We start from the raw sequence: 131,381 nt of genomic DNA on the forward strand, positions 1-131,381 counted from the left end.
ATTAAATTTTTAGGTGACATTACTAAATAACCGATGGTGAAGTGGTTAGCACTTTGGTCTCCAATGCAAGAGATGATAGGTTCTATCCCATCCAGGGTTATTTCCCTTTGTGATTTGCATGTTCTTCCACGACCTGACATTTTTAGACGACATGCTATAGTATGACTTTTTTTATCATATTTTAGACGACATGCTATAGTATGACTTTTTTTTAATCATATTTTAGACGACATGCTATAGTATGAATTTTTTTATCATATGTTAGACGACATGCTATAGTATGACTTTTTTCTTTATCATATTTTAGACGACATGCTATAGTATGACTTTTTTTATCATATTTTAGACGACATGCTATAGTATGACTTTTTTTTTATCATATTTTAGACGACATGCTATAGTATGACTTTTTTTTTATCATATTTTAGACGACATGCTATAGTATGAATTTTTTTAAATCATATTTTAGACGACATGCTATAGTATGACTTTTTTTTTATCATATTTTAGACGACATGCTATAGTATGACTTTTTAATCATATTTTAGACGACATGCTATAGTATGACTTTTTTTAATCATATTTTAGACGACATGCTATAGTATGACTTTTTTTAATCATATTTTAGACGACATGCTATAGTATGACTTTTTTTTTAATCATATTTTAGACGACATGCTATAGTATGACTTTTTAATCATATTTTAGACGACATGCTATAGTATGACTTTTTTTTAATCATATTTTAGACGACATGCTATAGTATGACTTTTTTTAAATCATATTTTAGACGACATGCTATAGTATGACTTTTTAATCATATTTTAGACGACATGCTATAGTATGACTTTTTTTTTAATCATATTTTAGACGACATGCTATAGTATGACTTTTTAATCATATTTTAGACGACATGCTATAGTATGACTTTTTTTATCATATTTTAGACGACATGCTATAGTATGACTTTTTTTTTAAATCATATTTTAGACGACATGCTATAGTATGACTTTTTTTTATCATATTTTAGACGACATGCTATAGTATGACTTTTTTTTAAATCATATTTTAGACGACATGCTATAGTATGACTTTTTTTAATCATATTTTAGACGACATGCTATAGTATGACTTTTTTTATCATATTTTAGACGACATGCTATAGTATGACTTTTTTTTAATCATATTTTAGACGACATGCTATAGTATGACTTTTTTTAATCATATTTTAGACGACATGCTATAGTATGACTTTTTTTTTAATCATATTTTAGACGACATGCTATAGTATGACTTTTTTTTATCATATTTTAGACGACATGCTATAGTATGACTTTTTTTTAATCATATTTTAGACGACATGCTATAGTATGACTTTTTTTTTTAATCATATTTTAGACGACATGCTATAGTATGACTTTTTTTAATCATATTTTAGACGACATGCCATAGTATGACTATTTTTTTTAATCATATTTTAGACGACATGCTATAGTATGACTTTTTTTAATCATATTTTAGACGACATGCTATAGTATGACTTTTTTTATCATATTTTAGACGACATGCTATAGTATGACTTTTTTTAATCATATTTTAGACGACATGCTATAGTATGACTTTTTTTAATCATATTTTAGACGACATGCTATAGTATGACTTTTTTTTTTAATCATATTTTAGACGACATGCTATAGTATGACTTTTTTTTTTTAATCATATTTTAGACGACATGCTATAGTATGACTTTTTTTAATCATATTTTAGACGACATGCTATAGTATGACTTTTTTTTAATCATATTTTAGACGACATGCTATAGTATGACTTTTTTTTTTTAATCATATTTTAGACGACATGCTATAGTATGACTTTTTTTTTTAATCATATGTTAGACGACATGCTATAGTATGACTTTTTTTTTAATCATATGTTAGACGACATGCTATAGTATGACTTTTTTTTTAATCATATTCTAAACGACATGCTATAGTATGACTTTTTTTTTTTAATCATATGTTAGACGACAAGCTATAGTATGACTTTTTTTAATAATATTTTAGACGACTTGCTATAGTATGACTTTGTTTTTTAATCATATTTTAGACGACATGCTATAGTATGACTTTTTTATTGAAAACCTGTCAGGCGGTGATCAGTGGAATTACAAGCAGCAACAGATTAGCCTGGAGGAAAGAAGCTGAGAGACCAGACCCACCACACGGACCTCAGACCTTGAGGTGTCCAAAACATGAAAAAAAGTCATAGAATAGCATGTCATCCAAATTATTTCTGTGTATTTGTATTGTTTCTAGATGACTCTCCAGGAGCAGCCACACTAACAGGAAGCCTGGTAGAGATGATTGTGAAGGACCTCCAGCTTCTGTCCACAGTGGAAGATGTAGGTTTCCAGGGACGTGAGAGCCCTTAACCCAAAGATATTAACTCCCAGGAAGAAAAACAAACAAACTGATCAAGGCTCATCTTGTAACACGGGAAGTTTCATCTGAAAAACATGTCTCGGTCTGTAAAGTGATTCCTGTCGTGTCACTCATTCACAGAGCTGTATGAGCCCATGAACATCGGGGCAGCAAACACTTCCTCAGGGTCTTCTGCATCAGAGCCTGGAGCTCCCACAGTCCTGCACTGGCGTCAGACACTGAAGTTCAACCTGAAATGTTCAAGTTTTTTTTCAGTTTGACGTTTTCTTTTTATCCGTTGAAAGTGCTAAAGTGTGCACTGTTAATATATTTATATATACATATATTTTTCTGTTGTTATAATCTGAAATGGCCGTAGGCTTGTATTTACCTTTTTCTGAACACAACAAAAGTATCGGCGATATCAGCCTGAATTCTACTTGGTATCGGATCTGGAAGGAAATCCGTGGTATCGCACATCATTACTGACAAATAAACTAAAACGGGAAACTACTTTTTCTCCCTGCCTGTAAATGACATGAATAAATAAAACAGCGACGCCTTGTGTCCAATTGAAGTATGGCAACGGCAGCTACCAATGAGAGAGGTTTGGAAGAAAAACAAGAGTCAAACAGCTCTTTTTAAAAAGATTATATATTACAGAAACAAGAATTTAAAAAAAATTACTTACAGACATTATAAAATAATACTTTTTTCTCTTTTCAGCACCATATTTTTATGTTGAAATGTCTTCAACACAATAAAAACAAACAAATCGTTGAGGTCATTCTCTCTGGAGAAGGACAGATTTCTTTTGGTTTTAGGTTTTGGCCATCCCTCCCCAGTTTCCTGCTATATAACAAAACAAAAAAAGACAAACAAATAAAAAAAACAAAAACAAATAAAACCAGAACCCAAGTATGAAATCACCCCATAATTTTATTTATATCCCGTGGTGGCAGACAAAATTGGTCCCCTCCCTCTCACAACCTTTCTCTCACCCGCTGTGGTCTCGGCTAGAAATGTAAAAACATCAGAGGATCGTGTTTCCGTTTCTCCGTCACGTCAGAGTCCGTGAACTACAACCAGCAAAGCAACAACCTGAGCCGGAAAGGGAAAGAGTAGCAACGACAAGGAAATGTGACAGAACTGGAGAGTCACCATTTAATCATTACAGTGGAAGCAAAATTTAACAGCACAGTACAGATGATGAAAACACTAAAAAAAAAAAAAAAGGGATATTACAATAAAATATGGCCACAGATTCTTTGGTTGTACAAAAGGAGTTTTGGACAGGGCGTGAACAGAAGCACCACAGCTCAGGCTGACAGTGAGTTTAAGTCAGCTGCAGGAAATAAATACAAATGAAATACACCACATTTGACTGAAATAATGGTTGGTTCTTGTCTTTTTTTAAATCTCAAAGCACCCTGTTTGTTTTAAATAAATACAATAGAATATCACTATTTCTGTACAAATGGAATGTAATGCACATCTTCCCCAGTAAAAAGCTTCATGAAATTGTAAAAGAGACTAAAGAAAATGGAGGACTTGGAGAGAATACTAAAACTTTGACGCTTTTGTATAATTAGCACCTTGCCACACAGTTTCTTTCAGCAAAGCATGCGTTTTATTCACTGCTGCAGAGAAAAGGAGGGAACTTTGAGTCTCATATACATATTTAAACCCCTGATGAAGTTTCTGTGCTCGAATGCTGAATCAGGAAAAAAAAAAAAAAGTGTTCTGGATGGAAAACAATAATCAAAAGTATCCAGAAGGTGACACAGCAAATACTGGACTGGTGTGTGGTCGCGACCCCGGTAGCCTGATCCAGGATTTAAAAAGAAGAATCAGCTCATGCAAGTACAAAAGCATCACGTTAAGCACATCTTACAAAAAAAAAAAAAATCTAATAATGGCTTCACTTTCACTCATCCAGGTATCAACACATCTGCGCTCCCGCCTCACTGCATGCAGCAGTTTGTCCAGGTTAGAAAAGAATAACCTCCCTGCTAAACACCAGTTTGAGCTGTCAATCGTGACTTTTAAACAGTTCTAATAAGAGAATATTACAAAGTAGGAAATTCACTTGGTGGCAGCTTAAACAAGATAAAAATAGATTAATCAAATAAGCAAGACTCTGCTGGTATCATGTGGTCAGTTCCCTGTTTTTATTCTGGGTGGAAACTGGTGGCTTCACTTCTTTGGTTGCTTTAGTTGTAATGAGATCCGAGCGGAGCGTTACACTGCGAGCAACGTGATTGCGAAGTCGCTGCACGTTCTTATTCACGTTCCTACACACCTCGACGAGCAGACGAATTACAGCTGAAAAAGATGTAAGAAAAGACATTTTGTTCTGCTTGTGGTTCGTGAGTTCTGGCTGGCGACCGCAAAATGGATACAAAAAAAAAAGTTGACAACAAACGCCAAAGTTGTGGACCAAAACACGGCTGAAAGACAGCGAAGCAGGAGCTTCTCTGCAGCGAGCGGCAGTCACGTTGCTCTCAGTGTGAACGTGGGATTGAAGAAATGGGAACGATGTCCGAGCGTGACCCTGTATTTTGGTGGGGTGGGAGGGGTGGAGGGGGGAGGACGGGGGGGGAGGTAGAGCAGGTGAGTGGACATAAAGAGAGACAGCAGGGAGGAGAGAGGATTGAGAGGTGGGGGGAGGGAGGGTCAGAGATGTGGGGGCGGGGCTTCAGGCCTCGAGGGGCCGGCTCTCTCTCTCTCTGCGCCGGCCCCCTTTCATCACTGCTGGTAAAAGAAAACAGTTTCATTCCGAAGAACTCTCTCCCGTTTTTTTTTTTTTTTCTTCCTTCCTCGCGGTCGTGCTTCCTGTCGACGGTCTCCTCGCCGCGAGTTTAAAAAAACAAACTTCTCTCCTCTTTACTTTTCTAAAAATTTTTTGATGTCCATTATTTGTTGGGAGGATGTCGCTCTCCCAGGCACGCACTCGAGGTGTAAGTGCGTCTCACAACAGCAACTGCGTACGTGTGTGTGTGTGTGTGTGTGTGTGTGTGTGTGTGTGTGTGTGTGTGTGTGTGTGTGTGTGTGTGTGTGTGTGTGTGTGTGTGTCTCTGCGGGTACGTGTGTGCGTGTGTTTTATATCATTTACAAGTTAATTTACAAATTACTGGGCGTGTATGTTTATCATATATAAGTGTGTCTCTAAGTGCATGTGTGTGAGTATTTGTTCTCTGCATGACGTGTGTGTGTGTGTGTGTGTGTGTGTGTGTGTGTGTGTGTGTGTGTGTGTGTGTGTGTGTGTGTGTGTGTGTGTGTGTGTGTGTGTGTGTGTGTGTGTGTGTGTGTTTTAGCCTTGGAAACAGACAGGTCCCACTTCAAAGCCAAACTGCTGGTTGCTCTCCCCAAAGTCCGACACCTTGATGTCCAGCAGGGGGAGATGCTCCACCTGTGGTGTGTTGATCTCCAGGACTGTCCTGTCGAAGCCCTTACGATACTGCAGAGCAAGACAGAGACACGCATGTCAGTCACCCGGTTAACGGACATATCTGAGTGACAGTGAACATGATTTATTTATTTTATGTGGGTAAAGCCTGTATTATAATTAAGCATATTAGTTTGGAAAGAGAGTCACTGATGCTCTTTAGATGAGGTTAACGTGCTCATTTTCATTTATTATAAAAAAACCCACATTTTTCTGTCTTCTTTTTTAGACAATCGCTGTGTTCTTGATCACATATTTATGTACTAACACTCACTATTTTGAGTGCATAAGTACACTTACACTGTCAGTATGGAGACCTGCAGTCCACCACAAGTACTTGGATGATGATGCATTAAATAGAAAATTCAAAAACTGAGTGTAAAACGCTGGTCGTCCTCTGCCTTCCTTTTATTGTCCCTCGTGTGTCTCACAAAAGTTTTGGTGAGACTACTTTCTGTTTTTATGTCTGTGGAACTAATTGCTTCTGAAAATCAGAACAATAAACTCTTTCTGTATTCTTAAAAGGAAACTAAAGACCTATATATTTCATTTGGCTTTTAATTTGTAGTAATGTTTATCGTCCTGGTTTTAAAGTTTTAATTCTAAAGGTTAACTTTATTTTTCTAAATCGTACTTATTAATTTTAAACACTGTTAGAATACAGTTTTTAAGTCTTAACTCTTCATTTATTTGTTTGTTCATGCTTTTATTTTTGCGTGTTGTTCTGACAATGAGCGCTTTGGGCTGCATGTTTGTATGAAAGGTGCTGTATAAATAAAGTTTGTTAACTTGGGCTCCTAATGACACTCAAACAGGATGTTGAGGTGGAACTTAAAACAAAACAATCTACTGTGCAAACCAATAGGACAGGAAGAGGGAAGCATTTTAGTTTGAAAGGACAGGAAGAAGGGCAGATTGTTAGAAATCAGTTCTGTTCTTTTGTTCGGTGTTTCAGAAGCAGGAAGTGATATTTTTCTAGTGTAAACTCACAGAGCAGCCGTCGACCAGGGCTTTGATGTAAGGGTTGTTCTTGTAGGTCAGCTCCTCGTCGTTGGCTCCCCGCAGGTGCAGCGCCCTGTTGTCGTTGTCCTTGGCGCTGCGGTCGGCCCAGGCCACGGAGCGGTGGCAGTGGTAGGTGAGGTTCTGGCGGGCCTGGACGCTCAGCAGACGCAGGAAGCCCAGCTGGACGACGCCGACGGGCTCGCCGTTAGAGTCCACGTAGGAGAACTGAGAGGAGGACGATGGACGATTTGGAGGAGGAGGATGACGGGGGGGGGGGGGTCAGGAAGAGCAAATAAAACAAAAAGCAGAGTCTCATTAAGTGAAGTTAAGAACTAAAATTAAAGTTGTGCTGGCAGTCTTCATGTCTCAGAGAGTTACTCACCTTACTGCCAGTGGCAAACTGACTGTACCACGATCCTGGAGTCTCCTTGTCCCAGGAGCTCATCTTCACCTGCCACCACAGTTGTCCACATCACACATTAAAGTCAAACATGTTCAGCTTGATTCATTTGTTTTCGCATTAATAAATAAATACAACTTGGGTGAGAAAAAAAAAAGACAATTTTAAACCAGATTATTGCACTGAAATCATGAAAGTGTGCAGATGAAGCGGTCTCTTGAAAATGGGAAATCAGAGACTACAAATGTTCATCAATACTGTTCTGCACAAACGAATCGAATCCTATTCCTCACATGTTTGTATTAATGAAAGTCATGGATGGACTGATTTGGAGGACTGACCGTGTTGATGCTCTTGCCGGGGTGCAGGCACGTCTCTCCGTTGGTGAAATTACAGAAGACCTTGATGGAGTCTCTGGAGCAGCCCTGGTTGGGGTCGATCCAGTACTCTCCTGCAGGGGGCGACAGAAACACACACACACATTTATTTTCAAAAATCTGTTTTCTTTATCTCCTTCAGTAATATGTTCTTAGTGTCTTTAGTTTGCATGTAAAATGTTCATGTTGTTTGCGGTACCGTCTTTGAGGTCCGGCTGGCTGAGGAGCAGGTCCTGGCAGGTGCGGGCCGGGCTGTCCTGGGTGCCCAGCGGGAAGCGCATGGTCTCGATCTCTTGTCTCAGCGAGCTGAGAGCGCCTGAGATCTCCTCCATGCCCTTGTTGTCCATCAGGAACTCGGTGCCGGCGGCGTCAGAAGCAGGCATGTCGGAATCGGACTCGAACAGCATCTGGCTGGCATCGATGGAGCGCTTGGACTTGGGACTCCTCTGGATGGGGAGGGGCTGGATGACCTCGCCTGGAGGGCCCTGGGACGACAGTTTACCTTTTAATCGACTGCGAGGTGTAATGAGAAAATAATCTTCTACTTCTGGTGTTAGTTTTTTTTTAAGAAAGCTGAAGTACTTACAGGAGGTCCAGCAGGTCCTTGCACACCCTTTTCTCCCTTCGGACCGGTTCCTCCCTGAACACAATAGGAAGAGGAAAGATTTGAGAAGAATTACAGCGTCTGTTTTGTGCACTTACATTGTGATAGAAGCATTTTGACGGGCGGTTGACTCACTGAGGAACCCTTCGCTCCTTTGATACCTTGAGGACCCTGAAAGAGACATTAAGCTTTAATTTTATGATTACGATGACGCTTAAATAATTCAAGGAATTGAGCAGGAAATAGGACGGCATGTTCCTGGGATGAAACAGTAGAGCCACTCACAGGCAGACCAGGAGGACCAGAGGGGCCGAGAGGTCCGGTGCCGCCAGGCATTCCCTGAAATCAAACACATTAAAACATGAGAAACGTTTCATACGCTTTTCTCACATTAGATATGAATAAAGGGGATTGAACACAGGGGTCAGAGGTCAAACGTACATTTTCTCCTTTAGGTCCCAAGGATCCATGAGGCCCGGGCAGACCCCGGTCTCCCTTCTCTCCTTGCTCTCCCGGCGGTCCGATGAGTCCAATGAGACCCGGGTGTCCCTTCTCTCCCTTGGAACCGGGGTCTCCACGCAGGCCAGGCAAACCGGGGGGTCCCTGCAGGATGGAGGGGGGGGGGGGGCAGAGAGAGGAGGGTGATGATGAGGAGGAGACGGGAAACATGGTGGAGGGTTGAAGGTGAAGGCAGCAGGTGGAGAGTCAAATCTAACTTATCATCACTAATGTTCGGTGTGTAATGGTGCAACATGTGGACTCTGGTGGTCTTACAAGAGGTCCTGGAGGTCCTTTCTGTCCTGCAAGTCCTGGAGATCCCTGCTCACCCTGAAACACAGACATGAAACACGTTCAGCAGGAGAACTCAAACACGGGTTAAACACCACGCTGCAATAGAGAAAAAACTGCTGAACAATTCAACTGACCACTGATCCTGGGAGACCTCTGAGACCTTCTGTTCCTGGTTTTCCTGGTTGACCCTGGGGGCCGACGGGGCCGGTCTTTCCGGGGGGGCCAACTGCACCTGGATCGCCCTGTAAATGAAAAAAAAAAAAAAAAAGACACATGATAAGTTGCTTCTTGCATTATATGACAGTACAAGTCAACAAAAATGATCCCACAAGGGAACATTAGAAATGTAGAAGAAGAAGAAATGTTTTTCAGAATAAAAGCAGAGTTAATGATTTATCCTGGCGCCATTAATGATCATCTTCAGGAAGTGAGTCAGTGATCATGTTGGTATGTTCATGACATGTTTGTGTTGTTTCCATGAGTTCAGACTGACAGTGATCTTTACAGAGCGTCGTTCTCTGGACTCACCTTGGTTCCCTTCTCTCCCTGACGTCCCTCCGGTCCTCTCGTTCCAGCAGGACCCTGGAGAATAAAACATGTGACAGCGCATGAACAAACACAAAACATAAAGTATGGTGTAGCTTCAAATGTCAGAAGATGCTTCTGAGTAGCAGCAGGTGGCTCCTAAACGATGAAGACGAGCTTACCCTCTTTCCAGGGGGGCCGAGAGATCCGTTCTCACCGGGAGGTCCTGGGGAGCCCTGTAGTCGGAGGCAGAGCGAGAACATGAAGGAGATGGAGACATTTTTATAAAACTTCTTTCACAAATCTGCCCTGTCGCATCTTTTGACTTACAGACTCTCCTGATTCACCGTCCTCTCCTCGCTCTCCTTTGGCGCCGTCTTGACCCTGCAGACGCAGCAGATCAGCGTCAGTGTTTTCTTTCTTTCTTCTTATTAAAAGCTCAAATCAAAATGTGTGTGAACTGCTGACACCGCTGCATTATTATTAAGATACTCACTCGGGGTCCAACCTCACCAGGGGGACCGGGATCGCCGGGGAAACCGACAGGACCCTGAAGTCAGAGACAAAAACACGACTCAAAAAATGTCTCCAGTCATGGATCTGTGTGTTTGTGTGTGTGTTAGTGTGTGTGTGTGTGTGTGAGTCTCATCGTGGGTGTCATACAGGGTTTCCTTTGGGCCCGTCATCTCCAGGTCGTCCTCGTCCTCCGGTAGGTCCTCCGGTTCCGGGCTGTCCGGCCTCTCCCTTCTCTCCGCGCTCTCCACGAGGACCCTGTCGACACAAGTCTTCGTCAACTCACGGATCCTTTTAACCAATCAGGGAAGGCAGAGTCTCCCGATGTCACAACTCACAACTCGTTACGTAGAGACACTCACCTTCTTCCCAGGCTCTCCGACGATTCCAGGTGGTCCGGCCTCACCGGACTCTCCCTGCAGAGCAAACAGTGTAAACGTTAGTTCTCTTCACAAACTGAGAAGACTTCCGTTTTTATTTCTTTGGACATCATTAAAAGTCGTGCAGAAATATTCCTTCAATCCTGCACCTTCTCTCCAACCGCTCCAGGATTACCCAAACCACCAGGAGGACCTTGAGGACCCTAAAAAACACGCACAAAGAAAATTCAGGCAAAAAGAATAAAATCATTTACAACTAAATGTTTTTTTATCAGCAAAAAGTGAGAGCTAATTTATTTTTTTACTTATCAAACTCAAAATGAGTTTCAACATTACAATTTTACTCAAACAAAAGCAAATGACAGAATAATTTTTTATGATCTTTTTGATAAACAAACCAAGGCAGCCATTTTAAAAACATAATTTTAGAATATTTGTTTTTATTTAACAAACTATCAGTGTTTTAAAAGTACAGCAAAAACTCACGTCAGCTCCGCTGGGTCCGGCGGGGCCCCGGGGTCCTGGAGGGCCTGGAGGACCCTGGAAACACAAAAACAGACTCGGGATTTTTTTATCATCATTTATGATTTTATTGTGATAAAAGACGTCATTGAACCAGTCAATGAAGTGAAAATGTATTTCTGAAACTCACCAGAGGTCCCACATCTCCCGTCTCTCCCTTCTCACCAGACGGTCCGGGCAGTCCCTGCAGGTCAAAGGTGAAAGTCAGACACAGAACTGTTTTTAGCAGCTTAGCACAAGACATCATGTTCTTCAAAGTCTAAAATAATGATTTAATAAACAATGAGTGATAAATAAGTATTGTAAATTGACCTGCAGTCCGATGGGTCCTGGGGCTCCGGGGAATCCTCGAGATCCTTCATCACCTTTAGCTCCAAAAGGCCCCTGCTGCCCCCTCGGTCCAAGTTCTCCATCAGCACCCTGCACCACAGAAGAAGAGAAACACACATGAAGACCTGGAAGACCTTGGAATGAAAAGAAGCAGCGGTGACGCCACCACAACTAAACTCAACCAGCACCGGATCCATCAAACTCAAACTGTTTCTACTCACAGCGGGACCGGGTTGACCGACAGGACCCATTGGCCCGGGTGGACCAGGAGGACCCTACAAATAAACAACAAACAAGCAAACAAACAATGAGCAACAAAACAAAACAGACAACTCTGATAATTCCCACCAGAAATAAATATTAGGTCTTGATTCAAGTCACTCACATGCTCTCCTTTAGCTCCTTTGCCGCCCTTCTGACCGTGCTCTCCCACCTCACCCTGAAACACACATCACATTATTTTACACACCTCGTTGTACCAGACGGTCGGCTTGTCAGGACTTTGTGTGACGATTTTGTTTCAAGTTGTTTCTCTAAAGTTTTCTCTTGACAAAGATAACAGAGAAAGATGTTCTTCGATATTCTTATTCGTTGCTGACCTTGTCTCCATCCTCTCCGGGTACTCCAGGTGATCCGGCGGGGCCGGGCAGACCCACTGGTCCCTGCACGCCATCCCGCCCTGCTGGGCCGATGGGGCCTTTCTCACCCTTCGCAGGAGAAAAAGAAAGAAACCGGATCATTTATTGACCTTTTTTTTTTTTCTTCCTAGCTGGACGGACGCGTGCTGCTTCACAGTAGAACACTCACAGGAACTCCTTTCTCTCCAGAGGGTCCAGGTGGCCCCTGAGGACCCGGTCTGCCAGGAGGTCCAACAGGTCCAGCGGTACCAGATCCCCCTCTCTCACCAGGAGACCCCTACAGGAACAAAAACAGGAGTTCACCACTTTATTCTTAGATGAACCCTGACAAACAGCGGCCTTAACTGATTGAGCTGGTTAGAAATTACTCTATTTCTTTTAGCCCATGAAAAAAAACCTTTCACTTGGTCTGAAACGTACCGCAGGTCCAGGAGGTCCAGCAGGTCCTTCACTTCCCTTCAGTCCTCCACCACCCTGGAGGAAAAGACCAGAACAGACTAATCAGCAATTTTTCATCTGACTCCAACAGGATTTTTTTTTTGTCACTAAGCTCTTAAAATGTTTCCTAAAACCAACTGGTTGCTACTCGTTCGCTAAAAGTCTCTGTGCTGATCTTGGTCGTACTCACAGGGGTTCCAGGCAGTCCTCTCTCTCCAGGGAATCCTCTCAGACCAGAAGGACCGTCCTTACCGGGGCCTCCTGGGGGTCCAGGGTCTCCCTTGGTGCCCTCCTTCCCTGAGGGACCAGAAAGTCCCTGCTCTCCAGGTGGACCCGGGGGTCCGGGATGGCCGCGCTCACCCATGGGGCCGGTCTCTCCTGATGCACCCTGGGAGGATGGAGGTGGATGGAGAGGGGAAGTAGATGTTAGAGGAGGAAATTGTGTCGTTATGAGAGATGATGTGATTTATTGTATCGAAATAAATAAACTCACCTGAGGCCCAACAACTCCAGGAGGCCCAGGTGGACCCACTTTACCTTGGAAACCCTGCAGAGGAAAGATAAAAAGATAATCTGAAACACAGAACCTCCTCCAAACTGTTGAGATGCATCATAATATAATGAGCTCTTTATCTCCTTCGTTACAACCTCAAAACTGACAAACCAAAGTGGATGTGAAATGGGAATGAAATGTTTTGATGGAAAGAAATTCAACACAGCAGAAAATAATGATCGAGTTTAAAGTACATGACAGAAAAATCTGCTGTAACATGTGAACAGCTGTTTCCTTTAAAGTTATTCTCCAAGAGGGCACCTGAAAAAGGAAAATTGTAGAAATACAATAGATTCAGACGTTGTAGAGTGCATCAGGAGAACAAACATCGACTTTACTAATTTCAAAATGACTTCGCTGTTCCTTGATTTACTTTGATGATCATCAGCAACAAGTCAGAGCTATTAAGGCTCAATGTTAAATTCCCTCACTCTAATGAAACGGAAAAATAGTCCTCCACATTATTTCATTCCCAGCAATTTGTGAGCTTAATTTAATAGTTCACAACCACTTAAAGAACAAACTCAGTAAAACATTTCCTCCTAAATGGGAACAAGATGATTAAATGCCCTCAGGCTGGCCTCGACTGAACATCCTCCTCCTCTGGGCTGCAGCAGAGAAGTGATGAAGGCTGCATGCTTCTTACTGCTGGCATGTCTGCAAAGGGCTATACTGACTATAGAGAAAAATACTTCATGGAAAATGTTATATTTTGATTTATGACAACTAAAACTGAAATATTCCATGACTTGGCCCAAAAACTGATCAAATCCCCTAAATTTCCATGTGTGGAATAAACATTTTATAATTCCCTGATATTCCAGAAAATCAATGAGCAGTGGGAATCCTGCTTATTGTAACTGTGCAGTTATGTAGGAGACTGGATTTGATTTTTAAATAAAGCTTGATTAGCTACAGAATTTGGGTAAATTGAGATTGAACCAACTATCAATCAGGATGACCGAGACAACCCACCTCCAAAGGGTATCACTAGATTACATTTTTATTTTAAAAATCCACAGAAAATTGAGTGATACATGATATATACGTTTCCCAGAGTACAAAATCAATGCTGTAATTTCTGAATGAATGTATCTGTCAATATAAATAAGAGAAACTCCAACACATCATCTCACTCGCTCCTGGTATATCTATTAATTTAAAGCATTTTTGATTTGTTTGACCACCATAATTCGTAGGTTTGAACGTGTGCATCCTTGTTTAAGAGCAGTGAAATTAAAACTTACAACTTCTCCTCTCTGTCCAGGATGTCCGGGCAGCCCGTCCTTTCCTGGTGGTCCCTGTAAGGAAATGTTAATCAAATATGAATTAAACCTGAAGAGATCTCCTACAAACAACATCAAACACCCAAACAAAAGAAAATGATAGAGCAGAAATATATTTCTCTTAATGAAGTGATACCACTTTGAATTTACACAATACAGTCAGTCAATAATAGAACTGGTATGAAAATGTTTCCTTACAGGAGGTCCCTTTGGTCCGGGGAAACCGTTGGCTCCCTGAGGTCCAGGCAATCCCTGATGGGCGACACCACGCGGTACAATAAGAACATAATAATACCACAAGAGTCACTCAGTGTCTTACAAACGACTTTGTGGGCGTAAACATGAACAGCAGGACGCTCACCCTCTCTCCAGGAGGACCGTGAGGGCCATCACTTCCAGAAGTTCCCTAATAAACAACACAATAAATAAAAAGTTTTAGATTAGTATCATTCTTTAATATATTTTGCTGCCTGAGATGAGCTTCACTCCATATTTTGAGCCGAGTTATTTTCAGGCGAAGATTCAATGAAACATGTAAATACAAAGTTTAAGGCAGGATGGCAAAGAATAGTTTTCTGAAGATAAAGATTTGTCTTCCTTTGAGCTGTTGGTGTCAAATTAAAATCATCACACTGTTTAACATACAAAAAAAACAAAAAAAACAAACAATCTCCAGCTATTTAGACTAAATATTTAACGATAAAGAATAAACACATTTATCATCAGAATAATTAAGATTAGAAAAGCATTCACGTGGATAAATTCACTCTGGAGCACAAACCTTTGCTCCTGGTTTCCCAGTCGCTCCCCTCGGTCCTCTCTGCCCTCTGGGGCCCTGACGATTAAAAACAGGAAGCGTAATCAATAAAATTTTTAAAAAAAACCCGTATTGAAATGGTGAAAATGTGATGCTGCCTCTGACAACACTGATCAAATTCAATCAAATTAAATCAGTGCTTTAAAAGACAAACTCAACACCCTGTGAAAGTCTCGTCTCTGCTGACCTCCAGTGGTTTAAACTTGTAACCCTGCTGCACTGTGCAGGTGTACTATGGGACCCGATGACATCACAGCCAGCATCACCAACCAGTGATGCTGCTTGTGATCAGAGGTGAAACGGGCTTGGACATTTAAACCAGAGAGAGAAGTGAGACTTTTCAGCCTGGTGTTATGTTTCTCTTTAATAACACAAGCAGACAAAAAGACTGAATGAATGAATGAAAAATGTGAAGTGGTACCGTTGGTCCTCTTTGTCCTCTCGGTCCTGCTTTACCAGTAAGACCCTGAAAAGAAGGAGGTGAAGTGTGCATTAGAACTGGTTGTATGATTCAATTCTGATCGTTTATATCCACGTTTATCTGGACAGTTCGACAGGTGCAGTAAACTCTTGCATCGTCTTACCCTTGTGCCCTTCTCGCCGTTTGAGCCTGGGAATCCGGGGAATCCTAGAGATCCCTAAAAAATAAAAAACACAACATGTCAACATCAGCATTGTTTCCTCACTATAGAGATGCCTGGTGACCAAAAAAAAAAAAATCCTCCTGCGTGAGTAAAAGAGCCGCTGTACGTGTGTAGATGCGGTATATATCTTACCTTGGGTCCGAGTCTTCCAGGATATCCAGGAAGTCCAGGAACACCTAGTTTACCCTGGAAACACACGATGACATCATTAATGCTGCACAACAAATAGTTATTAAATACTGATTGTTTAAACTCAGGAATGTAGGTCCTAAAATCAAGCTGCACCTTATATGACAATAAACTTAATGGCAAAATGTCTTGCAGACAATTAAATGTTTAGACTAAATCAGCAGCCAATGCAAACATAAATACAAAGAACAAAATCTTTTTAAGAGAACATAAAATAAATTCAGATGTTTTAATGTGTGACTCACGTTGTTTTTACTCATATTAGATGCTTTTGCTGTGTTGATATTGTGTGATTAATAATTTTATGATGTTGTTGTGATAATTTTAATCTGTAAAGCATCTTTAAGTATCCTGAAAAGCGCTATGTAAATAAAATGTATTATTACTTTTTTTAATTATTATTATTATTGTAAATTCAGAGAAAATGTGACGTGTGTGTCACTCATACAACCACAAGAGGGCAGTACTTTGCCAAAGATATCGTCAGTTGTAAGAAAGTGTTCAGTATCAGTGTTTGTGAGGAAAAACCTGAATGAATAACAGATAAAAGTGTGAAATGATGCCCTGTTGGAACAATCGTGTCCCGACTGAACAAGTCGTACCTTCTCTCCAATGAGTCCAAGCGGTCCAATCTCACCGGGGGGTCCGACGCGACCTTTTGGCCCCTCAGGACCGTCCTCTCCTCTGGGTCCTGAGACTCCGAGCTCACCCTGCCAGCAAGAGGCAAAAGAAAAACCATCAGAGTACGTCTACGCACTCTATATGTAGATACATATCTAAAGCAGACATATATAAAGATGATGAATCTTGTCATCCATCCATCATTCATTTAATTACTCCATTGTTCCATCTTACCCTCTCTCCTTTGGAACCAAAATCTCCTTTAATTCCTGGGAAACCATCTTCTCCCTAAAAACACAAACAAACAAAAACAGGGAAGAGTTGGACGTGACGTCAACCTCATTTTCAGTTTTAATGTAAAATTATTTTACACAAAAACCTGAACATGTCCTGTTTTTTTTAAAATATATATTTGAAAATGTCATTCTGCAGATGTGATGTAAAACATTCATACAAAACCTCTGCTGTCTGGTTACATTTAAATATAGTACAAAGACACATCGTAGGATATTTTAACGTTAACTGGATTTAATGTATCTGTGGATGAAATGAGCTCGAAAACTTTACTTCTTAACTGGAATGAGCTCCAAAAACCAAGTTTAAAAGGTTGTACTCAATCTCAATGAAACTACCTGTTTAAATGAAGGAATAATAATAATATTAATTCAAAAGCATTAACCTGTAATGAATGACTTACCTTCTCTCCCTTGTGACCCTTCAGTCCTCGGATTCCTTGAGTTCCCTGCAAACAAAGCAACATATATATTTATTAACACGCTCTTGTATTAGTTCAGTTTATCTGCACATACAAAACTAAATCTTTCCAAAATAAACCTCATGTTCAAAAAAACATTTAGCTTATTTGTAAGATCAAAATTAGAAAATGAACCGACCTTGACGCCCCGAGGGCCAGGATAGCCGATAGCTCCCTGAGGACCGTTGGGACCCTGAAGGAGGTCAAAGAAGGAGGAGTTTACAACACCATACATACAGGAAGTAAATATGTTCGGTGTCACTTTCATACAGGAAGACATTCTTAAAATAAATGCGCCACCAAATTTAATGTAAATGTGCATTTTAATCAAATCCCTGCTGTCATGAGTGATGATAATCTGCTGAGTTTTATAGATAGACGTGATGCGGTGTGATGGAGTCATGAGCGGCACCCACGTGGTTTCCTTTGGTGCCAGTCGGACCCTCCTTTCCTGGGTGACCCTGAGAAGAGAAGAACAGAAGCATCAAGTCTGAGGAAGGATGTCCAGATGTTGTCGGTGGATTCAACTTAATTCAGACATAGAAAGAAAAAGAAAAAGAAAGAAGAAAGGCACACGTACAGGAGGACCATCTGCTCCAGGCATCCCTGGCAGACCTGGTTTTCCGGTTGGACCCTGAAGAAGAAGACAAGGTGGTCATGAGTTAAAACAATCAGAGGATATAAAAGGTCCATAAACACTCCTTCTTTCACATATCTGGATGAAATCTAGATGCAGTTTAGGTCTCATCTGTTAAACAGCTGCATGCAGGAGTCTGTAGGTTCGACTCCAGCTGAAACGGTGTTTATATGGTTCCTGAATCTTTTTGGTAACTTTCTAGCTGACGTGTGCGACACATGGACGACTCACAAGGCTGAATTTTTAAGACTAAAATATACTGAGCAGGGATCAAACATTTATATTTACTATACAAGTGCTTAAATCATTGGTGTTTTCTTAATGTAACAGCGAGAAGGATGCTTTCGTTTCATTGTAATTTCACTGATGCTTCAGCTGCCATTATCAGGGGCAGAGCTTGTGCTAATTCTTTAGCTTCACAGGTGCTGCTAGGATTCAGTTTGACCTGTGAACAGAGCCAGGAGAGATGTTTCCAGTGTACATGCTCAGCTAAACTAATCAGATGCTGAGTGTTGCTTCATATTTAACAGACATGTGAGAGTGGAATCAATCTTCTAATGATTAAAGCTGTACAAGAGAGACAGACAAAGAGAAAAACCTCAAAACTCCTCGTCGCTTTATGTGTTGAACTGCAGAGTGACAAGATATTATATGAAATGATATGAAATATAAACAAAGCTGCACACACGCGTAACTTCCAGACCAAAATATCATGATATATTTCAACTTTATGCATTATTTGAGGATTTTTATACATTTTAAGAACAGATTTGCCAGTTTATAGTTAAAAATAATAATAATAAAAAAAGATTTGGATGCGATAGAAAAATTTGCTTTTGGATTGTAAACGATAAAATATGTGCAGGAAGTGTAAATGAAACAGATTTGTACAGAATTCTGCCCTTCCGTTCGTCCCATCACATAAAACAACAATCTTCTTCCAACCTTATATCTGACTGTTTTTACTTTTTCTAATATCCTTCACTGCATTAAGTGTCAGTCAAATATCTTTTTTTTTTACCCATAAAATCAAGAAATACAACAAGGATGCAGAATTCTGAGAGTTTAACAAGTAAAATAAAAAAGTTCTTGTGATTTCTAACTTTCAGTATTTCACTCTGCATTTATCAGAGTAACATATATCTATATGATTATATATTCATGGTGTCTTACTTTCTCTCCTGGGGGTCCGATGGCTCCCTGAGGTCCCGCCATTCCCTGCAAAAAAAACCCCAAGCAAAACAAAACACTTGTGAAATTCACTCAACATCACTGTTTCATTTTTATCTTCATGCACATGCATGCCTGCGCTCTTTATCACACAGTTACGACATGAAAACAGGTTAATGTCACAGGTGCGCGATGCTGGCAGGATGTCCTCTGTCTCACCTGAGTTCCTGGGGTTCCCTGCTGACCTGGAGGTCCTGGTTCTCCTTGGGGACCCTGAGAGGGAGAAACAGAAGACAGAGTGATGATAAAGTGAAGGACAGATGAGGAGGAGGGAATCTATCTGCAATTACTCATATAGGAAAAAAAAAGGTTTATTCTACCCTAATAATAATAATAATAATAATAAAAATGATTTGTGTAGCAACTTTCATACAAGAAATACAGTTCAAAGTGCTTTACAGCAAGAAATGTACACACAATGTTTCACATAAAAACAGATATAAAGGAGCATTTAAAGAAATGAGATGCATTAGAACAAAAAAAAAATGCATAAAATTAAATGCAAATAAGTTCAAATATAAAATAAAGCAATGTGCATTTTAAAGGCTCGGTAGTTCAAGTGCAGGCAAGTGCAAGAGAGCTTATGAGTTCTTAATTGTTTGTCATAATCTGTTGATTCAAAAGTAAATATAATAAAGGTGACATATTGACTGTTACTGACCAAGTTTCCTTTGGGACCGTTGGGTCCATCGTTTCCTCGAACACCCTGTGACGAGAGGACGAACAGAACATCAACAGAATTCAAACAAGCTGTAATAACAAACTCTCCAAAGTGTCGGCCTCTGGTCTCTAAAGTACTGTTTTCAGTGGGAACTGGAAATGACTAGTGCCTTGCTCAACAGCAGATTACAGTGTGTGTTTACATTTGTGGGGATCAGCAGGCTCTTACACCCTGCAGCTTAAATTTGACACATAAATGTGTGTTTACAGGTCTTGTAAAAACAAAAAAAAAAAAAAAAAAATGTCAGAAAGCCTTTTGTAGCAGAGTAGATGTCATTCGAGGCAGCGCTGGTTGGAGCTGAAACCTACGTGTTTAAAAATGGTTAAAAAAAAAACCCCGTCTGCTACTCAAAGCTAAATGAGCTTTATGTTCTATCAGCATCTGAATCTCCAAACAAATCTGTTCAGTAGGCATCAAGTTTTGAAGAGGAGGAAAAATGTTTCCTGTAAAAAGGCTTTTTATCCTTTTTTAAAACTGTCCATTGAGATTCAGATGCTGCTAAATGGATGGAGTGGTCTTGGCAAAGTTCTTCATCCAAACAACTGTATCACATATAAATACATATAAGTACAACGTACGGGTGTAAAATGCATGGTTGAGGCTTGGCTACCTGAGTATCTTTGTATTGTCACGAGCAACACTAACGTGTTCATTTTTAGATTACTGGACATGCCTGTCTGTGTATCAGGCCACAGGGTGTTGTTCCAGGAGCTGCTGTGGGTGTTCGGTGGTCAGACACGGATAAAACAATGCTGCTACAATAATAGCAAACACAGCGTGGTTTGAAATTGCTTTTTTAAAGTTTTACTCACAGGAGGTCCAGAGATTCCTGGTGGACCTTTGGGTCCGAGCAAACCACGAGGTCCCTGGAGAGACGCACACATAAGGACACATGAGAGACAGACACACACAGCCAGCCAAAAAACAGTCCGTAAAAAAACGTGTTATTGTGGAGAAGGTCTTTTGAAGGAAACGGGCAGAATAACAACACGTATAAAGAAAAAAATAAGTAAATATTTAATGAACTAACTCTCTCGAATCAGGAACTTACAGGTGATCTGTCCTCATATTTATTAATATTGGTTATTATTTAGCAAAAAACAACATTACACCAAACTCCTGTGACCCTGACAGCTTCTATCTTTCCATCACTGCCCTGCACACAATCACAGTGAAGATCCCTGAACTATCTCAGGTATGACTGCTTTGAAACAACAGGTGCGAAGGTAATTTCATACTGTGACAGATGGATGCACATTGGTGCATTTTGGGAGGCTACATAGAGAGATACAGACATAGTACAGAGACAGTAGGAACATAAGCATTATTAGAAAGTAGGAGGAGATGTAAAATCTGCTGGGTTGCCATGGAAACACTCACTGGTTCACCTGGCAGACCCCTGGGTCCGATGTCTCCGTCGTCTCCCTGCAAAACACACAGAGACATCAGGGATGAAAAGATGCTGCTCAGCAGATATGGAGGGAATCAGTGTGACAGATTAAAAAAATATATATATATATTTTTTTATAATAACTTCAGGTTTTTCTCTTGTGTCTGCGTACCCTCTCTCCGTCCTCTCCTTGGGATCCTGATGGTCCCATCACTCCTGTGTCACCCTGAAAAGACGAAAGAGTGACGAAATCAGAATATTCTTTAGCACAGATATTCAAGTATTAAAGGTCATATACTTTAAATAATTAAGAAGATCTATTTTCTTAATATGACTGTTTGACTCACCCTGTGTCCTTTATCACCAGGCAAACCAGGAAGACCATCAAAACCACGATCGCCCTGAGAAACACAAACACGTAAAGTATTATCACTGCAGTGTAGAAGGTAGAAATGCATCACTTTTAATCTGTGGTTTTAGGACCTCAGAGAAAGTGTGATACATTAAAAACTCAGAGCCACGTGTGTTTCATTTTGATATTCAATGCTTAGTGCTGAGACAACATCAGTATTTAACTTTTCTAATGAGAAGATCTGTTACAGGATTTATGAAAAAATACAAACAAAAAGTGGAAATCATGAGTCAACGGTGCTGATTTGGAGGCTGTCCGACAAATAATGACACCAGAGAGAAATTACCTTCGTTCCCAGCTCTCCTGGCATTCCTCTGGCGCCGTCAGCTCCGGCACGACCCTGTCAGGAGGAGACAGAGAAGGTGTTTTATTATATATATACATATATACTATATGTGAGACACATGTCAAATACCCATCTTCGATTTTGCCATTGCATGCTTGTATGAAGTTAATTTAAACAGGATCATAGGAGAGAATAAAAATCCATCCTGGACTTCCGGAGGAGATGAATCTTTATGATGGCAGTCTTTTTTTTTTGTTGCAGAAAACACCCACAAGTCTTTGCTGCAGAACTTATTCAGCCAGTAGCAGTTTATGATCCCCTCTGAGAAGCAACAGCTATTTCCTTAAAGTCATTGAAAGTACCGGCTGTTTCTACTCACCCTTCTTCCTGATTTTCCTGGAGGACCCATCAAACCCTGAGTCCCCCTGGGACCCTGAGAAATAAACAAGATGCCTTTAATTAATGTGATATCATAAAACAACATAATACCCGACTGTAAAAAAAGACTGTTAATTACATGATTTTACATACTAACTGTTTAAATGACTTTGATGTGAGGTCAGAGGTCACGGTCGGTACAGTGAGTGTTTTACCTGAGGACCGGGGTCTCCACTCTCTCCTTTCAAACCATAACTTCCCGGGTTTCCCTGAAACAGACACATAAACATCATCACATAAACTGTTTATGACTGCACCAATCTTAAAGATGATGTCATGCAAAGTCAGAGAAAAGAAGAGACAAAAACGTTTTTTTTCTTTTTTCAGAGACCTATGATGGGATTAAAATCCGTGTTAGCGGCGACAGTTTTTTTAAAACAAACTCTTGATGTGAACAGGTGAAGGTTTTGAATGACAGGTAGCATACCAGAGGTCCGGGGCGTCCAGTGAATCCCATCGGTCCAGGAGGTCCTTTCAGAGCCATCTGGAGACGACAACATCAAAATCAACAGTGATGGAGGAACGTGGCGACTTATAGTGGTGACGTAGGAGGAGAGAATATCTCCTTTCATACTCATCTTACAGCTCCCTGGATGATCAAATCCAATGAGTAATATATCATATATATCTACATTTTTTTTTTTTAATCAAATCTACCGTAGAGTTTTCAAGACTCATGAATGGTCTCTTTTAACAGTAGCAAGTAAGAGTTCATATCATGTATTTTTTTATGCATCCATAGACACAAAGTCCTTCAGTAACAATATCAGACAGCTGCAAAGCGTCTGGACTCTAACGATGTGATCCTTCAGAAAAACAAACTGCACAATAGAAACGTGACATGAAAGTGAAAACTGACCCTGGCCTGAGACAAGATGGCGGCTGCCTGAGCTTCCTGTGCAGAAGCTGCGGGACCTTTATCGCCTCCACTTTGACCAAAACGGAACTGCAGAAGGAAAAGGAAAAAAGATGGAGACTCTGACAGAACACTGAGCCATAATCAATCTAATGAATGATTATAACGTATCATACAAAACATCTGCAGCCGTGTCTCGATATTAAAATAAAAAAAGCCAACGTCAAGACAATAAAGAATTAAACAGGATTGAACAGGGCCGACGTTTCACCTTAAAGGTATCTGGAGAAAAGCGTCCTCCTTGGAGAAACCGTAAACATTTATGGCCATACAGACGTAGAGATTATTAGCAAAGGATCAAAAGTTAAGTGTGATTTACAGGCAGCATGACTGAGGTTCCAGGAGGTCCAGGGACTCCATTAGCTCCGGCCAGACCAGGCCTACCAGGAGAGCCCTACAGGAGGGAGGGAGGGAGGGAAAGAGGGAGGAGGGTAGAGGTGAGCAGGCATGTGGGAGGAAAGATTATTGTGCTTCTTTTGCAAAGTGTGTCTGTGATGATGAATCATTTCAGAATCTTTAAATAAAGTGAAAACACTCACCCTCTCTCCAGGATCACCGACAGAACCGGGAGGTCCAGAAGAGCCAGGGGGGCCGGTCGGACCCTGAGAGAGGACAAGAGAGCGTTTAAAACGTCCATCAGTGTGAAGTGCAGTTTGATTGCTCAAGAAATCCAGATTAAAAATTTAACAATCAAGAAATATTTTTTTTAACTTTACAATAAAGAAGTTTACTGGCCGGGTCACTGCATAATACTGACAACAAGGAAATCACAATTACCTACTGCACCAAAAATAAAGTATAATTTACAGAATAAAAGTACAAAACTAGAGGAGAAAACTTGAGGATAATCCTCCTCAGTGTTTTTTTTTAAGGGAGCAATCAACTTTGACTTACAGCAGGTCCCTCAGGTCCCGGAGGCCCTTCAATCAGCATACCCTGCAAAAGTCAATATAAAGTTAAAAATGTTATGTGCGAGTTAAAAACATTAAAAAAAAGCACATTCAAGTCTGTACATTTTTATTTTTAAAACTCAGAACATGTTTAAATCCTATTAGAAAATCCATCTATCCCTTTTAACATCTGCACTTAAGGTAAAATAAGAGCTTTATTGGGACTGAAATATATAATGAATAAAAAAAACAGTTTAGATGAAAGACATGTTCAGTATGTGAGCTAGGATTATGTGAAAAGGAAAATAAATCTATGTAATTTAATTGATGTGAAGTTTATTGTTTATTGTAAGTAAAACATTAAAGTTGAGAGATGCATCTCATTCACTACTTTACAGATGACTTATTTTTTGTAGCAAAAGTTTATCTTTTTAATGTGTAGAAAAAAATTATACTAAACCTCACTGAACAAGTATATATAAGCTGAGCAATTAATAACTTCACTGCATTGTTTATTCTCTCCTCTGGTGAATATTTATTAAACCTAAATCAGAAACTAAAATGTGTAACTTGAATTTCAGTGGATTGTAACTGGAAGGTTGCTGGTGCAAACCCCTGTAGCTTCTGGGAAAAGTGGCAGAAACTTTCTTTAAAAGTTTTGCCGCACTACCAGCCAGTCTGAATACACCTGCTCAGGTACAGCATCTTAAAAACAATCAGTAACTCACAGGCTCCAGGACAGCAGGTTCTCCCTTATCTCCTTTCTGGCCTCTAACAGCGGCCTGAGGAAAACACACATGTAGCCAACAACACAGCGCAGTCAGTATGGAGGCACTCGTATCACACTAAACACACTCATTGACAGCATGACAGGGTTTTAACTGCAGGCTCTGAGAGAGACAGGTGTTAAAAATAAAATGATAAAATGAAAACCCGTTTTGCTTGTGAAAAAATAAGCTTTCATCCAGATACCATTGATTCTCCGAACTGCTGGTCCAATACTCGAAGGCTTTTTTTTGTTGTTGTTGCGTAGATTCAGATAAATCTGGGCTCAGCGCCACTAAACGAAGCCATACACTGAGATAAATTGGCATTCAGGACGCAGCAGGTCGTCACTGCTGCGCCTCCACATGCCTCTTTATGCAGCGTGTATGTGACTGTTTGAGGATCCCCGATAGCTTCTACCACAGTGACAGCTATTCTTCACGGGGTCCTGAGCGGCTCGCTCTAAACACTGTATGTCATAAAACCCATTTCAACCACTGATTGCGGACTAGGTCTTGAAATGCATTCAAATATATGATTCTCTGTGACTGATTGAGCTTGCCTGGAATCAAATTGAATCTATCACTGTGTTCCAGATGACATACTTCCTTTAGTGCACTAATAAATCGTGTTCTTACATGTTGGGACTTACTTGTGTAGTAAAGGAATCTTTGACAGAGTAGCGTTGTTTCAAAATCGCACACTGACCGGAAATAACCTCAACACAACCTCATCTGCAAAAATATCTGCAGCTTTAATTATTCTACCCAGAAATCAACGTGTTTTGTGTTTAACACACTCAATAAACACACTGATTCTTCTGTCCAGCAGCAGTTAGTGAAAAAGAAACACTCTGGTTTGGTGTTCAGAAACAGCTGCAGCTTCTTCAGACGCCTTATTTTGAAAATTCTTTACGTCAGTGGCCCCGCCCCCTTCCTCCAGGGGTTTAGGGTGAAAAGTGTGCAGAGTTTTCACACTTCTTCTTTTTTGGACCGTTCTGAGAGCCTCATCCTGGTACTTGTAGTGAACTGCATGTTTCTGTACTCGGCAGTGTGAATGAACTTATGCACTCAAAATAGTGAGTCAGTGTTAGTACAACATCTGGAACACAACACAAGACTTATCCTTACTCGCACAGTGGCCATTTTGAATTTACTTCCATCACACTCTGGGATGGAAACTAAAACAGGAATTAAGAACTCATAAATAAAATGGAATAAATATAATAATAGAGTCGAAGTAGATAAAAGTTGCAGCTCGTCCGGTTGATTTTTCTGAACTGATTTTTAATGTTTAGGTTTATGTGAGTACACACATGAATGTTAATCTGAAAATAATTATGGGATCATCCCATCTGTGCTGCAATTAGGTCAACTAGTAGGATTGGTAAAAAAAAAAATATATAAATAAATATGTCTCATTTGACAGAGGGCAAACTCAATCAAGTCACGCTAGAGGACATTGAATACAATTTGACAAAGACGAAGGATGAAGAGTGGGTTGAAACAGAATTTTTTTTCTTCTTTTCTTTTTTTGCCTCTAAAGCAAAACAACTTACGCCTCCCTCGTCCGTCACAGCGGACAGGGCGGGGCCCATGTTGGCATCGACCTCCCCGGTCTCCGGTAACGGGTCGTTGTAGTCCCTGTAGGAATAGTCGTATTCCTTAAGGCCCACATCCCCAGTCACATACTCCTCAGTGAAGACTTCCTCGCCCACACCGCCCGCCTTGGTGGCGTCTACCTCCTCTCCCACCAACGCCGGATCCACTTGGGGCTGCGTTGGGGTTTATCAGAGCCACAGTGGCACAGATGGAGAGAGAGAGAGAGGGAAGCAAGCGAGGTGGAGGGGTGGGGGGGGGGGGAGATGCGACAGGAGGGAAGGAGCGGTCAGAGGAGAGGAGGGAGAGGTGTGCAGGAAATGTTAGTGAAAGAGAAACATCAGGGGGGGAGTTGGCAAGAAGGGCATACAGAAAGAAGTGAGTCTTACCTCTGTAAATAAAACAGTGACATAGGGACAGAAAAAAAAAAAAAAACATCTGCTGGACATCGGAGACTCTGCAAGTCCTTCATGCTGCTTCTTCAGGTGAATTATGGATTAACAGGTTTATCCTTCATTAATCATCTACGGTTTAAAGCTTATGTTTCCATTAAAGCACATCGTCATCAGCTCGTGTGCGACGACCTGTGACCAAATGATTTGTCCAAGTACAGTATTGGATATCGTGAAAGTTCTTGCATTGAGCCGAAACACACAGAACTGATACGAAACACTTTGGTGAAAACAAGCCGCTGCTTTGCAAAGCAAAAACTATGTTATTTTCTTTTTTTACTTACCACACATGTTTTAAAAAACAAATATGAATCCAGGGGGATTATACTGCACTGTTACCTCATGAGAAAACAATCATGAATTATTACTATCACAACAGATTATAAACATTTTTTTGGCCAAAAATATATCTTACTGAACTGAAAGTTTATCTCCAAAACAATCAAAACAACAACAAAAAGTCAGCTAATGTAGATAAAATGGTGATAATGACAATACGGATTATTGTCAAAACAAGTGAACAGTGAGAAACAGATCAGAGGTGTGAGAAGCTCATTTAAAGTAACCCACAGTGACTCACTGTATTCTCCTGTTCAGGTTTCCTCTCAAAACAAGAATGCATGATATTCATCTGTCTTTGTTACCGTGGTTCAAACTGCAGATCAAACATCCTCACGTGGTTCCCTTTTTTCCACAAGATTATTATTATTTTTTTGCTCTTATGTCAAGATGAGGACCGGATCAAGCCGGGGATCTTGAGATGAGAACAAAAACGTGGGGGGATCTTGTTGTTAGGTGATAAAAAAAAAAAAAGGGTAGCCACATAAAAATGTTTGATGGTACGAGCAGATGAATGTGGTGCGTTCTGATTTGAGCGAGGCTTTTTCTCTTATGTCTTGTCACGCGGCATCGGTGCCAACAAAACAGCGATGTGTGGTTAGAAAAGTATAAAGAGAGACAAACTACGTGGTTAAACTACGAAGACTGGGCTCACCACCACACACGTATGACACCATCTTCTTCCTCTAGTCTCTCCTATTAAAGCGACTATTCTTGTTTTTGTCAGTTAACTTCTGAGTTGATATATTTCACTGCGTAAATTGATCTATCTGGAGATTTTGTCGTTTAATTGACGTTTTCTTCTTTGTCTGTTTCACGACTCGATGTGTGTCGCTGACCAGTGTGTCATTGTCTTTTTTTTTTACCTGTACAGAGATCTCTTCTTGTCCAATCACCTCACCGTCTGGCAGTGGGACCGTCTCCTCATAGTAATAATCAGTCTCTGTAGGGGTGTGGCCAGCCTCAGAATACTCAGTGTCTACATCCTGATTGGTCAGGTTGACAGGAAGTGGGGGGGAGCAGGGAGGAAGTAAGCAGATTTGATTGGAAGAGCGGTTAGTTCAAAGTCTGCTTCTGGGTGACGATGAGTTGAAAGAAGAAAATGGAGCACATCATAAAACTGTGGTTGCCAAATTATTATATTATTTTTTGTTACAGGCAACTCACATTTTTAAAGTTGTAAGGATCCATTTTTTGAAAAGAAATATCAGAATCTCAGTGACTATAAATTTTGCCAGATGCAAAATTTAGAGAGCCGTTGTGATTTTGCTGAAATTTCTTTTCATATTTTTGAACCATTTTATTTTTGCTTTTTAAAGCTCACAAAGCCAAGATACATGACAGGGGGAAGTCTGCTCTCATTGGAAGTCGACTGAGAGCCTCTAGCCATCCCTTAAAACATCATAACCCGATGCTTTGGGATGTCTAGTTTCACCCGAGACTAGAAAAACAGAGAGACAACCCCGATCAGCAGCCTCACAGAACACAAGTCCGTTAATTGAATGTAACATCAACACAAGCTACAGATTTCCCAGATCCCACCCAAGATGGCCTCCCAGTGGACGACCCGCCTAAAGCTTGTGTTTAGTTTCTGTGAAGCTGCTTCATTCATATTTAGTACAAAATATGACGATAGATGATGGAGACAGGTGTCAGACAGAAAACACATGAGTTTAAATAAGACAACAAAGAGAGATAAAAGACAGAGTGACAGGGGAGATTTGTTGTGTTGCACATGTGTAAAATGTGATTTGTGTTTTCTCAGTTTTAGCAGTCCATGCTCATTCACTCTAACCGGCACGTTTAATGGCTTCCCTGAAAAAGAAAAAAAAGAAACAGAGACGGAGTGCCGGAGTGTGTTCAAGTTCTGAGATCCAGTTGTTTTTTTTTAGCAGCTTGAAGGGAGGAGTATGAAGGGAAGTAAAGACCAATGAAACTGCACAGTTAGCCATGCTTCAATGTGTATCATATCATACGGAGAAGTCGCTGTGATCATGACGATCATATGATACATGAACAGAGGAGAAGGCGGCCAGCGTGGTATGGGACCGACTTCCTTTCTGAACACCAGATCGTCCATCATGGAGGATTTGCACCAACGTTTACAATGACTGCCACCTACTAAAAGATCAAACGACTCATAAAAGAAGGAACCAAACGTTGCTGCAGATCCTCAACGATGGGACGAGCTGGTAGAGAAACGGGGAAGGTGGGACATACGACTCTGGACATTTCGACCCAAACACGAGCCCTCCTGTTGTACCTGTTGGTAACCGTTGGTAACTTTCTTCGCCGGGACCGCATTTCCGCTGAGCGCGGTCTTGTCGAACGGCGGGAAAGGTTTGTGCTGGGATTTGACATTAACGTCCAGCAGCACCTTGTTGGATTTGGTGGGTCTGGGCGGGGTTGGCCGGACGGGGGCGGACGTCGCCGCGACCTTCGTCGGGATGGAAACCTTTTTGACCACATTCTTCACCGCTTTGGTCGCCGTCAGTTTCACCAGAGGCACTTTGGTGACCACTGTTTTGACTTTGGTAACCTCTTTGACCTCTGCTTTCATTTGGGTTTTAGCCGCCAGAGCTTTGGTAGCAACAGCTTTGGCCATTTTAGTGGGTTCTGGTTTTGTTGCCTTTGCGGGTTTCGGTGCCTTAGTAGCTTCTACTTTGGCAGCTGCTTTAGCTGCACTGACCACAGTCTTTTCTACTTTAACAACTTTCTCAGTCTTTGTTTTTGTAGTGGTTTCAACTTTGGCCTGATTTGCAGCCCCGTTGCTAACAGCTTTCTTTTCGACCACAGTCGTAACTTTGCTGTTGCCGTTAGCCTTAGCCTCACCGTTGACTTTATTCTCAGCTTTGGCATTAGCTTTGACTTTAACCTCAACGGCAGTTTTGCCATTTCCGTTGGCTTTCTTCTCTGCTGCAGCTTTGCCATTGCCATTTGTCTTAGACACAACAGTGGCTTTTCCATTTCCATTGGCTTTCTTTTCTGCGGAGGATTTTCCATTTCCATTAACTTTCTTTTCAGCTACAACTTTGCCATTGCCATTGCCATTGCTATTGCTATTGACTTTGGCCTGTGCTGTAGGCTTGGCCTCTGCTGAAGCTTTGCCATTGCCATTGGATTTTGCTGCAGGTGCTTTTCCATTGCCGTTGGTTTTGGTTGCACCATTTACCTTCTTCTCAACGGCTGGTTTACCGTTGCTGTTCTTAGCTGGCGCAGCGGTGGGTTTAGATTTAGCTGCTGCTGTTGGTTTGATTTTGGACAAGAGGATCTCTACTGCAGTGGGCTTTGCTTTGGACGGCTTGGCTGGAAAAGCCTTGGGAGCTTTGGTGGGCATGGGTGGCTTAACTACGAGTTTGAACTGTCCAGCTTTGGCTGGCTTAGCTGGAGTGGGTTTAGCTTTTACAGGGGTGGGTTTAGTGGGAGCTGCTTTTCCATTGACTTCCTTCTTCTAGTATCCGTGATTATTGTTTGGTTGAGATGTTGTTTAGTATGTAAAAGTGCATATTGACAAAGACAGGGAGAGAGAGAGGAAGACGACAGATACATGGAGGGGTTGGGAGGGGGATGGAAAGCACAAACAAGGGATGGACAGGTGGAGAGAGAAAGACAAGAGTGGATGTTTTTGAGAAACAATGACATAAAGATGGCTAAGGCTGGGATGATTTACTGAGACTGTATAGGCATTACTGGATACAGCAGAGGATTAAAATGAAATCTAAAGGAAAGTACCAATACTCAAAGTAATTCAATGCTGAATTCATGTAAAGTACTTGAGACTTCAAGTTATTTGAAGTTTTTTATTTTGCTGGTCTCTCCAGTAATGCCATTCCCAATATTAAATGACAAAGCAGCATCTTTGTGCTAATTAGAACTGGAGGCCGTGGTTTGGCAGAGGCACTGAGGTGACGGGTAAAGCTGGCTGCTGTACACACACACACACACACACACACACACACACACACACACACACACACACACACACACACACACACACACACACACACACACACACACACACACACACACAAAACATACACATCACTGATGCACTGACTTGCTGTGCTATTAAACATTAAGTGAAGAAGGTTGCTGCTGTTTAGACATGCAAAAGCAGTAGCATGGATGCCAGGCTGGCATGCAGTGCACGTTAGTCACATAAAACCACACAATGAAAAGTACTGAACATGATTATTTCTCACCACTCATGCTGCTACAATCAAAAATACATGCAAATTACAAGTGTGGGCAGACAAATAAAATTCCCCCTAATGTGAAGGGGAAACAGTCCACCAAGGGGAATACACCCTCCTCAGATACACAAACAGACTGTGGCATACATGTGTGTCATGTATGCAATACAGAAAGGTCAGACGTACAACCATGAATGCATTTACCAACACAAACACATGTGCATTGATATTCAAAAGTTGACTGAAAACTCAGTTTGGAATCAGATGATGCACGAGTACAGAAGGTTCATGCGGCGACATCCTCCAAGACTCATAAGAAATCATGCAAGTAACAGGACAATAAAGATGAAATGACCTGAATAAATAGTATTGCAAATCTTTTTTCTTTGTTGTAATCACCTGTGATGCTAAATGGGCGGGGTTTGTCATAAAAGGTCCATGCAATGAGTGTCAGATAATTCAAGCAACCACAGGAAAGCATTTGAAAATCAAATAAATTATTCTGTTTCATGATTCATCAACTTAACACCCACTTAAAAAAAGAAAACTCTGGCATTTTCTTATGTGTTTCCTAAGATAATTTTTATTTGCACGAGCTCAGTTTGTCATCAAAGACAACGAACCAATCGTCAGGTAACCCATTATTTTGTTACGGTAATGACATCATATTAAATAAAAAGTTTAATTTAAATGATTAGCAAATGTTTGATGTCAGACTAGAATCTTTTTCTTACGGCATTAGTGACATAACTTCATCCAAAAAGTTCCCCCACGAGGTTGTCAGAGATTGTTAGGTTACTAATATAACTAATATATCTTTCTACTTGTACGTTGCTCAGAAAGTTCAGTGCAACTCTTTAAATTCACAAAATGTTTTCACTGTCTTTAGGAAAAGGCCTTTTGGTTAGCTTCAAGGTAGAAGAGGACAGGACACACACATGAAGTAGGGTCGAATGCTGAGTATGCTGCTATGACAACACAGCTGCACCTACACCGCCCCAGTGCCGCCACTTGGCCACATGTGAACACACATACATATAATGACATAAATGACATGAGGACAAAAAAAATCAAAATCACAAGGAGCAAAAAGGAATCCTGTGTGATGGAGATGGTGGTGACGATGTGAGAGGTCGATCTGGATTAAAGAGAAGATGTAAATAAAACAAGGGAGGTTTGGAGCGATGAGGGATGAGAGAGGCATCCGGACTTCGGAGAGTAAAAATTTAGATTTTTCAAACAAATACTTCCTGAAATATTTAATATAAACTTAGAATACACTTAAATATTTAACAAGCTGACAATAACTCATGGATTATAAATCTTGTTATCTTTTAAATACCTCTCTCTCTCATTCTCCGTCCCTTCCACAAAACCCCGCTGGTGTTTTCCCTCTCTCTCTTGCTCCCTCTTTACCTGCTGGTCGGGGGCCCCGGGTCGGGGAGAGGGGGTGCAGAGGAGGAGGAGGGAACGCCTGTTGTTTCCTCACAATAATAGGGGTATTCATGGTCATCCTGCTCCTCATCAAAGTACTGAGAGAGACGGAGGGATGGAAGGATGGAAAGACGGGAAGGAAGGAACAGGAGAGCAAGAGGAGTGCACGAAGAGAGAGGGGAGAGAGAGGATCTCCGTGAAGAGGAGGTTTGCAGAGGTCACGGAGGGATAAATAAAGGTGAAGAAAGCAGAGGAGGAAAAAAAGGTGATAGAGGGATGACGACAAAATGCAAAGCTTTCATTTTTTCTATTCATCAGAGTCTGTGCGGCTCGTTAAAACGAGTTGATATTAAAAATGTCCGTACACAGGCTTCCCTGATGAATGAGAAAACAGTAAAAACAAAACATAAAGCCAATGAATAAAACCACACTGAGTTATATTCATTCAAAAAAAAAAAAAAAAGAAAGAAAGAAAAAAAAGCCGTCATCTCAACAGCATCAACATGGCAGGGGTTCGGGATCCGGACAGCGAGTGGCGACTTATACTGATTTAAGATCAGGCATGCAGGCTCATAAAACAAAGTGTACTTTGGATGGATGAGGGCAGATGAAAGTCGTTGACTACGTGAGCTCTCTGATGCAGCTGCTTTCAGGGAAGCTGCCAGATATCAGTAATGTTTTTAATGGAAAAAGAATGATGCATGTGATGTGCACACCCAGTCTCAGTAAGCAAAGAGGCTCCACCTTTAAGCCATCTTCAAAATCTTATATTTCTCAACTTGATCAGAATTTAACTAAAGTTGCATTTTTTTTTAATGCCCCGAACAAGTCCTCTCTCTTTCAGTCTGTGGGAGATCAACGGGGGAAAGACGCTGATGTTTCGCTTGTATCATCCTCTTTCCCCGACCTTTCTGTGTTCCAGCGACAGCTAATCCACTGCTGCAAATCAGAGGAGTAGCGTTCCTGGGAGAGAGCACATGATCTGACACACGCCTCTGCTTTTTCTCTTTACTTCCTCCAGCGACACACAGACTGCGCAGGTGAGGAGGAAAGCGGATGGATACAAACTGTTGTTGATGACGAGGGATGCGCGAGGAAGACAGAGGAGAGGAAGAGCAGCACTTTGATGACGTAATCAGACGACCCGAACTGAACCTGAGGACTTCATTCTCAGACGACTGGTGCCTTCAGCGTGGCTTTTGTTTTCACTTTTACACCTTATTTTTATGTACAGTAGCTTTTTTAACACGAGTCTTATTTTTACAAGCCAAATATAAAAGCAAAAGAGTTGATTTTGAAACCTCATTGTGAGAGGAAACCCGGTAATTCAGGAGGAACTTTATGCAAAATATTACTGACCACTGGCCTAAATTGCCAGTTCACAAGTTAAAAAATAAATTTGATAGAAATTCTATTTATTTATGATCATGATACAAGTTGGATGAACTCTCTGGATTTCCTATGGCTATATATTTCTCTGTCATATCTTCCTCTGATTTCAACATTTTCTATTCTGTAAAGGGAAAACAGAAGTAGCTGCAAAATAAATGAACAAGCATTTTCAAACTGTTCAGATCCTCTGAAGTAATTCATCTTTTAAAAGCTCCCCAGAGATGAAAAACAAAGTCCACAGCTTCTGTTTGGGCGTGTTTCACTGGAGCTACAGATGAGCCGACAAATGATGAGAATGAGCCGTGACAGTGTGAGGTCATCCACTCAGTAGTTCTGCTGATGTCGGGGGATTTGTGTGAAAAACTCCTGCAGTGAACTTTATATGAGATGAGTGTGAAATAAAAAGGGTATTTATTGAACCCTGCGGGAAGGTTTCCAGATAATTAATTTACTGGGAAGGGCGATTGTTTGATTAATTTGTGTAAAAGAGGAAAATGTTGATTCCATACGTGTGTGTTTGATGGTGTTGTGCTGGTGTTACTCACGTATGTGTTGGGGTCCTGAGCCTGGGTCTTGGGCAGAGGGGAGTCACAGTCAGGGCTGTAGTGCTCACAGAAGTCGTAGGCAGCCTGGGCGTTGGAGGCGATCAGCAGCTGCTGGATGTCTCCCTGTGGAGGAAAAACAAACGGATACAGCTCGAATTTGTATATAATAAATGTGACCTCAAGAAAAGCCACAGTAAAACATCAACAAACATATGATGTCGCCGGTTAAAGGTCGTCACCTGGAAAACCTCCTCGTCGAGCAGACGGGCTCCAAACACGGTGATGCCGTTGGTGTCGACCTCGGCGTTGTTGCCGCGGGGCAGAGGGCGCGTCATCTTCTTCTTGCAGTCCAGCAGCAGCGTCACGTTCTTCTTGGAAACAGAGAAAGCGATGCGATGCCACCTGGAGACGAGGAGGAGGAGGAGGAGGAGGAGGAAGAGGAGGAGGAGGAGGAGGAACCGCAGGCAAATAAATGTGTAATGTGACCACAGTCCTGAATTAAAAGGTATCAAAGCCTTCCAACCAACACTCACACACATACTGTTCCCAACCACTCACACCCACATGACCCCAATCACGTCATCTCAACCAGTCACAAACTGGTTGCCGCTGGTTACTGACTTGCCATCAGCCAGGTTGACGCCTCTGAAGAGCGGGTAGTCCTCGGGGGCCGGTTTGCCGTTCTGGTCCTCGTACAGGAAAACGGGGGAGCGTCCCAGCTCGATGCCCAGCTGCTGGATGCCCTGCTCGCTGTAGATGGAGAGGAGGAAGGCCTGCAGGCCGGCCTGGGGCTTCACCAGAGCCATGATGGAGAAGTTCTCCGGGAAAAGACCTGCGGACGAGGGAACGGAGGGGTGGATATTTGATCAATATCGTCCTGCATGCGTTGGTCTCAAAGTGGTCTTTTTTGCTTTTATTTGGTTTAACAATAACAGGTCATATTAACAGGTGAGAGAAGGAAGAATAAACTGCAGAAAACGAGCTGAAAATCAGCTTTGACTCTTGAGGATTTCTTCATAAACCATGTAAGTGCTACTCTCTCATGTCTCCTGGGTGTCAGACGCTTTTTCTACAGTTAATTTGTTGTGGCTCCTGTTTCACTCAGCTCCTGCGCTGCAAACACATAATTATACTTTATATCCACAAGCAATCTAGCAGAGCGCACAACACTTAAGCTCAGTTTAAAATACTTCCAGACAGAAATAGAAACCTGTAACGATAATTGTCGGTTTCACTCTGGAATTCATGAGAAATATTAAATCTAAAGCTCATTTTACACCACAGATGCACACGACTGGTTTAACGTAACGTTTTATGATCAAATAAGTTTTCCACTGAAGCTTTATGTGCTATAAAGCGCTGCATTGTGTGAATGCCCATAGTTTGGTCTGCTGTTACCATGGATACCGCTGCCCACCTATACAGAAGATGATGAAACTATTGATGGGAACAACTGTTGGTTTGAGATGTCTGGTTTTAACCAACAGACACCTGCAAGATAATCACAAGTTGATATTTCCATATTAAAAATTATACAATAAGCAGAGTTGCTGCACATTTTCACAAAACCCATCAGGTCATAAATATTATGTTGCTCAATCTGAAAAACACAAGCACCAACATGTTTTACTGATATTTAGAAACTTGTCTTTGAATACAAATACAAACATTTTAAGACACTATCAGAACTTGGTTATATTCACTTGGGAAGAATTGATGTTGCCATGGAAACATGTTTACAGCATGTGACAGCCAGCAGGGGAAATCAGTGATATGACTTTAGCAGCTTGCTTTGCTTATATTTAAGTAGTCTATGAAATAAAATGTGAAGTCTGTTTGTGTTAAATACTTAAAAAACAACAACTAGTAAAGCATCTTTTTATACCTTTAGAAGCACTATATAAATAATACATATTATTACTATTATTATTATTTTATTTTTTATTGTAGTCTACCTTTTTTCCCATTTATTTCATAAAAAAGTGATTGTCACACCTTGTAATTGCTGCTATTAACTATGGTTATAACAACAAAGACAAATCAACGGCTATTCAGTCAGTTGCCTTTCTGTAAAACAATCTCATAACCTATTTATAATAACATCTCATGAGGTCTTACTGCTCTATAACGTCTTCTGTGTCAGAGAAAACAACCCTGATGACGTCAGACTCTTCTTCTTCCAGTATGAACAATCTTTCAACATTATGCAATTATGAATCATGAAACTTGAAAGCTGAAACCAACGACCCGGCGTCCCGGTCCAGGTGAGTCCTACCTGAGAAGAGCTGCTTGGTGGGGGCGGAGATCTGGGCCTTCTTGGTGATGCGGTAAGCGTGATCGGGGCTGCTGGAGCGACGGGAGGTGCAGAAGCCGGGGACTTTCTTCACGCCCTCGGGGAGAGAGGGAACCTGCAGAGCCCTCAACACATCCACTGGGTCTGACGAGAGGCGGGAGGAGAGAGAGGAACACCGTCAGTACATCTTCAGCAAACAACTCACGACAACGTAGCTGCCCTGCACGTGACACGGCAGCTTAATTCAAGTAAAGAAGTAAAATCTCGAAGTTGAAACTTCCGGTAATGTTACTGAATATTTGTACGTTACACAGAAACTATGGAAACCAAAGACACAAACTAATGAAGTTCTGCTTTCTCACTTTCATGTTTGTATTTGTGCATAAATTAGTGTTTAAATACTGTATATTCAGATGTTTCCTCCATCAGCTTTACAGAAGGTGCATCATCCTACAAACTGGATAGAAATCACTGCGAAGGACCTTTTAAAATATATCTGCAAAGTCTCTAAATCTAAAATAGATGACGGCACTGCAGCTGCAATGACCCAAAGTTCCCCAGAGGATCAAAAAAGTTCATCTTAAAAGTGATCTTAAATGGTCTCGCAGCACTTAACGGGATACAGGAGACGTCCACAATGGCCGCCACTGTACATTGAGGGTATAACGTGTAAGAAAGGAAGCTCTGTGTCGGAGCCAATGGGCAACGGTCCAAGCTGCATGTACGAAGCAGAGCAGGGCAGGTAGAGGAAAGCTCGGTTCAGATCTGAGGGGAGACAATGACTTCTGTTCTGCTCACATTTATCAGGCAAACGGAAACAAACGGCCGCTGATGTCATTGTGCTGAGTCATCACACACACACACACACACACACACACACACACACACACACACACACACACACACACACACACACACACACACACACACACACACACACACACACACACACACACACACACACACACACACACACACACACAGAGACAGACAGACTCTCCACTTTCACACGGTGCAGTCAAACCACCACCGTCAGTCTGCGCCTCGGTTAAACTCCAGACGTTGCTCAAAGGCACCGTGGCAGTCTCTGCTCATCAGATTTGAATAGATTAGCTCTAACCTCTGCAATTTGGGATTTGTCCCTTCATGGTCACGCGTACATAAAATACTGTGCTGGAAAACGATGTAGATATAATTAACTTCCTTTAAGGTGTCAGAAATCCAACACAGTGATACTGCAGAAGGAAAAGAAAAATATTTTCTATTTGTCCTCTAAAATGCTTATTTTGGAAACAAGTTATAAATCATTCTGAATATAATTTGTTCAGTTAGTTTGAAATGGTTTTTTTCACCAGAGTTGTTGTTCCAGCATTATAAAGGGCGGGTCTGTAATTACACATGACTCCACTTGTTCTGTTTTAAGGGAAAGTATTCTGGTTGTTTTATACATGTCCAAATCATGCTTATTAAAAAAAGAAAAGAACATTTTTAATTTAAAAACAAATCGTTCAGTGTGTTTCTGGTGAAACGCAGGTTCTTGTTCCAGGATCCAGAGCTGCTGCTGTCTGGTTTAAGAAGCAACGACAAACATGCATAACACAAATTCTGTTTAAAGTTTTCTTTCGAAAGTCTTGATACTGCACAGTTGTGGGGAAAACTACAGAAAAGCAACTTTAAAGAGACTTGAAGTAGCTTATAATGATGCCATGAGAGTTTTACTCAAGAAACCGAGATGGTGCTGTGCAAGAAAAATGTTTGAAATCTTATGTATAAATTTATCTGTCATTTAAATGACTCCAGAAGTGACATCATTCTTGTTTGCTTGTCTCAGACATCAGTACAGTTGTCTTTCAGCTGGTTTTTAATGTATTCTATTTTCTCACTGAATGTGTTGTTCTGTCTCTTACCTGCACTAACGAGTCTGTAATTCAGATTGCTTGGTTGATTGATTGATTGTTGATTGAAGAACACTTGAACCCAAATGAAATGTAAAAACGTCAAAGCGTTTTGCAGCGAGGCAGCTGCAGCATAAAGTTAAAACAGAAGCCAGTGTTCACATTTTCCTGTCGTCCTCCCTGCGTCCTGGCCGGCCTCTCCGTGTTTGAGGTGCACCAGAGAAACTAACTCTGCTGTTAACAGCCAATTAAATTCATTTACAGCCGGCCGCTGAGGCACTTCTCCTAATAAACTTGCAGAATCTCAGTGATGCACATGTCCAGTGAAACACTCCAGCGCTGATGAAAAGACGGAGCCCACCGCATCACGTGATGTTTCTCTTTCTGGTTTTTTCATCCTGCAGACGCATGAGTAAACTGTCATCTTCAGAGGGCTTTAAAAAGCATCAGATTTATGGAGAGTTTATGAGATTATATCATCTTCAGCATGTTTGAAGAGAACAACCGAGAACGTAACAGCAGGACTGAGTCTAATAATAGGAGGGATCCTATTAACACCGCAACCACCAGATATGTGACCTACTGGGACCGTCAGGAGGTTTAAAACCACCAAATGATGCACTTTATCCACTGCTCATTTTAAAGCCTGTATTTATTCAAATATGGTTCAGGATCCAAACTTGTTAAATTACTTGTTTCCAGCAGGACAGAACCAAAAGTAAAATTTCAAATCGAAAGTATTACAGAGACAGAAAGTTGTAGTTTCTGTATTATAATTTTGAATTCTTTATGTTTTAGTTATCCATGGTACTGCAACTATTACTACTTTTTATTATCTCTATCCCATGTATGTCTCATTTTCTGTAAGTTTGAAAACAATGAAAAAAGCTTCTTTTTTAATTTTTAAATCAATCAAATTGAAGATAAATATTGAAATATTTTGGGGCCCAGTTACAAATAGAAATTCAACTTTCAGTTGACTGAATCAACCATAAGCACAGACGTCATTTGAAATAACATTATAATTAAATCATGGAGCCATTTTAATGTGTTTATCTGATGTCACGTTTCCTTGTGTTTGTCCTGAAGTCCCTCTGACCCCGTCGGTGGAGCTCGTGTTTAGGTGACACCCAGAGTCTGAGAGGTAACAGTCGGTCCAACAGTCCCACAGATGGTAATATTTATTCACACAGAGCAAATGGTGTGTTAATATTACCGCTGGGTGTCCAGACCACAGCCCATTAACGTCACTCGACACCGGGGAGAGGAGGAGAGGGAGAGGAGGAGAGGAAGAGGAGGACGTATAAGTAAAGGAGGAGGAAAAGTGAGATTCAGTGATGCTGTGATGCTACATTGAACCATCCCAGACTGAAACTGAAAAACAACTGCTTGAAGGTGGAAATGAACAGACGGGAGGTCAGTTAGTGAAAGTGGAGACATGAGGGAGGTCGAAACTGAAATGAAAAGACAAAAAAAAAAGTGAGATTTAAAATGAATAGAAACCGTCATAAAGGGACAGAACAAAATCAAGGTTTCACGCTTTTCCAGACTTTGAGTGAAGTTTTCAAACTTAATTTTTTTTTTTTTTCATAATTATCAAGACTTTTGCAGATTTGCACAGGAATGCTGGGAATGAGAGCGAAGAAGGGAGAGAGAGGTTCAGGCAAAGGTGGAGTGTGTGTGTGTGTGTGTGTGTGTGTGTGTGTGTGTGTGTGTGTGTGTGTGTGTGTGTGTGTGTGTGTGTGTGTGTGTGTATTTTGAGGGCAGGGGTCGGGGGGGGGGGGGGGTCAGGCGGTGACAGTAGACAGCGTGGTTCTGTGATGGCAGGACATTGGATCAGATTGCAGCCTGCAGCTCCCCCCAGGACGCCCGGTATACAATGTGCTGCTCTGTTCCCCCTCTGCTCCCTGCCCAGCTCACATCTGCAGCCGGGGCCCTTCCTGCCTGGAGGACCACAATCATGACAAAAACACACCCGCGAAAAGAAAACACACACACACACACACACACACACACACACACACACACACACACACACACACACACACACACACACACACACACACACACACACACACACACACACACACACACACACACACACACACACACACACACACAAAGAGCCCAGGCCGGGGAAAAGGGCACCGACACACCTCGAGTGGCAAAATATGAAACTAGACAAGATAGGAAAACAGCCAGCCAAGGGGCACAAACTCTTCTTCTTCTTCTTCTTCTTCTTCTTCTTCTTCTTCTTCTTCTTCTTCTTCTTCTTCTTCTTCTTCTTCTTCTTCTTCTTCTTCTTCTTCTTCTTCTTCTTCTTCTTCTTACCATAAACGCTCACAGATGGCTGCAGCCGTTTGATGTAAATGTGGGCCAATCACACTTCTGTCATTAAGACGGGAAACAGCAGCTGCCATGAGAGCACGTGAGAGCGGCGCTGGAGGTGGAGAATACAGTAGCTGGTTCAGTTACACCAACTGACAGCTAACATCCAGAGAAAAAGACCATTTTCATCAGAACGTATGAAACGGGGAGATTAATACAGTGACTACTTTATGCTGATGATTATGAAACTATTCTGATATTGTTTAAAGGAGATCCTCCTGTTCTTTCTCTTCTTAAAACTCTTTAGATTTTATTTTAATAGCACAGACATCTGGACTCTTATTGAGGACAGCTAGTGTGAAAGTTTGACATTTTGCTCGTAAAAAACTATTAAAGTTCAGGGAAATTTGAATGTCTCAATATATTTAAAAAAGAAACTTAATTTTGTTTAAAACCAAAATGATTTCTGTGTGTTTAATCCTTAAATTGAGGAAAGTGTAAACAGGTTTGGAAAGGATCTGAGAGCATGATAAGCCGCCTGCTGTATAATGGTGCACTGTACTGTGGGCTGGAGACACTGGTTTGTTTTTTCTTCAACAGGTGCCCCAGAACTGAAACAATCCTGTCACTGTTGTACTACTGAACCCACTCCGTCGCACAAAACCACAACTGACCAAACACGCTTGCAGACCACCAGCTTATTACAAGTTGATAGAAAAGACGTGTGATACTCAGGCTGGCATTCACACTGTAAAAAAAAGATGTGAAAAACTGTAGTTGGAGGTATTGTAGTTCTGCTCAGCCGCCACTAGATGGAGCTGAAACGGATTTAATTAATTTAAACAGCACAATCACTGCCTGTGGAAAGGCTGCACACGCACGCACGCACGCACACACACACACACACACACACACACACACACACACACACACACACACACACACACACACACACACACACACACACACACACAAGTGTTTACAAGTACACACACTATGCAAATAGACACGTCCACAGGAGTGAGAGATAAACAGGGTTTAGTGAATGAGTTACTATTAAACAGTCTGTACATTCTGTCAAAGCAGCCGGACACGCAGAGAACATCAGGAAGAAGATCAGTGGGGAAGAAAGTTTACACACTGAAGGATCAAATTTGATGTTTTCTCTCCTAAAGTTGATATATATGTCTATGATGCATGATTACATGCTTCTGCATGCAATGCAAAGCTGCATATACGTATATAGGACTGCAGCTCTTCCCAGCATGCACTGGGGGAGTTTACTACATCAGAATATAAATAAAATTCTGGGTGGCTTATTAAGATTTAATATCATGTATATGGTTCTTTGCTGAAAGTTTGTGTATAGCACACGCACACACACACACACACACACACACACACACACACACACAGTCTGCTCTGTGAGCCCTGCGTCAGACCATCACTGCAGACCTGTGTGAGAGTTCACTTCAAAGGAAAACCTGCATTTCCTCACCTCGTCTGTACGCATGTATGTATTTGTGTGTGCGTGTGTGAGCGAGCGCCGTTTTCCCTTTCTGCTACAGCTGTGCTAAATACCAGACACACACTCCAGCTGACACGTCGACCCCTCACCTTTACACAACGGCCACATTGTCGGACACACAGAGCAAAAGGGACGTGTGATGTTGACGGAAAATTAACACACACACACACACACACACACACACACACACACACACACACACACACACACACACACACACACACACACACACACACACACACACACACACACACACACAGACACTGACGCGCAGGTCTGTGTCTCAGTATTTCTGTCTCCTGTTATTTCCAAGAATAAAAAGAGATGGCAGGTTGTTTGGAGCGGCTCGGAAGAGTAATTAAAGATCTTTAAAAATAAAATAAAAAGCATCATAAATCATAAAAAAAAAAAAAGAGTTAAATATAAAACTGATTTTATCATTGAAAACCGTAAACTAAACTCCAGTTGTTCAGCCAACATCCGCTGTGCCTCCGTCCAACCAGATGACCACAATGGCAAGAAAGACTGCGGGATGTAGTTTCCAACATGGTGCTCTATAGTTACGATGTATTTATAAGGCCTTCATGTACACAGACAGAGAATCCATTATAGAGTAGCTGTGCAGTAAAAACAGGGATTTGTATAATTTATGTGGTATAAAATGATGGTTTGGTTTTTCAGTGTGTTAATTATCATGCAGATGTTACACCATGTGAGAGAAATATAGAACTATCCTTTATACTACATGAATAACACTGAATGTAAATGAGATTTATATCAAACTTGGAGGAAAATGGATATAAGAGAACATTTTATTGTCATATGCACAGTATTAAAAAGGCGACCCAGAGATGTTCTTACTTTACCGGTCCTCCCCAACTTAAACAAGAAAATTATATATGAATATTTACAAAATCTAACAAAAGAACTGAAAAGAAATATCAAAGAATTACAATAGAAATCATTATATAGAATGCAAATATAAGAAATACGTGCAAGAAGCAGAAGAGAGCAGCAAGCTGGTGTGTTTGACGGTTGGACATGAACACTAAAGCTAAGATGAATAGTGAGCAGTGCAGGGAGGACGGTGGGCGCCATGTTGAAGAAAAGGATGGAAAAGAATGAACTTGGAAGGCAGCCGATCAGTGACATCACAGATTACATCATTTTAATCTATAATAAAGTTTCTGCAATCAAAACTGAGTAAATAATCAATTTATGGATTTATGAGCTGTCTGGACTTTTGCTTTTATCATTTTAATACTCTGAGGAAAAATAAAGAATTATAAATTAATTTTTGAATTGAATGTGAAACACTGCTGCTGTCACTCAACAATTTTTTTTTTTTTTACCAATCATGATCATATCTTAACGTGTAGTGCTGCATCGTTAGTTTGATTCTTTGACCTTAAATGTAAAAATGGAAGTAATTCTGTTTTGTTTTTTAACAGCCATTTAATGTTTGTTTAAAGTCAACTGTTCTTATGACAAACAAGGACAGGATGTAATATAAATAATCAAATATAACCCCTCTGCTTCTAACGATGTCTTGATTTGAGCTCTTTATTCTGCCTCGGCAGGTTGACGATGAACGCTGCAATCCATGTGGTTCATCAGTCGCTGCAGGGCGGTGCCAACATTTACTGTACTGCACTTCCCCGTGTGCCATTATGTGGTCTGTCTGTGTGTGTGTGTGTGTGTGTGTGTGTGTGTGTGTGTGTGTGTGTGTGTGTGTGTGTGTGTGTGTGTGTGTGTGTGTGTGTGTGTGTGTGTGTGTGTGTGTGTGTGTGTGTGTGTGTGTGTGTGTGTGTGTGTGTGTGTGTGTGTGTGTGTGTTCCTCTGATGCTGTCAACGTGTATCATGCCAGACTCTTGTGCGGTTTCAGGGCTGCAGGCCACAGTCTCAGTTTGGATCTGAGGGTGGACACTGACACCAGACGACAAAAAAAGCCGACATCACAGGACCAAGAGGGAGTCAGAGGAACCAGGAGAAAGTCAGAGGAACCAGGAGAAAGTCAGAGGAACCAGGAGAAAGTCAGAGGAACCAGGAGAAAGTCAGAGGAACCAGGAGAAAGTCAGAGGAACCAGGAGAAAGTCAGAGGAATCAGGAGACAGTGAGAGGAACCAGGAGACAGTGAGAGGAACCAGGAGACAGTGAGAGGAACCAGGAGACAGTGAGAGGAACCAGGAGACAGTGAGAGGAACCAGGAGAAAGTCAGAGGAACCAGGAGAAAGTCAGAGGAACCAGGACACAGTGAGAGGAACCAGGAGACAGTGAGAGGAACCAGGAGACAGTGAGAGGAATCAGGAGACAGTGAGAGGAACCAGGAGACAGTGAGAGGAACCAGGAGACGGTCAGAGGAACCAGGAGACGTCCTGTCACATGGACCTGACTGTTAGCAAAGGGCGCTAATTAGAAAGCAGTCATGAAGCCGGCTGCGTGCCGGTGCTGAATGATGAGCTCTTGTAGCTCAGCTCTGACTGCACTTAGTTTACAAATCCTAACAGTTTCTACTTTTAGAGGAAAAGCACTTTTTACACAGAACATTTTCACTGAACAACAAAAGAAAAAACAAGATTAACTGTCATTTTACATTTGTTTTACTCGTATGAAATTTTACTGCTGGTAATAGAATTAGTTAAAAAAGATTTCTCAGTACTAAACAAGACTATTTGTACATAAAAACAGCACAAAACCCTTTTAAAAAAAAAAGATCAGTGATCAGCAGATTAGACATAAATAGTTGATTTTAGCCCAGAAAGTTTACAGAAAAGACGAGGAAGAGTGAAAAAGGTTTTTTACTGCAGGTTTATGTTTAAAGAGAAAAACAAACCTGCATATTAAACTGGATTGTACAGCGAGTATATGATCAGTAACAGAGATTAGAGTCGAGAACCAAAGAGGTGACAAGTCAGATTTATGATGAAGAAAAGTAGGTTAGCATTGTATGATAATAATAATCATCATCAGAGATTACAGTGACATCTTTAAGATTGGAAATCCCCACAGCAGAAATACACTGTGGGATCTTTATGGGTGTCATTTAGCTGCGGGAACAAGCGTCAGAGCACCAGAACTTATTTAAGGCTGATTTAAACCTGCTGTTGTGTTGTAGCTTTTTCTAATGCTTCATCTGAGACATATTGTTCCTTCAAGACTGCAGCATCTCAAACATTTAACTGATAATAAACCCTAAATACAGGATTTTAAATACAGAAAGATGTAAAACTGTGTAAATCTGAAAATCAAAAAGTATTGAATCCTAGAAATCCTGTTGATTCGTTTTTGTTATTGCGCCAACATTCATACCTGTTGCAGTTAGTATTTAAAATAATGAACACGCACTGTATCTGCATCACTTTTGGACGTTTACTCTGCATGAAGTTTTGATTAAAGAAGGTTGGGAAGTCATTTTTTAACAGAAAACTGTTGATTTATATGTGTGTTATCTCTCCAGGATGTTTCCCTGTCTCCTTCCCAAGGCATGCTGGGATAGATTCCTGTCTACCTGTATGTTACATTACATTTCAATTTAGCTGACGCTTTTATCTAAAGCGACTTACAACACACTGGGAGCAATTTTTAGGGTTCAGTGTCTTGCTCAAGGACACTTAGGGATGTGGACAGGAGGAGCTGGGATTAAACCACCCACCTTCTGATTAGTGTGCAACCCACTCTACCAAGTGAGCTACAGCCTCCCACCTGTGAGTCTAATCAAAACGAAAAGGTTTACAGAAGGAGGAAAATAACGTTGTATTCTTCTTATATTATCAGATAATAAGTCCCAAATAACTTTCAAGTTCTTTCCACTGAAATCTAAAAAGGTTAAAGCCGACATTTAAAAGTTGTTTTCCTTTTCAAAAGGATCGACTGTACCGATGTCTGGAAAAAAGATGTACATCAACAGCGCATGTAAAAAGCCCACAGTTGCTCTCCACACCCTCCGACATCGAGTTCCTCGAGGCAGCGAAATAACAGTGACTGGGAATAGCATCCAATACAGACAGCCTGTCATTATAAAGTTGGCACGCTCTCCCGCCGTCCTCGTACAAGGACCCCGAGGAATGATTCTCCACACACACACACACACACACACACACACACACACACACACACACACACACACACACACACACACACACACACACACACACACACACACACACACACACACACACACACACACACACACACACACCGCTAAATCATCACCTATGAAAACCGGGGGAAACAGGACCAACTGTCTTCGACTCACTCCGTTCCCTTTGAGTCTGCAGCGCTGATGTGGTTTCGTCTGAGAAAGACTCACAGCTGGAGGGGATGTCGTGGTTTAAGATCTGAGGCCCGAGGGGTGTTTAAGGGACTCTTCTCTGTGTTGTTTTTTTTTAAAATCTTACAACCACAGTCTGGGTCTTATCTGTCCAGATTTACACCCGCGGTTGAGGTCACGGAAAGACTGGGAGTGAATGTGAGGGTGTCGAGGATACAGTCATAGTTCCCTGACCAAAAAAACCTCTCAACAATCCTGAGATTGCTCATTTTCTGGAGGCGAAACGGCTTCAATGTCACACAGAGAGGTGCCAAACATGAAAAGGAAAGTCTCATTCAAACAGTGTTATCTGTTCTGTAATCAGCTTTGAACTAAATCTGTAAACTGGTGGACATAAACGACATGTAAACAAGCATTAAAGAGGACCTATTATGTCATGTAAATAATGTTACAAAGTCAGATGTTCATATTGAACGAGGCCAAAGTTTCAAATAATTCGGTAATCGTATGCGAATATAATTCATGAGAGAAAAAAGCTAAAGATTCAGACTGATCCGAACACTCAGTTCACAAAGAGCTGACATCAGTCACACATCTGTCCACCTGTTGCTCTGATTGGTGCACCTCAACAGGCTTCTGGAAGTTGGCCAATCAGAAGACAGCGGGCCTTAAAGACACAGAAGCTAAAACAGCTTGTCTCAGGCAGAGAATGAACTGAGGAGCTGCATAAAGGGGCACTAATAGATAATTCAGCATATTTTTGCACTGTGGATCATGCAGAAATGGCTCTGCTGGGGACACAGAATAAAAATAAAAAAAACACAATTGAAAAGAAGCTAATTAGGGTCATTTAATGAAAAAGGTAAAATTTTGCCCTGAACTTTGCATTTCAGGCAGCTCATGCTTCCAGTTTGTGTTCCACCACCACAGTAGAAATATTAAATGATTCATTATTAAGTTTAGGGTTGGGCTATAGTAAAGGTTTGTTCATTTTGGTATAGCAAGTGAAATCTGAGGACAGACTGGGAGTAAAGACTGCTGGAAGACTCAGTTAGGGCAAATTACCTCACCACCAGCAGCAGGTTTGGTGCTATACATGAGTCTTTGTGGATGAACTTAATCTAATTTTGAAAAGGAAACACACCTGATAGGTGAGTTAAAAAGTTAAAAAATTTGTTTTATGCTGTTTTAAGTGAGATTGTGAACTGTATGGCAAAAAAAAAAAAAAAAAAAAATCTTACCGGTGACGGCTCATAATTATTTTTCTAAGTGAATCAAATATATGTGATGCAGAGATTTGCTGGATGAAAAGATTCTGACTCGGCAAGAAAACCAAACTCATGAACCTGGACAACTCGGTACGGGTGTGTACAAATCGTTTTTAAAAAGATGGACAGAGGATGGAAGTGGATCATGGGAAAAATGATGACAAGGCAGAGGAAAACAAAAATCAAAGGGACGAGGTTAAAACTGCCTCAACTGGGTCACGTGTGACCACCAGAAGCCTAAAATACCAAACGCTGCCATCCAGTCACAGGAATGAGCTGTCAGAGTCCCAGTCTGCCACCTCATAGTGGCTCCATTCAGCATCAGCGAGGGAGCGACAGAGAGGCAGAGCAGGGTTATGTTATGTTTAGCCAAACGGAGACAGACTGGCCTTTGAGGAGCGCTCTGCTTTGAAAATGAGGTTGAGGAACATCCATGTCAAGAAAATATTGCTCTCTGATTTTCTCCTCCTTTGAACAGAACTGGGCTTTCATGCCTTTCTGGGCCTGCTGCTCTCTGGGTGATGCTCCATCCCTCCTCCTCCTTCTTTTCTGGTCTTCATACTCCGAGGGAAGAAAGAATAAACATGAGAGCTTCTGACCACTCTTTTTTTCCCCTTCTTCTCTAAATTGGTCTTTCACTGCCTGGGTGGGGCGCTGTTATATTTTACACTCGTGTCTGCTGCTGCGCCGTTCAGGAAACGCACGCGCAGACGCACCGCGTATGCGCACAGGTCTCTAGGCAAGTATGTGCGCGCGGGCAGAGGCGCAACAGGTAACAGGAGCGATTTACTTGCGTCATTCTGACATTATCTCTGGGTCAGGTGATTAAAAAATAACACGTTTAGTGAGAGAATTAACACCTGTATAAGATGAGAAGCACAGCCCGCACAGAGGCACATTCACACAGGCTGGATGTGGAACACATTCCCACACCCTGAGCCGGGGAAAAATATCCATAGTTTACAGACGCATATACACAAACAGAACTGTACAAAGCGCACATACATGGAGACACTCAACGCTTTCACTCCCAAACGAGGCGCTCCGCCGCATAACAACCTATTCATACAAAAAAAAGCAAAAAAAAAAAAGCCAAAAATGTCTCGGGCTTCCGCCTCCAGAATACACACGGGAGACGACGGGAAGGTGCAATCGCCTCTCGCAATCTGAAACTGGAAACTGGGCCAAAGAATACACTGGATGAGGGCAATTTATGGTACAAAAGCCCCCTTGGTGCGTGAGCTGCAGCAACTGTCCCCACAAGCTGTCCAAAAGAGGAATAAAGACGCGCTGATCCCATCTGTCCACCAGAACGTCAAAAGAAAATACATTTACTAGAAGTGGGTAAAGTAAACCTGCTTTGGTGTTTCTGCGTAAAATGTGCAGGATGTGTCTCCTACTAGACGTCATTTGCACTTTTTTCCCCCAAATAATACAATCTATTGTCATGGAACTAAAATAACAAGTTCATCATTTAAAGGGTTAATGGTTGTATAACTGTACTTTTTAATAAATCATTTAATCATTGGGTTTCTTTCTTTCCATGGCTTGTCGCGTGACATTGCGCATCAGACGTGTCCAGTTAGATCTGAACTGATCTGGATTCAGGTGAATCAATAGATTCTCTGTGTCAAAAATAACTTAAGACAACTAGCGGTCAGTCAGGGAACTGCAGCGCATACGGATCATTCCTTTACAGCCAACTAATCTCTAACTGTGGGGAGTGAGAGGTGGGAGGGGGTGGTGTGTGTGGGGGGGGGGGGGGAAGGGGGGGGGACTTAACAAAAACCCAAAGTTTTAGATTTTATCAAATCTATTTTCGAACCGAAGAATTGTCCAAAATCTTCTGGGCTGAAACTTGTCACCTCCTATCACCTAAACCGTTTAATATTGAGACAAACAGGTGTTGTTTTACACTGAGAAAAGCTTAAAATCAACTTTTCACAGGCTTATTGAAATCCCTCCTTCTTGGACCAGACGCAGTGATGGATGGACTGGTGCACAGGCTGAACTGGTAAACACCCAGCCTCCCAGCTGGCAGCCTGCATCCATCCACGGCCCAGTAAGCACAGACCAAAAAAAAAATGCAGGTGCAGTACAGAAACAATACTACAAAATCTCAAACGGGACGTTTACGCAAAAAAACCCTCCTGAGGCGACTGAGCAGCTCTTCCTCACCGTCCTACCCCATGGCCCCCTGCGGATGAGGAGGGCGCACTGGTGCGTAAAATGAGCGCCATTCTGTTGAAACCAACTGGAAGTCTTAAGTAAAGTTGATAAGAAAATAAGTATGAAAAGTCAACCCCAACACAAACTGTGGAAAATAACAACAACAACAAAAAAACATCCGAATGCCTGAAATGTTTGAGTTTGGTGAGATGACACCTGTCAGCAGGCTGCACGCACACTCAGAGACAAACAGCCAAGGAAACGATGTCCCCCGAGACGACAAAATCTGTCCTTGGAAAAGTTTTTATTTTCCATCAGCAAAAAGGTCTCTTTAACCCCTCTTCTCTGTCACCTTTGGTTAATACGTAGCGTGCGTAATATCCATTGTCGGACAGAGTATATTGAGGCTGAAGATATTACAGTTTCCCGATAAGAAAACAACTGTCAAAATAATCATAAATAGCAAACAGAAAGCAGCATTAGTCTGTTTTTTTTTTTTTTTTTTTTTGGCGTGTTTTAGGGGAAAGGATCAAACTACTGACGCAGCGCCAAAACCCTCCTACGTTTGCCTGGGTCCATTATCGGACACAGAGCTTTTCCCCGCATTACTTCTTCATATTTCTCAACTAACTCCTTTATAAACGACCAAGTGTTAGATGGCACGGCCCAGTCACATCTTAGGCTTTTATGGAGCAGGGAGAAATCCAAGTCACCCAGGGACGTTTTGGGGAAATGTGGCTGAAGTTCACAACTCATAATCCTCTAAATGTGCAAGCCTCTGTGCAAAAAAAAAAAAACCAAACAAGTTGATATATTTGGATACTGTCTGGCCACCTGTTGATGGCGCCATGTTGGCCACTCTTTACTGGGGAAATGTGAAGAAGCATGTCAGGTGCATAAGTATCCGATAATGGATGAGGTGCACATATATTACGCAGAGTCAAACCAAATAATAATGCACACTTAAACACACTAGGTGTAGCTAAACAACATGTATAAGTCTCGTTTATAAAGCACAATGAACATCACCAGTATTAATAAGATAATCTGTCTTACCTGCCCGAACCACGGTCGTTTGGCACACGGCGAGCGCGACGGTTACCAGGGCGAAGGATGAGAAGTCCACGCGCCACGGTCTCCGTTTCTTCCGGAACGGACAAGCTCCAATATCCATAGTGTTGCAGTAGTTTGCCGGCCTGGTTGGAGCTGAAAAGTTTAGGATATGGGGGGGGAAGTTATCCTCTCACGAAAAGCCAGCCGATGGAGAGGAACCCGACTGAACCTTCTGTGAGGCGACAGACAAAAAGGCACGCCTCTGGAGACGTCTCTAACTCTCTCCCGGAGACTTCCCTCAGTGAGTTACCTATGTCTGTGGTAATGCACAAAACCTAAACACTAAAAAGGGCTTTTGGGGTGAATAAATATCTTTTATTTGAACGTGGAGCCCCTTGGTACTAAAGCCCCATTGAGTCGGATGGGGACGAGTACCCAAAGTGGAGAGAGCAGCAGAGAGAGACCTGGAATCACGCTCTCTCTCCCTTCTCTCTTTCCCCTCTCTCCTTCTTTACTTTCTCCCACGAAGAGTGAGAGCGTGTGTGTGTATGTGTGTGTGGAGAGAGAGAGTGAGCGAGAGAGAGTGTGACTGGCACAGGAGAGATAGGGAGGGAGGGAGGGAGGGAGAGGGCGTGCGTAAAATGACCACTGTGCGCACGTTGATGTACGTGTACGGAGGAGAGTCTGAGAGACGTTTTTAATGACAGGCCTATGCAAATATTCCATCTGACACGCACAACAATGGCGTCTTTCTTTTCAACTGTGAACGCGACCCTTTTCTGTCCGTCTCTCTCAACAACCCTGATTTTCTGAGAAAGGGCTGCCAGATTATTTCTCCCTCCTGCTGTCTGTACCTGTAGAGTCTGACTTCATACACCGAGCAGAGCTGTCCAGGTGAGTTGCAGATGAGACGGCAGAACCGCGCTGTGCTGCAGAAATGAGTGAGCGTTGTGGCAGCCAATCAGAGTCCTGTCCGCACCACTCACCACGCCCCTTTCTTTCAAGCCTCGGAGCTGTCCTCTCGCTCTGATTGGTCAGTCCCACGTGGCCTTGTTTTGTCAGCATCAGCTCAGGTGTGGAGAGAGAGATAAAAGATTCTTAGATCAGACAAGAATATGATTTGTAAATCATTTTATAGTCAACTTTTATCCAGTTTGACATTCAGAAATACAATATTCATAGCTGAAAGAGCAATACAGTGAAGCATCTGTAATTATTAAGTTAAAAGAAAAAGTTTACACTGACACATGGTATTGTTTAAACAAATATTTTGTTCCATTGGCATTTTCTAACCTTAAAAACATGTTTAGGTCCCAAAATGAAATGAAATACTGGCAGAATGTTTATTTTTGTTATACCTTCAGCAGACTCAGAGGGACTTGGGGAATCTATGCGAAAGACCTTTTTTTTCCAGTCAAATAATGCCAAAAAAAAAGGTCTTGTGAATCCAAGCACCAGCATACCAAGTACCCACCTCCACCTGCTGCCCTCTACATCTTTCAAGTGATGGTACCTCAATGAAGTCCAGGAAGCATTAAGTCTCCTGCGAGATCCTTGCTTCTTCTGTACCAGGTGAAGTTGCAAGAAGTAATGATATATTTCAAACCTAATAGCTGTAAATATATCAGATCATACAAGGTGTTCTGACCTTGATAAAGTATACGGCTGGTGTTACTTCATATTCATCTCGAGGTAAATAAATCAAGACCAAAACCAATAATGTCTTTTGGTCAGTCTCCCAGTGATTTCTCACCTGTCAGTCTGTGGCTCTTAACTACAGGCCAATTGTTCTTACTATCGACACAAATCCTTAAAAACAGCAAACAAATGGGCCTCTATTGTAGGAACGTCAATTAAGGCAAAAAAAAAATAATCCAAAAATGGCTGATGATTGCAGTTTTATTTTTACAAACAGGAGTAAACTGCACTATTTTCAGCCACAGATTAACTCTCATTACATTCACTAACCAGCAGCCAGACAGCCGATGCAGAATTGACTCAAAATAAGCTTTAATAGCCTGGTTGTACAAAGGTAGGCACTACTTATCAGTCAGACTAATTCAGTACTAGTTTTGGACATTTAGAGGGATTTAATGACAAATAATAAAATATAGAAAACAAGCAGGCATCCTAAGTGGCTATAGGAAATGCTACTTTACAAGATAATGAACTCTTCTCCAACCGAGTATCTCTGAAATGACCACAGTCTACAACAACTAAGCATATAGCTTCATAGGAAAAAACAGTATCTACTGTATGTTTATGATACTCCTCATAGTGTGTGTGTGTGTGTGTATGAACTGTATGTGCACTCATCATATCTGGAGGTGACTATAAAGAATATATAGACACCATATATATATATATATATATATTTATTTTTTCAAAGAAAGCGTTTCAAGTCACTGATTGTATTTGTGAAGGAGGATAAACTGCTGGGACATAAACCAAGACATTAAAAAGAGACATTCCTTTCATAATTTCAAAGTGGTTTTCATATCCGTACCTGTCGTAAACAGCGTGTTGTGTGTACATTTCAAAGAACATCCCGTGTGCCCAGCCGTCTGCCTTGTAAGCGTCTCAGCCCGTGGGTAATACTCACTTTCTTTGAATGCAGACTCCACGTGCAGAAAGCAGTAATCAAGCGTAATTATCCCTCGATGCTCGATACCACTCACTCTTTGTCACCACCTTTCATTTCTTCTCACATTTTTGTGTGTGATTCTCTGAAGGGTTGAAAGGAGGCGTGTGTGTGTGTGTGTGTGTGTGTGTGTGTGTGTGTGTGTGTGTGTGTGTGTGTGTGTGTGTGTGTGTGTGTGTGTGTGTGTGTGTGTGTGTGTGTGTGTTTGAGATAACTCCTCATACCATCACTCCTTCGAAGGGCAAAAGACAAACAAAAAAAAAATAGTCAAATATAAAAACACGAATAAAAAGGAGTTACTTCAGCGAACAACACCAACATAACTCATGGAAATAGACTTTGTATTTCATGAGAAGTCTAATGGGAGTCTGGCATCAGAGCCCTTTTGGAGCCAACCCCTAGTGGCCGCCGGTGGTATTGCAGTTTATGGCATTTTTCAGAGTCAGAAGCCATGTCCACTTTTATATACGGTCTGTGGATGTGACGTTTTTTTTGTTTTTTTTTACACTATGCACGTTTAAATGCACAACATATTCCAGGGGTTCCCCAACATTTATTACAGAGCTGCTAACTATAAAAGAGTTAAATTAGTTTACACTTTTTTACCCAGACTAGAAGGGAATTTTGGGACAAACTTTGGAAATGATCTTGCCCTCTGGATGTTTAAAAACAGTACTACATATAGCATAACCCTCCGCATGGATACTGTCTTGGCTTCTGCTTTTATTTTGATATATTGTGTGATTTTTTTTTTTTTGTGACTCAGGCTCCATCATCTGTCTCCGAGTTACTAAATGGCAGATGAAGAGAAAAGGGACACGCTTAAAGTACAATGGCCATGTTTAAGCTTCTTCTCTGCGGTACTGTCCCGTCTATAAGTCTGCGTACGACGATGCCAACAGAAGGAGCTGTACTGCCCTCTCATGAGGAACTGCAGGGCCGAGCTTTGATGTACACAGAATGAGAAGGAGCGGCCGTCGTGTGATCGTCCAGTCAAACCGTCGACTGACCTGCTGCGTCCATCAATTATCCGTCAGAATCATAAGGAAAGCGGGCGAGCGCAGTTCTATATATGGACCTATATATTACTGTATGGAGACCGAAAGGAACATGTAGGACTTTATGTTCTCCGACGTACAAGAAAAAAACATGAACGTTTTTTATTTTGGAGTTAAAAAAAAAGAAAAGGAGGTCAGAGAATCACGACCGAACAGATGGAAAACTGGGAAATCAGAAATCATTTATTGTGTATTTAATGTAATAAAAAGGAGTATAACAAAAATATACATCCAGAATTTATCAGTTACCTGAATAACTTAGACATATTTTCACATTTGTACACAGTGTGTATTTCACTGAGTTGTTATTTTCTCTGCAGGGACATTTGTACTAAATCAGAGCGTCCAGGAAACGCTCCCTCAGTGTGGCATCGCTGGCTTTTTATTTTGGCTGTCTGCATACAGTAGATCAAGTGTTGGGTTTTTTGTGTGTGGAGGGCCTGTTTGGTTCTGGCCTCCTCGAGCTCTGAAAGTAGATGCCACAGGCCGTAAAAAGAGACACCCCAAGAGACATCTGTGGTATGTGTTTGTGCGAGACTTTGCACGTCAGAGTATGTATGATTTTTATCCACTTCACCTAAATAAGACAAGTGAAGGACTTTTGTTGTTTCCAGGGTTTAATTAAGGAAATGTCTTGCCTGAGTCTCAGGAATTAATATTCAGTGATTAGTCTTTTATCTATAACATAATCATTTATTGCTTTACATGTGGATGGGGAAGGGGGGGGGGTGTGTGTTTGTGGGGGGTATTGTTTTTAAGTTTGATTGATTAATTGATTGATGATCCCTCCTGTCAGACAGTCACTGTCACTGAGTGTAACCATCTGTTTTGTAGATTATTTATTGGACTTTTATTAGGTATATTTTATTTCAATGGGGTATTTTAAAAAAAAAAAAATGAAAAAAAGAAAATCATATCACTTCAATTTGATTATTCAGCCAGTTCAGGTGTTTAGTCATTCTGGTTTAAAGTTAAAATAATTCATTTTTTCAGTCATGACCCTGTATTGGATAAAGATGGTATAAATAATGGATGAATGGATGATATCTGAACTTTATTCTGTTTTATGTGTGGATGGTAACTGGCCCAGTCACTATAATATTGTAAAAGCAGTAAACACAGTCTCCTCCAAGTTTAAAGGTCACAAATTGTGACCCTAAAGATCCTCAAATCAGGTACTGACGCTAGATCATGACTCAGCAGCTTTTTCAACTACTCCATGTGTGTAAAATATAAAAGATTAATACCTGTATATCAGTGTTGCTTCTCATTTCCTCTTCATCCGAACCAAAGGTGGTAAGTTGACAACAGGTGGTTGAGCAGGTGTCTTCATCGTGACCACCTCATCCGATGGCGTGTTTTAATTAGCTATGATGCGTCCCTGCAGTTGAAGTGTTTCGATGTGAAGTCCCGTCAGGAGCTCGTCGTTTGGATTCGAAGAGAAAAAACTAGAGGAAACATAAAAACACAAAAAGCAGGAACAAAAAATACAAACAGTGACGCTCTTATTGACTTATTATACTATTTTGCAGGAATCAATATGATTTGGTTATTTTTGCAACGATTCCATTTTTGGTTTTTGTCCCAGTACAGTCTGAACTGTGGGGGAGGAAACGTGTCTGTCGACCACTTCAAACACGGGTTATCTCGACCACAGAGTTGAGTAGTATAAAATTGCCGAGTAGTGTCACGTGAACTACGGGGTGACGAAAGACCTGTCGCCTCAGACGTTCGCTCATCCAAGAGCGGCACTTCAGTGGCGTCATATGTTGCTTAAGTCTGGTTATTTTCCTCTTCTGGTGCAGGAGTTTGTTTCTTCATGTATCTGTGTATACGGTGGCCCTGAGGCTCAAACGCAAGAACATTTAACAGAAAACACAAACCTTTCAGAAAACGCAAACACATTTTACAAAACACGACATTTCAGAAAACACAAAAACATTTCAGAAAACAAGAAAATGTAAGAATACAAAAACATTTCAGAAAACTCAAAAACATTTTACACTCAAAAACATTTTACAAAACGCAAAAACATTTAAAAAAACACGACAACATTTCAAAAAACACGACAACATTTCACTAACATTTTGTATTCTGTCAAATGTTTTTGCGTTTGACCTTCAGGGCCACCGTACATGTAGCTGACAATTTGGTCAAATTAAAAGTAATTGTGTTGTGGAGCTAGAAAACCTGAAATTATTAACAATTAACAATACAGCCATATTCTTAAGCGGACCTTTGATTTGTCACTTTATTAGATTAAAAAAAAAATTCACTGCCAAAGAGTGAGCACATTACATCATTTGGTTTAATGTGCTGACTCTATAACATCTCATTAATTTTCTGCTGCAGCATGTAAAAATGAAAGAATGTGGCTTTAAACTCCTGCCTGGTTCAGTTTAAGTATTCAGTGTTTGATCCTGAGTGCCAACACCCTTTTACCAAACGCAACAAAACCAACGCTGCCCTGGCAACGCCATAATCCACACAATCTGCCGAGCACCCACGTTCTGGAGGCACCGCGAATTCCAAGGAAGGAGGACAGCATGCATGATGACCTCATCATCTCCAAACAGACCGAGAGATGAGGCTGCCGAAACCTCCCGACAGGTGCTCCCACTTGTCTAGTCTGTGCAGCAGGTCGATGTCAACCCTTCAATTACACAATTCAGCCTCAATGTCATCTGAATCTGAATTAATAAAGCCTTATAATTTGCTGTAAAAAGCCAGTTAGAGGTTATATGAACCCAGAGACCACAAGGTTTCCCCTGAGACTCCCATCAGATGTGGCCACCCACCGAACTCATTCCTCGCAGCCCGTCCAAGAAGACGGCACTGGAGTCTTAATGTGAAAGGCTGACGACGGCTCATACGGCCGCCTGATGTGGCAACATCTGGGTCAACAGAAGAAAAGGGAGACTTCAAGGATGAGACTGAAACAAGAGCAGAAGGATTGGAAGGAGATGGCATTAGCTCCTGGGAGATGGACTCTGCGAGTGGCTGCGGGCAACCCTCTCTCAGCGCTATTTCCAAAAGGGGAACCTTGTAATTACAATAAAGCGGCCATATTATATTGCTGACTTCCTTGAAAAGTCTGTATTTTACTGGGCAGGGCCGCAAACGCACACACACCCTGCTAGCCACAACACACTGAAATAGATCAGAGCGGGGGCTCGCCCGGGGAGGAAACGGAGAAAGGGAGTGGACTGATACACTCCGCGCTCACACTGGAGGTCAAAGAGTGTGTGTGTGTGTGTGTGTGTGTGTGTGTGTGTGTGTGTGTGTGTGTGTGTGTGTGTGTGTGTGTGAGGGGAACACACACTGTGCTCGATCTGGAGGACCGCTGCAGGAGGTGTGCTGCAGGTAAAAAAAAAAAAAAAAAAATTAAAATGGAGTTCAGACAGAGAATGGCTCAGTGATTCTGAATGTGGCCACCAAACACACCCAGCTAACCACATACCTCGAAATAGAGAGGAGGAGGAGGAGGAGGAGGAGGAGGGAGGACGAAGGGTGACGACGGGGCACAGTGAGGGAGGAGGAGGTGCACACAAGTGGGTGTGTTTTTCTGTGTGGGGTGAGTGTTCATGAGCTCTGAAGTTTGTGTGCCAAGTGATGTATAACAGAGTGTGTGTGTGTGTGTGTGTGTGTGTGTGTGTGTGTGTGTGTGTGTGTGTGTGTGTGTGTGTGTGTGTGTGTGTGTGTGTGTGTGTGTGTGTGTGTGTGTGTGTGTGTGAGAGAGAGAGAGAGAGAGAGAGAGAGAGACAGTTTATATTTTGCTAAAGCACACAAGTCCTTTGATGATATTTGATAAACTAAAGAAAAAATAAAATCAGAGCGTCTACGTCTGACTTTCAACGCCTCGCAATTCTTTTTAGTGAGACTGAAGGCAGCTTCCTCAGATGTTCACGTTAAATATAGAAATAGGTGAACTCCAAGATTTGCTCAATTTAGCACAATTACTCACTGTGAGGAGGTAATTTGCCCAGATGGTGCATAATGGCTGTGCTAATAAAAGGCAATTAGAAGGACTGGTGATACAGCAGGGAAAAGAAAGAGGAAAGAATCTGCTGCACTGGGCCATAAGAGTGAAATATTTTAGCACGTACATATATTTCTTAATATCAATTTGTAATAAACGCCATTGGAAGACACCAAAAATGACGACTCGTGTAACTTGTCTCCTATTTTTCGGGGTCCAAGCAGCAGAGCTGAACCCTCTTGTCTTTTAATCTATTTTTGTCTTTTTCTGTAAAGCACTTTGAGCTGCATGCTATGTATGAAAGGTGCTGCACAAATAAAGTGTCATTATTATTATAAATGCAAATTGACCACGCTAAAAGCTTGTAGTAGAATAAAAAAAAAAAATCCATTTCACTAAACACAGAATTACCTCAACCTGACAACATTTTTTTTGTTTTTTTTTCATAAATGCCAAAGAATATTGCTGAAGCTTTGGATAAGCACATCTAAATCTGCATCTAAATACCAAAATCCCTAAAATGAAACAGAGCCAAAGATTGGTGGTGGTGGGGTGGGGATAGCGGCGGGGTGGGGTGGGGGGGGGGCTCACATGAAGGTTTGAGGAAACTGCTGGTTGGGAGGGGGACGTTTGGGCCGTGGAAAGGTACAGGCAGGAAAAATCACAGGAATGAATAGAGAGAGGACGGGATGGCGGGTGGAGGGGGTTGGTGGTGGGGTTGGAGGAGGGGCAGGGGGGCACACAGGCATGCAGAGGGTGAGAGCGGATGAATGAGGGCCATTGATAAAGAAGGAGCGCTCGGACAGGAGCGAGGGGAGGGAGGAGGGATCAAAAGGTATTTACACATGCAGATTCCAGAATAAAGCCGAGGAGGTGCGGCGGGAGAGACGGTGGATGGAAGGATGGACGAGAAGCATCTCCAGCTGACCTACTGACTAAAACACAGGGTGGAAACCTCGGCGACTTCCACACAGCAACATGTTTGTGTCTGCAAAGTTACAGGTTTTTCCACAAAGTGATGTCACCTGAACAGCTGTCAGAGCAGCAGACTGAAGACTGCAGTCCAGTTTAGAGATTAAAGTTTCCCTAAAGAATCACTGAAGGTTCAGAGGTGGAAGCTTCCAGGAAATACAAAAAACAACTGGGTGCTGTTTGCTTTTATCTATATTTAGATTTGAGTGTGAATAAAATGTCATTTTTGATTATTTTTGGAGCATTTTCATCGTTTGTTAACAGCTGATAGTATTGAGAGACAAGAATCAAACTTTGGATATTTCCATGAGGTCGTATGCATTTGAACCGTCGGGCCACAAGATGCCTGAACTTTCCCCTTTGTGTCTTTTTTGACATGAAAAACATGGTGTCTTGCGTTTTTTCTTTTCTTCTTCGTCGAGGATGAAAGAGGAGAAGCAGCAAGAATGTGAAGCATTCGGTTGGTTGAACGATGAAGGGACGGAGGGCGGCGGAGCCCCGGCCGTAACCCCAGACCGGTCAGCTGGACGCGGGGAGGTCGAGGTGAAGGTCAGGTGGGTCAGTTTGGCGTTGGAGTGACTCCTTGCTGTACCCGGAGGAGCAGTGGGGACATTAGAGGCCTTTTTCACACCAGCTGCTGAACTGGACTCGTCCAGGCTGAGATGAGCTGCGTCTGTCAGACAGTCGCACAACATTAGTTATATAACAAGATTATGGAGAAGGAAATGGAGTTTTATTCCAAAACTGCAAATGGCACAATTAGGAAAGAGTGTTAAATTGAATAAAAAAATTATTATAAGAAATGAATCAAGAGCCTGCCGTGCGGGAGTTAGAGGTTCGAATCCAGGAGGCGACAGCATTGTTCTCGAAAAGTTTTTTGTTTCCTGTTGTAACACCAACCATGTTGTTTTTCCTAAACGTTTCGTTTTCCTGTAAATCACATGGCTGTGTGCATGCAGCAGGTTGCACGACAGGAAAACGTGACGCTGTCCCGCCCAGACAGCCCAGAGCGTGTCTATTTCACGTTTTGCCGTGATACCAAGTTGGTATTTTAATATTGTTATCAGCATACTGTCTGCCCTGTTGCAATATGAGCTCACTAATCCCAGTTCCCAGCAACTTGTGTTGTAAAATGGCAACATGGTTCAGTTAACTCACATTTAAAGGAACACTTTCTCCACCGACTCCAACAGAAAAACCTGAGCAGATCAGTGAGGGCTCAGTTCACCGCTCGCTGACAGAGGGACTCCTCAGCCGGCCGAGGTCAACAAGGAATGTGCCCGGGGGAGAGGGAGAGAATGTACCACAGGGGTGTTGAGGAAGGGGGTGGGGTGGCAGCGGAGGAAACATAGAGGGGGGGGGGAACAGAAGGGCCTTTTGTGAGACAGGAAGCTGCTGAGACCAGGGACCTCTCTCTGGGTACAGTAGTGGAGAGGAACCTGGGAAGCTGAGCGAGATGGTGGAGGGGAAAGATGCGACTGAGATGAAGCACACTGGAGGAGGAGGAGGAGGAGGAGCGCTTGGTGAGGGAAGGACAAGACAGAGTGTCGAAGACAACGGAAGACACCTGGGAGGAGGAGACAGGAGGGTTTCCAGAAGGAACAAGCTGGAGGACATTAAAGAATACAGTTCATAAGAGTTATAATTTACAGCCCAGAAACTAACATGCTATTTATTTCCCCCTTGGTGGGATTCATGATTGGGAATTATTTGAACATTCCTAACTAACTCTTCCAGCATATTCATCAGTGTAGTAAAACCCAATCCCAGTTGGCCACTTTGGCCCGACCACTTGGCCGTCCCCCTCCGTTCTGCGCTTGCCCAAGTAGGGAAGGATGTCCCGTTCCTCTCAGGGATTGAAGGGTGCTAGTCATCTAAATCCTCCAACTGGCCCTCCAAATGAGATGGTGAAGCAACGCAACATGAAAAACAATCTACAAAATAGACTTTTTTTTCAAGTATATTTTTCCTCATCTGAAAGTGCAGCTTTGGGATAATAAAGCTATTTCTGTTTTGAGGGGATTGAACGAAGTCTTGTTTGTGAGCATTAATAGCAGATTCTTTGATATTCACTATTTTGTCATCATACTGTACATTTCCAAAAAATTGAATAATCAAATTCCTGAGACTTACAAACGTATTAGTGAAATATTAACTTAGGTGACTTCTGGATACTGTTGACTCAACGAGCGGTGTCCCATTTCCTTGGTTGAAGAATTTAAGCCCCTTTGAGCTCCGATCTTCAAGGGCCACTACCCAGCAGAGGGCCCTCCTAAACAGGGCTTCGGTTCCCCGGGACGGGAAATGAGATGGACCCAAGTGTGTTTAATAACTCTGGTGCCCTGAAAAATTCAACAACTGCCCTCATAGTTGATTGCAATAAAAAATATCCAATCACCAGGTTTGAGCATCTCTTGGCAATGCTGTCAAAGGTGTTGGTGAGATTACAGTTTATTTCTGGTTGGTAAAGTCAGTTTTAGATTTTAAATTAAATTCGATACGATAGTATGGAAATCATAAGAATTTATGCCTTTTACTTGAAAACAAATGTTCAACAGAAGTCATTTAAAATCCTGGACTGACACAGTAGACTTTTCCACCGAACTCTTTAATTTGTTTTAATTTAAGTAATGGTAGCCTACAGATTATAGAGGTCGGCACGTGACTGGAAAGTTTCCAGGTTAATGGCCGGACTCGGAGGAGCTGGACAAATCGGGGGTGGAGGAAAAAGTGCAAGATCAGTACCTGTCATTACAAACTCTACTGAGGAAGACTTCAACCCATAACTGAGCTCAGTGGCAAAACTGACTGCGGTGCCACTGGGACGCTGAAGCTTCTCCGAGTAACTCAGGCAAATAAAACAAATCTAAGAGATAAATATTTTAAGACAGAAAACAGCGGAAAACCACATTGAATATATTCTAAAAGGAAAACAGAAGAGAACAGGGCGATGGGGAGACTTGGCTCGAGGACTGAAGTGCAAAAGATCACAAAAAAAAAAGAAAAAACAAATCAATAATTTCCAAAAGAAGATGCTGAAAGACGGGCGTGTTGTATTCGTACCCAGACACAGAAGTCAGTTAATGAGGGAAAAGGGAAAAGCAGCAATAAAAACAAGATGGAGCTGTTTTGGTCGTAGGCTCGTTGCAGTCTGTCCCCTGAAGAGGCCATCAAAGAGCTTTTCATCTCCGCCTGATGTTGAGTCCCATCCGGGCCATTAGTGTACTAATACAACATGCACGAGAGCTGTGATGCTGCAGAATGAAAATACCACCCTCCCTCTTCCTCTTTCAACCCCCCCCCCCCCCCCACCCTAATAGGTTTCCCCTCCCTGACACATTTAGTCTTTCTCACGTTCAGTCCGGACAAACGGACAAGAGCTGGCTAATCGTCCCAGTCTTTGTTGTCATGACGGTGAAATTAAAGAGGCGGAGCTCTGCGGTCTTTGCGTTACAAATATTTCACGCCGTCCGCGGTGAACTGCTCACCTAAAAAAAAAAACATGCTTTTAATGGAGTTCTCTATTCACGACGATGCTGCAGACTTTTTGTCTTTGCTAAATTTGAGCTAACGAGTGCTTGTAAATACGACTTCCTCCACATTGACTGATGACAATCTGATGTAAAACGGAGCCGTTTTCATGTTATGTTTTGGCACCACATTCCTGAGTACATCCCCAGTTGCAAGTGGCACCGACACGAATGTCTCCCTTCACCGTTTTCTCTCAGTCCGACATATTTTCCTCTGCCATGTTTCCTTAATTAGAAAGCAGCATGTAGAATTATATACTTTAAGTGGGACCCGTTCTCAGTTTCTCCCAGATTTAGCTGCGCTCAGGAGGCGCTTTCAGTCATCTAAGTGTACCCTGGCTCAGGTTTGGTCTGCGTACAGCCTAAACCCAGCATGTCATTACAGCTGAAGGAACACGACGGGGACAGTGGCTGACCAGTAATTTGTCAGCAGTCATTCCGAGGTTTCTTCTCGTCCCGACAGTCTGGACCTTCGAGATTCAACCAGTTGTAAAATGCAGCAAACAGTTTGAAAATGACAAGAACATTAAAACGCTAATAGCTGTTCCATGTACCGTTTACAGTCACCTAACCGGCCGACACAAGTAAACAGGAAGCGTTTCCTTCCATTTAATCGCAATAAAGTTGCTTGGCGGGTAACATGGAACGGTTTTAGTCTCTTAAATTGTCTGACTGCAGATATAATGATTCACAGAAGATGCTAACCTGGAATTAGTTTGGACTTAAATAAATATCAGCTTAGAAACGTATTACAGTAAATTAAACTACTCTATTGTTTTCTATTCAGTTTTTTTAGAGACCTTTTTTTTACAGTACAGTTTTCAGTAAGTGCAACAGTAAGTTTTCCTGTTTGGAGGTCATCACTGGGTGAATAAATAAACTTAAAACATCCATCTTTACGGGGAGAACTTTTAAAGCAACCCTGAAGTTCAGAAAGTGTTTATTTGAGAGCGTGGGTTTACCTGACAGAACAGAAAATAACCAGGTGTGTAAACCTGACATGTTGCCCTGCTGTTTGGTCTGTCTGGTGAGTACACAGGCTCAATAAAGCTCTGTCTCCTTCAGGTAGGTAGGGGTGTGTGTGTGTGTGTGTGTGTGTGTGTGTGTGTGTGTGTGTGTGTGTGTGTGTGTGTGTGTGTGTGTGTGTGTGTGTGTGTAAAGTGACTTCAAACACGGCTCGTTTATTCGGGGCGTAGAAATAACATTCACCTGGTGAAAATGGACTTTCGAGAAGCAAGAAATTAGAAGGAAAGTGTGTCTTTCTGCAGCCTCACAGTGAAAGGGAGGGAGAGTGGGTGAGAAACAGGAGGCAGGAAAGGACACGAGGAGGAAATGGATGGAAGGAGTCAGAAAAAAGAAAAACAAAAAAAAGAGAAGAATGAGAGAGAGGTGTGAGCAGGAAGTGAAAGTGAGGAGAATTAAAAAAGGAAGTGAGACAACATTGGGATGAGGAGAAGGAGAGAGGATGGTAAATGTGGAAGACGCTGAAGAAAAAAAGAAAAGCTTAAAGACACTGAAACAGACCACAAGGTGTTTAAAACAAAAAGGTGACAGCTGTAATTATAACAGCTTTGATTTTAAATGACCGAGTGTGATGCAGTAAAATTTGCACCTTCAAAAGAAAAGTGGAAACAAATCTTTCGGGAAAATCTTGTAGTGAAATCCAACTGTTCATGTCAAGAACTAGTTTCCTGAATTATAAATGGGGTAACTTACTGTCTGTATCCCTGCAGGCTGAGAGGTTACGGGGTCTAGCTGCTGACTGGGCTGTTAAACGAGGTCCTGAACAGAGACCTCTTTGTGCCCGCTCCCTCTACTGGCAGCTGCCGGGACTACAGGGAAGGAGCAGCAGCTTCCACAGTGGCACACTTGGCTCAGACATCTGCAACATGGAAAAGTGATGCTTAGCCTTCTTCTCATTTGCAGTAGGTCGGGGTGACCGTGACACACTCACGATTAAGAGCTTATTTACCACGACTATGCACAGGAGCAATGGAGAGTGTGAACGATCTTAAAACTCTGTAAAACGAGAGGTCGAAGGACTCTGGTGGATTTGTAACAAGGGACAACCACACGTCCACCAAACAAGGAAAAACTGTTATATTATGTTATGCTAAAACCTAATTAAGGAAAAACATACAGGAAACTTTTAGAGGGTGAAATATGGTGGAATAAAAAAAGGTCAAGTCAATAAATCAGTAAATATTAGCATACAGAAAACTGTTATAATCCATCTTGTAGTTTAAATAATGTTGCTTCTTTCGTAACTTCAGTTCTCTGAATCACTTCGGGCCTCTAATAGAGAGCGAAGCTGAGCAACGGCTCTTCAGTCCGGCTGCTGTTAAATCAGAGGAAGAGGAGCCAGTCCGAATAGAGGGTCAGGTATGAGGGAGGAGACGGACACCGAGGTGGGAGGAGAGATGGAGAGTAACTATACAAACTCACACACACATTCCTATCTTTACATTTAAATATGCGGTGGAGGGAATAGAGCCACCAGTGTATAGGAGGGGAGGGGGTGTATGTATGTCTGAACTCAAGTTCTGCTGCTTCCTGATTGGTCAGAGTGCGTAAAGTAGTCACAGGCAGAGGCGGGAAGGGGGAGGAGGGGTACTGGGGACAGGACAAAAAGGTCAGTGCTCCCTCTGGAGGTCGGAAGGTGGAAGTGCGGCGCCAGCGGTCACCGGGGCCCTGGGGTCCTGCTGGACTGAGTAGCGGATCACTTCTCCAGGACGCAGTGGGAGCCGGGCTGGGACGGTCCAGTACATCTGCAGCCGGTGGGTGTTTTATGTGGAGCCTGAAGGAAATGGGTGCACCCTGGTCGTTTTCCACCTACACAGTGTATTTAAAGTGTAAAACTACTGTCCTTTTGAAGCTGTTTTTATTTACATCCTGCAATATTTAAACTATATTGGAGCAATTTTGACTGGCAATCGTTTTCTCCCCCCCCTTAAATAATGAATGAAAAAGACTTCAAGTACAGTATTAAAACCTTTACTCGGACATGATACAACAAACAGAAACAAGATTCAGAATTAATGACTGAAAAAAATTATTCATATTTTTTTGTCTTCTTTCAATCCCCGAAACACAATTGTCAATCAGCTCCACATATGTATGATGGAGTCGGACACAAACAGGACGAAGAACAGACACCAGAGAAAGAGAAAATTTCAAAATAAGAGCGACAGATTTCGTTCTGATTTTTTTTTTACAGTTCTTGTATTTGTTTAATACTTTGTAATGAACAAAAGATGAATAGCATAGTTGGAGAAGAGGGAGACGGGGAAACGAGACAAAGAAAACTGTGAAAGGTGTTGTTTGTTTGTTTTTTTTAAAGTGAAAGATAAACAATTAAGGAAGATTCTAGATCTACTGCAAAATAGTTTTTTTTCTGGTTTTCTTCACGACTAAATCACCTGATCCGAGTTCTTTAAGTTCCTGCCCTTCTTTCTCTTCCTCACACCAACAACCACCTCCTCCCTTAAGGAGAGCAATCAGCTGATCCTTCCTGACAAGTTCATCCAAAGGAACCAGATCCTGCTCAGAGGTGTGCCCTCCCTGCGAACTTGACCTGTAAATTCTGGCGACCTTTGACCTGTGTCGCCACAGTCTCTCTATTTTTCTGAAGCATCCGGCCACAGCAACACGAGGACTCGGACACAGTTAAAACATCTAACCGAAGAAGAGCAGGTCGAGCACTCGGCTCGGCCCTGTTGAATCATTCCTTATTTGCGTCTCACTCATATGCATCTCCGTGTGTCTCAACAAACCAAAGCGGATGTTTTCCAGGCTGCGGGACCCAGATGAGGAGCACCAGTGCAGCTCGAGCACCCGGAGGGGGTCCACCCGCCGGTCCACTTCCCTCCCCTGGGACCATGTCCTCCCCCTCTCCACACGAGCTGTCACTCCATTCCTATTAGGGTCCCCTCTTCAGTACGCATCACACAGGCCAGGGTTAGTGCACACTCTTTAGTGTGCTACACAATAATCACAACATACATGATGGACAAGCACTTTGGGAGGGGGGGGTGGCTGGCTGGCGCCGCATTTCAAACCGCTTGGCAGTGATAAATAAACCAGTGAGGGTGGTGGTGGGTTCAAGGCTGCATAGCACACTGTGCCTCATTGACCGTAACAGGATGGGCCTTGGCTTCAGAGGGGGTAGGGGGGGGTGTAGATAATTTATACACCATGATCAATTTTTCAGTCATATCCTGCGATTCATCTATAAAAAAAAAAAGAAGAAAAGAAAAAAAAAAGCATATTCAATCAAGGTGGCATCTCTGCCGTCAAGTAAAGTAAGCGAAGAGTGAATCCCGTCGGCAACGCTCGTCCCAAAGACGAAGCTTCACATCCGTTTCAAACAGTCCAAGAAGCATCGGTTCAATCGGTTTCCACGTCCGCTCCAACGCAAAGCCCGGTCCATTTTCTTTTCATCCCCACGTGGTGCGAGTGAAGCAGCGGTTAAGTTGTGAAGTAAAGCAGTGGACACGGGGTTGAAGTGAGTGAAGGAAGGAAAGAAGGAAGGAAGGAAGGAAGGCTGGGTCGGGTTGATAAAGCTTAAAGTTAACGAGTCGGTTAAATCGCCCCTCCAGCTCGGCTCCTTTAACGTTATTCTACCACGTTATCTAAACGGCGCTCAGCAAATCACAGCCGGAGCTACAGCGTCTGCCGGTTGAAAGGCTGCAGACCGATTCCATTCACGCGTGTGTAAAAACACACACACACACACACACACACACACACACACACACACACACACACACACACACACACACACACACACACACACACACACTATATATATATATATATAAAAAAACTAGAAACTACAACACCCAACCAGCAGCTTTTTGCTAAAACAGTCTCGCCTGATGAGCAAAGCTTGAGGTGCCTTTAGCATCCAGAACCTGTTCAGCTTTTCCTGTTTTCTCATCTTCGAAATGCTAAAAGCTCGTAGCAAAATGTAGAGAAACATAGAAATGGCATCACAAAAACTTTGCTGTTATATGGAGGGATGGGAATCCTAAACAGCCAATTATATCAACTCATGTAACAGACTAAAGCTAAAAAATCTACAGAATGCCAGAAACACAATGCATATATTGCAAGTCAACCGTTTCACCACACGACCACAATATGAGTACACGAGTTGCATATTTTGACTTTTTTTTGTTTTTTTTGGAAGAATTGTCAACAAACATTGGCGTCTGATCAGAGAGCTCTCTCTCTCTGTGTGTGTGTGTGCGTCCCATATTTAACGTCACCTCGTGGACCCTCCAGCGCTTGACTGATTGTATAATCGTTCCCATCCCTGGTTATAAACACGGTGCAGTAGCAGCAGGCTCAAACATTCAACAGAGGAAGCTCCTAAAAACTAAAAACCCTCCAGAGAGAGTTTCTGAGAAATCAACCAACACAAGCGCACATCGTTGAAGTTGGCTCCGACCCTCGGCTACTCTCCGAGGGACAGAGAGCTCGTTTTGGGGGTCGACTGTCTTAAGATGTGAAGGATCCTTCTCACTCAAGTCTGAAAACGCTTCAATCAGCTCATCTGAACCAACTCGAAGCGACAAGCACGGCACGAGAACGCCGGCAGACGTCAGTGCCTCCATCTTGCTTTTCTTTTTCTTTTTTTTGCCAACACAGTGGGGCTGAAATGTGACGGACACCACGGAGACCGCTTCGCTGAGTCGACCGTACGTACTCGAGGATGGAGAGGAACTGAAACGACAACAAACTCTTTGAAAGGTTGGACCGACTTACTTTTAACGCGTTTAAAAACAAAAAAACCCACCTGTCTTACAGGTGGACTGCCGGCCTCTAACGCCCACATCACATGGGGGAGGGGTGGATTGGGGGAGTCCTCTCTGAGAAGACGTATTTGGACTATCTGCAGGGCAGGAAGCTCATCACTTCAGCAGCTACTTTTCATTGCTTCTACTCGATTTAGAGAAAAGAAAAACTGGCTCTGCTTTAATCAGCGGCAGCCAAAATGCACAAGCACTTAACTGGTATTTCTTTCCATGGCTGGGAGTCTGCAAATTAAAGTAAGGGGGTCACAAAATAATAAAAGAGAAATATCCAATTTTCTTTTCTTTTTTTCAAGCAAAGAGTGGAGAGAGGCCGTCTCATTGGTCTCGGTACTTGCATACTGTGTTTGCATTGATGTGTAAGTCTTAAACTAGAAGACCACATAAGTCATTTAGCACCTAGTAGAGGACTGCTGTACCTCTTCCCTATAAGATTACACTGTAAAATGTGTTGATAACTTCTACTAAATGAAGGCTAAATACACCTCAGAATATCAGCACTCTTTTTTTTGTGTTATTTTACTAACAGTAACTGCAGTAAATCTTGACGTGTACCCCGGTACTGCTCACCTCTGAGCGGTGTGATTCATAGTTTGCTGTGTTTGTAGCTGCGGTTGACCTTTTTTTTTTTTTTTTTTTTTTTTTTTTCCGTTGCAATGCTCAAGATTCAAAAAAATTTCAATCACAGTAAATGTCAAGTGCCTTTGTCAGCAAAAAAAACAAAACAAATCCAGCCAATCAATTATCAAGAGCCGGCAGGAGAACATTGGCAGACGTTGGTGCAAAAAGCAGCAATGTGAGGTGTGGTTTGGCCCTGGGCTAAAAAAAAAAAAAACAGTATCGCCGTGACGTCGGAGACGAGTCGAATGTTGATTCAACGGCAAAAAAATTGAGCTTTTAAATTCACTTTCTCAGGTGTGAACAGGCCTTTTTGTTTCTGCATGGCTCCTGTGTTGTTTTTTTTGTGTATTATTTACATCTATTGTACAAAAGTCGCAAGCACGGAGCCGATATGGACTGAATGAAGATACCACAGCTGTAGGTAGTAGGTGTAGGATTTCTCACGACGTAGGGCTAACTCATTTCATTATTGCATTACAGCATGACGACACATCAGAGGTCTTTTGTAATTCAAACACGGATGCAATGTTTGCCAATCCACGAACAGTGGAGGCTGCAAAAACACACCCAAGTTTGATACCGTTTCACGAGCAGGAAGAATTAAAGTTGCATTTCTGCCACTGTGGGATCATTTCAGCAGCTCTTTATATTTTCTAACTCTGCTGCTGTTTTTCATGTTGCACAAAGATGGAGCTTTCCAGATAGGACAGAGTGCAGAATGCCTCTCAAATCCATCACTGTACAAGGACACTACGATAAGTGCTGGGTAGAGGAGTCAACAGTCTCCCCTGTAGTAACAGTGACCCGGATACAGGATGGCCAATCAGAGGCAGTTTTCAACCTATCAAGATTAGGAGACTTTCAGAAGTACTGGGTGTTTAGAACAGACTGACGTTATGTGTTCAATCATTTTGACTGGTGGTTGGCGTTCAACCCCAAACGGGTTATTTTCTGCGCAGGAAGTGACTAATTCGATAAGAACATCCGATTAGACAATGATGCAATGAATGAGAAAAACCCTACACATAGTACCTTCGAGTTCATCTTAGGTGTCTGACAACGGATGGTCATTTCTAGGAAATGGGAACGTTTACAGTTACAACTCACAAAAGTGCATAAATGACCACCAGCGAAAGAAAAAGGGGGTGCGGGGGGAGAAAAGTGAAACAAATACTTTTTTTTTTTTCTCACACAAAGCTGTAACTTCCTGTTAGCCTCAAGCTGTTTAAAATACCAACCATCTGCCAAAGTAGAGAAAAAAGGATAAAATCAAAATGTGTATATATATATATATATATATATATATATATATGTACATATATATTTATATATACGTATATATATATATATATAAAAATTCAAGTCATTCTTGTCTTACAAAGCCTGCTGTGCGCATCAGGGTGGGTGGGACAAAGTTTGTGTGTCCAACAAAGTGCTCCCAGCCCTCTTTTCCTGGATTTCAATGCCTTGGAAAAAATCTCTCATTTCATGAGTACAGTACTTCAAAATAGAAACTCAAACAAGTTTCAGCATGAATATTCAAAAAAAGAAAAAAAAAAATATTTCAATGTTTATGAGCTTGGATGAACCCACTGGGAGTTCGCCTGTCCGTCAGAGGACACCTCCTGACAATAACAAGTGAATGTTGGACAGTTGATTGAAATGCTATGCACCTGATTTCAAGCTAAGAAAAAAACAAAAACAAACATACATGAGTAACTAACCTGCTAGTGATGGATATAATATACAGAGGTGTAGCCAGCTGTAACTGTAAGTAACCCACGTAAAAACCAGGGAAGCACGACAGTTACGCAGAAGCAAAAAACCCACTGCGAGATGAAGATGGGAAAACCGAAGGCTAACTTAAAGTTAAGACATTAACTGTATATGCGTGAGTAAAAGGGGATAAATTCCTTGAGCCATAACCCCTTCGCTTGAAAACTGAGAATGAGAATCGACCGCGTGTGTCTGTGGGAGTATTAGCACGCTGTTCATTCAGAGCAATATTATCCGTGTATTAGTTATGTTGTATGTCAATCCATGTATTTAATTCAAGGATCTGCGTGTGTGTGTGTGTGTGTGTGTGAAGATAATTAGCCAGGGTGACGGGGAAGGGGGGGGGGGGATATGTGTGTTTTTGTGTGTGTAAGTGTGACAGCCGGTACATTAAAACCAGCAGGTGCTGCAGTTAAGTGAGGCCCAACAAGCAGAGCCGACGGCCCCCCCACACTGGGGCGGGGGTGGGGGGAGGGGCCGTGTTGGTAATCCTGGTGTGCATTGGATCCTGACCGGACCGAACCTGGCTCCTCTAGGTGAGCTGGTGAGGCGCCTCGAGCATCTCCATCAAGAAGGTGTCGATGGGCGTGTCACCGATCAGCTTGAAGAAGAACAGGTGCTCCAGGCACTTCAGGCCGATGGAGCGCAGCGCCGGGAGCCGCAGGAGGAGCTTTGCAAACCTGGCCGACGGAGGGAAGGATGAGAAGGAGAGCGGTGGGAGGAGTGATTAGCAATCAATCATGTAAACTTCAGTTCAGAAAAGGCATCAAGAAAAATGATCTGAAAATGCCAACACGTGGCAAAACATGTCAAACGGACGAATGATGTCACATATTGAACTGCATTTATTTTGTAACATAAAAAAAATAGGATGACTAAATAAATATAATGTAAATTTTGTATCTGCGCAGGTTCGTTTGGCCAGATGGGTGTTTGTTTTTGTCCCCTTGACCTTGGGAGGGTGGAGCTGCTAACATTAGCATCCTTACTACTTTCACTCGATACAAGTAGGGTGTGTTTCTAAAATGCTGATATTCTGGTCTGATTTTCAGCAGTTTGAGGTCAAAGTTTATCCATTGGTAGCTTCCGTGTGTGTGTGTGTGTGTGTGTGTGTGTGTGTGTGTGTGTGTGTGTGTGTGTGTGTGTGTGTGTGTGTGTGTGTGTGTGTGTGTGTGTGTGTGTGTGTGTGTGTGTGTGTGTGTGTGTGTGTGTGTGTTCCAGCCTACCTGCCCTGCTGGTCAGGGTATTTCTGTTTACAGTAAGACTCTAGCGATGCGTACACCCGCTCTCTCAGGAGCTCCACCTCACTGGGGTTGGACAAACCCTTGGCATCTTCAGGTGAAAACAAATGTTTTAATTATCTCCATTCAAAGTTCCCTTCAGATTTCCAGACCATAATATGTCCACTTTATTTTGGTGACTCTACAGTGAGTGTACCTGGGTTGAAGAGGATGATTGCTCGAAGGCAGCCCAGTTCTGTCTTGTCCATTTGCATGTCTCTCATCTTGCTCACGAGCTCTGTCAAAACCCTGAGGAGAGGAGAGGAGAGGAGAGGAGAGGAGAGGAGAGGAGAGGAGAGGAGAGGAGAGGAGAGGAGCAGGAGAGGAGAGAGGAGCAGAGAGGAGAGGAGAGGAGAGGAGAGGAGAGGAGAGGAGAGGAGAGGAGAGGAGAGGAGAGGAGGGGAGAGGAGAGGAGAGGAGAGGAGGAGCAGAGAGGAGAGGAGAGGAGAGGAGAGGAGAGGAGAGGAGAGGAGAGGAGAGGAGAGGAGGGGAGAGGAGAGGAGAGGAGAGGAGGAGCAGAGAGGAGAGGAGAGGAGAGGAGAGAGGAGAGGAGAGGAGAGGAGAAGAGAGGAGAAGAAGCATGGGAATGAGCGGGAGAAGAAGATGAAGAAAAAAAGCATAGGAAACATAAAAACATACATAAATATATAAATAAAATATACATAAATAAAGGAGGGAAGAAGAGAGTAAGAACAGAAAGAAACCAGACTCCATCACACATTTACAGTTACTTGAATGAAAAGACTTTATGCCCCAACTAGTTATGGCATGGCTGAACTGCTGGTTCTGCAGAAAGAAAAAAACAAAACAAAAAAAAACAGTTAAAACTGACCAGGTTGGCAAACTGCTGGTTCAGGCTGTGGCTGAATCTGTTTTTAGGTTTTTTTCCTACTTAATAATTCATCGTTTGCTTCTCTTTGTTGTGTTTATCATTAGCTCTGCGAGCAAATGCGTGAAAGTCGTGAAAATGGCTGCCAAATGTTGAAATCTACCACGGCTGGAGAAGAAAAGTGTTAAAGTGCCTTTTAACTGATGACTCCAACGATGTACGAGCATTTCAACAGGCAGGGTTCAGATGCTAAATAATGATTTGGAGTTTTCAAAGCCCGGCGATGCACCGTAATATCGACACGTCAACTTTATCGGCCTGTCAAGGCTTTAAACAAACACCGGCCAATATAACGAGCTGATAAAATGATGCTTCATTTACGAGCAAAGATTGATGCTGGACTTGAAATAAATATGGCATTGAAGTACTTCTCCTATTTTGCCCAGTGATTGTGTACATTTTGAAAAGCATTGTATTTTATGTAGAGCAGGCATAATGTATTAATTCCACATCTTCATGTTCTCTGCAATTTCATTAAGTGAATACCGTCTCATTTTAAGATACGCAATGAGTTTGTTGAAAATGATCCCGTTTAACACTTTCACTGTATCCTCATGAACGTCTGTCTATCGAGTGTTTTTTATTTGAAACGTAAAGTGTCGATGAATGAAGAGAGAGACGTAACGAAGGCGAGCTTGTAGATTTGGTGCTCTGCTTTGTACTTTAAACGTCATCCATTCATCTTAAAAATGGCCTCAGAGATTCAGTTATTCAAGAAGAACGCATCCAACAGAAACAAACAGTAAACATGACAAAAATAAATAAGAATACTAAAGACTCATCTCACCAACTCACCCACGGTTTCAGTCAAAGGAGTTACCATGCGTGTTTATTTTATTAAGATGTGTTGTGCAATAGTACATGAAGAGGTTTGCTGTGAGCCGTTAAGCGCGTCCCTGCCAGGAATATGAAAGAGGAAAGAAACAGACGCCAACGAGTGGGAGGAACGAAGCGGTGACCTTTAGGGACCGCTTATTTGCGACTCCGTCATTCGTGATCAGAAATCTCCATCTGTTTTTTAACGATGGGGATTTTTAACAGACACCACCCAAATCAGGCTGTTTTTACACACACTCACACTCACTCTCACTCTCACTCTCTCTCTCAGTCGCAGTCTCACTCACTCACTCACTCTCTCTCTCTCTCTCTCACACACACACACACACACACACACACACACACACACACACACACACACACACACACACACACACACACACACACAAGCGGACCGGATGAATGTTTTATTCAAATCCAGTGGAGGAAAGAGGGAGTGGGTTTAAGTTACACACATCGTTAATGTTATAAAATGGGTTTTTCCCATCACACAGGGAGTATATATTATTGTTATACAACACCTCCAAAACGCTACGTTAGGGGATCTAAAAACTAATCCAACACTGGAGTAACAGTGTCTCCTCACTGAACCGCAACCGACCATAAAAGCCCCGGTGAAGCTGGAGCTCCACAATATCAACATTTTGATTCGATAAGAAAAGGCATCGGATTCTGCCCGTCGACGCCACAAACAATAATAACTGCACAACAATAGTTCCCCGAGTGGATCGAACAGCCGCCCGCGGATGTCGTTCAGACTTTTATCTCCTAACGAGAACGCTGCAGGAAAAATAAAAAGCCTAAACGCACGGAGCGCTCAGCGTCTGCTTTGTGGTGGTTTTCATGTTGTTGACTCAAAAGAGGAGGGGGGGTTCAAGAAAGGTGTTTGTGTAGTGGCGTAATTACCTGTCAAATATGGCCCCAACCTCGGCATTGTGCGCCCTGCGTATTCAATCACAATGTGTTATTACAATGTCATTACACAGTTTCATTGTTATTACAGTGGTGTGTGTGTGCGCGTGTGTGTGTGTGTGTGTGTGTGTGTGTGTGTGTGTGTGTGTGTGTGTGTGTGTGTGTGTGTGTGTGTGTGTGTGTGTGTGTGTGTGTGTGTGTGTGTGTGTGTGTGTGTGTGTGTGTGTGTGTGTGTGTGTGTGTGTGTGTGTGTGTGTGTGTGTGTGTGTGTGTGTCGTCTGAGCCCTTCAGCTGAACAGATGTGATTTCACTCAGTGAAAATTTAAAAAGTAGTTTAAAAACTACTTTCAGATGTATTTTAAAACTGGGACTACATGTTTTTTTATGTCATGTTATCGATATATTCTGTTACATGTTTCTAAATGTGCACCTCTGATTTATGACATCTGTGATCTCACATAAGGCACCACTACATTCATGTGTATTAAAATAAGCAGAAAGGAGGTTATCGTAAATCTTATGAGCCAAACGCAAAAAAACCAGCAGAAACCCATTAGTGCACATGAATCCGTTCACATGTGAAAAACTGAAAACCCTCAGCTTTTCATAGGAATCGCTCTTTACATGTTAATAAATTACAAAAAGGAACTTATTTATAGTGTCTTGAAGTACAAAGTACAACTTTTTTTTTTTAAAACAACAAATGAACAACGCACAAAACAAACCAATAACATAAAAAAAAATTTCATGATAGGAGAATATTCTCCACATATATATAAATATTATCTATCTTTGTCATTCCCATCACTGATTTGATGACAAGATTAGCAGGTACCTTTTTAGTTTGTTGAGCGTTGTGTTTGTTTTCTGAAAGGTTTCTTGTTTTGTGCTTTGTTCAGTTGTTTCGTTAAAGATTGTTGTGTTTTGCACTTCGTGGCCTATTAACGAAGAAATCTACCTCAAGTAAGGTTTTACAGAGAAATGCCTCTCTGGTGGTTAAGTAGCTCGAAACAGATGCCGATGCCAAGCTGAGACAGAAGCCTGCTGCTAGAAGAGAGCGGTGCCAGAGGAGAAAATGATCAGAGGGAAATAAATCATTGAGCCCTGAGCCCAGCTAGTTCACTTTAACCCTGACTGAAACTAATCTTTTATATCGATATAATTACCGTCTAATTAACACGTTGTGATGCAGTTTGGGTTTTAGGTATAATTCATAGTAATAACGTCATGAACACGTTAAATCCTCCCTGGAGAAAGCAATAACACCCCATCATGACTTTAACTATTATTTATCACTGCGTGAGAAGTGTCGAGCAAAAAATAAAAAGGTTTTCTTTTGACGTGTCAAAAAATGTAACTTGTGAAGTTGATGCAATAATGCAGAAGACTGAAGAGGCCACATCTGTAGTTATGTTTTGTTTTCAAATTTCTAATTATGCAATAAGCATTTTGAGATCTCAAAATAACACGCTTGTTTTAGACAAATCTATATACGACCCCGTTTCCAAAAAAAGTTGGGACGCCGTGTAAAATGTGAATAAAAATAAAGTGCGTCACGCAAAACATGTCCCAACTTTTTTGGCATCAAATTCAAAATAACCATGTGTTTTTCATAAAGCAATAAAAATGGCTCCCTTTCAATATGTGATATGTTGTCATTGGCCTGTTTGCAATTAAATATGGGTTTATGAGATTTGCAAATCATTGCATTTTGTTTTTATTTACAGGTTGTATGATCCTGGACTGACAGTGTACCCGTGGCCAGTAAACACACAGTACTCTACAGTAATATTTCTATAAAATTACTTACAGAGCCCGTGACCTTCGATTAGATATAAAGACTGGAAGTGATGGCATCAATCCTACGAATTACAGATTAATATCCAATCTCATTTAATAAACATAAAATAACAGACTGATATTATTTTATGATATGAAAGAAAATGTCAATAAGTGCAGACGAGATAACAGAACAAGAAAATTCATCACCAAAATTATTACCCATGGCCTCGACAACGCTCTGCACAATAATGGAGTTTAAACTCGTACATGAAGGTCTTTTTAAGTATTTACTTTTTATTTTTATATTTTCCACGTTAGTATTGTACATTCGCCAGCCATTAACACATCAAATGCGACGAGAGGTACTTTGCCACAGTGTGTGTGTGTGTGTGTGTGTGTGCGCACATGCATATCTATGGGTAAGCATTAGTCACCAGTCTCCCTGGCATGCGCCGTCATCCTACAGGCAGCACTAAAGAAGCAAAGTCTCTCAGCCAATTACAGCCAACGCAGAACACAGCAGCTGCAGCCAGCCGAAGATAAAAAAACACTGGACCCGAAAACTTTACCCACTTCCCACTACTCCAGCTCAACGTGAACCGTGTGCGTGTTGACGATTATGAAAACACAGCGAGTGTGAAAAACGTCAGAGACATCCACGTGGATAAATAGAGGAGAGGAGTGATTTTTCATTCTTCGTGAAGCTTTCAGCACTAATGTGGATTCCCCTGGGGACTCTGAGAGGGGATTTTGTCTGGCTTTTCAGTATCAGTTTATTTTAGGCTAACAGCAGATGATCCTGGTGCTTGTGTAGAAGTGGAGCCTGAGCAATTTTGGATTTCAAAGTGAAGTAGAAAAATGCCTCTGAAAAGCACTTAACATAACATTATGTTAAGACCCTACCAGTTGACACACATGGTTTTTTTGTTTTCATGGTTGCAACGTTCCTCTGCAAGTGGATCACCCAGACAAACTCCTGAACGCTGGGGATGTTGTGTGTCTGTCTGTCTGTTAGAGTTATGCTGCCGTCTGTGTATTACCTGTCAAAGATGGCTCCGACACCTGCGCTGTGGGCACTGTTCCTGTGGACATGCAGGCCGGTGGCCAGCAGGATCCCGTCCTTCACGGAGATGGACCGATGGGAGAACGACGCAATCAGGAGTTCATTCCATCCTGTTGGAAAAGTTGGTGTCATTTTTTATCAACAACATGCCAGTCGCCAGTTTTCACATCCTGAAATCTTACCGTTACTGTTTGTGAACTGTGACGGCTGTTCAGAGGCTCTCATTTTATTTTTGCTGTGGTATCGACATTGGTATCAAGAATTGTGGATTTTCTGCGGTATTGGTGTCGACTTATTACGACTAATTTTGGTATTGTGACGCCCCGAGTTACAGTAAAACAAAATGATGGGAAGGCAGAAAACCCTAAAAACTCCAGATTGTGTGAAAAACACATCCTGCCTTTGCATTCACAGACTACAATCCCAACTTACTTTCCCTTTATTTTCATGCTGCGCAAGTTAAAACTCTGAAGCCAATGTCAAGAAGAAAGAGAATTTGTTTTCCTTTTCTTTTGCATTTTAAAAAACTCTTGAGCGTTCGGAGTTTATTATGTTAACTGACATTTCACAACATGTGAAATATGAAACCAAGGTTGTGCTCGTTACTCGTAAAAATAAGCAATATCATTTCCTATTTAATAAACTTGGTCTAGTCTGACCGACTCACCTGCACGTAGCAAGATGACCTGGTCATCCAGGGGCAGCTCGGAGAAGTGAGGGATCCTCTTGGCCCACTCCACCAGGGTGAAGAGCTGCTTGTCTGCTGCCTGGCAGATGTTGGTGACAGGATCGTTGGGCTGGAAAAAGCAGATGTGTTGAGTATTATTGGTTATAATTTTATCACAACTTCAATGTATTATTGGTAAGAACGGTCGATGACGACTGTTAAAGCAAAGTGTCTGAATAAATAAACACAAGTTTTAAATACAAGTTATATGTCAGAATAAACTAAAAAAAATATGATAAAGTGGAAATCACCTGATTTGTTTCAACTTAATTTGATTTCATGTTAAACAAAGCAGCTCAAAGGAACACAGCCTGCTGTTAAGACGACTCACAGAGCTGCCGCCTGAACTTCCGTCGGCGTGAAGCTCCGTCTTCTGCTCCACCGCCATCTCCGCCTCCAAAATCTTCTCCACCGGCATCTCCTCGTTCACGGCGCTGGTTGACTCCACCTCGCCCTCTCGTTCCCTGTTCCTCTGTCGCTCCTCTTGGACAGCTGCAGGACGGGTGTGAAGGGGGGGATTAAGAGTGCGGAGGAGAGAGGAACACAGGAGAAAAACAATAAAAGGACAAGAAAGAGATGGAAGGGAGAAGGTAGGAGAGGAGAGGAGAGGAGAGGAGAGGAGAGGAGAGGAGAGGAGAGGAGAGGAGAGGAGAGGATGAATGGAGATGCAAGATAAGTGCAAAGGAAGCAAGAGGTTTGGACAGTGATGGAGAACAGAAAGGATGAAGGGAGAGGAAGAAGGAGCGAAGAATATCAGAGATGAACATGTGAAAGACGAGAAAGATGAAGAGGAGAAAAACAAAAGAAGCAAAAAGAACAGGGAAAGAAGAGTAGGACCAAATTAATGTGAAAAGACGAGGGACACAGATGTGTGCATTTCATGATAAAAAAAAATTAAAAAGTCTCTCATACTGTCTTTCATACTTCTTTCAGGCCCACAACAAATGCAGAAGTGGATCGTAAGATATATGCAATGTAAAAAATTACAAATTACATTTGTTTTTTCAAAGGTTTGACTTTCAAATTGCTGCAACAAGGAAACTGGGTTTCTTTAGATGCGACCGTGTGGAACTTTTTACACAGCAACTGCAAATACAACAAAAATAACTAGATAAAATAAACAAATATTAAGGCATCAAATTAATAGCTTGCTGCAAATCCCTCGCAGTAAAAAGTTATTAAAGTGTTTATGTGGGTTGTTTCGGTCGTAAAATTGGGAATATGAATATTGGAGGCCTGATCACCAACCAGCCAAACTGATAGTTCAGTCATATTTTAAATGCATCCTGATATGCATCCTTTAAAATGCATATTGCTATATTTGAACTATATTTATTTTATTAATGTTTGTCTTGTGTTTAATTTTATGCATTTTATGTTCTTGTGCATTTCATTTTTTTTCCTGTATTTTTAAATGTTCCTTTACATCTGTTTTTATGTAAAACACTGCATGTGATTGTTCTTGTTTGGAAGCACTTTGAGCTGCATTTCTTATACGAAAGGTGCTCTATAAATAAAGTTAATATTATCATTATTATTATTATTATAGAACAGAAAATGTTCAGATCAGTCCAGTCTCATTAAAGTTTGTGAATTGAATTGCTGTTTTTGACCGTCACTTGAATAGAAACAAGGAGAATCTCAGCATCAGCAGTAATGTTTGAGATGTTATTAATGTTTAATTCAAATATTTTGGGATTGCATCTGAAAAACCAGCATGTATCAATATTTTAAACAAAGCCTCTGGCGAGGAAAACAGCCATTTTTGAATGAATGAATTAGTACATTTTCAAATCCTAGTACGTGCACTTGTTTTTAATGGCCTCGATATCATCATTTGTTATCGTTGTGTGGATTTAACAGAGAAGAAGAAGGGATGTGCTCGTGGCCACGCCTTCCAAAAAGTGGGCTTATAACAGAAAGTAGATACTTCTGCTGCAGAGCCGGGCGTGAAATATGTTTGTGGGGAAATACAATTTTTTTTTTTTTTTTAAATCTACCCTTCCTCTCCTGACTGTCGTAACTGTGACCTTCCTGGGCAGCACCTGGCCGGAGGGGGGCGGGGGGCGTTAACAGTAAGTTAACTTGTAAATAAAGTTGGAGGATGATTTGCATACTCAGCAAACTTTCCCCGTATCCATACAGCTTAAAAAAAAAAAACCCACACACATGGGGAAGTAATTGAAAGGCTGGCACAGAGTCCACCTTTGAGTTCGGGCAAGAAAGGGTGGAGAAAGAAATATCTGAAAACTAGCTCCTTCTATTTACTGATAGGCAAATCTGCCTGCTCCTCGTTCACTCATACAGACACAGCCACACACCCCCTCCCTCCCTCTTCTCCTTACATCTGTCGTTCATCTTGGCCACTACAGAAGGAGGGAGGGGGAGAGAGAGAACGAGAGGAAACAAAAAAAGAGGAAGAGAGGGGGAAAGGGGTTAGTGTTTACAAGGCTTACCCACCCCCATCTCCCTCTCTACCACTCCTCACTCGCTCTTTCTGTCCTCTAATCGTACACATGTTAAGTCCTTTTTTTTTTTCAGAACCTCTGCTGCTTTGTTCAGGCTACGCAAGTGACAAGCCCAAAAAAAAATAACATCATAGATATTGGAGGTTAAATTCTGCCATAACGACATTCTTAAAAAAAATATATATATATCGGTAATTTCAAGAACATACGTTCTTTTCTTTTTTTTATTGTTACCAGAGAGTTTGGCCTCAAATAGTCAGTAAAAACAAACATATTACTGCGGTTTGTTGTAGATCTGAGCTTTTATAACCAAACCACTTCCACATTGCTGAAGTCGCTTCCCTCTTTTGGAGGAAAGTCCTCCAGCGTGGAGCCACTTTATGTTCAAGTTGCATCAGATCGTTAAACTGGCGTTATGACATCTTCACGTCCACAAACCAGAATATTGCCATTATCACAATATAAAATATTTACCAAAAAAATCATACTAAAACTATACTTATTTTATCAGAAACAACACAATATAGCACATCCCTATAGTGAAGGCTTTGTTTCATTTAGACATGGATGACTTTATGGCTTTCTTCAGACATGCCAAGACTTATATACGCAATATTTGGCATTTAAGATGCACGACTAAAGTTAAACATAAGGTGAGTGACCCTTTGTGGTGCCGCCGAGCTGCAGCGTTTTCTCATCGTGTGAGTGAAGTGAGGACAGATCTCTGACCTCGGTGTCAGACTCATTTTAAAATCAATTCCTCTTTGCCGTCTAACCTGCTGCTTCTGAATAATAACTGGGATTACATCGCAGCTTTTCATCAACCACTTCCTGGGCAATTGTAATTGGTTTGGAAAATGACATATAAACACATCCTGTGATATTTTTTGCGCATGCCAATGTGACTGCACTGACAAATTGTTTTTACAACTTTGGATATATATGTAATATTTTGATATCTTGTTTGTTCCTGTGAAGTCTGTCTGCATATCCAGGGGGCTGTTCAGTTCATCTACAGTAGAGATAATAGCTTTTTCTTTGTGTTTTAATATTTCCTCTCACCTGCCACACACAGCAGATGGAAATGATCTCTTTCCAATCATCTTGATTTTGATTTGATTTTTTTTTTTTAAATTTTATACACTTTATTAATCCCCGAGGGGAAATTTCTTCGCTACAGCAGGGGGGCTCTCAGGGGGGAGATGCTGCAGCAGGCTGCCACTAGCGCGGCGCCAGGTAACCTGACCTGAGGTGCATGTTTTCCTCTTTTTGAGATTGATGTATTTTATACACACTCCCTGTTATAAATTAAACTAATTAATTCAGACTTGTGCCGTGTTGAAAATCCTACTAAGTCTGATCTGGTAAGATTGCTCTCATAACTTAATAGATCATGTAACGTGATGGGTGGCCCAGGATTTACAGATTGAGGGTTTTGCAGATTATGCTGAATGTACCTGCTACGGGAAGCAGCTGCCTCCAATGTTTCTTTCATCTGTATTAACTTAATGCTGCAGTGATCATAAAAATAATCAATTTATCAAACATACATCGAGTCATTAATAACCTGCAATATATTTTGCAGACACTTGAACAACGCGGGATACGGACCAGCAGAGGTTCCTAAAGCTTTGGACTATTTCCTTTTTTTTTTATTATTATTATTAAAGCATTTTAAGCTCTGTCAGCTTATTGCCACTGTCCCTAAAAAATAGTAATCAGGTACTACAGACAGGAGTTTCACATTTCATTTTTTAGAAATGATGGGAATTAATGTAGCTGTTAACAAGGCCAGACAGCGGTGTTAATATTCTTGGTTGCTGCTTTTCATTGGTCCAAATCATCGTGGGCTCTTAAAACTGATTGAGTCACCTGATTATTATGACATGGTTGTGTGATCCTTTCAGACAAAGACAAGACAACAACAGCCACAACACATTATTAGGCCAATTGAAAGTAGCTTCAAGGACTTTTTGTCTTGGTTTATTGTATTGCAACACTAAATTACAATAATAGTAGTTAAGACTTTTGGTATTGATCAACAAAAATAATGTATGACAGTGAATACCTCTTTAGTAGTATGAAAATGACTGGTGGGTGTACAGTGGATTTTAGGATACTGCCAGGTGTCAAGGATACACAAATTGTGTCCTCTCATTTTGGGGTAAATACTGTTTTTTCTCGACTGGATGTGAAGGGGAAACATATGATGAGCGTAAATGACACTTTGAAATGTTGACTTTAAATGAAGCAGCCAGTGATCTTGGACACAGACGGCGTGTTTGTGGGCGTACAGTGAAGTTGTTGAAAATTAGCTAAATAGTCATTTACTTTTGACATTTAAGGTGAACATTGTGTGGATGAAAAGGTGCCACAGGTGGCTTCGTTTTTAGAGGTCAAGCACAGAAGTGGTTGTTTCCTGCTTGCTCACCTTCTCTCTTCATGCCCATGGCCAGGCACTTCTGGTAGCGACAGTACTGGCAGCGGTTCCTCTGTCTCTTATCCACCATGCAGTCTTTGTTGTCCCGACAGGTGTAGGTGAGGTCTTTGCGCACTGTTCGCTTGAAGAAGCCTTTGCAGCCCTCACAGCTGTAGACGCCATAGTGCTTACCTGGAGGGAGGGAGAGAGGGAAGAGGAGAGCCCAAAAAGTTAGGGACAAAAAAAAAAAAGGAGGACGAAGGCTGAAAATATAAAGCAGTTGCATTTAAGACGTCCACTCACCGGAGGATCTGTCTCCGCAGATGGCACAAAGGCGTTTCTGGGAAAGCATCGGCCCTGGGCTGTGGGGGGACATCTGCTTCAAGCCCAGTGGAGGTTTCACATCGTCGGAGCTGCTCACTGCATGGAGCCCTGACATGGACACTGTTGAGTTGATCTGAAAGAACAACAGAAAACAGGGTTAACACAGTGACAACAGGGACGACTACTTTCCATGGATTTCCTAATTACGTTTCTTTTATAATATTTCAAAGTGAAGGGGTGACGTCATCACCTTGATCACACAATAAACATAAAGTCGCAGTGGGAGTAACTTTGTGGACCCTGAACACCATCTGTCCTCTTATTTCTCTCAGATCTCAGAACAGTTAAAAAAAAAAAAAAGGGTTTAAAACACAATTCATGGCACGTAAATATCAGGACAAACACTGGGCGCAAAACTAAAGTAAGAAAGAGCTAGAAAAAAAATAAAAGTGACTCCATGGCAAAGAAAGACAAAGAATGACATCGTGTCAACATTTCTGGGACAAAAAACAGAATGAAATCCGTAACAGTGGCTGGTATTTAAAACGTTACTAAAACATACAAAGCAAGGCGTTAAACTTTACCTGGGGGCTGCTGATCGGGCCGTAACCCACCGACGGTGTGCCGGGTAGGCAGGGCGAGCCCAGCGAGGAGCTGATAACGGAAAAGGGGGAGCCGATGCTACTGATGGGACTGTTGACCCCGGCGGTGGTGATGGGAGGCAGGGAGGTCATGGAAGCGGCCGAGGGAACCAGCGGAGGCGAGCGCTGGCCCGACGGCGGGGAGGACACAGACGAGCTGTCTGGGCTGCGAGAATCTTGACGAGAGACAATCCAGAGGGAGAATATCATAGTAGCACGATGTAATAATAAAATGATGCGGAAAAAAAGAAGCTTGGTAATAGATGGGTTTCTGAGTGACGTCTGAGCTGCTTTGCAGGTGTAAAAAATATATTAAAAAAATATCTTAAGAAGAGAAACGACTTGTCCTCATCAGGGTCATGTGTTTGATGTCACGGTGGGGTCAACATTATTTTTTAAATCATTTTCGATGCATTTCAATGCAGTGCTGTCTTCTAACCTCTAATGAGGCAAATAAGAATAATTTACTTAATGCCAAATAAATCTGTTAAACATCCTCAATGCACAAAGAAAATTTTTGCTCTTAGTAAAATTCGCTTTGTTTTTAACATGGCACACATAAGTGCCAATTACACAAGATAACTTACAGCACGATTTGATGTCCCTACGTATCTCAAAGTTTATTTCACTTTGCTATAAGCCATTTTTAGCTCTGTGATCTGAATCGAGTATAATTCTGTCCTTTTTGGTTCCGATTTATTGGCACCGGAAATAGCGGGCTTTAGATATTGGTCAATAAAAATGTGAATAGTAAAATGTTTCATCATCCTGCCTAAGAGCTGACCCTTTCTTCTGCAGCTGCCTGTACTGCGTTCTCTCTGCTTCAGGCTGTGTGCTTGGTTGTCGTCTGATCTGATCTGCTCTGCTTTTCTCAGAGAGAAGAAACAAACCAGTGTTGCTCACCAATCATCTGCTGCAGTGGTACTTCACACCACAAATCAAATCAACAAACATCAATTTAATTACTGAGAACACTTCTTTTCACCTAATTTATAATTCAAGGTATGTCCTCATCAAAGGTCTCCATCTATTTCTGACCGGGGACTCAGAGCATAAGTGAATAGAGTGCTGATGCTGATTTAAAGGTTAACAAATACCAGGAACAAAGATTTAACTTTATACTGTCCTTACAACACAGCAGTCGTATGACAGTTGGAGGCAATAATTGCTCATCTTTGTATAATGTTTTGAAACTTGGAGACGTTTTTTATACATCACCATCTAATTCTATTAAATCACATGCTGTCATGCTGAGAAGACACAATGTTCAGACAAATGGGAAGCCTAATTTAAAATAATCTAAATTATTTAAAAACAACTACACTGCTTTAGAGTGGCGGGACGATTGCAAATGATTGCATGACCTGGAAGAACCCCAGTGTGTTTTACAAGCTTTAATATTCTGTTATTTAACCACATCTTTGGGTAGGTTCGTGTCATCATACCCCAGATATGTACAAGCCTGATCTTTTTATGCATAATTTATAAAATCACCGACATTAGTTCACAGATGCCATGACGGCCGGACAAACATGTTGCTGCATTGCTGACAAATAACATCTGTGCCGTTTGTTTTGCTCACCTCTACTGTCTCCCATGATGGTGGTTGGGCTACAGCGGCTGTCTGGCGGCTGTGAGCCGACGTGCTTACGTCTTCCAACGGCCCGCTATCGAACTCTAGACCGCGGACTGAGGCCCGGGCCGGAGTTTTGGGAAAGCCAAAAACGGGTCTGAAATTCCAGAACAAGAAAAGTGGACCGTTTAAAGGACGAAATGCTGTGACAGCCCCCATCGCTCCGATAGCAACAGCGTAGTGACAAAATAAAAAAAGTCTATTTCATGCATTTTCTTTTTTTTTTTGGGGGCATTTTACAAAACGTTTACAGCAGGACGCTGCAAAGCGACCAGCTCGATGCCGAGACGTGTCTTTGTCCTGTTTACAGGACAGGACGAAGACAGGACAACTAAAAACAGACGGTGTATTCACCACGTCTCGACTCAACGCAGCGACACAGATGGAGCCGACACGGACAGCTAGCGACCGTTAGCCGTCACACAGCTCGTAAACTAACCTAATTTAGGACTGGAGATCTAAAATAATAATAATAATTAAATAGTGAATTCATCGTAACGGTGCTTAAAGCTAACGAGGGTCTGCTGTACCTGTTTTTAAGTTACTAAAAATATACTTTAAAAAAACCAAACACAAAAAAAAACCGTTATCGCTAACCACGCTTAGCCACCTAGCGCAGCTAGCACGCCAGTTAGCACCGAGGTCCTCGGTAGGAGACCCGATAACAAACCCAGTCTGTCGCTGCTGTTCCTCCTCCTCCACCTCCTCCACCACCACCTCCTCCTCCACCTCCTCCTCCAGCTCACACACCGGCCAAATGCCGTAAATGTGTATCTGGTGCAAACGAAATAAAGAATTACTGACGGTTTAGCGGCGCAGCTTCTCCTCATGAAAAAGATGTGGCGACCAGGCCGCTGTGTCCCCCCCCTCCCCCTCCTCCTCCTCCTCCTCCTCCTCCTCCACCTCCTCCTCTCCCCCCTACACCCCCCCTCCTCCCCCCGCAAGGATGAAAACATGATGATGGAGGATTTTGACTCAGTGCTCTCTTACAGCCCCCCCCCCCCTCCCCCAGGGCACGAGGGGTGAGTGAGGTCATGTTGTGTCTGCGCGTGTCACCGAGCGAGGGAGACGCACCCAGCGCGCGCGAGGTCACGAGGTCAAGACGAGTTCAGCTCGAGCGCGTCTTCACAGGTTATTTTCGGAGCAGATCGATGCGAACGATCACGTGACCTCTTCCGCTCCTTGCCTTCGCTGCCCCATTTCTGCTCACGCAGACTGTTTTCTACCTATATTTTATTCTATATTGATTACGTGCGAATTTCTGATCTTATTCCTAATTTATTTATTCTTTGAAATATATTAAATTAATTTAATGTAAAAATATAAGGGTAGTAAAGAAACTTGACTCTTATTCACTGTAAACATAAAAGCACAATCGTTTACATTCTCATTACTACTGTGGCAACACACACATCAATTTAATCAGAGATTTTCTATTGTCATCAGAGATTTTTTTTTCCCCAGTTTTCAGTGTCGAGCAATCAATCAATTTATTTACGTTCACTCTGAAAAGTATCTGTACTTTTTACACACACAAAAAACATGCAAAATATATTTGCATAATTAAACTGAGATGTACTGATTAAAAATCAACAAAATATGCAATAATATTATTATTATTACAAGTACTTCTAGTTTATATGAACTGTGTTTTTGTTGTTTCTCGCATTTGACAGAAAGGTTTAGACAGAGAGACTGTGTAGGTGTGGAAATATGAATTTTACATCACAAAAATTAATAATAATTGAATATAAGAATGTAATGAATGAATGAATGAACCCTTTAGGGCTTCCAGGGGAATTTGCTTTGCACAAAGAGCGTCCACAACAACAACAACAACAACAAATGACAACACATAATCTGAAAAACAAAGAACAACATCATAATATATCATAAAAACACAATAAATACCATCATTTGGGAAATACATAACAGACATAAACTGCTTTTCAGGACTTAAAGTTTTAATGGCTTAACAGATATTTAAAAATAATAATCAGTTCATTTTGATAATGACTTCACCATTAAAAAATTTCAGATAAAAATGCAGCTCTTGTTGAGTACAATATAAAAAACACTCCCTATTTACTTTTCTCACTGGATTTCAGTTTCCTTTTATCTGTAAATAACAACACTGTTGTATTAGAAAATGGTTCTGCAGTTTAAAAAAATGCTTTAGTTTAAAAATGGCTTGTATGAACATATGAAAAGGGAAAAGTCTTTAAACCATAACATTGTTGTTCTTGTCATCTCCTGAGGTTGAATGCTGGGAGTTACCAGGAGGATTTTGTTTTTTTAATACTTTATCTCCTCCAAGAGGACAAAGACGGTATTACAAGAAAACCCCACACCTCCCTGAATACTTCCCAACTATACAGGTATTTTTTTTTTTTTAATTAAAGACATGTAACTACTTTCCAAATTAAATCTATACTCTTTTATTGCAGTCCAGGCAGTCATTGTGGTCCATTTATTTCACTTCAGAGGGGAAAAATCTAAACATTTGTGACCCCTACTTATTGGTTATTATATTTAATGATGCAAGTTTGTCCTCAAAACTTTTGAAGATTTTTTCTGTTTGCCAGAAAAAAAAACCTGCAGACGTAATTGTTTCATTAAAATACAGCAAACTTCAATTATTTTTTTAATTCTTTTTGCCTGAGTGGAAGAAACACAACAAAACACCAAGACTGATTTAAAAAAGTGGGGTTTTATTTTTTGTATTCTGCATCCATTTTACCGACATGAAAACAATATCACATATTACAAAACAGGATAACATGAAAAAAAAAACCACATAAAAGACACAAAGACATAAAAGCAACACTTGTGAAACCCTGAACTCCTACATTAGATTGAGTTCAGTGACTGAGGATCTTTTTCATTTTAATTTGATATTTATTAAATACATGATGAAACAGGCCTATTTCCAACATGTCACAGCATGACCTTAAATGAAGTCATCCCACTTACTGTTGCAGTTCCAAATCTTTTTGCTGCCTGAAGTGTCCACAGTCCTCTTTTGTGGACTGTGATTTTTTTTTTCCTACATTCAATCTGATCTGCAAAAAGAGAAACAATTTGACTTAAACAATCGAGACAATTCAACCCTAAAAGAAAAAGAAAAATGCTCATTTGCATGTCTGGTTGGGATCAATATCCTTCTACTTGCTCAAACGTTGAAGTCTTAAATTAAAAGGGATTTCATCGCCTCATTATGGTCATAAAAACCTTGAAATTAAACCTCAAAGTCTGAACTTCCACCTCAGTGTTGCATTTCAAACCTCAACGACTCATCAGTGCAGAAATATGTCACTGTCCAAATATTTCAACATGCATGTGTGTGAGTGCTGCATGAGGGATTAGCCTCAGTGTGTGTCCACTAGTGATTAGCCTGGTCAGTGGGCCTGTTGTGCATTCACCCAGGCCATTAGCATATTAATGCAGCCCCGCTCTTGATCTCCCTCCCACCGTCTCTCTCCCCCGCTCTCCCTCGGCCTCGCTCTTTCTCTTTCTCTATACATATTTCCCAGACCGAGTTGTCGCTTCCTGCAGCTTCAATCTATAAATCTCACCAATTTACGCCACTCGTGCTGTGAAGCAGCGGCACAATCTCACCACACATTTTTTTTTTTTTTTTTTTTTTTTTTTAAGGTGCCTTCTTCTTTTCCCTCCAAAAATGCCCTCTTGTGCTCTCTCTCTCTCTCTCTCTCTCTCTCTCTCTCTCTCTCTCTATACATCAGATCTCTCTCTCTCTCTCTCTCTCTCTCCGCCTCATTCAAATCCTCTACTTTCTCTCATTTTCCCTTTTCTTTCTCCAAGTCTGGCCCCCTGAACTTTGTCAAACACAGGAAAACACACAGAATCAAATTCACAGGGGCAAACACTGAGAGAAAGACACACACACACACACACACACACACACACACACACACACACACACACACACACACACACACACACACACACACACACACACACACACACACACACACACAGACTCCCTCTCCTCCTCATTCATTCTCCCTTTCTGTCACTCTCACCCCTTCCAGTGCAAATCTGGCGAGACCCTCTCTAGACTCCGGTGCTGAAGTGCGAACCGGACACATTCAACTGTACTTAACACGGTGAGAGCTATTCAGGCCTTTTCTGCTCCACAGACAGACTCTAACCCGGCTTTCCAAAAACGGGACACGCCTGCTTCTGCAGATCAGGCGTGTACAAGCGTTTAGACTTTGCACCTGTGTGGGGAAAGAAAATGAACAAAGTAAAGAATATATTCCATCGGAAGTTAACAGACATTTCAGCATTTATATTGATTTCAACACTGTTGATTGAAACCTGCTGAAACTAAAATTTTCACAAGAGGAAGTTGACGATCTTCTTGAGATTTAGGAAAATTTTTGATTTTGAGATTTTTGCACAAACTAAATTTGTACTTCCTGTTTGGCTGCTTGCCGCCTGCCATCTCTGTTTGGTGCCATCACTTGTCAGCTGTGATGTTAATAACTCACCAGCTCGTCCGGTAAACCGTGGCCTCGCTAAAGTAAAAAAAAACTATTTTTTTTCTTAAGCTTTACTTTAAACACCTGGATCGACTGAAATATTAGTTTCTCAACTTGCCACTCTGTTACAAATAAAACCCAAAAGCTTTAATAGATCGAGTGGTTCTGAAAACCTGATCTGGAGCTGACCTCCAAAAATGTGGAGAGACGTTCCTACAGGCTTTACATTTACATAAACACACACTCTCCCTTATTGAATATCCCTCTCGCTGTTTGTCTTTCGCTGTCTCTCGCTCGTCCGCCCACAAAGCCACGGAGTTTTATCCCGTCCGTGGTGGTCCGTCCATCGCTGATATGTAGAGGTCAGGGGCGTGATGTCCATCCACAACTCCTGGTTTCACAAAGGCAGACGCAAGAATTGCGTTTGGACAATCAGCTCCGGACCTCCGGACCTCCGTCCTCCGCGTCACCGGGAGGTTCACAAACACTCGGACGAACAGATTTAGGCCCGATGAAGGGAATCCAGCTTCGACTAACCGACCTCGGTCGGTGAATGCTGTGATTCCCTCCCGATGTCACTTCTGCTACTGAGCCCGAGCTCATTTCCATCGTGGTATTTGACCGCAAAGATTTCAGGTCAGCACGTATGGATGGAAAAAAAAAAAAAAAAAAGGAAAGGATGAGAACAGGGGAATGAGCGGGAAGGAGAGGCGAGAGAAAGAGGAGAAAAGGGAGAGAGAGCTCTAACTCATGCTTGTCCTCTGTGCCTGGTGACACCATGATGAACGAAGGGGTCACCACCCGGGGGCCGGCCCGTCCAAAGGGAGCCAGCGATGTGACCTTGTACAAAAGAAGAAGTGGGTCCCCCAACGGTCACACGGATCAAAGAAGACAAAAGCCTGAGATGATAACTCAGCACAGCAGTGGAGCGCATTATTATCAGACACATGAGCAGCAGCGGTAGTAAATTTCACTTAGAGTTGGAGGCAGGAGGGTGGAGGAAGGAGAAGGAGGAGGAGGAGGAAAAGGAGGAGGAGGAGGAGGAGGGGAAGGGGCCTGAAAACGAAAAAAGTAAAGCTGTGACTCGCCCTAATCTGATTTGCCGTACGCAACATTTTCTCTTTATCTGATTCGCTCCGTGAGGCGTTTTTCTCTTTCTGTGGGACCCCGTCTTTATCCAAATGATGTGGTCTTTGGTGGAGGCCTGGCCTATTCATGGGAACCCCATGTGCTGTGTGCCCACCATTGAGGTGCAGAGTAGCATGGCCACAAAGGATGGCAGCGTTTCAGAGGGGGTCCTTTTCCTTACAGTCAGAGTCTCTGTGCAGAAGGAAAGTTTACAGTTGAATCACAGAGACGGAAAATCCAACCCAAAGTTTGAAAAGTGAAACGCCTTTAAATATTATCTAAGTTCCTGAAATACAGAGATTGGTATGCACTTATATTGTAACAGTCAGTATACGAGAAAACATTTGACTTTGCTCTTCTTCATATATTCTAAGGAACATAGAAGATCTAAAGGTTGAAACCTTTTCCACTTGTAGTTTGCAATAAAAGTTTGCAGGCCCTGACTAATACCTGCTTTAAAACATGTTTATTCTATATTAAATGAAAAACCTACTATGCTGTATTTTCTTGACATAAAGCCCACAACAGATCTCTCTTCATTTCCACGGCAGGCTGAGATCATGCCGGCTCTAAAAGAGGCCCTGAAGGCCCAAACTTTTCCCGGTCTACGCTCCTCAGTTCCTGCCACCACTCAGGCTCCTGGACTGTCATTTCAAAAAACACTTGAGCTGTTCAAAAGTGGAAAAAAAAGAGGACGTCACAACTAAATTTACATCAGTTAAATCAACTCAAAGCAGGAAAAAACATGAAGAGTATTTGGACCCTTTGGGGCCTAAAATCTGGATCAAGAATTATTGCACAAAAAAAAAAGAAGCATGTGATAAAAGTCCCTCTCAGCCACAGAGCGTTCATCCTTACATGTGCGACGGACATCCTCTCAATCCTTCCTCCCCCTTCAAGTTCTGGGTCGAGTTTTTTTTTTTTTTTTTTTTCTAGCTGCATCGTTCTTCGACATCTGACCGCACTTGTCCCACTTCTCCATCGTTCCCTCTCTCCGGCTCTGCCTCCTCTGATGCTGCATCCCTTCTCCCTCTCCTTCTTCAACCCTCTCTCTGGTCCGGCCCTCCCCTCCCCTCCGCCTTTTTACATTTCCTTCGCCCTCTCTCTATCAGTTTCCCCGCCCTCTCTCTCTCTCTCTCTCTCTCTCTCTCCCTCTCCTCATTTCATGCAGCGCTGGGGTTACCTAAGAGACTGGGCCTCAATGGAGAAAATCTCCTTTGGTACAATGAACTGGGCGAGAGAGGCAGAGGGGAGGGAGTGTGTTGGGGGTTTGTGTGTGTGTGTGTGTGTGGGGGGGGTGCAGGGTAGAAATGAGGGGAGGGAGAGGTTGGTTGGAGGGTGGGGGGGTGTTAGTGGAGGGAAAAGATAGTGGGATGCAGATGCATGCAAGGGATGGAAAGGGGGGAGGGGTGGTGGTGGGGGTTACGAAATCCCCCCCCCCCAAAAAATGGAATAAGTGGCTTCGCTTGTGTGATTTTACCTCAATGGTCAGTCCTTTGGCGGTTGCCTGTGCCCCCCCCCCCTCCCACACACACACACACACACACACACACACACACACACACACACACACACACACACACACACACACACACACACACACATACACACAACCCCCACATACACCTGTCGGCCCAGTTCGAAATTCGAAAATGACCTCAATAACCTATTTATTTTAAAGTATTTTTTTTGTTGTTGTTTACTTTCAATGTATAAAAGACAAAGTTGAAGCCCGTCTTGATGGGAAATCTCAGTTTGAGTGGCTGCCATTTTGTTTGTTTACTTGTTTGTTTGCTCGGGGCGGGGAGTGCGAGATGAGACCCGGAGGACCGGAGCTCCCTTTTCTAAAGACAAAAAAACCCACCTCCTCTCTCTCTGTCTTCTCCTGCAGACCCCATTCAGCACCAGTAATTACACTATTCCCCTTAAATCCATTCACTGTCTCTTCCCCCCCTCACTGCCCCCCCCCCCTCAACAAAAAAAGGGAGACAAAACACACACAACCTTGTTTAGAGGTTAGTTACTGATTAGCACCAAAACTGTTGCAGTTCATTTTCCTGCTGCACCTTATTGAGCTCCTCAGCCGTTCCATTCAGTTTGTCGTTTGTCTCCGAGTTGGCAAACAGATCTCCTGCTGCTCAGCTCTATGTGTATACAAGTCCCCCCCCACCACCACCACCACCGACCCCCCCCCCTTACCCCTTCCCCCCCTTTTCTCATCAGAGGAAGTGAGAAAACAATAGAGCTAATAAAAGAAGCAGAGAGATAATTACAGTGCAGCAGATAAGTTAGCGCTCCTACGCCCCGAACCTCAGACACCAGCATTGGAAGACGTGGGTGAGTTGTTTGTTGTTGTTGTTGTTTTTTTTGGGGGGGTAAGGAGGCCGGGGGGGAAGACGGGGTCGTTTTAATGTGCCAACAACTTATTCTTACTCCCGTGTGCGTCCTGTGTAAACGCCAGGGTGAATCTGGGATCTCTGTGGTAATGACTCTATCAGGCCCCTGATAGCCGGAGGCCCCCGCTGAGGGCCTGGATCCGAGGGCGTGTTCGAATGTGGCCCAGGAGGTGTCAAAGTTTGTTTGGGGGGGCGGGGGAGGGAATGGGGGGGGGGTGGAGGCGCTGTGTGTGTGTGTGTATGTCCAAGTATGTGTTTGAGACAGAGGAGGGAAGGAGGAGGAGGAGGAGGGGGAGGAGGAGGGGGGGGGGGTCAGGGCAGATTGTCCATGGTGCTCGCTGAATGAAGTTATTTCCAGGCGCCCCCTGTCCATCTGTTACCGTGGCAGCAGCGGTGACCAAGGTGTTGCTATGGTGGGGTGGACACAAAAAGGCGTGGCGTGGGAACGGGTCCAAAGGTCAGGAGTGAGGGTCACGGGGTCACGGGGTCACAGCCAGCTGGACAGCACACAACAAGAGGAGGCCGGGGTGAGAAAAGAAGGAGGGGAAGGTTCGGTTTTCTTTCTCTCGTTTTCAGCCTTTCTTCTCCGGGTTTAAAAAAAAAAAAAAAAAAAAAAAAATGTTCACCTCTTCGTCCGAAGAGTGGACACCACTGGACATTAACATTGAACTGCGGCGGTGAGATGAAAAAGGGATGTGGGGGGTTGGGGTTCACAGAGTGGGGGTCCTTCCCCCTCTCCCCCTCACCCCCCTCTCCCCTCTCCCTTGCATTAGGCCTGATACCTACTGGTGTCCAATCGTGCACAGCATTTGACAGGCAATTGAGTTCAGTCAATGTACAACGCAAATGCGACTATTGAGAGGACGTGGACGGCTGCGTGTGCGTCGGTCTGTGTGGCCACGGTCTCTTTACCCAGATAAGTGATACCCGGAGAAAACAAAAGGCTCTTCCACCGCGCCTCATTCACAACCGCTCGCAGACAAAACCACAAACTTGAAGGAGGGCGGTGAATCAAAACCTTTGTTAAAAATGGGGAAAACATTTTATAAATCATTTTTCATCTTTATCTAAAAGCTCTGTTGTACATATATGATGTATGTATATGTATGTATATGATACGTTTTCATCCAGACACGGATGTGGCTCTGATTCTTTTATCGTTGATGTCTCACCATGCTTTCAATTTGAGACGTTAAACGCACCCTCAGCCACTTTACAAGTTTGAAAAAATTGATTAAAGTTGATCAAAATCACATTAATTAATTCATTAATTAATTAACACCGAAATACTGACTGACTGTTTGTACAGCGAAGATGAGCCGAAGAAATCCTGTTAGATCGGACAAATTTGTGCTTCATGGAAAACTGTAAAAAAAAAAAAACAGCACAGACATAATAAGTTACGGACATTTAACCGCACAGTTTTACGATACGATACGATACGATACGATACGATACGATACGATACGATACGATACGATACGATACGATACGATACGATACGATACGATACGATACGATACGATACGATACGATACGATACGATACGATACGATACGATACAATTTAGGGTCCTCATGGGGCAATTTTTCTTGGGCAAGTGTTGCTAGAAATGCACTCAGTATGGGAGGTATTGGTCCTATTGCGTGATCATACTGCACCATTTAGGACTCCACTTATGACAACAACATTTAAAAAGTAACTTTAGTTACTTTTAACAGTGATTAAACTGTTATGTAGTGAGTTTAATTATTATTCCTAGTTATTGGAGAGTGTTGAGTATTCGACCTTCAGGTACTCAGACTGACTACACAGGTTTTAGTTTGGCTGGTACAGGTTATTATAACTTTATTATGTAACTGAATTTAATAAGGGAGGTGTTAATTTTTTTTACAGTTTTGAGAAATAAGAGGCAAAGATACATGACAATGTGCCCTACATTTCTATTTTCAGTGTCTTTTACCATTTATCATTAAAATCCCACGATATTTAATCTTAGAACATTGCGTCAAAAAGGAAAATGTTTATTTGACTTGTTCGGTCAGTAAAATTGGTTTCCAAAGTGTGTTGTGATATTCACCTCAAATGATATGATGCAATATGATACTTGATTGAATCCAAGAAATCTGACTTTAACTCCTCAGATGTCAACAATTTAAAATAAATGATCAAATTGATACCTGTAAAACATTTCCGTACATAAAAACTCTTATTGCCATCAAATGCCGTCTAAATTGAAAGATCCGAGGTGAAGCTTCACTACCGATGAATAAATGATGTTGAACCACCGATTGAAACGTCCACCTGCCCCGTAGCGAACCCAGAAAGACGGCAAACCTCCAGCCGCATCAGTGGATAACACATTATGACAACGTGGATAAGAAGACGCTTACAATGCAATTACACACACAAGAACACACACACACACACACACACACACACACACACACACACACACACACACACACACACACACACACACACACACACACACACACACACACAAGAGTAAACACGTCGGGCCCCCTCGGACTCTAATGGTCGTAGGATCCTGCTCCTCCGCGGCCCACATTAATAGGATTAGGGAGCAGCCTCGGGAGGACGTGGCAGGCCAAGTCCAACGCTGCGTTTGACACCTTTTGTCCACGAGCCCCGAGACGCACATCACAGCAATGGGATGAGGGACAAAGGCTTTTGAAAGCTGCGTTGTAGCTACAAATATATCCCGATGGGAGAACGCATGAGTTCCACAGCAGCTAAACTGGTCAGACACAGATTTGGACAACTCAATCCCTTTTTTTTTTTTTTTTTTTTCAAATGCATCAAGTGTTAATAAATTGCAGTTTTTCTGCTCGTAAGTCATTAAAGTTCCTTCATAGACTCAATTCTGTTTAATTTTTTTTGCATGTTATTGAATATAAGCTTGTTGGATCTGCACTCTTTACTTAAAGTAAGAGTCCAACTGATCATTAGTCATAAAACCTTTTACAATTTACTTTAAAGATTTACAGATTTGACACCTTGTGTATTAAATATATTGACATTATATTAGAAGTATTACTTCGGAAAGTAGTTTCTTGTCACTTTTGATTTATCCTTCATGATTATTGCAACAAACAGTTTCATTGGTTTTGTTCCAGAAAGACAGAGCTGCCTTTTTTTTTAACTGTTTGAATTTTCTGAAAGTTTCTTTCAGGTTTCTTTCTTTGTTTAGTTTGTCTGGTGTCTCTTACTCTTCATACTATTATTCACCACTATTCATTCATTTATTCTAAACAAACCAAAAAACACACAAAAAGCATCACTTCCTGTGTGGCAGAGAAAAGATCCAAAACATATCGCATGACAACATACGTCATAACTAGATGTAGGTTCTAGGACAGGTGGGAACAAAACAAATTATAATCCGTTTTTTTTTCTTCTCCATTCAACTTGCACGATACTAATTTGAATTTAAAACATAAATGCTGGTTGCAGATGGTTTCGAATGTAAAATAATTGTGTGCCAAGGGTTTGTAAATATCAATCTAGGGTGTAGATCCTGTATGGGGATGACAAGAGCTGTGATTGGTTGGACAGGACTGCTCATATTTCATCCCTCAAGTTGCAGAAGGGGTTGAGAGCGAAAAGACAACAGTAAGAAAGTTGTAGAAAAAGTGTTATCTTGTCAGAATCTAGCAGCTTTCTCCACAGTCAGCGTTACTGTGATCAAAGCTTCAGATCATCATCGATACGGAGTATTTAGTGAAGGAAGAGTGAAAGGTTACCTGGGTGTAACTCCAGCTCTGTATACATGTGCATTTTGGAGATAAAAGATCGCTCACGAGGTGTCGATTTCACTTAAAAAGTCACAAGTTGTTGGGCTAACATTCAGGTGGTTGGGTTGCACTGAGATCAGGCAGCAGCTCCATTATTGACATTCCCGGCGATCTCCTCACATCCCGTGCCACGACGAGGTGACACAGAGATTCTCTGTCCTCTCTCCTCCACCGCTGCACTCTGGGAGAGAGACCAAAAGCAGTTTCACGACCGAGAGCTGCTGACGCTCACTTCCTGCCAAGAATCAGAGAGAGAGAGAGAGAGATGGAGGTTCAAAGTCATCGGAGGCGCCACACACCACGGACGGAGCAACGAGGGCCACATACAAAAAACCCTGAACATGTGCTTCAGGATTTAGTTTCTGGTGAGTTCACACGATCAGTTTGTGCTCCGACCTGAACTTTCTTGTCTTTTCGTGAACCCAGTTCATACAACGGGACTTCCTGGGAGGAAGAGGCAGGTCGGTGGGAAACCTTCAAACAGAACCTCGTCAATAAATAACTTATAATAACCCTAACCAAAAGCAAAATGACTTCTAGTCATTAACATGGAAATTCATGTTTGTGCAGTTAAAACCAGAAATAGAGAAGAAACTTGAATCCCAAATGAACATTAAATCTTAGTTGAATCAACAATTCAATAAAGTCTTGTACATTTCAAAGGCAGGCTGAGGTTGGGCTGTTGTAGCAAACAATGTATGTGTGTGTCTGTTTTGTTTTAAATGCAATGTGCACATCAGGCTAAATGCATCGTGTTTCAGTCCTTGGTGCCACATCGGAAATATCCTTCAGCCTCCTGAAGCAATGTGCTCCTTTTAAACGATATCCACCGACTCAAATCAAATAAATCAAAGACCGTCGGTACTTTTAAAGGGAACGTCTGAGTCAAGAAAGAGGAACAGCAGCTACAAAAGACTTCAAAATGCTTGTTAAATCTCATCGAAGTGGATCTTAATGTGACCAAATGTGGTGATAGCTGGCTGTAATGAGGCGGGTGATGGGTGGAAGGGATCGTTTTTGGACGAGAAACACGGAGCAGATTTTTAGATAAATAAACTGTAAAGTTTCAAACTGCACAGGCACATGGTGTCACGTCATGCAGACAGTTATTTGTAGGAAAAATAAATACGATTATGTAAAGATTTCAGATTGGGTTAAAAGAAAGTCGAGTAGATTTTATGGTTTGCGTAACACATCTCAACTTTGCATTGTGTGCGTTAAGGCTCAACACATGTTGCTCGCTGTGCGTTCCCATCACTGAAAGAGGGTCCAATGAATCAATAAGAGCTTTTAAAAAAAAGGAGGGAAATGGTGGCTGAATAAGAGCCGGCGGTCCGACCTGATCACAATGGAAACGCTGCAGAGAAAGGAAAGCCGTCGTTTTCAAGGCATGTCATCGACTCATGTCTTCTCAAAGACATGAGTGTCTGTCTGTGTGTGTGAGAAAGTGTAGACAAAAAAAAGAGCGGTGCATGTGATTATTGGACAGGGGTCTGGTTGGGCCGGGTCGGGCCGGGTCGGGGCCGGGGCAGGGCGGCCCGCAGACGGACGCAGAGAAAGGGCCGTTTACCTTGAACTCCAATCGGCCCGTCTCTGGGGCGGGGTCAGGTATTGTAGCCGGGCCTGACAGGGTCAGGAGGGGACGGGAGGGAGAGACGGAGGGGTGGGGGAGGGTGGTTGGGGGATGGGTGGGGGGGAGTGGGTTGGGGAGCAGGGACATAGGCTGCCCCCGGGGTCGTGGGGCGCTACCCCCGTGGTGGGCCAGCGGGGGGGAGGCGAAGGGGGATGGTGGGTAGGTATTGGCAGATTTTCGTGGGGTGCAGATGCTCAATATGCAGATGTCTAATCGAATTGTGCTACGATGAATTGGTTCCCCCTCCTCATTTGCATCGGGACAATCCCGAGCGGTGGCTCAGGGGTCAGCGGAGTTCCCCCGGACAAAATGAGCAGCCGGCTGCAGACGCCCCGGAGAACGTGTGAACTTGAAGTAGACTTTACTCAATGACAAGGATATTGATTGATTCAAATGTCTGTCTGTCTGGGAGTGCGTCTGACATCTGTCTTTCCTGTGAAGAAGTTGTTGCTCAAAGCATGAAACAGAAAAAAAACTAATTGTCTTGGGCTGCGTTTCGCTTTAGACCGAAGAACTACTATTAAATAAAATAGTTCAGCGTGCAGTTAAGCAGCTCAGTGAACTGAACGAGGCTGAGACTCAACCAAAAGCTAAAATATCGAGTGTAAAACTTCGGATTTTTGTGCCGAATCAGACACATTTGCATTAATTCATTGCAAAAGCATGCTGGGTTCAACAGTAACTGCAACAATCATTGATAGTACCCAACCTAGAAAGCCACATGTACGTTGTACGAGGGAGAAGAACCCAGTTCCTCATCAGCTCAACAGACTCAAGCAGCGGTTGCAACATGGTGACACACTCGAGGCGTAAAGTACGTCCAGTCTGCAGCAGCACGCATCCATTTTGATTTCTTTAACTTCCCGTCTCACATCAGGAAGAAGTTTCTGAAGGAGGCCTCGGACACAGTCGGGACTTCAAGCTCGGCATCACTTCTCTAAAAATGGGATTTCCCAAAGATCCAGCTTCACTGTTCCCATTTTTTGTCAACGCAAAACCTAAAAGGGGACATTGAGGCATTTATTTTTCAAATTTGGCACAAACATTCATTTTCACACAATAATGAGCCGATTAGGTTTTGGTGGTCAAGGGTCAATGTAACCTCACTTTTCTGTCCATTATTCAGCACCATAACTGAGGAACAGAAGGGAAGATTGGGACCACGTTTCACATTTGATTGGATCCTGAATCTGTGACACTAATTTTGGGTGTCCATCTTTAAACTGTGATGATTGGAAAGATCTCTGGATCGTTTCAATTCCTCCGAAGTCTTCACGATATGAGTCTGGTTAAACACTGATGTCAACTTGACTGGTTGGTAATTCTAGTTTTTTGACGTGATCAATACTGTGATAAGATTTTGTCTTTACAGTTCTGCTCCTCCACTGAAAAACCTTCAGTATGTGTTTGGTGTAGCTTGTCTGGTTGAGACAGGTTCCCATTTCATATATCAAAAAAATTCAGCTTTCAAATTTAAATCATTAACTTTTTCCCCAATTTAACAAATTCTGTTCCGAGAATCAAATGTTCTGTACTTGTATGATAAACTACATATCATTGATGTGAGTGTGGGAACTTGAAGAGGAAGTGGTAAAGCCATCAACTGCCTACAATTAAAAATGGATTAAGGATTTATCTGATCAGCCGCAGAAAACAGGCTTTTACACAAATCTTTGAAACCCCTTTGAAAAGTTGGAGGTGTGGAAATATTCTTGTCTGTGGGGAATTCTCTCAGCTGACAAATGTCTGACTTCTGTTGCTCTCTAGTGGAAACATAGAAAAAGACACTCTGAGCCTCCGTGTGCAGGACATGTGTGAAATATCTCAAATGTAACCAACCTGGAGTTGCAGCTCCAAAAATACATCTTCAGGTTCCAGTAAAAAATATTTAAAATTACATTAAAAAAAAAATACAAACACAAAAATTAAAAACTGTGATTTATGCAGAGTAATCATCACATTGCTGTTTAATTCTGGAGAGAAACCACGCCACGCCGTGCAGGAGAAACCACGCCGTGGAGGAGAAACCACGCCGTGGAGGAGAAACCACGCCACTGTAAACTGTGTGGGGGAAATTTGAAAAGTCCTCAGCGTGTCCACTCGGGAGAAACCAAAACAAAAGCATCACGTCTGTGACCAGTGTGGGAAAAGTTTCTGGCACTAAGAGATTTTGGAATTTCATCCGTTTGTCCAACGTTGGACAACAGCCTGAAGTGTATTTTAAAAAATGAAATATTTTGCAAAATGGGCCATGAAACTGTCTCATTTCTTTCATTAACATTACTATTGTCATATATTCAATATCTGCAACATGTTTGGAACCAGACATTTTTTTTTCCAAGGTTTAATTTCAGGTTGTTATCCAGCGTTGCCGTTCATGTTAGTTCAGTTTCCCTCAGAAATAAATTCAACTGGTGAATATATAAATCACCCAGATAAACATGAAAACAATCATTTACATAAAAGCGTACTAAAAAAAAAAAGGAATGCTTTTACATAAATCTGGCCACTTAAGGTTTCTCTTGACTGAACATGGATCTGAATGACTCGGTGCCTTTTTTGTTGTTGTTGTTGTTGTTGTCCTCCAGCAGGAAAGCCAGGTACAAAACACACACTGTTGAAATTCAGGAAGTGTGTGTGTGACCCAGAACACGTTTCTCTGCACAGGTTCACAGACACGTTTATGTTTATCTCCACAGAGGCATCATTACAATCTCCTCATATTGAAAAACTTACAGAAACAGAATATCCAAATGTCTCCTTCATAATATAAAGACTTTTATTTACACGTTATGATCAACACTCAATCACACCAGATTGACGTTCTCTGCTGCTATTTCTATTTCTTTTCTTAAAGATTTCCGTTACTGCTTAAATCCACGTTTGAAGGAATTGCTCCAATAAATCTGTTGTTGCCATGACGGCAGACTTGTGCTTCAGTTGATGCAAAGAAGCTAAAAAAAATAATTAAAAAAACTTCAAATGTGGATGCTTCACAGACAGCAGATCGATACGATCGGCACCAATTCAAGGTGGACATCCAAGATTAGTGTTGCACATTCAGTATCTGACCAAATGTGATCACAGCCTCCGCTCCTCTTCCTCAGTAATTGTGCGGAATAATGGACGGAAAATGGCAGAACACTGAGGATGTAACAGTCGAGTTGACTTTTGACCTTTTGAATTTAAAATCACGTAACCTCGTCATTTTTGATCTTACTAGACGTTGGTATGAACCCAAACTCTAAACAGTTAATCATTGAGTCCAACTGAATATTTGTGCCAAATTGGAAGTCTTACAATTGATGCCGCCGAGGCATAAAAATGCCGATCTTTGAATCTTCCGGCGTCTTTTTTTTCTTGGTCTATATTTTGTAGGAAGGTCTCCACGGTGTTCCTTGTGACAGCTCCATCCATTTCTGCATATCTGCAGAGAGGAATGAAACGATTACTTCACACAAACAGACACAAAACCAACATGTAGGAAGCCTTTGGTCGTCTTTAAGTTGGATCAGCTACCTACCAGTTGGAATGCTGATGTCAAACTCTGTCAAAACAAACGAGAGAAAAAATATTAAGTGTCACAGTTGTAAATGTGTCACCCACTCTTTTGTTTTATTTGCTTTTCCCATCACTATCAGCAGTATACTGTGTACTGGTTGCCATCAGATTTTGCCATAAAAAAAAAATATTCAGCGACACCTTTCAAGATGATGATTGTTTGATACGCAAAATATTTTCAGTGAAGTATATTCCTTAAAAAAAAAAAAAAGCAAATGAGTGAAATCTTTAATTGTGGTCTCTCACCACTGTTCCTGTTGTTAAGGAAGGTTAAGTAAAGGGATATGTTGAAAGCGAGGAGGACGGGAACAACAACCCATACACCGATGAGGATCAGGCGATCTGTACAAACAAAGCAGGTTAAAACACAATCAGATCTATAAATCCATTCATCCATTCAGAAACACATTCATCTTGTTGTTAACTATATGTTTATAAAGGTCCGACATGTTATGTTCCTGCCCAGCTTCATATCATGCTCTTTTAAAGATATACTGGCTGCACATGTAATTCCTTCTTCACATCCTTAATGAGAAAACTGAGTTCAGGCTTTTTAAAATGCCAGTTGTGATCAAAGTATTCGAGCCAAGTTTATTCAGCATTTATTTCCTTTTTTTAATATTTTGCATTATTACAGACCTGGCATGAGCACAAAGCCAGATTATTTGTTACTGCAGTATTTTTTGTGAACAAATAACTAAGAAATATAAATATGTCAATTAGTTCAATATTCTTATTTACTCACTTAAGTATGTCATCAAGTTATTCACATTTTCCTGTTGTTTATTCAAAGTTCATTTTATAATCTATTTACTCACTATGTATTAATTATTTTGAAACCTTTTTTTTTATTATTTAAAACAAAAATCCTTCACATGGTTTTTCTTAACTTTACATAGTATGTGGAGGACTGACATGTTCACAACAAAGAACAACCAGTAAATTGTTTCCGATGAAAGTAACTTACTGTGTCTCCGTTGACTGTTCGTGTCGTTTGGATCTATTAAAATAGAAACATCATGTTAATCCTTACGATTAAAAATAAAACATAAAAAGCGATAACACTGCGCAATGGAGCAAAACATGGTTTGGCTTCAGAGAGTGAAATGCACGGCGCTCCGTGAGGCACACCACGAACAAAAGCTCGTTTAGCTGAATTTTAAAACTGAAAACGTCCAATCAGGACGCCTCCTCACCTTTATGGGTTTTGCGCATGGTGAATGCGAGAAAAATGAGCGCCACAGCGCTATGACAAATCACTAAAGCGATGAAGCAGTGGTTGGTCACGTCCAGACGGGTGCAGACGAGGTGATCTGGAATGACAGCACATCCGTCAATCTTCAAGGTATATATATATATACATATATAAATACAATATAAAGTATAATATTATAGAATATGTAAATACAATCCCGTTTCCCAAAAAGTTGGGAAGCTGTCGAAACAACAATGTACACGTACAAACATGTGATGATTTGCAAATCATGTTTAAATCATGTCCTGGTGTTTTTTTTTTTTTGTGGAACCGGGGCTGTATATATCAAAATAACTCCACATCATCTAAATATCTGTTTACAGATAAACAATCAATAAAAAGTCTATATCAAGCTAAACTGTGTGTTCGATCCAGCACATAGAAAACCACTGGCGGCCCGTTAGAGTGAAATAACTCCATCACTTCCAGCTCCACTCTCACCTGCGTTGGTCTTGATCTGGGATTTGTCCAATCTGGTGACGACGTCGTCGTTGACGCCAGAGAGACGAAACACACAGTCGTACCTCGTCCAGTCTTCTGACGTGTCCGACGAGGGTTTTAGGACAACACGCATCTGGAAGGTCCCGTTTCCGTTGGGGAGGATCTGTCGGGGTTCCACGTCCTCCTCACGAAGCTGCTTTCCGTCTTTCCTCCAGAACATCACGGCTCTGCTGCCGGGGTAGAAACCTGTAGCGTGGCAGGTGACTGGAGAGAGGGAAGTCTTCTGGAGGAGAAACAGTGCGGGGAGCTCTGCAGAGATACAAAATAATATCTCTGTACAGAAAGTGTATATTCATTGTATTGTTACTGGACCTCCTTTATCATAAAACTACATCAGGTCTTGTAGTTCTACCTCTTCTCTGCAGTAAGCTCCTCCCATAGTCCAGGTACTTCTGGAGCCAGTCAACACACACTTGGCTTAAGTAATGCCTCGAGAAATGTGTTCTGGATTTGTCACGGTTCCACTCTCGTGCGGCGGCTTCCCCCTGCGGCGTCGAGAAGGACCACGTCTCTGCCGTTTGGTTGAATGCTACGAAATCTTCTCCGTTATAACCAAACTTATCAAAAGCATCGGCCTCTTCGGTCTCATCGTCCCATTCGCAGCCGTAAATCCTCTGAAAAATGTGGACACCTGAGAAAGAAGAGTAGAAATAGATTCGATAATCAGAGTCACAATATTCACGAATATCAAATAATGCTCAAAGCCACAAAAAAAAAAAAAAAGTGAGTGATGAAAACATGAATACACCTTCAGTTTGGCTTTGACCCGCCGTCAAATCATATAACTTTCTGAAGAAGGTCAGACTATCACGACACTGTCGAGTGTAACTTTGCATGTGCTCAGGGTTTTCTTCCAAGAACTCCTTTATCAAGGTGGGTTCTGGTTCGGCCGTCTTGAGGCTGCTGTTGCATTTCACCATCTCCGTCCCATCCGCCGTCAGGACGCCAACAAACTCAGGAAGATCTGCAACTCCAGACGATCCGGTGCAGGAGAACTTCAGGGAGTGTTTCACTGCAGAAAAAAAACAAACACGTTATTTAGTGTAGACTACAAAATGAATAATAATGCAATATTTATTCCATTTCAACACATAAAATACCCTTTTTTTTTTTGGTTCAAAAACACCGTTTAACACCGTTTCGAAGGAAGAAATTAAAAAACGGGTCTTACCCGGAGACACGACGTGATAAACGGAAGCGAACACGACGATAAGTAACTTAAATCGAGTTTGTTTTGCAAGCAGCGACAACATGCAAACGGCCATCTCTGATTCTCGGTCTCACCCCTCTCTGAGCAGGGTACATGGTACATTCCAGGATATGACGGAATCTCTCCTATTTAGTCCCAAAACAATCATAAGTTAACGCGAGGGGTACTAAAATGACCAAATACTATAAGGTAACACTTTTGTGTTCCAGTACAATATGTATTTGTGTAATATGATGTTTAAATGTTTACTGAAAGTTGACGTAATGTCTAAAAAAATATACCGAAGAGTACAGACTCCCCCCCCCAGGCATCGTACATGGTACATTCCAGGATATGACGGAATCTCTTCTATTTAGTCCCAAAGACCCAAAACAATCATAAATTAACGTGAGTTAATTTGTAAATTATTTTTTTTAAACTTTAAAAAAAAAAATTAAAAGAATTTTTAAAAAAGAATTTTAAATTAAAAAAAAAAAAAATTTTAAACTTTTTTTTTTTAAATTAAAAAAAATATTTTTTTTAATAAAAAAAAGTATGAAATAAATAAATGTATGATTAAATAATTAAATAACATTCCGACAGTGCGTCATTACCGCCAGCTGGCATCTGGACAGTTTGTTTTACAGAGCTGACAAGTGTGAAGTGTTAGGAATAAGGTCACCTTTCATGTCTTTGCGTCATCTCACATGGACGTGGTTTGGCGGAGTTACATTCAAGTAGGAGTGTTTGTGCTTGAGAGGAAATTCAGTTACTGTAATACAGAGCATGAATCACAGCAAAGACTGTGACATCACCGAGTCTGGGAGGGAGAACACCGGGTGTGTGTCTGTTTTTATTTTTGGTTTTTTTTTGTGTGTACTGCCAGTTACCGTTGCCAACAGCTGTCCGGTTCACAGGAAGCCTCTGGCTTTTGTTTCAGGTTAATACACCTGTGAGTAGCCCTGGTAGACAAACAACAGAAGTCCAGACACACTGGACACTGTACACACACTGTACACACTGTACACACAATACTACAGAAGTACATGAATGTTGACAGCGAAATCTATTTGACAGCTTTCACTTTTTCAGATGAAGATTTGACATAACGGATATTTTAACGAGCTTTAAAAATACAACACGAAGATCAAACCCGTGATTTCCAACCTGCTCGTCTTCTGACATCTTACAAGAAGCAGACTGTAGTCGGGGTCACATTTCAGAAATCACATTTTACAGACTGATTATTTAACCTAGTGATCAAACGTCCTTTGTTCTTCCGGATGGATCAAGCACCTGACAACAACAGTGACGTCATACCCAGTCCTAATATATATAGATATATACTGTACTGTATATACTGTGCATTTTATATTTTATATTTTTTACTGCTATTTTATTGCTTTTCTATTATTCTATTATTATCTTATTGCTTCTGTATGCTGCTGTAGCGGAAAAAAATTCCCCTCGGGGATTAATAAAGTAACTACCTAACCTAACCTAACCTAACCTAACCTAACCTAACCTAACCCCAACCTAACTTAACCTAACCTAACCTAACCCCAATCTAACCTAACCTAACCCCAACCTAACCTAACCCCAATCTAACCTAACCTAACCCCAACCTAACATAACCTAACCCCAATCTAACCTAACCTAACCCCAACCTAACCTAACCTAACCCCAATCTAACCTAACCTAACCCCAACCTAACCTAACATAACCTAACCTAACCCCAAAATAACCTAACCCCAACCTAACCTAACCTAACCCCAATCTAACCTAACCTAACCCCAACCTAACCCACCTGCATACCTGAGCCCTAGATGTTACCACAGCGACACCCAGAGTACAAACAGTGAATTACAATTTAATTCTAGTTATTCCAGGAAGGTGTAAACCACATGGAGAGACATCGGACCAATTCACTCAATTTAATGTAGCTGAATATGTCATGTCTCTACTAAATTGACAAATAGGCTATACAGAGAATAGTTTAGTGTGAAGCTGTTGTTCAAATATAGTTTTGTGTGACCCCCCCCCCCCTCCTGAAGATGTAAACCAGGCTGCATGTACACGTTTATGTGTGTATTTCCTACTTTACAGCTTCACGCACGGGGACAGGCGGACCTGCATCCTGTTCTCCAGATTCCTCCCGTCAGCAAAGGCAGCGTTCACATTCTCGCGATATTCCTGTTGAGACCTCGACATCTCCCTTCGGCCTTTTTCACATCATTAAAAAAATAAAAAATCGTATTTTGCATCAGTTCATCAGCTCTAAAATACACTCAAATACGACTAAGACCACCCAATGCATTTGTTTTACGTCTCTTTCCCATCTCGGTGGGGACGACGAGGGAACACGGAAGGAGGCAGACTCCGGAATGGGACGCGGCCTCGCGAGACTTCGACGAGTTGACTTGAGCAAGCGCCACGTCTCCGCCACAGCTAGCAGCAGCACCCGGGACGGAGAGGTATCCAGTGGCCCAACAGGTGGGGGTAGACAAACACTATCTGGTGAGAATGAACCAACATTTATTTTATTTCATTTCATTTTATTTTTACTGACGTTGTTTCTGCTGCAGCTTCGTGCGAGCCGGTTGTTTACTAGCCAGCTAGCTAGCCGGCGAGCACGCTCTCTAAACCGATCGGTGGCTGTTTGTTTGTTTGTTTGTTTGTTTGTCCCGCTTTCACTGTTTACTGTGAGATTAGAGCCTTTCTGAGAGAACCATAGAGACCAGAAGCTTTTAACATCCGCAGCCGATGTTGTCAAGCCGCCGTCGGTAAACAAAGAGGTGAAAGACAGCTCACTTAAAGTCGGATGGAAAAAGAGATCCATCGTTATCAATGCTGCGTGCGCACATCACCAGACCACTGCAGCTCCAACAGGGAGCCGCTGAGTGGATGTTTCCTGGTTCATCTGTGGGAGAACAGCTGGAGGACACGAAACAGACACGAGTCTGTGCCTTTATTACAGAGTTTAAGGTTTGACTGGTTCTCTCTTAATGACCCCAAAATGTGACATTTATGTTCGTTTCATCCAGATTTTTTTTTTTTTTTTTTTTTTTGTGAAAACAATTGTGCAAAAGGATCTCCGTCAGCTCAATTGTAATATTTTGGTATCGATGCAAAAAAAGAAAACCAGACCACAGAGTTTAATCAAAGTGAGTCTTGATGTTTTTATTCAGGTGATAATATGGGCTGCCTACGTCTGCTGGCACTGACACTGGCCACCTCCGCTGCACTGCTGTTCGCCTCTCATTCGGCCTCCGCTCACAGCCATTCCCACGGCGACCATGGACACGGCCACCATCACCACGGCCACCATCACCACGGCCACGCCCACGGAGAAGACGATCACCGCGCTCACGCCGACCAGGTGAAGATGTTCCACGGAGCGAGCAAGTGGAGCGCCGAGGCCAACGTCGGTCAGCACGAAGAGGAGCATCACGGACACGATCACGGACACGATCACGGACACGATCACGGACACGGACACGATCACGGACACGATCACGGACACGCTCATCATGAGGATGTTGTTCGAGTCCACAAAGAGGAGAGCGGACATGGACACGCACACGGAGAGGAGAGAGTGAAGAGGGACACGGTGGAGCTCTGGACACAGGTGAGGTCATGGGAGGAGGAGGAGGAGAGGAGGAGGGCATAGTTTGAAATGTAAGGTGTTTATCGTCTCATATCAATCGTGGCAAGAGTTCGGTAAGAAGTTCACATGGGCATCAGCACATGTTCGTGTTGATTTTGTCCTCGTGAACAGTGGAGCACAGTTTGGTGTAATAGTACCTGACTGCATCGTAGATTCAGTCTGTATTATCAGAGTTGTATAGAAATACAACTAAATAAGGAGTGCTTCTCCTGATCAGTGCAAATTGTAAACAAAAAAAAACCAGAAAGTAATTCAAAATGGCACCAGAGTTGAGTTTTGATGGCAGCGTTCAGGAGATGAACTCGAACTGGGCGTCATGCAACAAAAAAAAATCTGCCAGTTTAGGACAAAAGAGAAAGTATCACTTCTGTGTTTTAAGTGCTGAAGTGGGCAAAAAATAAGCAAGAAGAAAGTTTTGTACATCCTGTAACTGACCGGGAAACTTTCAGGGAGTTTCACTTGTTCTTATTTAAAGTTGTCTGCGACTCGAGCGCCTCACAGACCGACCACATACGACACCACCGAACACGTCCAGCTGGAGTTGGTCCTCGGTCACTCGGTCGTACTGTATTACCAAGATTTGGACCCTCTGAAGCAGTTTGGCTGTTTTCCAGCAGGTTGAGCTCTATAACTGATGCATGCTGTTCTTCTTTACTTTTCCTTCCTCCACTTTATACGTGTAATTTCATGATCAAGCGTCGTTCCAGAAGGTTTCCGAAAGGCTTTTGTGTGCCGCAGTGCTTTGGTCTGAACAGATGCACTGTAGATCTTGATGAAGATAGATGCTGATGTCCTTCATGTAGCCGGTGAAGACGAGGCGTGGAGCAACACGACATGTGGCTCATTATTTGCTTGTAAGGATTATTAAGTGATCTTTAGTTTCCTTTGTCAACACCATATCTAGCAATTTATCCTCTTATTCTCTCATGAGTGGGCTTCATACAACAGTTAATTCTATTAATTAATGTCAGATCTGAGTTTACAAATCAAAGCACCTTTTTTCCCCCAAAATGAGCCTCCACAGAGATTTGCATGTCCTTCTCCCGTTAGAACATTTTCTCCCTGCAGGAGTACAAAGCATATATAAAAAACCCAACTTTCCCTCCGTCGCTGTCTGCAGGCGATCGGCGCCACCTTGCTGATCAGCGCCGCTCCTTTCCTCATCCTGTTTCTGATCCCGGTTCAGTCCAACAGCGACCAGCACAAGAACCTGCTCAAGGTGCTGCTGAGCTTCGCCTCCGGCGGGCTGCTGGGCGACGCCTTCCTCCACCTCATACCGCACGCTCTGGGTAGGTCGTTAAGATCAGAGCCGTCTCTTTTTCACTGTTTTCTTGACTCTAAACTTCTGGATATCCTGAGCAGCCAATAGTAATATTGAGGTGCTGCATTTTTATTTCACTCACGGGGTGAAAGGAAATCTAAGAAGCATAAAGTTGTTTTCTTGTAGCTTGCTTTCACTGTGTGGAGACTCACCAACAGAGTTTGTTTGCCCTTCTCGACCAGACTTCTGAGTTTAACACTCAATACATTCATTCAAACCTGTTTTGACTTTGCAGCAGCTCAGCTTCTCTGTACTTTTGAACGTTCAGGTTTCTAAAATCAACTGAAACATGAGCAGCAAGCAGTTTATCTTCTCAATGTTTAATATCCGACGTATTTCTCCTGCACAGAGCCACACTCCCATCACGGAGATGGAGATGAAGATCATGGACACGCACATGAAAGCGAGGAGTCCAATGAGCACGGTCACTCCCACGGTAAACGGCAGTTACCTTCTTTCTCTGGTTCCCTTTCTCCGCCAAAGAAATTGACGAAAGCCAACATCTACTTCCATAGGGTAACCTTTTTACAACATAGCTGAATACTATCCGCCTCTCTGTTCTCTACCTGCTCAGGAGCTGCCCACGGTCACATGATGTCGGTGGGGCTGTGGGTTCTCGGCGGGATCATCGCCTTCCTGGTTGTAGAAAAGTTTGTGCGTCTGGTGAAGGGAGGACACGGACACTCGCATGGTACGCTGGCGGAGAAACTCCCTCTGACAGTCCTGACAGAAGATGGAAACAATCATCTGCAGCAAATGTTTATTTATATTTTTTTGAATTAATGACCAAAATTATTGTTAAACATTTTTTTTTTTTTTTTTTTTTTTTACAATCTGTAATCTACTTGTAATCTCTTTATTCTGTGTAACATTTTCAGCTGCTCCCAAAGAAAAGGACAGTGACGGAGAGGAAGAAAAGGATACGAAGAAGAAAAAAAGCAAAGACGGGAAGGCGCCAAAGAAAGAGGAGAAAAAGAGCACAGGTGAAGAGAGTACTTTTATTACAGACCTCTGACTGCTCACATTATAAACTTAGCAGCTCCATCTAGTGGTCAGTTATTGAGCTGCAGTGGTGACAGAGCAAAAAAACAAACAAAAGATCAGTCGCACTGACCAAACTGAAGACTTAATTAATTCATTAATAATTAACTAACAGAAACTGATTTATCTAAAATATACACCTACATGTTTTAGATGTGTACAGAAACCGTGTATCCTCGATGAAGGCTGTCACAAAACTGTGTTTACAGTTTATTTAAGGTCTTAACTATTTATTGTATATTTGCTCGACCGACCCAGACATCAAGGTGTCCGGTTACCTGAATCTGGCCGCTGACTTCACGCACAACTTCACCGACGGCCTGGCGATCGGAGCGTCCTTCCTGGTCGGTCCAGCAGTGGGCGCCGTCACCACCGTCACCATCCTGCTGCACGAGGTCCCGCACGAGATCGGAGACTTTGCCATCCTTGTTCAGTCTGGCTGCACCAAGAAGAAGGTAGATGACTACTCGGACTGCGAGTACAAAGAGTAAAGCATCCATATATATCACAAGGAGGAACTTTAAAAAGAGCTAAATGTGACGGCTTTACATTCAGCGCACAGAATAAACCTATTGAAGTGAAACCGACATGTAAAATTACAGCTTAACAGAGCATTACATAACAGAAAGTCCAGCAACTAAACAGGAATTAAAACTGTCATTGCTGAATTGCAGTGTGTCCAGTCTGTCAAAATAGTAAAATCCCAACACATCTTCTCGTGGTGAGTTTGGTCGTTAGACGACGACCTAAAGCAGAGTTGCCCAAATACATTTCATTAGAGGGTAATATATTCTGCACAAAGTTAACTTTCTAAATCTAAAATAAAACTTCTGAATAATTCAAACACTATTCTTTCATCTCTGTTATAGTAATTGTATCATTTATAAAAATCCTTCAAACGGTTCACTTTTTCCACATTACAGATTTGTTTACATGAATATAAATATTGACACGACTATTTTACTGACCCTCTTCCTCTTTGCCTTCAGGCCATGTGTCTACAGCTGCTGACGGCGCTGGGAGCGCTGGCCGGAACAGCTTGCTCCCTATTGGCCGAGGGCGTGGGCGCCACGGCGACCGCCTGGATCTTGCCCTTCACCGCTGGTGGTTTCGTTTACATCGCCACGGTAACGGTGCTCCCAGAACTGCTGGCGGGCCGCTCCAGTTTCAGTCAGTCTCTGATGGAGATCCTGGCCCTGCTGTTCGGAGTCGGCATGATGGTGCTGATCGCAGAGTACGAGTGAGACGCTGCAGGCCGGCCGGGAAACTTCCTACAGCGTGAGACGGGGGAGACCGGAGAGCAGAGGTCAAAGGTTAAAGGTTAAAAAAAAAAAAAAAAGGCGATTTTTAAGTAGAGTACAAATGGATTATTTTTGCCAGCGGTGTTGTTTTTTTTGTTTTTTATTGCGGTGTATTTCCGGACAAACACCACCAATTGATGGAGAACGTGATTTTTGTTGATTTGTGTTTTTTTTGTTGTTTTTTTTAACAATTCACGGGCACATCCCTGATTTTTTTTTTTTTTTTAACTTTTTTTTTGTGGAAAAGTGTCAACTTCTTTAAAAACACAACAACTGTTCAGCAACAGAGACTGAAAGAAAGAAAAAAAGAAATGAATGGAGAAGTTGGGAGGCCTCCGTCAGGGTCAGGAGGTGGAGTCCCTCTGTGCACCGGCCACAAACTTCCCACGCCGCATTCACTTCATGGACCATCCAGCTGCGGCTCCAACTGACAACAAGTTCCCTCCAAAAGTGGCTTAAATTAAATAACATTTCCAGCCATAACACCAATTTTTATTTTTTATTTTTATCATTTAACAAATGGCTGCTTCTACGTTTGAGGTCGGAGAAAAGCGACGGTCTGGATGCGTTGTTTTCAACGAGTCGAACTTCTTTTTAGTTTTGAAACTGAATGCTGATATTTTTACATTCCACACAGTTGAAAATAAATGTTATTGCTTTTTTTTTTGTTTTTTTTTGCAGATGTGATCAAAGTGGTATCCGGCTTACGCTCACATTGCACTCTGTTAAGTGCTTGACGTGTCTGGAAGGCCGTTAACGGGTCCTGGGAAAGATTAACGGCAGACGGGTCGCACGGGAAAAAAACAAACATGTCATGTCGATACGTATCATTCAGACATTAACGTGTTATGCGTTAACTAGTAATGTAATGAATTACTTTTCCAAATAATTAAAATCACTGAAATGTAAGTGGGCTTCTTTACTCGTTACTTTTGCCTTGTGTTTTAATGGGTAACGGAGACCTGGAGGCAGACGGAGGGCGAGTTTCAAAACACGTTATCCCTGACGACTTACTGCACTCTTATCTCTGAGGGTACACGGGTGTCATTTTGAGGAAATATCAACCCAACCTGAAATTGTTTTAGCAGCTCGTCTCCCAACGGGTGTCACGTGCCTCCGGAGAGCTCTGCGCCATCTAGTGACGTCTCCGGGTATTACACCAAGACATCAAGACCACAATGGATTCAGCTTTTAACTGCTTTTTAAAGATACAGAAAAATACACAAAATACAGGGGTGTGTACTTACTTCTAGTTACTTACTATTTTTTTTTAAACTTATTATCGAAGCAATTACTGTTTTCTTTTTACATAGATAGCTAGATATTTTCTGTTGTTATCTAAAGTCACTCCTTCTTATTAGTTTTCTGGAGGTCCATCTGAAAATAATCCCTCATTAATTAGAAAGTTGATCAAATTCAACCTAAAACACAAACAAAAAGGACGAAGGACGATATCGCTCTCCACCCCAAAGAAAAATACTAAATATGTGTGCAACACAAAGCAAAACATGTCGAATTACTTGCAGAGACTAAACTTAATTTTCCAAAATGGTTAATTTGATCCTGAACAATCCAGGCTGGACAAAACAGACCTCAGATCATCTGTAGATAAACTTTAAAATCCCCCTGTGCTCATTAAATAAAACCAGACAAGGTGGAAACCTCGCAGTGGAGCAGGTGAGCTGAATCTCCATGACGACCAGACTCCTGCAGGCTGGAGGTCTGATCATGTCGTGGCGTTGTCATGATCCCTGCTAAATGTGTTGCAGCGTTGCGTCGACACCAGGAACGGTTTGAAAGTCTTTATTGTCACGTTACACTTTGGTCTTAAAAGCGTAGTATTTACAAAATATTTTTTATGTAACAGGAATTTACAACCAAGAACAAAGGAACCGAACAAAGCTTATTACCTCTCATCACAGGACGCTGCAAGTCAAGGCGTCGCTGCTGCAGCACAACAGAAATGTCATAAACCCTGAAGGACACTGAGTTCATATGAACTCGCTGTATAAACAGGTATCCGCTGGTGTGTGAGGAATCTGCAGAGCAAACAAAAACAGCTGTGTTTTATGGGGATCAATTATAGTTCACCAGCTTTGCTAAATTTCATTTTCCATCAGCATGTTTAGTCTGAGTCCAGTTACACACACACACGGCAGACAAAACCTTTTCAAGCATTTCTGATGGTGTGAAAGCAAAAACACTCAAACGAGCCAAGTGTTTAAAAAGAACTGGATGCTTTCAATTCATCCACAGTCAGGGTGACCTCTGCACACACAACACCACTTGAGTCACCATTTGGAAGTTATTTGTGGCTTTCCTTGTTGTAATCTCACTTCCTCTGTTTTTTTTTTTTATTTGTTTTTGTTCCGATTCCTCCAGACTCGCCACACTTCCACTTCTTATTCTGACTTTAATCACATGCACAAAAACACACACACACACACACACACACACACACACACACACACACACACACACACACACACACACACACACACACACACACACACACAGGAAAATCTGAATCTCAACTCAGTTTATCATCACGTCGGTGTTGAGAACGTTTATCCAGTCAGTCCCTTCAGTGTACGATCAGCCGTTTGGACAAACATTATGTAAAAGTATTGAAGACACGTTGAGCAAAAGGCACATTGAATACATATTTACAAAAAGCATTTAAAGACCCAGCTTTGTTTTTTTTAACGCACTTATACAAATTTATTGCAGTCGAGGAAAGAAATAACTGACAGCTGGTGCTTTAAACAACTAAAACGAGGATCATATTAGTTCTTAAAGGATCACATTAGTGGATTTTTATGTCTTTAACCCATCATATACAAATGATTGATAGAGATTATCTATTGCGCACAAGTCATCATCTTATTTTATGTTCTTTGCAGGAATCCAACGGAATTTTTTTTCTGCATTAAGGAGCTCAGTTTTGTGGATAAATCTTATTTAAAAGACAAACAATGAGCAGACAGTTATGATGATGACTGTATGTTCTTTATTTGCATCAAAAGTTCCTGCTCACAACTGCAACGCTGTTTGATCCGAACACAACTAAATATAAAAACAAAAATAGTTGTTACTAGTGAAATGATCGTGATAGAAAATGCATCTGGAGCAGGTTACAACCTTCACATCGTTCTGACATAAATGTAGAAGGAAATAACCTTTTCCCATATTTATTGTCTGTGGCCTGTTTTCTAATAGTGACCTCCGGTAACACGTCGAGTACAAGCATAACGTTCACGACGCAAACGGCCGTCAACGCAACGCGTCGCTCAAAAGCGAGTAACTCTCCGGCCTCGACCCGAGGATCGCTTGGAGAGACTTAAACTGTCGCCACATCCACTGCTGTCTGACTCCGTCCCGCCGCCGCGTTGCTGTGTTTGGACCCGGTGCTGTCGTCCAGAGAGCGCTCGTTGGACTGAGTCGTCTGTCCGTCCACGTCGTCCGCCAGAGCTCTCTGGTACACGCCCATCAGACTCTGCCTGAAGCGGCCCCTCACGTCCAGCCCCATGCAGAAGTACAGCAGCGGGTTCACGCAGCTGTTGAAGTAGGCGAAGCCCGACGCTATAGGGTGCCAGATTTTCACCACCGGGTTCTTGCTGTCCACCATCTTCACCAGCAGGAGGCAGTGGTAAGGCGCCCAGCACAGGAAGAACGCCACGACCAGCGAGGCCAGTATACGCAGCGGGCGGGACTTCCCCGACAGGCGGGTCCGTCGGATCCCGAGCCCGGCCAGGATGTAGCAGACGAGGATGACCATGAAGGGCAGCATGAAGCCGCACAGGAAGCGGATGGAGTAGAGCGCAGATTTGGCGCTGTTGTCCCCCATGGCCGCCTCCTTCACGTCCAGAGAACACTTGCTCAGGTTGTTCTTGCCCAGGTAGACCTGGCGGTAGACGAAGTAGGGGGTGCTGAAGAGGACCGCCAAGGTCCAGACGCAGACCGCCACCACCGTCGCGGCCCGCAGGGTGCGTCGCCGCTTCGTGAAGACGGGCCGCCACACGCAGAGCACCCGGTCCAGGCTGATCACGGCCAGCAGGAACACGGAGCAGAACATGTTGGCGTACTTGAAGAAGCCGTTGAACTTGCAGAGGAAGACGCCGAAGGGCCAGTGGTTGAAAAAGAGCTTCTTGGTGAGGGAGAAGACTCGCGTGAAGCAGAAGATCAGGTCGGCTATCGCCAGGTTCACCAGCCACACGTTGGTGACCTTCGGCTGAGGAGGAAGACGAAGGAAAAGAAAAGAAAGGAAGGGATAATAAAGGAGCGCGGGACGAAAGGAAAGGAAGAGAAATGTGAGACATTTACACGAAGGTCTGAAAGTTAGCCGGTCGTGCAAACAGAATTTATCTTGGACATCATTGATTGACCATTTGTCAATCCCCAGTTCCAAACAGCTGCCGTCCAATCATCCCTTACCAAAGATACCACATGTCAAACATGCTTCAACAAGTGACATCACACATTGGTTTGTAAACTGCCGTTATAAAGCCTCCAGTTTGGATTTCGGACGTAGCCATCTTTTGCTTTTGGATCCACAAGTGAATCTCACCAATCTGATTGGAAACCTGAGGACACTATGCCCCGCCCACCGAAAGCAGAAACCTGTTTGCACCACAGGCCTGTCAATCAAATAGACACGCCTCCCACCCGTAGAACACCATAATGACTCTTAGAAAAAATGTATTGACTTTGTATTTCATGAGAAGTTGAATGGGAGTCTATGGAGGTTTTTTGGAGCCGACCTCTAGTGGCACTCGGTGGTATTGCAGCTTAAGACACTTCTGTATCTGCCTCATTTTTCAGACCCGGAAGCTCCGAACACTTTTATATCCAGTCTGTAGGTTACTGGGGCAACGGAGGGTCGAGGACAAATGTTCCAGCTCCTAAAAGCTGCTTTGCTGTAGTTTATAATAATTGTGACACACTTTTCTCGGCTCCTCTCAGACAGTGTTTGAAACACTTCGCACACGCAGCGTATCCACCTTGAGCTTGAATCCAGCCACCCAGATCACCATGGAGTTCCCCGTGATGCCGAGCACCACGGTCATCGTGTAGAGGACGATGCTGACGTTGTCCATGATGGCGTCGACGTCCACCGTCGTCGCCTGGTCGTTCTTGGAAGACTTGAGTGCGAGGGCGGGCATAGAGGCGTTAAGAGACATCGTGTGGCTGGAAAAGAAAGAATACAAAACTAATCTAAATGTAAGTTTCTAACAGACAGTGAGTAGGAAAACACAACAAGATGACCTGATATATGGGGTTCAAAGTGGGTTAAGTTAAAGCTATTTTAAAATACAGTTGAACAGTTTCATTTATTTTTGTAGAACCTGAAGAACCAAATATTTTTGTTTTAGTTCAGTCACATCTGTTGGAAATTTTGCTTCATTTAAAGTCAAAGGTGAATGCTTAGTTTCTCTTTTACTATCAGACAGAATATCAACACTGTCATAAAACATCCCATTTGTTTGTTAACATATGACCTATTTCACTTCTTCATTATTCATGTGCAGGCTGTGGATCACCGATAAAGTTTGTATTTCCTTCCTGTTTTCTTTAGTTTTCTAGGTCAGCAGAGAGGATGCTGCATGTTGGTCAACCAAAGACTCTCTGTGTTAGAGGCTGGTTAATAAGTGCATTATTGCAGTGCAGGTTTGGGTAACTTCCTGTTTTACTTTCATTTTATTAAAAAAAATTCCAACCTCTTCTTTTAAAATACTTTACAGCATGCAAGAAAAAAAAAAGAAGAAAATTTTGATCACAAGCCTTAATAAGTAATAAAGAAATATGCGTTGTTTCTCAATAAACTGTGACGTGCATTATGTCGACGAGTCAGCTGTATTCAACTGAGTCAGTGACTGAGAATATGTGAAGGCTGAGGTGGTTATTTTTAGGCAAACAAAACTATGTGGTTACCCGATGAGGGTTTAGAAAAAAATGTGTTAAAAGAAAACCATATTGTTTTCTTGTGAACCTGCACCTTCGTCTCCTGGGTAAAAAAAAAATCTGCTCTTTGACGCGTGTTATGTCGCATTTCACGCTTTTCACGCTGAGGCGAGGCCAACTGTCACACCGCCACGTTATCCTCTAGTGGACGAGCAGGTGTATTACATGCTTTGGCATCACACCGGGCTTCCCAACCATGCCCTAAAAAAGAATTCCACTAAGAAAATGAATGAAATACTGTAAGTTCAGCCCAGGTCTAAACTATGAAGACATAAAAAGCTCAAAAAAGTCTGAGATGGAAGATGTGAAAGGAAATAAATGTTTACAAGCCACTGCTGCTCAAAAATGATCACAAATGGTTTCAGCTCTTAAAAACCTGAAAACGCTGTGAGATGCATCTCATCTTCACTGCTGTGGCAACCAATCTGATTCAACATGACAAAAACTAGCTTTAACCCTCCTGTTGTCCTCGGGTCAAAATGACCCGCAGCTGTGTTCAACCAAGTTCTATTTTATTTTCATATTTTTTGGGATCATTGGTGACGAGGAGGCTGTGAGGGTTTCTTTAAAGAATGATGACCAATGAGCCCAAAAAATATAGAAATATAGAAATAAAATAGAACACAGCTGCGGGTCATTTTGACCCGAGGACAACACGAGGGTTAAAGATATTAAACTTTCCCACTCTTAGCCAGTTCGACCAATGCAAATATACAATCACTGTTTAAGTCAAAGAATTAGCAAACGAAAAAGTAAAAATCTGCATAATGACCAGTTCACCAAAAAATAACTGAGCAGTGTTTGTAGGTGTGGAGATGGAAAATAACCTGAACCCCACAAAGATGTCCTGCAATGAAACTATCTGAACCTTTTTCACAGCAACAAACAACACATTTCACTCTGAGTAGCTTTCGGTAAAAAAAAAGAAGCAACGAACTGCTTTTTGATTTGAGTTATGTGGTAATGTTTACTCACATCCTACAAACTAAAATGGTCAGTTTCAGTCTTAGCAATCCTGTTTCACACTCTGATAGTTGATGCTTATTGTAAGTCGCTTTGGATAAAAGCGTCAGCTAAATTAAATGTAATGTAATAATGCTAATAATATCAGAAAGATAAAAAAAAAACATTAGTGGTGCTCTACTTTGGTTTATTTGGTCAGTTTCACCCTTTCAGGCCACATTGACCTTTAACTCAATTAAACAATAATGATTTCCATCAGGCACCAAACACATGTTTATTTTGTTTTAATTATTGAGTGTTTGAAATGGTGACTGAATGTGTAATCAGAATCAGAAAATGTCCTGATTTCTTACCTGCAGATGTTTCACTGATGTCACCGAGCTGGTTGAGTCCTTCGGTCTCAGCAATCAGAGACACATGTGAAGACTCATCCTCTGGTGCGCCCTCCACCCCTCTACATCTCCTCCACCCCCCCCCTCCCTATTTGGTACTTCAAGTTTTTTCATTGTGTGTTTTGTGTCCTCTCTCTCTCTTTCTCTATCACACACTCACTTCCTCTGTCTCTCTGTGTCGTCTGGCTTCATCTTTCTTTCTGTGTTCCTACTTCTCTTTTTCTCACACAGCTGAACACACTTTGTCACACACGCAAACACAGATGCATAAAAACCGGGAGTGAATGGCCGACTTGGTAATCACACTTTCCTCCTCAGTCTCCTCGACCAATCAGATTTGTTCAAAGAGGGCCGAGTGTTTATGACAGCAGATAACTTTATTCCACCGGGAGAAATTTGTCCAAGTGGAGCTTTGCTCTTTGTTTTTGGAGTTTACTTATTAAACCCCTTCCTTTGAAAGCAGAAGTGATTTAACTTAAATTGAAGCTTCCTTTTTTGTTCTCCGCTGTTTTCAGGATACAGGGTCCTCTTTGGCGGAGAAAAGTAAAGAAAACATTTAATAGACCACAAAACAGTGGCTGAGCTGCTGATGCAACTCGACTACTCTGAAGTAGTAATGAAAAAACAACACAATAATAATTGTAAGAGTACCATTATATTGAAAAAGAACCAGCTTTGTGAGCAACCCGATATTACATTACATTACATTTAGCTGATGCTTTTATCCAAAGCGACTTACAATAAGTTCATTTCAACCATGAGGGTACAAAACCAGAACAACAGGAATCAAGGAAATACAATTTCTTCAAGAAAGCCAAACTACAAAGTTCTGTCAGTAAGTTCTATTTTAAGTTCTACTAAAGTTCTGCTGTTCAAGATAAAGTCTGAAGAGGTGTGTTTTTAGTTTGTGGTGGAAGATGTTCAGAGTTTCTGATGTCCTGATGTCGGTGGGGAACTCATTCACCATTTAGGAGCCGGGACAGCAAACAGTCGTGATTTTGTAGAGTGTTTAGCTCAGTGAGGAGAAACAAGCCGATTGGTAGAAGCAGAGCGGAGGGAGCGGGTTGGGATGTAAGGTTGGACCATGTCCTGGATGTAGAGGAGGAGGAGGAGGAGGAGGAGCGGAGTGAACAGGTTGGGATGTAAGGTTGGACCATGTCCTGGATGTAGAGGAGGAGGAGGAGGAGGAGGAAGAGCGGAGTGAACAGGTTGGGATGTAAGGTTGGACCATGTCCTGGATGTAGAGGAGGAGGAGGAGGAGGAGGAAGAGCGGAGTGAACAGGTTGGGATGAAAGGTTGGACCATGTCCTGGATGTAGAGGAGGAGGAGGAGGAGGAAGAGCGGAGTGAACAGGTTGGGATGAAAGGTTGGACCATGTCCTGGATGTAGAGGAGGAGGAGGAGGAGCGGAGTGAACAGGTTGGGATGTAAGGTTGGACCATGTCCTGGATGTAGAGGAGGAGGAGGAGGAGGAGGAGCGGAGTGAACAGGTTGGGATGTAAGGTTGGACCATGTCCTGGATGTAGAGGAGGAGCAGGAGGAGCGGAGTGAACAGGTTGGGATGTAAGGTTGGACCATGTCCTGGATGTAGAGGAGGAGGAGGAGGAGCGGAGTGAACAGGTTGGGATGTAAGGTTGGACCATGTCCTGGATGTAGACTGGACCGGATCTGTTCACAGCACGGTACGCAAGTACCTATGTTTGGAAATGGATGCGGGAAGCTACTGGTAACCAGTGAAGGGAGCAGAGGAGGAGCAGGAGGAAGAGGAGGAGGAGGAGGAGGAGCGGAGTAGTGGGAGTGAATCTCGGGAGGTTAAAGACCAGTTGAGCTGCTGCATTCTGGATGAGCTGCAGAGGTTCGGATGGTACTAACAGGTAGACCTGCCAGGAGGGAGTTACAGTAGTCTAGATGTGAGATGACCAGAACCTGGTCCAGAACCTGGACCAGATCCTGGACCAGAGCCTGGACCAGAACCTGCACCACCTTCTGAGTGAGAAGAGGACGTATTCTCCTGATGTTGTGCAGCATGTATCTACAGGAACGTGTTGTTGCAGTGATGTTGACAGTAAGAGAGAGTTGACTGTCGAGTGTCTCTGAGGTTCCTGGCAGTCAGGGTCGGGATAACAGAGTTGTCCAAGGTCGTAGTCAGGTCGAGGGTGGGAGAGTCTTTCCCTGGAAGGAAGAGCAGTTCAGTCGGCATCACAGCAAAACGTGAAATAGACACGCTTTGGGCTATCTGGGTGTGAAAGTTACACATTTTCCTGTAGTGGAAGAAAATCAAACCTACTGAATGTTTTGAGCCTTTTACAAGAAAATGAAACTTTTTTGCAAGATCACATGGTTGGGGTCGGGGAAAAAGAAGTTGACAAGCATTCACATGCAGGATGAAAAGGATTTAAAAGGATTTCTATTACCTCAAAAAGACATCTGACATAAAACTATCAATCTGATGAGATACAATTAAAGCTGTAAAACACAAAACGGTAATTATAAATAATCAATCAAAGTAAAAAAAATATTTGAGAACAGGAGTTGAGGTAAAAAAAAAAAAAGGAAGTGGCATGTTCTGAAAATAGAATTGAAACAATGGTTTTTTGACCTGCATTCGTTGTTCATGCCATTTTTTTTTTATTCACAGCAAAATATAACATGCAGCGAAGTTACACCAGAGAAGTAAGTTCTGCTGTTGCATCATAATCATATTTTTTAAATTGCATTGTTGGTTAAATTTCTTCAGCATAAATGTACATAAAGTTCTGGAAGTTCCTTTAAAAAAAAAAAAAACAACAACAGTTCATTCAAAGCCCAACAGCACACAATGTGTCACCCATTCATTCAGATTTCATTAACCTCTTTGATTATTCTTTCCTCCTTCCTTTCACTGCCTGGAGGAATGTTTCCATGTAAAATCAGTTCCTTCTTTTGCCGTCACCTCGGCCAATCGGCTCGCTCTAAACGGGGTTCATGACATTGTGATGTTGCAAAAGGTCATGACCAATGTTTGACCATTGCACAAGCAGAAGTGTTTAAAGAAAAAGTGCTGCGTTTCAGATTTTTCTCTAAATACGTAAGTGGGGAAAGTTTGCAGTTCTCTGCATGTGTGTTATTATGTTTTGAACCTTTCAGTATATTTTAATATCTAAGTAATTTATCTAAGTAAATCGAGGTAGATCCATTGATATTTGAAAGCCACCTGAATATAGCTTAAAAAGTAGTGTGGTTTAGAAGTTTAATTTAGAGTCACATCAATAATATAGCATCATCAGTATATCGTGAATGTTGGTGTTTGGTATGTAATTAATTATGATTGTTAAAGTAATGTTATAGGACTGTAATAAATCACTTGTGTTGGGCTGTCAGTGTGCTTCCTCAACATCTGACCCACATGCTCGTGCTGCACTCTAGTGGTATAAAGTAAATCAGTGTTCCAGGTTGCAGAAAACACGGTCTGTCATTATGAAACTGTCTCTCATGAGACAGCAAAAGAGGACCAAGGCTTCATTAGCGTAACAAAATATGCTTTTCAAAAATGTTTGGATTTTGGGACTGTCACACATTCTAGGAACATTTCAGTAATTTAGGTGTTTTTCCTTTTTATTTTACATCAGAGCATCACGTTTTGTGTCCTATTAGCTGTCAAAAGGGGGCAGCACTGAATTGTCTGCTACAACTCAGGGATTCCTCAAAATGTTTCTCTACCTGACAGGAATGTGGTTTTTCTGCACATTTATTCTGAAACATAAAAGAAATGACTCCATGCTGGCTGTTCCACCTGTTGTTTTTGTTCTTTACATAGCAAGTAGCCTCCATTGTTATCTGTATAGTCCCATTTAAAGCGCTGGTGATCTGGATTATAATCTTGAAGAGTTTATATCTGGATCAGGTTAATCAGGACTAATGTTGCTTTGAAAAACTGGCACAAAATGAAGATGGATTATCGGATTCTGGATAACATTTAAATCAGAATGATCCAGATTAAACTTTTTGAACAACCGGGTCCAGGACTATTAGAGGGGGATTTTCATTTCTTTAAATCTTTCGTTTTTTTTCTAAACCTAACCATGTTGTTTTTGGTGGTTAAACCTATAAAACACCTTCTCTTTCACGAGATGTGATACTGTCCTGTAGTGGACTGGTGGGCATGTTTTGGTATGGTATTGAGTTGGATGGCCGAATCAATAACAGATGGAGTAAAATGAGTCCCAGGTTTGACTCGTTCATGGCCACAAGACTCATGTGCCAGACAATCTTTTTTCAATTACACTATTTTCTAGGTTTTTAGTTTATATGGTCTTTCAGTTTTTACTCACAAGTCTTTCCTGTTTTGTTTTTTCATCACTACTTCAGAAAAATTGTTTAATTCATATAAAGTAGCTCTATGTTTAAATATATTAATTTCCTGACAAGAAAAGCCTAATTTAAAAATGACATTTTTGTAATTTCATATTTTTGCCTATTTGCAGGTCATATGTGTCATATTTTCAAAAATATATTATCTATTTTTTTTTTAATGTCTTTTCCCCCTTTTTAATGTGCAAGTCCTGAATACAAATAGAAATCCTTTGGAGTTCATTTTCATTTCAAATAAAAAACACAAAAAATTGACAGGAACATTTATTTAAAAGTTTTTTTTTTACTGAACCAATTGTGGTTGTTAATTAAAAAGATGTTTTCCTGATTAAACTTGCATTGAGCTCCATTCAAACATCGACACATAATACTAGTGCAGTCGTGCATTTTATTGAGGAAATGCTGTAAACGTATTTTAAAAGATGTACAAGTAAGTATTTTTATGTTTTACTATTGATGATTCCTTCCTTATTGCCTCCTTAATACAATGAACAGTGCACTGACACAGGTTTATTGTCCATTACGCTGACGATACGACACAACACAACACAACACAGCTGACTTGTTTCAACACGACTCCACCTGACTGGACCTGAAGGGGATTTTTCTGCACAGACGGAAGCATTTCTGTAACTCGTCAGCATTTGAAGCACTGAACGTGTCTTAACTTGGTGCTGACGGAGGTAATGACCCACTGAAGTGTTTCACAGCTGCAGTCACCGCACAATGAGGTGCCATTGTTTCTGTGGTATTGTGTTTTTCATTCAAACATGCAGGAAACTGTTTTTATTGGCAATAATCCCATTGTTTACCATTAAAAAGAAAGGTTATCATGCAGCATCACAAAGTTTTAGGTGAAATGAGTTGTGTTTCAGGACGGGAAACTCCTCAGATTTTACACGCTGATGTTTGTTTACAGTTCCTGGAAAGCATACAATAAGTTGTGGAGAGCTCTTTGTGCCTCCAGAGGGAGCTGTGTCAAGTGTGATAAACCGTCTCACAGGCGATGACACTTGGTTGACATCATTTGCGGTTGTTATCTGTGTGCTCAAACCTGTGTCTCTGCAGGCAAAATTTATGTCGGTAATACATTTCTCATTTTTACAAGGCTCCATCTTGCAAGTCCTCCGTTCCTCAGAGTTGAGCTGCAGCTTGTGACTTATGATTCAGAAACAGTTAGTGAATCTTGTGAACACTCATTCACAAGTGAGAGAAACTGAAATCGAGCAATGATGACTCAGCACCTCGTCTGTAGGGGTCCACTGTATCCGAGACAAAGAGGCTGAATTTGCAGTCAATTAGAGAGTTTCTGGACCCTGATGAACAACAGATGTAGGATTAACTGTCGTGCTGATGTGACATCATGTAAAGTTAAGCGAAGTGAGATGAGAAGGTTAGTGAAGTAGAAAAGTGGCATTAAATTGACTTTAAAACTACAGAGTAAAGACACAAAATAAAACGATGTGCGGTCGAGAAACATTACAATGTGATGAGAAATGAGGTAAAACTGTAAAGTAACGTAAAAGTGAAATGAGTTGAGGGAATGTGGCGTAAAGCTGTCAAGTAAATGTACAAAAATAAAGTGAAAACATTTTACAAAATCAAAAAAATTTAAATGACATGAAGTAAATCAACAGAATAAAGGAGTTTAGATGTAATTAATTAAATCTATCAGGTGACATAAATTGAAATGAGGTAACAAAAGATGAATAAAGTGACAAAGTGAAGTGGAGCAAAGGTGAAGTGCAATGTTTCATATGGGTAAACTCAATACGGTAACAGAAGCATAAAACTAATTAAATACAGGAAAATGCAGCGATTAAAATAAAAAAAATAATAGTTTCTATTTTATTCCGAGAATAGAGAAAAATAAGTCTATTACGAAAGAGACTTATTCTTATTTAAAACCCAGAAAATGCAACATGCTGCTCATGTTGTGTGTCGATGGCTCTGTTGTTGACTTCTCTGGAAAAAAGATTCTGCATGAAATGAAGGAAACAGCTGATTTAAGTAAGCAAGGCAAGATTGAGTCAAATTGATTTCTCTAAAATAAAAAAACTACTTGATTGCAAAACTTGGGGGAGACAGCATTTTCTCTCCATCGCTGCGCTCTGCCATGTTATCTTCCATCAATATAAGTTTGTTTTTCTTCTCAAGTGGTTCCAGGGCAAAGTTTTTTTTAACTCGACAGGCAGCTAGACAAGAGTCAGCATGAGAAACGAACGAAGCAGCATGAATACGATGAATCTGATGTCTGACGTCCTTTGGCACGTCACTGTCTAGTCACGGTCTCGTCTCGAAGCAGGAAGTCGGGATGACTCGCATTTGAACGAGTGATACGTCATTTTTCCTATTAAGGGGCGAAGTCTCCCTCCAGGAGAATTTACTAAATTTACACAAATACACAGGAACATTTTTCAAAAGACAGATATAAATTCCCAGCGTGCTCTGAGATAAACAGCTTTCTTAGAGAAGGATCACATGCAGGAAACTTGATAAGAAAGCGGCAGCGTGTTAAAAGTGAAAGTTGGAGGAAGTGAGTGGTTTCAAGTATTTGCATCATGCTTGCATTTTCCAGCCGTGACTCCAACTTGACCCCGTATTAAACCTCAAGTCTGGTTGATGCACATGAATATGTTACAAAAAAAATGTGTTTTTTGAGAAGTGAAGATAATGCATCATCATGATATGTGGGAGAAATATGTAAACTGGAAAATTCTGATGTTGCAGCTCTGCCGTCATGATTTTGTACCGAGTCCCTCTCAGGGAGGTGAAATGGATGAAGGTTTCATTTTAGAGAAACAGGCTTCATACTGGAGATTAAAGATCCTTAAAATCTCTTAAGAACATCCTTAATCAAGGTGGTGAGTTTTAAAGCATCATTGGGAAGTTTGAGATCAAATCAAAAGGTGCAGTGTTGTAAAAATTGAACAGAAAGTTCTGCCTGAATGAACATTTCAGCCACTTTCACTTCCCGCTCTGTCTTCCACACACGATTTCAGCCAGTCAAACTGCTTCAAAAGGACTTTTATGTGACACACGAAGCAGTGACGTCACCATGGCCTCATTAATTTTCTCAGAAATAAAAGTAAAAAAAATAATAAGAAGAAAGCTGAGACCTGCAAGTCCTTTGATCTGCGTGGTGACACGGTTTTATTGGAATTTACTCGTGTGCATGAAGTCTAGTGGAACATTTTTAAGTTTTAAAGCAGCTGTCAAACCAGTAACCACAAACTGTTTAATGGACCCCCATGATGCTCGATTCTCTGATTCATTTTTACTGCAATGATGTCAGCAAGTTGAACGGTAAAGTAAGCATCGATGACACAATTTTAGAAATGTAGAAATGCACGATAAATATATTTTTAAGCTCGTGATATGTGGTGATGTGCTTTGGAGCAGTGACCAACACCTGTGACATGTTCCTGTTGGCGTCTGGGACAAATCCTTCAGCAAAAGGAAGAAGAGATGAAAGACAGGCCAAATTTGTAACTTTTAGAGCCTGGTCTCTTCATGCCATCCCAGGTGCAGGACTCCTTCCTCATCTTGCATCTGAAGATAGATCTTTATGACTCTCTCGGTTTGTTTTGGGTAGTTTTCAAGCTGCATTTTTGCTCTATTTTTGACTTCCATCGCCAAATGTGAAGTCTTGGATCATAAAAAATCAGGGAAAAGAGATGACCGACGATCCAGATTTGTACATTTCTATGCCGTGAAACGGACACAGACAGGAATGAAAACATAACACGCCTCTGTCTTATGTGGAAAAAAATTAATAACTGCATAAAGCAGAATCATGTCAAAGGTCCAAATTCCCAACATCCTCCATATTTTCCACAGGAAGCTTTGGCATGCTGGTTACTTCAGTTGCTTCTTTGATGTCATACTTCACTTGTTGTCTTTAGGGATGTTTGGCTGCCATTCTGAATTCCTGCCTGATGTGGTGTTTTCAGACGAAGGTCGTACAGTGTGATCCACAGCCTGTACATATTAGTGGATGTAACTTCCGGCTCTGAAAAATGCATAAATGCCTTCAGCTGCAATACCAGCGAGTGCCACGAGAGGTCGGCTCCAAAAAGCCTCCGGCTCCATAGACTCCCATTCAACTTCTCTCATCAAATCCAAAGTGAATAAAATGTGTCCATCAGTTATCTCGGTGTTGTTCGCTAAAGTCACTCCTTCTTATTAGTTTTCTGAAAATAATCCCTCATTCATTAGAAAATAAGCTTCAAAAAGACCTATTTTTGGGGGCGTGTCTGTTTGATTGACAGGCCTGTGGTGCAGTCAGGTTACAGCTATCGGTGGGCGGGACGTAGTATCGTTGGGTTTCCAATCAGATCAGATCTTCCTCCCCCAGCCTGTCCAAATATGGGCAACGACGTCACTATTAGTTGACTTTTTGTGTGTGATCCCTAAAAATAGTCAATCTGTGGCAAAACGTGTTTTTAACCAGCGTTAAATGGTAATTACAAACCTTCAGGGAGTGTTTTTCAGTAGGTTCCTGTGATTCTGTCAGTGATCAGCATGCACCCCATCCGCCCCCTTCACACACACACACACACACACACACACACACACACACACACACACACACACACACACACACACACACACACACACACACTCCTCCGTTCACGGTTGCATTCCTCACATTCCTTCATTCAGCAGAGGTCAAACTGGAGAGAAAAGGGCTGGGAGCTGAAAAGTAAGAGACATCCGGACACCGTGGGTGGTTGGGGGGGGAATGATGAAACAAGTAGGGTTGATTGTGAAAACCATTATTGAGGACGAGTCACCCCTCCCCTCCTCCCCTCCCCCCTTCAACCCATCCAAACACACAGAGAAAACAGCCAGCCGGCTCCATTACCCCATATGGCATTATATTTGATTACAAAAAAGAAGAGGGAGTGCACCAGTCAGCATGCGTGCAGCCGTTAATGACGTCACTCTCTTCTGCATCACTTTCTCTGGCACTGAGTTTCAGTTTGAGGACTTCATGTCATGGCTGTGGTGCTCACTTGTCATCTGCATCCTGAATTGGTGGAGATTTTAAATATCAAAGAAAGTTCGGCAGAAGCAGGAAGCTTTAGTGGCTTCTTGGAAACCCTGCAGCGTCACTCGTCAGACCCATGCTGACAACCACGTCCCAAAACCACCATGCAACTTTACTCGAAGTGAGTAAAAGTCTGATGATATCGCTCCAATTACTTCAAACATTTTAGCTGAGTCTTTGGCCCTGAGGATCGTAATCTGCGTGAGTAAGTCGGGATTTGTTAAACCCGTTAAATTTCCATTCATACAGACAATTTGTAGTGGCACATGACATGAGTGGGGAGC

At 42.0% G+C, this 131,381-nt stretch overlaps 6 protein-coding genes across 12 annotated transcripts; 1 reads left to right on the plus strand and 5 right to left on the minus strand.

Annotated features, from left to right (window-relative positions):
- Positions 1–5,659: 5,659 nt before the first annotated feature.
- Positions 5,660–28,388, minus strand: col11a2 (collagen, type XI, alpha 2). Its single transcript, XM_069710338.1, has 59 exons — positions 28,194–28,388; positions 26,497–26,712; positions 24,902–24,955; positions 24,178–24,219; positions 23,823–23,885; positions 23,603–23,677; positions 23,227–23,313; positions 22,795–22,851; positions 22,523–22,576; positions 22,309–22,362; positions 21,930–21,983; positions 21,579–21,632; positions 21,404–21,457; positions 21,222–21,266; positions 20,654–20,707; positions 19,782–19,826; positions 19,280–19,333; positions 19,064–19,108; positions 17,834–17,887; positions 17,670–17,714; positions 17,393–17,446; positions 17,197–17,241; positions 16,734–16,787; positions 16,481–16,588; positions 15,822–15,875; positions 15,630–15,683; positions 15,467–15,511; positions 15,010–15,063; positions 14,590–14,634; positions 14,427–14,480; positions 14,190–14,243; positions 12,883–12,936; positions 12,580–12,777; positions 12,372–12,425; positions 12,121–12,228; positions 11,913–12,020; positions 11,699–11,752; positions 11,535–11,588; positions 11,296–11,403; positions 11,114–11,167; positions 10,948–11,001; positions 10,611–10,664; positions 10,444–10,497; positions 10,232–10,339; positions 10,065–10,118; positions 9,899–9,952; positions 9,751–9,804; positions 9,572–9,625; positions 9,178–9,285; positions 9,026–9,079; positions 8,693–8,854; positions 8,537–8,590; positions 8,387–8,422; positions 8,234–8,287; positions 7,847–8,132; positions 7,612–7,721; positions 7,253–7,321; positions 6,859–7,095; positions 5,660–5,880 (listed from the first exon to the last, which is right to left on the minus strand). Exons 2-59 carry the CDS (start codon positions 26,533–26,535, stop codon positions 5,734–5,736), a joined length of 4,245 nt encoding a protein of 1,414 aa, XP_069566439.1. The 5' UTR covers positions 26,536–26,712; positions 28,194–28,388; the 3' UTR covers positions 5,660–5,733.
- Positions 28,389–29,500: 1,112 nt separating this feature from the next.
- LOC138627780 (collagen alpha-1(V) chain-like) lies at positions 29,501–51,816 on the minus strand. The gene is made up of 10 exons (XM_069710355.1): positions 51,699–51,816; positions 50,660–50,670; positions 41,297–41,429; positions 41,000–41,023; positions 37,167–37,349; positions 35,513–35,723; positions 35,131–35,293; positions 34,892–35,014; positions 30,359–30,778; positions 29,501–30,172 (listed from the first exon to the last, which is right to left on the minus strand). Exons 1-10 carry the CDS (start codon positions 51,814–51,816, stop codon positions 29,501–29,503), a joined length of 2,058 nt encoding a protein of 685 aa, XP_069566456.1.
- Positions 51,817–66,853: 15,037 nt separating this feature from the next.
- On the minus strand, positions 66,854–87,955 carry rxrba (retinoid x receptor, beta a). 5 transcript variants are annotated; one of them, XM_069710409.1, is made up of 13 exons: positions 87,868–87,955; positions 87,013–87,160; positions 85,374–85,606; positions 84,769–84,922; positions 84,478–84,657; positions 81,924–81,944; positions 79,910–80,070; positions 79,519–79,648; positions 78,829–78,961; positions 76,001–76,036; positions 73,526–73,617; positions 73,315–73,420; positions 66,854–72,768 (listed from the first exon to the last, which is right to left on the minus strand). In XM_069710409.1, exons 2-13 carry the CDS (start codon positions 87,026–87,028, stop codon positions 72,621–72,623), a joined length of 1,410 nt encoding a protein of 469 aa, XP_069566510.1. In that variant the 5' UTR covers positions 87,029–87,160; positions 87,868–87,955; the 3' UTR covers positions 66,854–72,620. The 5 variants fall into 5 exon arrangements, with proteins under 5 accessions (XP_069566510.1, XP_069566512.1, XP_069566513.1 ...); XM_069710411.1 differs by lacking the exon at positions 81,924–81,944; XM_069710412.1 differs by lacking the exon at positions 76,001–76,036.
- A 15,798-nt stretch (positions 87,956–103,753) lies between these two features.
- LOC138627773 (major histocompatibility complex class I-related gene protein-like) lies at positions 103,754–107,138 on the minus strand. The gene is made up of 9 exons (XM_069710342.1): positions 107,032–107,138; positions 106,609–106,872; positions 106,213–106,491; positions 105,801–106,109; positions 105,301–105,417; positions 105,072–105,104; positions 104,351–104,446; positions 104,067–104,090; positions 103,754–103,970 (listed from the first exon to the last, which is right to left on the minus strand). Exons 1-9 carry the CDS (start codon positions 107,123–107,125, stop codon positions 103,909–103,911), a joined length of 1,278 nt encoding a protein of 425 aa, XP_069566443.1. The 5' UTR covers positions 107,126–107,138; the 3' UTR covers positions 103,754–103,908.
- A 2,280-nt stretch (positions 107,139–109,418) lies between these two features.
- LOC138627772 (zinc transporter Slc39a7-like) lies at positions 109,419–115,288 on the plus strand. 3 transcript variants are annotated; one of them, XR_011311412.1, is made up of 9 exons: positions 109,419–109,566; positions 110,238–110,677; positions 111,837–112,005; positions 112,387–112,473; positions 112,612–112,728; positions 112,916–113,020; positions 113,337–113,533; positions 114,068–114,398; positions 115,061–115,288. XR_011311412.1 is itself a non-coding variant. In XM_069710340.1 (8 exons), the coding sequence occupies exons 1-8, from the start codon at positions 109,434–109,436 to the stop codon at positions 114,320–114,322; spliced, it is 1,503 nt and encodes a 500-aa protein (XP_069566441.1). In that variant the 5' UTR covers positions 109,419–109,433; the 3' UTR covers positions 114,323–115,288. The 3 variants fall into 3 exon arrangements, 2 of the variants coding, with proteins under 2 accessions (XP_069566441.1, XP_069566442.1); XM_069710340.1 differs by having other exon boundaries at positions 114,068–115,288; XM_069710341.1 differs by having other exon boundaries at positions 109,419–109,542; positions 114,068–115,288.
- Positions 115,289–116,871: 1,583 nt separating this feature from the next.
- Positions 116,872–121,725, minus strand: LOC138627786 (fMet-Leu-Phe receptor-like). The gene is made up of 3 exons (XM_069710361.1): positions 121,657–121,725; positions 119,380–119,566; positions 116,872–118,610 (listed from the first exon to the last, which is right to left on the minus strand). The coding sequence occupies exons 2-3, from the start codon at positions 119,557–119,559 to the stop codon at positions 117,720–117,722; spliced, it is 1,071 nt and encodes a 356-aa protein (XP_069566462.1). The 5' UTR covers positions 119,560–119,566; positions 121,657–121,725; the 3' UTR covers positions 116,872–117,719.
- Between the last annotated feature and the right edge of the window lie 9,656 nt (positions 121,726–131,381).

The sequence above is a fragment of the Brachyistius frenatus genome, unplaced genomic scaffold, assembly GCF_029030835.1.
Source record: "Brachyistius frenatus isolate BFR_SWC_R1_liver_20210118 unplaced genomic scaffold, ASM2903083v1 Contig_91, whole genome shotgun sequence".
Classification (NCBI taxonomy): domain Eukaryota; kingdom Metazoa; phylum Chordata; class Actinopteri; family Embiotocidae; genus Brachyistius; species Brachyistius frenatus.

What these genes read in the sequence shown, in the direction of transcription:
- col11a2 (XM_069710338.1), bottom strand. Translation starts at nt 26,535, where the DNA reads ATGGGCCCCGCCCTGTCCGCTGTGACGGACGAGGGAGGC. An exon ending in ACGGTCCCAAAGGAAACTTG is followed by an intron (nt 19,334 to 19,781) that starts GTCAGTAACAGT and finishes TCTCCCTCTCAG; the next exon opens with GGTCCCCAAGGAGAACCAGG. An exon ending in ACGGTGAATCAGGAGAGTCT is followed by an intron (nt 9,805 to 9,898) that starts GTAAGTCAAAAG and finishes CTCCGACTACAG; the next exon opens with GGCTCCCCAGGACCTCCCGG.
- LOC138627773 (XM_069710342.1), bottom strand. Translation starts at nt 107,125, where the DNA reads ATGGCCGTTTGCATGTTGTCGCTGCTTGCAAAACAAACTCGATTTAAG. An exon ending in CCAGATCAAGACCAACGCAG is followed by an intron (nt 105,418 to 105,800) that starts GTGAGAGTGGAG and finishes CTGTCATTCCAG; the next exon opens with ATCACCTCGTCTGCACCCGT. An exon ending in TGACATCAGCATTCCAACTG is followed by an intron (nt 103,971 to 104,066) that starts GTAGGTAGCTGA and finishes TCCTCTCTGCAG; the next exon opens with ATATGCAGAAATGGATGGAG.
- LOC138627780 (XM_069710355.1), bottom strand. Translation starts at nt 51,816, where the DNA reads ATGGATATTGGAGCTTGTCCGTTCCGGAAGAAACGGAGACCGTGGCGC. An exon ending in GTCAACCTGGCTGATGGCAA is followed by an intron (nt 35,294 to 35,512) that starts GTCAGTAACCAG and finishes CCTCGTCTCCAG; the next exon opens with GTGGCATCGCATCGCTTTCT. An exon ending in ATGGCAATGGCAATGGCAAA is followed by an intron (nt 30,173 to 30,358) that starts GTTGTAGCTGAA and finishes GCCAAAGCTGAG; the next exon opens with AATAAAGTCAACGGTGAGGC.
- rxrba (XM_069710409.1), bottom strand. An exon ending in GGCCAAGATGAACGACAGAT is followed by an intron (nt 80,071 to 81,923) that starts GTAAGGAGAAGA and finishes CCCGTCCTGCAG; the next exon opens with CTGTCCAAGAGGAGCGACAG. An exon ending in GGTCATCTTGCTACGTGCAG is followed by an intron (nt 78,962 to 79,518) that starts GTGAGTCGGTCA and finishes CTTTTCCAACAG; the next exon opens with GATGGAATGAACTCCTGATT.
- LOC138627772 (XM_069710340.1), top strand. Translation starts at nt 109,434, where the DNA reads ATGGGACGCGGCCTCGCGAGACTTCGACGAGTTGACTTGAGCAAGCGC. An exon ending in GGGTAGACAAACACTATCTG is followed by an intron (nt 109,567 to 110,237) that starts GTGAGAATGAAC and finishes GTTTTTATTCAG; the next exon opens with GTGATAATATGGGCTGCCTA. An exon ending in CCTCATACCGCACGCTCTGG is followed by an intron (nt 112,006 to 112,386) that starts GTAGGTCGTTAA and finishes TCTCCTGCACAG; the next exon opens with AGCCACACTCCCATCACGGA.
- LOC138627786 (XM_069710361.1), bottom strand. Translation starts at nt 119,559, where the DNA reads ATGTCTCTTAACGCCTCTATGCCCGCCCTCGCACTCAAGTCTTCCAAG. An exon ending in TGGCTGGATTCAAGCTCAAG is followed by an intron (nt 118,611 to 119,379) that starts GTGGATACGCTG and finishes CTTCCTCCTCAG; the next exon opens with CCGAAGGTCACCAACGTGTG.